Source organism: Styela clava, chromosome 3 (assembly GCF_964204865.1).
Source record: "Styela clava chromosome 3, kaStyClav1.hap1.2, whole genome shotgun sequence".
Lineage (NCBI taxonomy): Eukaryota > Metazoa > Chordata > Ascidiacea > Stolidobranchia > Styelidae > Styela > Styela clava.
The window spans coordinates 14,066,697-14,208,087 of record NC_135252.1 but is presented as its reverse complement, the minus strand read 5'-3'; the positions used below and the strand labels follow the sequence as shown (position 1 = coordinate 14,208,087).

The window sequence follows — 141,391 nt, the reverse complement described above, 5'->3', positions numbered from 1 at the left end:
ATCACAGGAGGAAGATAGCGCACTAATGGCGGTTATAACAAGCACTATTCTTCGCCAAGTACTGATACAATTGCCATCAATGATTGATGAATGTTTGACCACCAAAACAACACCATCCAGTCCATCGGATCTTTCAAGAGTTGCCGAGTCTAGTTTTCAACACATTCTGAGTTCACTAGACTCCTCATTGAAAGATATGAGAAGCGAACTCAGTGTGATTGCTAAAGCTCAAAGTGACCTCAGGGACAGCCAAAAATTCTTATCAGATAAATTTGACTCGATTAATAAATCTCTTAAATCCACACAAGATATGGTGAAAAAACAGCAGAAAAAGATTAAAGATCTAGAAGAACTCGTGGAAGACCTTGAGGATGAATGCGACCAGCTGGAAGACCGTGTTGAAGACCAAGAGAGAAGATCACGATTGGAATGTCTCGAGTTCCACGGTATAGCTTATAATAATAACGAAAACACCGACCTGCTTGTATGTAAACTGTCAAAGATCATTGGAGTGAACATTACCACCGCAGATATCTACAACTCACATAGACTAGCACATGATAACTCAGATAAACCTTCTGCCATAATTGCTCGCTTCACCTCTAGGAGAGTCCGAACCAACATAATTACAAATAGAAAAAAACTGAGAACAGCAAAAGACCCTAATAAATTCTTCAACTTCTCCAAAATTTTCATTGCGGAGAACTTAACGAAAACAGCTAGATCGCTTTATTTTCAATCAAGGGAACTGAAAAGACAATGTGGATACAAATACCTTTGGACTAACAATGGGAGAATTTTTGTCAAGAAAAACGATGACACGAAAACAAGACAAATCAGAAATGAGAATGACCTAGCATTCATCAAATAGGTCAGTTGCAATAATATTTTATTACTCGCATCTTCTTATATTGATTCTCTATAAATTCATGATGTTATTCTCTTAACGTAAATGTCCAACAATTTTAACATTGTCTGCAACAATATTGAAGTTTCGAAATTGAATTCTATTCGTATGTCTTCTGATCTTATTATTTTTCATACTAATATTCGCTCTCTCCATAAAAACCTTGACCAACTAACTTTCTTATTATCCTGTTTCTCATTACCGCCACACATAATAGCTATAAGTGAAACCAAACTAGTTGATAATTATTCTTCAAATATTAACATAGATGGGTATACTTTCATCCATGCACCATCTCTTACTAAAGCAGGAGGCGTAGGTGCGTATATTAGAAATGATGTTACCTATACTGTAACCATAGAAAATAGCATTCGGTACTCTAATTGTGAAAATTTATGGTTTGAAATTTCTTTAGAAAATTTTATAGATAACCTGGTAATCGGTATTATTTACAAACACCCACGCAATGACATCTACGACTTTACGAACATACTCGAACAATCCCTGTCTAAATTGGCTAATAAAAAATTCCTCATTGTTGGTGATTTTAATATTAATTTATTTTCAGCAACTAACAGCACCCAAGTTGCAAATTATATTAATATGCTTGTGTCACACAATGCTATTTCATTAATATCCGAAGCCACAAGAGTCACCCACACCTCAGCCACTCTTATTGACCACATGTACACCAATTTGACACATCTAGAAATTGACTCCTTTGTCGTGCATTCCGATATAACTGACCATTTCCCCATACTTTGTTGTTTAAGAGGCATTAGACCCACAAAAACGAATGAGTGTGTATTGTCAAGAGATATGTCACTGTTCTCAATTGATGCCTTTCGATCTGAGGTACATAACATTATGAATAATCGATTTTCCTCAATTAATATAACTGCTGAGAACTTTGACAACACATTTGACGAATTCATACAGTCATTCGTTAGTACCATCGACCGGCATGCCCCACTTCGACCTCTATCGCGTCGTCAAAAAAGGCTGAGGCTAAAGCCATGGCTAACCAAAGGGTTAATCACTTGTATGAAACACAGAAATAAGTTGTTTAAAACCCATTTTTTACGTGGAACCCCCTTGCAACGCTCATACTTCAAAAAGTATCGCAACACACTTACTTCCGTATTAGACAAAGCGAAGCAAATTCACTACCAAAATCTTATTTCCCAGACCAAGGGTAACCCCAGGTCTACGTGGCAAATCATTAATCAAATCACAACCACAAAAAATAATTCCAAGCATTCGATAGCTGAAGTATGTCTTGAAAATGGCAGTACAGTTAAAGACGGTTGCTTAATCGCAACCGAATTTAATAAGTATTTCTCAACTGCTGGATCTAGCTTGGCAGCCAAGTTTTCTAATGACATGTGTGAATTTAAGCCATTTCTTCGTAACCGTATTAGTAAATCAGCTTTTATGACTTTGGTCACAGAATCCGAAATGATAGTGGAAATTCTAAACTTGAAGGAGAGAAAGGCAGTTGGGCCGGACAACATTCCTCCCCGCTTCCTGAAATTCGTTGCTGACCCGCTTGCGCCGCTTCTAGTTAAATTGTTCAACTGCTCGCTCTCGCTTGGAATTTTCCCCTCATCCCTCAAAGTTGCTCGTGTAATTCCTCTCTTTAAATCTGGCAATAAAAAACTTGTGTCAAATTACAGGCCAATTTCAATTCTTTCGTCAATTAATAAAATATTTGAACGTTTAATTCATAATAGGCTCAGTAATTTCTTTACAAAATATGACGTGATAAATAAACATCAATTTGGTTTCCAGAGTAATCACTCTACGTCTCATGCAATTTTAGACACCATCTCTTACATTTATGACAAATTAGAAAAAAAAGAATTTGTTAGTGCTATATTTTTAGATCTCAAAAAGGCATTTGATACCGTTAATCACAATATTCTAACCCAAAAGTTATGGCATTATGGTATCAGAGGTATACCAAATAAACTTCTCTACAGTTACTTGAGTGGCAGAACTCAATTCGTTCAAGTAGGAACCCACTGCTCCCCAGTCTTACCAGTGACTCACGGGGTCCCACAGGGTTCGACGTTGGGTCCATTATTATTCCTCGTCTATATAAATGACCTCACCCACTGTTCTTCTTTCTTCGCAAAACTATTCGCTGACGACACTATACTTCTAGATAGTGACAAATCTCTACCAGCTATACAGTCACGAGTGAACTCTGAAATTGTAAAAGTGGTTAATTGGATGAAGGCTAACAAATTGACATTAAATATCGATAAATCTAAGTCTATGCTTATTTCACCAAATAAACATAAAGCCAATCATAATTTATTAATCTGTATTGACAACATTACATTAGAAAAAGTCAATTCTTATAAATATCTGGGCATATATTTAGACAGTCAAATGAAATGGGATATTCATATAACTAACTTGGCTGCTAAGTTATCTAAGTCGGTGGCAATACTGTACAAACTCAGGCATTTTATACCAATTTCAACTTTACGTATGGTTTACCACTCGTTATTCCAAGCCCATATTCAATACGGTATTTCTGCATGGGGCTCCGCTGATAAAACTCTTTTACGCAAAATTGAAATAATGCAGAATAGGGCCATTCGTGCTGTCTCTGGCAGTGGACCTTATGCCCAACTTGATCCAATCTGTTATAAACTTCGTATTATTAAAATGGTGGATATTTATAAATTAGAGATATTGAAATTGATGCACCAACATCACAACAAAAAACTCCCTGTTACATTCACTGATTATTTCTTGAAACAAAGCAGCGTGCATTCTTATAGAACACGATCCTCTGCCAGTAGTTCCTATTATGTAACTCATTTTTCAACCAAACGTACTCAAAATTCGATAAAATATACAGGCGTCAAATTATGGAATGCTGTATCCGATAACATTCGAATTATGAATTACAATTCATTCAAACAAGCTTTGAAAATTTTTTACCTGGATTCCTATGTATCCTTTTAGTCTGCTTCAATAAGTGGTATAGATCCCTTATAAGTATAGTAGTGTACCGTATACAACCCATGTCCCCCACCTTTTGTGTGGCTCGATTTTTCTATAACTGGTCATTCGATCCAGGATCTCTATTTTACCTAAACGATCGTGACTTTTTTCACCTCTTAATACCATTGGCATTGTCACCATTTTTCTTTATTGTCCTCACAGAGCACGACCATTATCACTGAGTTTGCATCATTGCCCAAAGTACATGTGGAATGAACTTTTCCCATCAAAACTGTTTTTCCTGTCTGAATTGTACTTATATATTTATTTATTTATATATTGCCGTATCAGTACCGGTACTTAATCCAACCCGGCTTCCCCTGTTATGGTTGCTGGGAATTCCCCTTCAGTTGCTAAGTTTCTGCAGCGTCCTGCCAGTCAACAATTTCATATTGTGATTGCGATCACCCGAGCATGACGCTGCGAGACTGACATACTGATTTATCGTAAACGCGTTTTTTCTGACTTTTACTCGACACGATGGATATTTGTTCCCATTTAAACATTTCTCTCTCGATTCCATTCGCATTTCTTTTTAAACCTTTCTCTTTTGACTTGCTCTCTCGATTCGATTTACGTTTTTTAAATTTCCCCTGAGCTAACTTAATTCTAGATTAATCATTTCTTCCCCGACTCTGTTGATTCCATTCATACTTTTTATTTAAACTTTTCTCATTTGGCTTACTCTCTCGATTCGATTTACGTTTTCCAAATTTTTGCCCTGATCATATATAACTCAACCTTAAACATTTGACGTTTTTTTGACGTCATTCAGCTTTAATGGTGTCGCTGACACGATGACTTGATAGTCTTTCGCGGCTCCTCGTTAATTGCAGTCGAAACATTATGTGTCTGTTGTTTTCTTTTGCCTTGATTTACTATGCTTGTGTTGTTCATAATGTTTCTTGCACGACGAAAATAAATTATCTGAATCTGAATTAAGAAAATTAGTGGTGTATGGAAATTTCAAAATTATTTCAAAATTGTGTGCCATTGTATGCTGGATCAGTTTACTTATTAGGATCACGGTTGGAGCAATGGCGCAAGATATCTCATGATAACTAAAGTAGTTACTATCGTAGTCACATTTTCATCTACAAAAGTATTTTCATCTAAAATCCATAATCTAATAATATACATAATCTTTCCCAAAATCCATCTCTGCAAACTGATCTCTTTATCATCAAATAAATGGTTTAGAGCAGGGTGGTCCAAGCTTGTCGGCTCCGCGGGCCACAAAATAATTTTTGCATCATTCGCGGGCCACAATAGTGCGAGGAATAGGTAAACAGTTCAATACAAAACAAACCATTTTATTGTGGAAACGCATTGATCAATTTATCGAACTGAAACAAGCAAAAACTAACTAAAACCTGCAAAAGTCTTACTGTATATATCTACTTTTAGTGTTACCTTTGTAACGGACAAACTGCTTCCGCAAATGTAAGTTCTTCCGAACATCGAGGGTAATTACTAATATAAGCAGCATTTTTGTAATTCTGTTTAGGCTGGTTGCAAAATAACACCCAACATGAATTATATTGTTAGACCATAACATTAATATTTAGTTATCAGGCAGAGCTAGGGTTACCATATTTTTGTGACCCTAAATCGGGACTCTAAAAATCGGAAATTTACCGATATTACGTTATAGGAGCCTATATTTAAAACTATCACGGCGGTCTTCATTGACCATATTGTCATTGCGAGTTCATGCGCTGCCTGTCCAAATATCGGTTTCAGTTCGAAAAATAGAAAGGAATTTACTTTAATGTTAAGCACCCTTTTGTCGCACGGGGCTCACACGTGACAAATTGTAGCAATTATCCGCTAACAAACAAAACCACACATCCCATTTCAATAAGTATGCTACAGCTACACAGTAACAACAGCATCGAGAACATTGCTAATATTCGTATATTATGCTGACTGTCTGAACGCCAAAGTGGGACTTTTGGCTGACCGGTCGGGACGCCGGGACACGACGTTAAAAAGTGGGACTGTCCCGCCTAAAACTGAACGTATGGTAAGCCTAGGCGTAATCAATCTAGGCTAATAGAATCCGCACTCAATTTCAAGTTCTCTACAATACCAAAATTGTTAGCATATATTCTCGACCAAAAAGATAGAAAGCCAGATAACTTCAAGACTGCCAAGAACACCATTCCTCTTTGCTAGTTGCCTCAGCTAGCCATAACATTAGTCAATTCAGTTACATTAGTGATGTAACAATATGTCAAAAGATTATTCTAGTTAATTTAATGACGAAACAACACTAAAAGCGATTTTTTGATTACTCTCCGAATGCTTGGGCCTGGGTTTGGACCACCCTGGTTTAGAGGTTTACTTTGAAGATACCTATTTATTGAATATTTGAAATAGTAGAACTATGCATGTTTATGGGAAATATATTATTTATTTGTTATCAGAGATGAGATGAACATGATGGCTAAATCCAAATGTGAAGCATTTAGTCATTATCTTATTCTTCCAAACGGAATTATGAAACTAAGGCCAGTTTGTAATATATATATTTAGAGTTTAAACTTTCAAATATGAAACTCTGAGCGTAATAGCAAAACGTAGCTGTATTAAAATGACGTAATTAGAAATATATCCGTGACGTTTTCCTTTTTTTCGTTAAATGTGATGATCGAGTCAAAGTCATCAACAGCGTGCCACCAACAAGTAATACCACACTCGATCGAAATGCTACTGAGTGTTACGTCATTGTAACTTTAAAGGATATTCAGCTAAATGTCGCATAGCCAAATTGAAATAACGTGAAAATGATGCGTAACGTTGTCAAATGTGAATACAAGCGTTTATTTTAATAAAAGCTGAGGTAAATAGTTCAAACTATATCAGTAACTAAATTGGTTTTGCATATTAGTCAAAAACTAATCTAAGAAGAAGGCAAAAATGGGAACAAAATTAAATAATTATACTGCAGAAGTTTATTTCTCATTATTCAATCTTCATTACAGATTTCAGCATTATGGGTTAGCTCTTGTCAAACCAGATTTTAAAGTAGTACTTCAACATTATTTGAATAGATGTTTTCGCGAGTTTTTTATCAGCTACCAAAAAGTACTCGTAGACTATATACTTTTCAAATCCCAACGTCATGAAAACGTAAAGCTGTTGGTCGTGAAAGAAATCCTCTGTCACAAATTATTGTAATTATGTCAACAACCTTTCTAGGAAACTGAACGCTGTGTATAATTTTTTCACCCAAAGCAGCTGCCATGTCAAGTATCATTGCTATAAGTTTTAGATGCCGGTATTAGATTAGATACCTGTTCATTTTTATTACAGACCCGTGCTAATATTCACTTTGGCCACTGTATCTATTTGTTGAATTTAAAATTTTATGAAAAAAAACTTTGAATATGGTATATCTTGCTCTTATAATAAATTGCAAAACTAATTTACTCGCAATAAAATGTGTGAGTATAACGCAAATATTTTTTTTTGGCATACAGAATTTTTTGAACAGATATGCAATACTTAGTAGAGATGTACCGATGTATCGGTATCGGGTATCGGGTATCGGCAATATCGGCCATTTTTTTGGTATCGGCCATGTATCGGTATCGGTTAGATTAAGGCCGATATTACCGATATATTTACCTTTTTGATATGGTCCAGAATGTTTTAAAAGATAAGTTGGAATACTACTTTTTAATTTATTTTTGTCTGGAGAGATCGTGAGCTATGAGTCATACATGTCCCCACCCCCGCGAGAGAATAGGATTCACCTGTTTTTAGCTATTTATCAGCTAAACTAGCTCAACTAATTTGGCTATTTTCGCTGTCAAATTTTTATATTGACATTTTTAATATTACATAGTTTTTATGAAGAAATATATCAACACAGCACATAACAAAAAGCAACTAGGCGCCCAGTTTTAAATCATACAGTGGAATTGGGGTCCTTCCTTATTAACGGCACATGGACTTTTGGCACGGGTATAAATTCTGACTGTTTGTCGTCAAGTACGAGTGTCATTTAGTCCGTCGACATCGATAAACTAAATTCCGACACAATTATCCCACTACACAGGTATTAATTTTAATTCTGCTTAACTACACGATTTCTTTATAGATATATTGACTTGACCGCCTAGCCCTAGACTGTCTCAAAATATAAGATAGCAATTGTAAAATATTATAAAATAGTGAAGTAAAAAAACATCCTCAACGGTTATCGGTGGGCCTTCTTTTTGTCGGTGCTGATTGATATTCTTTCATGTTGGCTTTGACTTATTGCGTCGACGATTACGATTAGCCACTAAATTAAATATTTGTAAAATGCTTTTAATTTGGATGTAGGACGGCGGCGCTAGAATGTGTGGGTGATATTCGATATTCTTTTAAACACGAATAACGATATTCGAAGCTCGCAATATTAACATTAAATTCAAATTGGACATCTCGGCTTATGAGTTTTCTAATTAAACACCGAGATTACTAGCGTTACTGTACAATGTATCTTAATCAGTTACAGCATATGGATACCAAACATTAATTTCATATTATGTGATATATATATATCTTTTTTTTCGATCTGAAATAATGTGTACTATGAACAACGCTTAAAGACCATTGTTTTAACCCGTCTGCCCTACACAGCATACCTAATTAAGTAATAATTACATAGTATTGGTATCGGAATATCGGTAATATCGGCCTTTTTGTAGTATCGGCGTATCGGTATCGATATCGGCGTTTTTAGCTGGTATCGGATTGGTATCGGTATCGGCGACAAAAGTGGTATCGGTCCATCTCTAATACTAATACCAAGTTGACCAGTTACCAAATCTCGCTCCCAATATCGAGCCGACCAGATCCCATTTCCAAAAATTGTAAATCCCCTTTTTTTAGTGACCGATTGTTTTCAAGTAAATGCATGAAAACGTCGTATGCAAAAATAAATGTTTAAGACGAAAATGTTCATCACCAAATCCCGCTTCAAGCATTTAAACATTTTGAATACAATTTATATGTTAAAAAATGTATTTATGAAAGTAACCCATACCCATCGACTCTAACAACAAATCGTATTTCGACGAGAATATGATATGCTTAACATTTAAACATAAAAACTGAAATAAATTTTTGGAAGGTCAGGTTAATACATAATTTGTTGCATATACCTTAGCGTACTTCTGTGAGTCAACATAAGTTATGCTTGGAAAACTATTGACCAGTTGATGTAAAACGTAGGTCATGATATTACCAACCGTTTCGTTTAAAAATGAAATGACGCAAAGATGAAGCCATAGCTAAAATTCGACCTTAAATACCGTTTCGAATTAAAAAGATATGTGACCAATGCGTGTCCATATAACCTGACTGTTACATGTACATGTATAATAAAGATACAATTATACAAATTAAATAAACACGTGCTATTTTTACGTCTATAAAAAAGTTATTGTATTTTAATAATTAGGTTTATAACGCTATTCATAATTTTAGGGTCACCAAACATTTTTTATTAATTAATATATATTTAAATTAATTTTGGAAACTATGTTTCAGATATATTCTTGACATATAAATTTCTAAGACTGGTGGAGGTGCAGGTTCTTATAACGCAAACTCAGGTGTCGTAAAATTTGAAATTTTATGTTTCGTGCCTTTTTAGACTAAACAAATCATTATTAAAATAATGTTTCAAAAAATTGAACTTAAATTGGAGTTCACTCTTGACTACGGGAAACTTATTCCTCCAAGTAGTCATAATCAAATATTTCCAATACCAATACCATTCGTCACTGGGAATCACTTACCATTTCCGACGATTACAATTGATTCAAACATTTTTCTCGAAAAAACAATTGCTTTTGCAGAAGTATAACGACCGTATAAGTAAGTTCACGTTAAGTTCGTGTATCTAAAAAAGAGACAACTTGCAATTGAGCACCGTACCTTGTAAGCGTGCTATAATCTGATTTTATCAGTTGTAGGACAATTTTATATCACGCAATTGGCTTTTGCGGAGAGCAAAAGTGATATAAAATATAGAGCTATTTTTATAAAACTTTAAAAATAGAAACAAAATATGAAAACAACAATCTAGAAGATGAATTGTTGCATACGTATGTTAAAGCATTGAGCGAATGATATTTCCAAAGTCAACACATTTAAAACCTTTCACACATTTAGCAAATGACGTAGAAGTAAGTAGTCTTTACAATATTTAAAATTACGCATTTACTATGCCAGGAAATCAGTAAATGAACAGATAAACTGTATTTTAGTATGAACTATGTACTTAATTCGATGAAAATTACATTTGATTACAACATTCGAGTACAAATTATTTTGCAATTGAATGCAAACAAAATGAAATTTTTTTTCTTTATAATTCGGACATAACTTAAAATTTAGTCCTAGTTGAGACCTTCAATATTTGTACAAAAAATTTCTATCACGTTTTATTAAATATTCTCAAACTATAACACAAATAAGACAAAATGTGGCGGCAACTTATGTTGGTGGAAATTTTCAATAAACCACCATCTTCAACAAAATATGTTTTTTGTTCTATAATTGTATAGATATTTATTATTATGCTTCTTCTACAATACGTTTTAACCAATCTTCTATATTTAACTTCAGTTTTTACAGCAACTTTAGTCAAGCGAAATTTGTTGACGCTTCGAGGGCGCTATTTTGAGGGCGCTTCGACTGCTGTGTTATGTTGTTTTAAGTTGGGTAATAACCGATATTCAACAAATACCAAACGCTGTAAAATAGAACTCGATAAAAAGTATCATGTAGCGTTTAAGGTATGTACATTAAAGTCAGACTATGGACATTCAACTTATAATTAACATATAAATATCGATATATTTCTTCTTTTCCCGTAGAATCGAATAAAAGGATCAGAACTGGCTTCGTAAAGAATAACAAGGATTATATGAAGATCCCACCATCCATGTAGTTTTTTTATGGAAGGAGGGGGGGGGGTTATACATGATCTGGCCCGAGGGAGAATCCTTATGTTATAAACCTTAATCCTATGATCGAAACTGGCGGGAGGATCTTCATACGAGTGCGAAGAGAGTGTACATTCAGTTGGATATATGGGGGATGATCTTCACGTGATCCAAATGTTATTTATCTATGTCTATGTCTAATATGTTCCTAACATTTATTATGATGGAACAAAGTTTTAGCATTGAGTCATGAAAACTAAAAACCTTTAATTGAATAAAAATTAGTTACAGATTTACTGACACGGCACGTATTACAACATTGCTATATTCGATAACATATATTTATGTCCTATAATAACTATGATGTGAATAGGAAATATATTGGCAAAACGGAAATTCAATTTATTTCAATTAAACTTCAATCTACAATTTGAGATTCAAACTTTAATTTCATATACACAACAAATGATGTCATGTTATGAATCGGTCATTTTTCTCTCAAAAATTACTTGCGTGTATAAATGGTGTGAAGTCAGCTGGGCAATCATTTCTCATTATCCAATCATGGATTTCTATAAACGTACAAATTATATCAATCGCACAAGCGTAACATTAGGTCACTCCGTATATATTTGAGAAAATGCCGTAATATAGAAATTATTAAATTTTTACTTTTAGGATCGATTTAGAACATTGCGATCACTTTTTTTATTTCAATTCTCTGGTACATGGGCATAAAATATTTTTATTTTTAATAAAATTCATCACAAAGATCAGTCTTGAATCAAATTTTATAATAAATTGAATAAGTAATTACTAATATTTGAATAAATGCAAATTTTAACAATTCGTGTATCTGAATAGCTATTTTTGACCATAAAAATTTATACTTGAATTCTGACAAAACTCTATCAAACGCCGTTGCAAACTGTTGAAAATATTTTTCATTTGTGGGAAACAAGGCAATTGAGGTAAAAACTTTAAACGAAGTGATGTATTTTCAAAACCTAGCAATAAATTTCCGAAACTTAGTGAAATACAACAGCACACTGGGCAATATCCAACTCTTTCAAAGTCAGCCACTGTTTTTTTTTATCATCAGTCCATTTTATCATCAATTTCTGTATAAAGGTTCTTGAAAGTATTCAGATCAAGGAAACCGTATTGGAATCGAAATGAATTTTTAGATCACCATGGCATTAATTCAGTCATTTGATCAGACATTCACTCATTTCTATTGATGCAGTATTTTTTTTTTCTTAATATATATAGGTAATTCAATGGTTTTGGCATGAGCAAATTCTCTATTAAATCTTTTTAAAATGATAATTTTTGATCTTATTTTTTATTCTAATATTCAATGAAATGAATCAAAATAGCAATTTTGTCAAGTTTTCTAATATATATTTGAGGTTGGAATGATTTTCGTATGAACCTTGTATATAAATAATCTTTCAATATTAACGTCGAATAAAAATAACCAAATCATGTTTCGTTTATTAACTAATTTTTAAGGTTTTCAATTGCTATATTTGCTTTTGGATGACTAAATATTATATTCGTGTGAGAAGTTATCATTATAATAAAATAGCCATACCATTTCGTTTCATTCTAATATGCTTTTTTTGAAATGTTTTTTCGGTTTTCAATCTTCATCTGTATTTTGATGTGACTGATCGTTTTTGTAATGCGATATCGATGTAGTGGTTTAAATTTTTTAATATGTCATGAGCATGTTTATTCGACATAGATAATTCCAAGCACGTACATATCCGGAGATCTACTTTGTATTGAAACTCACTTAATGATACTACAAAGCGTGACTGCTACTTGTATATATGCAATTGATAAATTGTAGAAATAATTTACACTGAAATACAAACGTACAAACTGTATCTATTCTGAACAGATACTATAGGATAATTTAGATGGCAATATGACACAATCCACAAACAAATTTTGATAGACACAAAAAATAAGTTAAACTACCTTTCAATTTACTAGAAAAGGATGAGTTTTCATCAAGTATGTTATACATATATGTGTTTAAAAATACGTTAAGTGTGAATCTAACTTAAAATATAATTTTATCAACTTGACCTTAAAAATTATTTTAGCTTTATTTTCTTTATTTAAAAAGAATCAAAGATAGTTTATTTACAAATGTCTCCAATATTACACTGAAATTCAAATATGAATTTTTTAATCTTCTTATATATATTTTTTTTTCATCTTCCGTAAAATACATAGTTATCTTGAAAAAGCAAATACCTTAAAATTTATATAGTACTTGTAACGAGGCATCCCAGTAAAATAGCTAATAAAAATTAAATATATATCAGATATTCGTTTTTAATTTATGTTCTAACATTTTTTTATGAGAAATGTAGATTTTCTATCTACTGTTTGATATATTACGTATATTCATACAATTTCACACTTACGTAATTCAGTGGTGGTTTCAAATTATAATAATTAAACAGACGCAGCTGCCAAGACTGAAAATTACATTGCGACAACTTCCAAAAAGTTAGGCTTGATCAAAGATATTTTAAATGATGTAATTTCCTGATATCAATAATAAAATAACCATGATGATATATGATGTAAGCATTTGTGTACAATTATGCGATTTATCAAATCGTGTTAATAATTACGTAGTGATAGGCTAACAAAATACACATAACTGAGTATGACAATTTTGCAGTTTCGAGTTACAGAAGTCGCCTGCATGACTTCGTGATCAACGACTAGATCTCAGCCTTAAAAGGACTGATAACGATTAAAATAAATCCCACATTATCAGCAGAATCTTTCTGATAAGAATTTGTCGAATATTAACTCACACAAGCCACAGAGAAGTTTAATGTATTGGTTCACTAATGTTTGATCAGCATTTTCAGTTTTAATACGGATCATGTATTAGGTATCACAGAATTTCATATACAAATCAAGTCTATTCTTTTTTCAGCTTCTGTCAACCAAATGTCAGCCAGGTATTAATAACAAAGATTATCCAAATGGAATAGTTGGGGTTGGAGTGAAGAAATGGATTAATAAATGAAGACGATATTTTTTGAGGTTCTTTTCCTTGCTGCATAAACGAGAGTTTAAATAAAACGTTTTTTTTTTTTCTAAACATGTATATTACAAATAACAGTCAGTGGGAGTACAAAAATTGACATACTTGAAGCAACTCGAAATGTGCAAAGAAAAATTTCCATCATAAATTGCCTCATTATTTTTCCAGACTCTGTATAAATCGACGTGTTATTACACTACAAGAGATATCATTTCAATCATCAACCATTAGATCTCCGCTCTAGGAGATACTTATTCTCAGTCGTTCTGTCTGTCTGTGTATATGTCTGTCTGTTTAGCTGTAGCGTCTAAACGGCTGGGACAATTTGATTGAAATCTCACGTGGGTTAGACTGTCCCCTGGTAATGTGCGTTTCGCCCAAAATCCAAATTGATATTTTTTTTCCATAGCAGCAGCAAAATAACATGTTTGTTCGAAACATGTCCAATATTCCATAATATTTATTGAAATTCCGAGAATACTAACCTCTGCGGAAGAAAATACTCTGTCGAACAAGCCGTCTCTCAATAGTCCATAAACTGAGGAAGCTCTAGGAATTTCAGTGATCATGTTTCAATTATTAACTACAGGATAACTTCCGCGCAAAGATAACTACGATGCAACGGAGTCCAAAATAAACTGGCACTTTTGGTACAATTTTCTTGGCACAATATTGCTGGGGGATTCCTCTGTATTGGCGGAGATCAATACTGGGCGACTACCGACTTGTTTCATGTTTATAGGTAATTTCACTTTTATCACATCTATCTTACTATTAATTTTTGAGTTGATAAGATAGATGTGATTGATTTGTCAGCAGCGTTAAAGTTATTGAATAAGATAAACCAATGCTATCAGCTTCTTAAATTTAACGTGAATGCACTAGTTTCAAAACTAATTTTACTGACAAAACCGAATACAAAATCAGTTATCTCATTAACATATGACATACTTGATATGTCTTTAAACGTTTGAGAAAGATTCTAATATTTTTTTGATAGCTTGGCGATAGTCCTAGATTTTTTTTTAAAAAGTGATATCTAGAATTAGGCTTATATCTGACACACAATGAACAAAATTGTGATTAAATTGCGTAATTAGTAAATTTGTACCTGAAGAAGAGCAAATTTTGATCCACAATTTTTTCAGCGTTAGGTTAGCTTGTTTTGCAACAATGTTATCTCGTAAACTACATTCGGAGTTTTTCAAATCTTGAAACTTTTTAGTTGGCAATAATGACGTCACATCATGAAATTAACGACACCCAATAGAAGGGCAGTCAGAGCAGGTTTTTCAAAAAAGATTACGTATTCAAGCTTAACTTTATTGCACACGCATCGTTTTATTGAAGTCGAAGAAAGAAAGACCGGTGAAATCCACAAACCATGACTAACACAAAAAGCGAGGCAGACACTCCAAGTAATAGTATATTAAACTTAGACCTAAAAACTGATTTAATTAAAGCATGTAACTTCAATTTCGACTCAATGTGCGAAAATTATCTCGAATACCCATGGTATTTCAAACGCTGAGGACAACTATCGCTGCAAAATAGTATAACAAGAATCCTAATGTTATGTAACAAAAAAGCCAGCATACAATATAAAAAAAATCATATATTTAACAAAATAATCAACAAACCTAACAAAATCAAACTAGTAAGAAAGATTCAAAAACGATAAAAAAATTGTTTAAATAAAAAAATAAAAACATAAACAGTGAGTTATTCTGAAAAACATTTATAAAATAAATTTCCATTTGAATAAAATAAGGAATGTAGAATAGCAGTGATAGATAACTGTTTTAATTTTGCTGTGATTCGGTAGTTTTGGAATGTCGTTAATAATTTAACAAACGTAAAAAGTATAACGAAATTGTTCCATGTGATATTTTCTCAAAACCTAAAACATTTCGATGTATTTACAACAATTTAACAATTCACATTTCGGCAGAGTGGATTAATATTATTCAATACAAAACTACTTATTGAAAATTGTCTATCGCAGACGAACTTATTGCAACTCGGAAATTGAAAACTTTGATATAATAATATTCACCCTCTATTTCTAATGATGTTAGGACAATCATATTTATTTATCAAACAAGGTTTATCGAAATTGTGTTTCAGCTGTGGTTGTTCTGCCTCTGGTGAAAATGTTGTCTGAGTACTACTTCCGAATCGCATTTTTTGTTTTCCCGGCATTGCGCAATTTAATTTTTGCGTAAAGTCAGTAATTCTATCGGCGTCCAAAGGATCCATCATCAATACGTTAACGTTGAATAGAGATTTTTCTTCATCAATCGATGTGTTTTCATCGTAGTAGGGAATGTCGGCCACTGACTGAAAACCAATCTTTTGGTGAAATCGAACTGCTTGTCTACTGTGACTAATCATAAAAAGCATTGGTGACTTTTTAAAATCTGTCAATCTCTTTGAAGATTTTTTTAATTGGATTTCAGTATTTTCGCTTTCTACTGTGGTGTTGTTGACGGAAACACTCTGAATTGGTGGTGAACGATGTGATAGTATCGACAGACTATGAAAAAATGCCGTCAGAGTTTTGAAATTAATTTGATTTTTGTAATACCCAAGTAATTTTTGGGCAGTTTTTCGAATATTTATTTTGGATTGATTTTCCATTTTCTTCGCTTCGGTCATCTTGATTTTTCGAAAATTATTTATTATTTTCAAACATTCATTGTAACTCATACTCCCACATCCTCTTCCTGCATACTTGGGATCAACAGCACAGAATATTCCATTCCATAACGGTACTTTAGTTGAACAAACATGTTTTGATATATTTTCATAATCCCATTCTTCATATCTGAACAAAAACATGATATTTTTATTTGCTTCTAAATTGGACAATGACAATCGTAAACGTATGTAAAATTTTAAAACTTACGTCTCCATTCTTTCAAATGCTTCCAGGTCGATTTCTTTCAATTTATATTTTTCATATGCTTCGTAAAAATCGTCAGCTTTTTCACATTCCCATCCTCCATGATCTTGAGATGGAGGAACAACCATAGCTCCTCCTATAACTGTGTTCTGTATTTGATGATAAGAAAAACATTTAATAGGTATAATATTATTGTGAATTACATATACTTGTAATCATTCGTAAACTTACATTGTCAGATAATCTTCCAACTAAAAGTATTGAGTTTCCATTACGTATAGTGACGTCATATATTGCTTCTAAATATCTTCTTAAAAATTCTGGTCTTCTTTGTTCATTAGGTATTAAGTATTTATACAGAGAATAATGATGAAAAGCTCGAACAAGGCATTCCCTGACTTCTGTCCAATCTTGTTCTCCGCGTGATAGTTCAACTCTAACTTTACTGAAATAAATGAAAGAGAAGTAAAATAACATGAACAATATACATTTATTTGACATCAGCATTCCTATGGTAGACAAATATGGTTCTTACCTGCACATGTTAACTTTCGTTTGAGACTGTTTATATCTTTCAGCTTTTTAGCAACTTGTACGGAGATTTGCAAAACACGTTGATATTTACAAAATTCGATTGTATTGATAGTTTCGAGAGCGCTCGATACTGAATAAAAGTGCTTAAGTCCGCAGCTTTTATATCACGATATCATGACGCATTTTTTCTTCTCCAAAACGAAATGTCTCGACAGACGTAAGTCGCGTTTTTAAGTACGAGAGCGTGAAATTTTCTTCAATTACTGTTACCGTTGAATTCTATTTAAATATTAGTAAACTTTAAAATCTAAAAATATATTTCTAACGTTTTTGTATATTAAAGTACGTTATGTTAGGTAATTCTAACTATCAACCATTATGAAAAAATACTTGTTTTTAAATAAATTGTATTCTACCTCCTTAAACAGAAAATTGTACCCACAAAATGTGTCATAATCTAATTCTACCACATGGAGTTATAAAAACGTCTGAACAAAATAAAGAAATAAACAAATAGTGTTGCTGGGATATCATTTGTTGTCTTAATGCATTCTCCTATACCCACGAAGAGCAGGAATCAAGAAGCTGGATCAGTTCTACTTTTTTAAACGAATGCATTTCTCGTGGCGCTCTTTAATAAAATAACTTTACTATATGTTACTATCAATTACGTTTTAATTTTATTTTAATATGAAGATTTCATCATGTCGTTCGCATTATCACATTCTTATATGTAAATATCTATGTTGGATGGGTCATGAGAAAGTTGTCGCTGTTGGTTGTAATTATGCACCATTTAGCTAAACTACCACTCAAAAGTAGTTTAAACGCTACGATTTCAAGTGTTACTGTTCGAAATTACGCAAATTATTGTTTGACGACATCATTCCAACATTAGGTATGGATTAGGTAGTATTTTCAACAACGTTCGTATTGTTGAACTAAAGGATATCTGTTGGACTTTTTAATTTTTAACAAAAGCTTGTAATGATAGTGAATTGATTAATGCTCATCATCAATTCAATGGATGGTTTAAAACATAATTCAATTTGGTTAGTTAAAGTCAAGTTTAGATACATATTTAATACACGTCTTTATTAAAAATGAATGGACTTTTTTTAATTTAACATCCCAAAACATGCTGTGAACGTATATTTTTATTCTACTAAACTCGATTTAACGGCATTGTTTCATAATATATTTTAAACAAAAATGATGTCATATGTTAAAGAAATTACTTTAATTTCTAGTCATTAAATTACTTCGCGATAATGACTAAATTGTGTGAAGTAATTGAGAAACGGAGAGCAAAATTTCTCATTATTCAATCACATGTTTCCGGAAAAGTAAGAATTTATGCTTCACAGAGTAACGTAATGCATCCTGGTTTTCATTTATATATCTAGAATTACAAAGAAGTAATATACAAATTTAATTCTCTGACTGAAGAGTATTTTTTATAAAACTTGCTCAAAGCAAAGTTCCAGGCAATCATCAAAAAAAAGTTGCAATCGACCAACAACAACATAAGATCATCCTTTCAAAACAGTCGGCAGTAGATATCAGTTAAAACAGGACACTCGGAAAAATTCCATAAAATATGGTCAGGGAAGTAGCTGAGAGTAATTGAGATTTATAAGACAAATGTTCTCGGCAAAAAAATTGGCACAAAAGTTTGTTTGACAAACGGAAACTTCAACAGTCTATGAATGATAACTTCGGATTGATCTAGTAGAATTACAGAAAACAATTGGGCGGAGATGGAAGAAAGATGCACAAACGAGCAGAAGCCGTTATAATATCGTTGAAATGAACTAAGTGGAGTCATAATTTCTGTATGTGAAAAATCAATAGCACTGGAACTTTTGTGTAACATTTTTGGCGCTCCAGAAATATGTGTACCAATATGGAGGTACCTAAGTTTGTTCGCCTACTTTACATCAAGTTGTGTAAAGGGACTGAAACCTATGGACAGTGGGCATATTCAGTTGGCTAACACAGACAGTCCCCGAACTCCTAATATAACCAAAATAAGAAAAATCGAAATAAAATTATGGCCCAACCCTAACCTGGTACACATACTAGGGAACACCAAATTTCTTGCTTAAAGATATAGAAGTGAAGTAAAAATCGTGTGTAAATGCTCACTGTATATAAATTAAGTTTTGTAAGCTAAATCACAAAGAGTTGAACGAGTTGAACTTTGACATTTACTATATGAAGAAATGACATTTCAGTTTTTGACATGCTAAAAGTAACAAAATAGTGTCCAAGTATCACAAGCTACAGACTTGGCTTGGAAATGTATTTTCTGGTATTTATCAAAGTCAAGTTGTCAACAGATTGGCGGTTAAGCAATATCTAAGAATACGATACTGCTTTTAAATTTGCAGTCCAAATGCCCCGAGATAAGCTGTAATGTTTACGTTGATGATTGGTTGGAGTAATTTGCTAATATTAAGGTTTTTTAAGGGTTAAATGTTTCATTGCAATTTTTAGAAGCCGGATCATGAAACGAAATACGGCGCAAACTTGTTGATGTTTTCTGAAAAACCAATCTATATTCAGTAACATTGCGTACTGATGTTATTCAAAGTGAAAGCAGATCACATGATATAGTATGTTAAATTCTCCTTGTGGGTTAAAAGTCATTATTATCGTGTCATTATGGTTGGAAATCTTGGTAAATAACCCAAATAAAATTATCACTGATTGCAATGCCGGTAAATAATGATAAACAACTACACTTCGATTATGGCGGGATGAGAAAGCTCACGGTATAACAAACGTTTGTACAGTGTATGATTGGCCTAGTCGTATATAGGGGGGAACTATTCTTAACATAATATCTGTAAATCTTTTTGTCAATTTTTGAACATAACAAATTAAGATATTGAATTTCGTGCGTCCGCAATATCTTTATGGGCATACAGTAGTATAATAATTTGTTTATATGCAATATGATACACCAAGCCTTCCATATAAAACTTCGATAGATATTCGTGTCTTCAAAATTTATGACTACAAGTTTTGATTCTGCTGCGTTCGAACAGTGAATTTTAAATTCTTTTCGCCTGGCAGACTCCACGCATTGAATATTTCAAATAAAATTGACTACGAAAATATTCGGATTTTTTAAAATGTATTTTAATTATTTTCTGTCGATTAAATGTAATAAAGCTAAACACGACATCTTGTTTTCAACTATATAATAAAAGCCACTGGGCATATCTTAGTACAAAAGTTGAACCCAAAAATATTATGGAAAAAACTTCGGTTTCTGATAAGTAAAGCTTATATTTTTATTTAGCTAAATATGTCTTCCTCGAATATACTTGATCAGTAATGAAACTGTCGTTCAACGTAATCTATTTGTACAAGGACTCATGAAACTCTATTGTGCCGAAGATGTAATTTTCAAAACTGCGTTTAAGCAATGTAGTTTCCGGCATTTTGTTTCAATCATTTTATCAACGCTTGAATGTCCAACAATTGTTCATAAAAGAAACAGCAACATATTGCAACATTTCATCGACTCACGATATTTGCAAAATATTTATAAAACTACATATACTATTATACTTATTGGTCATATTGCATGGGCTTATGCTCATATTATATAAAATTGCAATATGTCGAATGGTTAACAGAGTTTCTTCAATTTACTTATTCTAAATTGGTAAACTATTATGCATTACTATATACACTGTAAACACAAGATTTAATGTTATGTGAGAAGAAAAATAATTAATAAATAAATATCCATTACGTAACTTCACTGCAACACACCTTTTTAAAACGCTTAATATTCGTACAATTTTAGGATATTGTTTATTGCGGAATATATTTTATAATCTGCCATTTGAAGTCAATCGATAAGAATGCTGATAAAATCATTTTCAACTTAACTTGTGGTCAAAAACAATCATCCCCTTGTCACGCTATTCCTACGTTAGATGTTTTGATAACCCGAGAACTGATTTTATTCAATTTAAGTTCATTTTTAATGATAAATTTGTAAATTTGTACCTGAAGAAGAGCAAATTTTCATCCACAATTTTTTCAGCGTTAAGTTAGCTTGTTTTGCAACAATGTTATCGCGTGAACTACATTCGGAGTTTTTCAAATCTTGAAACTTTTTGATTATGGCAATAATAATGTCACAGCATGAAATTGGCGACCCCTAATAGAAAGAAGTGCGGTCAGAGCAGATTTTCCAAAAAAGATTACGTATTCAAGCTTAACTTTATTGCACACGCATCGTTTTATTGGAGTCGAAGAAAGAAAGACCAGTGAAATGCACAAACCATGACTAACACAAAAAGCGAGGCAGACACTCCAAGTAATAGTATATTAAACTTAGACCTAAAAACTGATTTAATTAAAGCATGTAACTTCAATTTCGACCCAAATGTGCGAAAATTATCTCGAATACCCATGGTATTTCAAACGCTGAGGACAACTATCGCTGCAAAATAGTATAACAAGAATCCTAATGTTATGTAACAAAAAAGCCAGCATACAATATAAAAAAAATCATATATTTAACAAAATAATCAACAAACCTAACAAAATCAAACTAGTAAGAAAGATTCAAAAACGATAAAAAAATTGTTTAAATAAAAAAATAAAAACATAAACAGTGAGTTATTCTGAAAAACATTTATAAAATAAATTTCCATTTGAATAAAATAAGGAATGTAGAATAGCAGTGATAGATAACTGTTTTAATTTTGCTGTGATTTGGTAGTTTTGGAATGTCGTTAATAATCTGGTGAAAATATGTATCTGAGTACTAATTCCGAATCGCATTTTTTGTTTTCCCGGCATTGCGCAATTTAATTTTTGCGTAAAGTCAGTAATTCTATCGGCGTCCAAAGGATCCATCATCAATACGTTAACGTTGAATAGAGATTTTTCTTCATCAATCGATGTGTTTTCATCGTAGTAGGGAATGTCGGCCACTGACTGAAAACCATTCTTTTGGTGAAATCGAACTGCTTGTCTACTGTGACAAATCATAAAAAGCATTGGTGACTTTTTAAAATCTGTCAATCTCTTTGAAGATTTTTTTAATTGGATTTCAGTATTTTCGCTTTCTACTGTGGTGTTGTTGACGGAAACACTCTGAATTGGTGGTGAACGATGTGATAGTATCGACAGACTATGAAAAAATGCCGTCAGAGTTTTGAAATTAATTTGATTTTTGTAATACCCAAGTAATTTTTGGGCAGTTTTTCGAATATTTATTTTGGATTGATTTTCCATTTTCTTCGCTTCGGTCATCTTGATTTTTCGAAAATTATTTATTATTTTCAAACATTCATTGTAACTCATACTCCCACATCCTCTTCCTGCATACTTGGGATCAACAGCACAGAATATTCCATTCCATAACGGTACTTTAGTTGAACAAACATGTTTTGATATATTTTCATATTCCCATTCTTCATATCTGAACAAAAACATGATATTTTTATTTGCTTCTAAATTGGACAATGACAATCGTAAACGTATGTAAAATTTTAAAACTTACTTCTTCATTCTTTCAAATGCTTCCAGGTCGATTTCTTTCAATTTATATTTTTCATATGCTTCGTAAAAATCGTCAGCTTTTTCACATTCCCATCCTCCATGATCTTGAGATGGAGGAACAACCATAGCTCCTCCTATAACTGTGTTCTGTATTTGATGATAAGAAAAACATTTAATAGGTATAATATTATTGTGAATTACATATACTTGTAATCATTCGTAAACTTACATTGTCAGATAATCTTCCAACTAAAAGTATTGAGTTTCCATTACGTATAGTGACGTCATATATTGCTTCTAAATATCTTCTTAAAAATTCTGGTCTTCTTTGTTCATTAGGTATTAAGTATTTATACAGAGAATAATGATGAAAAGCTCGAACAAGGCATTCCCTGACTTCTGTCCAATCTTGTTCTCCGCGTGATAGTTCAACTCTAACTTTACTGAAATAAATGAAAGAGAAGTAAAATAACATGAACAATATACATTTATTTGACATCAGCATTCCTATGGTAGACAAATATGGTTCTTACCTGCACATGTTAACTTTCGTTTGAGACTGTTTATATCTTTCAGCTTTTTAGCAACTTGTACGGAGATTTGCAAAACACGTTGATATTTACAAAATTCGATTGTATTGATAGTTTCGAGAGCGCTCGATACTGAATAAAAGTGCTTAAGTCCGCAGCTTTTATATCACGATATCATGACGCATTTTTTCTTCTCCAAAACGAAATGTCTCGACAGACGTAAGTCGCGTTTTTAAGTACGAGAGCGTGAAATATTCTTCAATTACTGTTACCGTTGAATTCTATTTAAATATTAGTAAACTTTAAAATCTAAAAATATATTTCTAACGTTTTTGTATATTAAAGTACGTTATGTTAGGTAATTCTAACTATCAACCATTATGAAATACTTGTTTTTAAATAAATTGTATTCTACCTCCTTAAACAGAAAATTGTACCCACAAAATGTGTCATAATCTAATTCTACCACATGGAGTTATAAAAACGTCTGAACAAAATAAAGAAATAAACAAATAGTGTTGCTGGGATATCATTTGTTGTCTTAATGCATTCTCCTATACCCACGAAGAGCAGGAATCAAGAAGCTGGATCAGTTCTACTTTTTTAAACGAATGCATTTCTCGTGGCGCTCTTTAATAAAATAACTTTACTATATGTTACTATCAATTACGTTTTAATTTTATTTTAATATGAAGATTTCATCATGTCGTTCGCATTATCACATTCTTATATGTAAATATCTATGTTGGATGGGTCATGAGAAAGTTGTCGCTGTTGGTTGTAATTATGCACCATTTAGCTAAACTACCACTCAAAAGTAGTTTAAACGCTACGATTTCAAGTGTTACTGTTCGAAATTACGCAAATTATTGTTTGACGACATCATTCCAACATTAGGTATGGATTAGGTAGTACTTTCAACAACGTTCGTATTGTTGAACTAAAGGATATCTGTTGGACTTTTTAATTTTTAACAAAAGCTTGTAATGATAGTGAATTGATTAATGCTCATCATCAATTCAATGGATGGTTTAAAACATAATTCAATTTGGTTAGTTAAAGTCAAGTTTAGATACATATTTAATACACGTCTTTATTAAAAATGAATGGACTTTTTTTAATTTAACATCCCAAAACATGCTGTGAACGTATATTTTTATTCTACTAAACTCGATTTAACGGCATTGTTTCATAATATATTTTAAACAAAAATGATGTCATATGTTAAAGAAATTACTTTAATTTCTAGTCATTAAATTACTTCGCGATAATGACTAAATTGTGTGAAGTAATTGAGAAACGGAGAGCAAAATTTCTCATTATTCAATCACATGTTTCCGGAAAAGTAAGAATTTATGCTTCACAGAGTAACGTAATGCATCCTGGTTTTCATTTATATATCTAGAATTACGAAGAAGTAATATACAAATTTAATTCTCTGACTGAAGAGTATTTTTTATAAAACTTGCTCAAGGCAAAGTTCCAGGCAATCATCAAAAAAAAGTTGCAATCGACCAACAACAACATAAGATCATCCTTTCAAAACAGTCGGCAGTAGATATCAGTTAAAACAGGACACTCGGAAAAATTCCATAAAATATGGTCAGGGAAGTAACTGAGAGTAATTGAGATTTATAAGACAAATGTTCTCGGCAAAAAAATTGGCACAAAAGTTTGTTTGACAAACGGAAACTTCAACAGTCTATGAATGATAACTTCGGATTGATCTAGTAGAATTACAGAAAACAATTGGGCGGAGATGGAAGAAAGATGCACAAACGAGCAGAAGCCGTTATAATATCGTTGAAATGAACTAAGTGGAGTCATATTTTCCGTATGTGAAAAATCAATAGCACTGGAACTTTTGTGTAACATTTTTGGCACTCCAGAAATATGTGTACCAATATGGAGGTACCTAAGTTTGTTCGCCTACTTTACATCAAGTTGTGTAAAGGGACTGAAACCTATGGACAGTGGGCATATTCAGTTGGCTAACACAGACAGCCCCCGAACTCCTAATATAACCAAAATAAGGGAAATCGAAATAAAATTATGGCCCAACCCTAACCTGGTACACATACTAGGGAACACCAAATTTCTTGCTTAAAGATATAGAAGTGGAGTAAAATGCCTGTGTAAATGCTCACTGTATATAAATGAGGTTTTGTAAGCTAAATCACAAAGAGTTGAACGAGTTGAACTTTGACATTTACTATATGAAGAAATGACATTTCAGTTTTTGACATGCTAAAAGTAACAAAATAGTGTCCAAGTATCACAAGCTACAGACTTGGCTTAGAAATGTATTTTCTGGTATTTATCAAAGTCAAGTTGTCAACAGATTGGCGGTTAAGCAATATCTAAGAATACGATACTGCTTTTAAATTTGCAGTCCAAATGCCCCGAATGATAAGCTGTAATGTTTACGTTGATGATTGGTTGGAGTAATTTGCTAATATTAAGGTTTTTTGAGGGTTAAAACTTTCGTTGCAATTTTTATAAGCCGGATCATGAAACGAAATATGGCGCAAACTTGTTGATGTTTTTTGAAAAACCAATCTATATTCAGTAACATTGCGTACTGATATTATTCAAAGTGAAAGCAGATCACATGTTAGACTGTCAGAGTATTTTAAATTCTCCCTGTGGGTGAAAAGTCATTATTATCGTGTCATTATGGTTGGAAATCTTGGTTAATAACCCAAATAAAATTATCACTGACTGCAATGCCGGTAAATAATGACAAACAACTACACTTCGATTATGGCTGGATGAGAAAGCTCACGGTATTACAAACGTTTGTACAGTGTATGATTGGCCTAGTCGTATATATATAGGGGGAAACTATTCTTAACATAATATCTGTAAATCTTTTCCTCAATTTTTGAACACAACAAATTAAGATATTGAATTTCGTGCGCCCGCAATATCTTTATGGGCATACAGTAGTATAATAATTTGTTTATATGCAATATGATACACCAAGCCTTCCATATAAAACTTCGATAGATATTCGTGTCTTCAAAATTTATGACTACGAGTTTTGATTCTGCCGCGTTCGAACAGTGAATTTTAAATTCTTTTTTGTCTGGCAGACTCCACGCATTGAATATTTCAAATAAAATTGACAACGAAAATATTCGGATTTTTTAAAATGTATTTTAATTATTTTCTGTCGATTAAATGTAATAAAGCTAAACATGACATCTTGTTTTCAACTATATAATAAGAGCCACTGGGCATATCTTAGTACAAAAGTTGAACCCAAAAATATTATGGAAAAAACTTCGGTTTCTGATAAGTAAAGCTTATATTTTTATTTAACTAAATATGACTTCCTCGAATATACTTGATCAGTAATGAAACTGTTGTTCAACGTAATCTATTTGTACAAGGACTCATGAAACTCTATTGTACAGAAGATGTAATTTTCAAAACTGCGTTTAAGCAATGTAGTTTCCGGCATTTTGTTTCAATCATTTTATCAACGCTTGAATGTCCAACAATTGTTCATAAAAGAAACAGCAACATATTGCAACATTTCATCGACTCATGATATTTGCAAAATATTTATAAAACTACATATACTATTATACTTATTGGTCATATTGCGTAGGCTTATGCTCATATTATATAAAATTGCAATATGTCAAATGGTTAACAGAGTTTCTTCAATTTACTTATTCTAAATTGGTAAACTATTATGCATTACTATATACACTGTAAACACAAGATTTAATGTTATGTGAGAAGAAAAATATTTAATAAATAAATATTCATTAGGTAACTTCACTGCAACACACCTTTTTAAAACGCTTAATATTCGTACAATTTTAGGATATTGTTTATTGCGGAATATATTTTATAATATGCAATTTGAAGTCAATCGATAAGAATGCTGATAAAATCATTTTCAACTTAACTTGTGGTCAAAAACAATCATCCCCTTGTCACGCTATTCCTACGTTAGATGTTTTGATAACCCGAGAACTGATTTTATTCAATTTATATTCATTTTTAATGATACTTGAACCTATGTAAGAATAAACCTATATCAGGGAGTCAGGGAGTTCTTTATTTATGATTTTTAGATGCTGACACGCATGCTTTATATTTTTAAATTTAGTTAGAGTCGAGACAAATATAAAAATATCTGAATAAATCAGAATTTGTACATCGCAAAAGTGTATTTTAATTACGTACAAATAATTCATAAAAAATATTTTTGTATGACTTCTAAAAATTCACTTCATAAGCAATAATTGACGTTTGAATTCCTTTTACGTTTAAATTTATAACTTCAGTGTATAACATTTGTAGGACATAACCATGAAACGTAACTGTAACAAAAATGACGTAGAAATGTTGAAACCGTGATAGTTTTATTATCAAATTATTATTTATTTACGAAAAATACGATGTTTGTGCTAACAATAATACCAATTTTATTTTAAGAAGTTAACTATTTTTAGTTTTTGCGTCATCAATACTTCATACCATTTATTCGAAAAAATACGCATATGCAAAGTAAAATAACGAGGAAATACCATACCACGTTGCTAGAGTTTATCCGTGCTAGTATTTTCTTCAAAGACCATTGGTGAAGGGGTCAAAACATTTGCCTATTTATTAGTTACGAACAAAACAAAATAAAAGTAGAAGATAGAAATATTATGACACGGCATGTATTTTGAGAAGTATTTTATATTTGTTTGATATGATTTTAGAACTTTGTTCAATTTTAGAGAATGGAGTTTAGAGCTTAGTACCATTCATTATATTATGTCTTTTTATGTTAATTATTTCAAAAATTCAAAATGAAATAGTATTGGTAAAAGACATCATCATCATAATCCGAGGAAAAGTCGAGTGCAGCCCAGCTGTAATTTAAGTAAAGACAATTGAATGGCTCAGCTTCGGTGACTATAGATACAAAGCAATGTTGTTAGGGCAGCGTTTATTTTTTAGCTTCTGATTGTCATAAAGTATCGATAATTATTTCGTCTATTCTGGATATCATGAATGAAAATTCAAAATCAAATTTGTATTTGCAAAACGTTTTACTTTAGTCCTGCTATAACCAAAACCCAGACCAATAACCAATGACCCCAAAATTCAAGGCTGAAAAATAACTATAAGTTTACATTAACACAGTTTTGAATTGTAAATTATGGTTTTGTACAAATAGCAATACGGATATAACATTTCACCCTTTTTTGGAAAAAGGAAAAAATTGAACCGTTACCGTTATACGTTCAATCTGTTCACCAATTACATCACTGTTACAGATATCTAAAATTGTTATTAGTGTTATGATCAATTTTTAACTTTATTATTACTTTATTAACTTCAATGAAGTTTAAACTTACTATGCACGTACATGTATTGATAGGCGATGGATGTAAGGGCGCTTGGAAAGTACCATTTCAAATAAATAATCCAATTAAATTCTAATTAATAAAGCAATATTGAAACTGTTAATAATCGTGGTTATATCAGACACGAAACAAGTCGTTTTCAATACCTAATTAACTTTACAAGTAAAGTACTATGCAAAAGAAGTCCGCATAGTATGGAAGAAGTGATCGTTTTTCCCTGCGGTACTGAGTTTAGCGTTACGGATTAGCTTCCATGAGATTACGTTTTTGTTGCAAGTTCTGTCACCTGCAATCACTTGATTTCTGCAATCGGTGCCTTTTGATAAATGACACGTTTTATGGCAGACATTCAAATCCGGATGTCGCAAACGTGAAACTGCGTACTAATTTATAAAACATGCCGGAAGTATATGATCGAAATTGAAACTAAACAAATGCAAAATACATGTCATAATGACAAATCTATGACAGAACAATATATTTCTCTCATTTCACTCTCGTTCAAGATTCTAAACTAGTTTGAAAGCAAGCATGTCAAAATGAGTTTTACCATTTCAATAAAACTGATATCGAATTCAGAAGCTTGAATAAAATACATTTCGTTTCTGCAACTGAAATATAAAGGCGTAAGCATGATATTGCGACATGACAACATTTGAGTGAAATTTTATTTATCACAACAAGCCATGCACAAATTATCTGAGAAATTTTTTGAGACTATACCGCATTTCTTTCACTGTAAGTAGTACAATCTAAAAATTCCTGTTGCTGATATTTTTTAACATATAATTTGTAATTCCATAATTACACAAATACAAACAAGATACAGGAGAACGAAATTCCCACAATAATAGAAATTAATAAATTGTATTCAACTTCAGCGTTTCTATTTTTATTACATTTTTCATATATATATATATATATATGTGTGGTAAAAGTATTGTCACTTTAAAACAAACGTTTAGTTCACAGAAGAGTGGTGGTTTGTGCTCTCGTGCAGCTAAAATCTCATAATTCCTATTAGGTCGTGTTATCTTGTAGTTTTTAAATGCAATGATGACAATTTATTTTTATATCTGCCATTTTTTAAGCAGATACCTTCAAGTACATTAGGTAATCGTCAAATACCAATGTGACGGCGTCTGAAAGTGGATGGTTCTGAAAAAATTCTTTGTTATAAATAATTCTAATTACATCAACCACCCATATATAAAAGTTGCCGCTATGTAATTTTTCCATTCCATGCAGCTGCGTCATTTTAATGACACTTATGGTAAGTAGTTTATACCGGTATTAGTTGAAGTGGGTGTGCATCATTGTTACTTTACATTGGTAAAATTAGTAGTAATTGCTACAGTTTGTTAAGTTTGAGATTCATCTGATAAATACTGGAAACTTAAAATCAAATATGCAATTTACACGCGGGTTTTGTTGTTGTTTTGTTGGTAAACCATATTTCTTTTGGTAGTTGATCAATTGAACTATTATGATTATATAATGATTGCAAATGCGTCTGTACGTGGTCATTCATTTCATTGCAAATTTGTTTTAAGAATAGGAAAAATTATAATTTTCCTATCTCTATCTTCAAAATAAACGAGTACATACTACATGAAGAAATTATCATTTTAGTATTGTTAGTATATAATAAAACAGTATGATGTTGGATTAATTCTTAACTTATGTTTATTGCAATTTGATAAATTCCATACACAAGGTTCAATCATACGTAATGTCATTTTTAAAAATAATTTAAACTAGACAAAATATTATCCATCGAGTTCATAGTATAGTGCAATATTTATATAATCACTACTTTTGATTTTATCGAAAATATAATTGAAGATAAGGATGCAGTGGCTGTAGATAAGGATGCGGCAAGAACAGATAAAAGATTTAATTTGAAACTAGAAATAAAAGACTTTCAGTTTCACTCATGGACTATATAAATCAATTTGAAAAAAAAACGATTAGAAAACATAAGAAGCTTTGCCTAAAATAATAATTGAGGAAATGCATTGTATACCTATACTATACATGATGTCACCAACATATGCACTTTCTACAAAAAAACAACGTTTCATCTTCTACTACCAACTTTGCACAAATTGATTTTAACCGGAAACATTTGAAGTCTATATCATGGTTTTGCCAATTTCACGCAAACCTAAAATATCTCTTCCCTATCTTAGCGGTATATTCAGAAACGAATATTATGTACTTGTGTCTGGATGGCAGAAGTAAACTATGATGATTCCAACTACGGACATTGACAACGTAAACTTATCCCTCGTTGGAGAACTTAAAACATTTTCGACGAGGTTTCTTATAGATTCGACATAAATTTGTATTTCAAGCAAGTTTTGAAGTAATAAAGCTGTTTGGCGATAAAACGAAAGACCAATGCTCGAATGTATGGACACGTAGACCAAAACGAAATATTTCACAAATTCCCAAAAATCATATCTTGGATAAAGCTGAACCTGTGGACCATCGTAACTTACAAGTACCGGTTCCCGGACTGTCATAGCTTTACCTGGTCCCGTGACAATGATATTTCACGCGTCTTGTGCCAACGTTGATTGAATGCTAAATGATTCGACTCACAACTGTATTATCTTTAGTAATATCATTTTAATAATGTTTGCTGAAATTGCTGAGAAGTATTGGAATCCTGAGCAGCATGTCAGCATTCATGCCTCGACATGGAAATGGACATTTTATTTTGAACGCCAACCAAACGTCGAAATCAAGGTTGTTCAAAATAATATGCGGGTGGTAGACGCAGCAAACGCCGTCACATTTTTCGACTTCCTGTTTGAAAACATGAACATGTAGTTGATGCTGCACAAACGTAGTTTTTGATTCGATCATCATTTCATCCGAAAATGGAGATGACCTAAAGATAAACTCGCCGTGATCAATATCAAATTCAATCCTTCCCACATGCGACATCCGTTAACTCTATTTAAGTTTCAAACCTGCTTTTGAATCGGTTGGTCATAACGATATAATTGACTTTAAAACATTAAAAGCAATTTTCCCACAAAACGTCCTACAATCGGAAACGATTTGATACTTTTCTGATATTTTGTTCTGATTTTCTGGTATATTTTGTTTGTCTGATATAAAAGACTGCTGCCTACTACCGCCAACAAGCTTTAAACTCGCACCTTGTGAAACTGTAAACATATCATTTTCGATTGTCCATTGAAGGGTCAGGTTATCAAATTAATTTTAAATCTACGTATGCGTTACTGAGATGACGACAGTTTGGCATATCAGTTACCATTCTGTCAACAATTTTGTTGTAAACATATGCAAATGTGGTTCGATATAGTTTGCTGAGTTTCAGATTTTAACCACAATGAATTACCTATATAGGAATTTCATAATATTCTGAAATGATCGTAATACTCTATACCAGGGCTACTCAACTGGCGGACCGCGTCCGAATCCGGACCTTTCGAGTATTTGATTCGGACCGCACCTAATTCTTTAGCTTGGATCATTAGCCCAACTTTTAAAGTTCCCTTTTATAAATGACTTTTATAGTTTTGCATATATATGTAAAGTAATGTAACACCATAAAAAACAATCTTGATTAGCCTAATAATTATTAGCCGGTCGAGGAAGTGTGCGAATAAGGATGCCAAAAAATGTGACTTCTGGAAAGACCGGACCCAAATAATTTTGAAGTTTTGTATGTGGATCTTCAATAGTTGAGTAGCCCTGCTCTATACCAGTGGTTCTCAAACGGTGGAGCGCGCGCACCACAAGGGGGCGAAGACGATATTTTGAAGAGGGGGGGGCTAATTGAAAATAAAAATATTATTAGATTTGATTTTGCCCGCCTTATTTTAAATATTTACATTTTTTATCGTTTAGATATTGCAGAGAGCTGTTGTGCCTTTTTTTATTACTTATCTGTTATATAACTTTCGCCTTACTATCTGTTATTTGTAGCTTATTGTTAGTTAGTCAGTTTTTTTTAGGGTGGGGTGTGATACTTGACAAATTCTCAAAAGGGGGCGCGGCCTAAAAAGTTTGAGAACCACTTCCCTATACCTATTTTTTACGAACGTTTTTATTTTTCGAGTAATTAATCACTACTTATTTTGATGTATCGTATAATTACAAAATTGCGACAAAAAGACTGAATTTAGAATTTGAAATAATTGAATTTTTTATATGGAAAATATGGCATATGCGCGTATATCCCGTCAACTGACTATTTTCTACTTATACTATATTCTGCCCAATCGATTCACGAGATCAGTGTTCAATCCGGACTTTGTTCTTCATTTTTCGGTATTATCAAAGAAAAATTTACACAAAAACCTAGCAGAAGCAAACAAACTCATTAACGAATCAGATGTATATTATAGCTTGCTCGATTGAAAATACTCAAATACTAATAATATTTATTTTTACTTGCTTGATGTGAGGCCACGAGTCTTCAACTAATATTGTGGATTGTTAACCATCGATGCGATAGAAGCCATATTCAGTGGTGGGATTTAACATTTTGAAATAGTGTTCTCGTCTGTATCCAAATCACTATATATGAGAAAGTTTACATAAATTTAACACATAACTTTCGAAACGCCAACTATAACGCTAGTCGTCAGCTGCGGTGCAAGTTACCCATTTAACGCAATCGTTTATTATCGTTTTTATATCTTAAATTGAAATCTAAAACTTTTCCATCGTTATTCATTTTGTGATTTTCATACAACCCTTTAATTACTTTCATTCGGCTTATTTCAATATTTTGTTCGTAAATCTTTATTGGTTGATGGACATATGTAATTTTTCTAATTATGTTATTTAGCAATAGTGAATCTTACACTCACAAGCATATTTGTGACACATTACACATTTTCATTGTTTTGAACCATTCACTAAGTCTTTAATCATTCACTAATTTCATTCCCGAAAATAACTAACGATTTTTTTTTTGTTTTGGATATTTTATTCTTTCTGATTCAATTTTCACTTTCCTATGTTATATACCAGAGAACAGTGCATGACTAGGAGTGGACCATGGACTGAATAAAGATCAAACCCCTTTATTTTAACCAGTTGGTGACAAAGAAGTTAAGCCAGCGCATTCCTAATTGGTTATTGGGCAAATAATTCAGCAACAATAATATTCCTAATTAGAAACTGGTATATTGATAAATAATAAAAGTAATAAAAAAAAATTAAAAACTAAATTTTTTTTCACGCAGGTGTTGCAAAAATAAAAATGAATTCGTCCACTTTGCAAATATAAATTAGAAATGTTCACAAAATAAAACTACGAAATAATTTTATGTTAAATAAATATCGTTAAACTACAAAATAGATATCATAAAAAATTATATTAAAGTTGCAGACATTAAAAGGTGATGTAGGATATATGTGGAATGGATGTTTTGATACATTTATTTATAATGTGCATTTCTCCGCTAAATTATAAAATCCCCTGATGCGCTTCAAGTACGACTGTTCAGATCCATGGTTGGTCGATATGCGACCACAATGCGAAAGTGCGTGACTAATTTTAGCGATTCCTCCGGTTTCGAGGGGATCCATTAACAGTACATTAACATTGAATGGTGAATCGCCAATCCCAAGCACAGGCTCTTCGTAATACGGAATATCTACAATTGATTGAAATCCATTCTTTTGATGAAAATGAACTGCTTGTCGACTGTGACTGATCATGAATATCATGGATCTCATTGATTTTTTTGAAGTTTTTTTAAATTTTTCATCTCCATGTATTGGACCATTTTTATCTCTATTTGTTCCGATGTGAACTGGAAGATTTCGGGTAGTTGACGAACGAGAGGTTGTTAAATATTCTACAGGATTAATCAATTTTTCTGAATCAGTTAGGTTCTCATAAAACTTGCGAAGTTTTTGGACGATGCCATGTAAATGTTCTTCTGATTTGACTCGACTTTTCCTAAATTCTTTTTCTTTGCAGGATTTGTTTTTTCGAATATTATTTATTATGTTCAGACATTCACTATAACTTAGACTTCCACGTCCCTTCCCTGCATACTTGGGATCAACCGCACAAAATATTCCATTCCATAACGGTACTTTAGTTGAACAAACGTGCTTTGATATATTTTCATATTCCCATTCTTCATATCTGAATATATATGTTAATCATTATTCATTTTTGAAAATTCAGACAATGCTAACAGTAAGTTATAAGAAATGTTACTCACTTTTCCATTCTTTCAAATGCTTCATGGTCGATTTCTCTCAATTTATATTTTTCATAAGCTTCGTAAAAATTATCAGCTTTTTCACATTCCCATCCTCCATAATCTTTAGCTGGAGGAACAACCATAGCTCCTCCGATAATTGTGTTCTGTATATGATATAGGAAAGTATTTATTTAATAAAAATGTAATATGAATCATTCATAATAAAATTACTTTCTACACTTACATCCTCAGCTGTTCTTCCTACTAAAAGAATAGAGTTTCCATTACGTATAGTGACATCATATATTGCTTCTAAATATTTTCTTAAAAATTTTGGTCTCGTTTGTTCGTTTGGTATTAAGTATTTATACAGAGAATAATGATGAAAAGCTCGAACGAAGCTTTCCCTGACTTCTGTCCAATCTTGTTCTCCATGTGATAGTTCAATACGGGTTTTGCTAAAAATAATCATATTTTATAGGCTACTGATACATGCATTTTCAATAAATTATAAATTACTGTATTCTAAAAAAATATTAAAAATTCAATGAAAAAAATTGATTGAATTAAAATTAAATTAAAATTTTGAATGAAAGTTACTGACTTTGTCATTTTCTTCTCTTTAGTCATCTGACTGTATCCTAGATATTGGAAAAAATATGATTCCTAATAACGTCACAATCGTCTGGTTTTTGAATGACTTTACTCGCTGTCTGTTCCTGAATATAAGTTTTGCTCTGATTCCGCTACTTTTATATATCAATCACATGACTCATTTTACGCCTTCTTCTTTGCAATAATACTCTAGAGGCATTTATAGGAAACAAGAGTTTTTTAAGTTTTTTCGATATCTGTCACGTTTATTTGTTTTCAATACAATTCCGCGAATAGAAAACCACAACGTTCTGTATTATTCTTCATAATACCACAAGCAGATTTATTAAATTGCTATTTTCGTCGAAGGCATATAAATTATTACAAGGCTGTCAGTAGCAAATACGCAAAACAAAATTTGTGCCAAAAGCTTTTCAATATCTTCAGTTATGTAGAATATATCGTGCATGCTCTCATTAGTCCTTGTCATTTACTCGAGTGTAAGTTTTCTTAACTTCAGGATTTGTGAGCATTACCGTATCATTACCGTAACAAATTCTTAAAATACTTAATATGGTATTGAGAATATTAGACTTGACGATTTTATCACGCTACGGAGTAAAAAATCTATTTATACTGTGATAAAGGCGACAAAAGTGAGAGTATTCAATTTCTTGATAGGTTTCACTTAGTATTTAAAGAAAATCTGACGTTTGGGCCAGATAAGACGTAAAAAGTATATTCATTTTGGATATAATTTAAAAAAGTGTTTTTATTTCAAATAAAATTTTCAAATGCAAACTTTTAATAAATTTGACTTTATTTTGATTTTTTTCATTATTAAATTGATCAGGTGCAATGGCATTGTTTATATTAGGTAGACGGCATTTTGAAAAACTATACGTACAAAATGAAATATCGCGAACATTGAGTTTATCAATCGATGAACTATCTCGTAAACCAGAGGTGGACAAAGTTCTTCGCAAGGGCCGCATTCAGAAAATCTTCAGTCGCATTTAATGGTGGCCGACATTGTTGAATTGAGGATGAAATTTTTGTAATATTGTTTTAACAATTTATAGTTTAGTTAGATACTTCAATTGAATATAGTTTCAAAATGAAGTTTTGTATGTAGTATGTAGTAAGATATTTTCTTAACTTTCTCCAAGTGCCGCATAAAATACTTTGGCAGGCGCATGCTCCCGCAGGCCGTAGTTCGTCCATCCCCATCCTAAACCTTGGCATCCTAGAATTTAGAATTTTTCAAATATACCTTCATCAGCATTTACTGTTCCACAAAAACCAACCAAATTATTGACGCAATTTTTCTATGGTGCGCTCAAAGCAACGTCACGTAAGAACGCTGAATAAAGTTACGTACTACATGTGTTTTGCGCCATAGAAAAATTTTGACGCATGCGTGTGTGTAAGACTGTGTTATTGAGTAAAAGTTTATATTTATACACATTCCCAACTTTTGTCACCGTATAAGTAAATATACCATCCGAAGAAATTTTATTCCATTTCAATTCATTACTGCAATAAATAGATTACCATTATTTTTGACAATTTAACAAAATACTTCTTTACTTTATATTTCTTTCATTTCAAGTGTAAATGAATAAAAAATAAAAAATACTGTTGGGATATTTCATTCAATATCATATGTGATATTTTCAACCAATTTATAGTTGATGCCACAATTCACCAAATATATACCAAAGGTTGCAATGAGGTCAAGCTATTGTGTTCAACAAGCGATCATAAGAGTCCTGAATTTTCAAAAAATATTTTGAAAATATGTATATTATCATAAGAAGACAAGTGTGAGCCATATGTAAATCGCAACATATCTTACATAAATATTTTCTGACTCTAGATTGAATACTGATCGATCATTACGTCACGGTCATAAATAACGTCATAATATGAATCGGTGACACCATAATCGACATGTAAATAAGTGAAAAATTTGTGTTGTTTGCTTCATAATGGAAAACCAATACGAAAAGTAAACACGTGAACATGTGCGTTTCTCCTGTTTCCACTTGGATGGATAAAGTAACGGGGATTTCTAGCGAGGTTTTATTGTATCTGATATTACACAGACATGTAGGTTAACCAATATTGTCACATAAAAACTTTTAATAGGTTTAAGATTGATTTATTTATAGCTTAATGTATTTGAAATAGTATAAAACGGGGGAGTTTATGCACCTTTTTATAAATTGTCTTGAGCGCATGTAGACACTAGACATCCATTTATAACACAAAGTAACGTGTTTCGTCAATCGTGTGCTCAGGGTTGTCATAGTCCTATTTTTACCTTTTTTATGTGTAAATTGACCCAAATTACGTGTTTGAATCTTTTAACTCGGGTGAAATATACCCTGTAATGAAAGTGATGGATCACTGCTTACCACTTCACATGATTTACCTAATATGGTAATAAATATGGAAATCGCTTTCTTGGATGATTATATTCACGTTCTAAATGGGGTGTCATGTTCCGTCAATACGTCGTAATAAAAGTATGATTTTATCAAAATTGTCATGTTGGTGTCAATGACCTGCTTCTATATACGTAGTATGTTCCCACATGCTATCTTGCATGATTTATCCCCGTACCACGAAAGCATCAGAAAAAATAAAGAACAAAATAGTATTATCGTTTTTTACAAGCTTTCCCATATGTGGACAATGTCCAAATGGTTACTTCACCTTTAAAAAGAATATGACGTCACATTTCCTCTAATGCCTGTGTTTTCATACTACGACGCCATTCCGTTAAATTGGATGTGCAGTAAAGGCTATATATTACAAAATATCAGTACGCACAAGCCGAAACGAACAGTAAATTTTCATACCATATTTTTTAGACATAATATCCTGTTAAATGCAACATCCCACTTCCCCATCTGATATCACAAAAGCAGATTCTTTTTATAAATTTTTTTTTTTTTGCAAAGTCGACGAAAAGGTATTAGTTAAAATGTCATTGAGCAAAATTGATGAAACATATCTTATGAGAGTATAGCATTATAACACTGTGTACCATCGATTGAGCGAGATGGTACAACATGAGACATTATTTCCTTCATTTCACACATAATAAGTATAATTTCCTGCCTTTGTTGCAATAGGAAATTACACTAAAAGTCCGTGTGTTGGTTTTGCTCGATTGCCATTGCAGAAAGCTTGTCTCGAAACATTTAAGTCACATTTATCCTCGTCTCTTAATCCACAACAAAGCTGTTTGCGGTCAGTGCATGGGTAATTGAAACTCAATGCTCAGATTATGGAAATATAAGTAAGCGTGAAAAATATCATGAAATATCAAACACTCCTAATCGGATAAGTTGGTGACTGACATTTAGGTTTCTATACAATGTTAAAAATGCCACAAATTCACTGATATCATGCGGTAAAGTCACCTAAGCCTTCATTCGGCCAAGCACCTACCCATGTATAAAAAATGTCTATAGATTTAAAAAACAACGAAACGAAAAAAAATTTACTCCTATTTTATTACGGTAAATAATATGCATCCCTGAAAGATGCCAAGTTACGAATTGGTGCAACAAAAATTTGATGTGTTCTAAAAATGGACTATTAAGAGGTCAATCGGCATGAAGTCTGGGGTATGGGTCGTTGATTTTCCATAGTGTTCTTCAATAATAATTTCACATTGCAATATTTTCATTTCCATTTTTTAGAGCGTCAGATTTCCTGCATGTATTAAGGTCAATTTTACGTAGTCTTAGAATTTCAATGGACCGCAACAATGAGGGCTTGGGAATTGAACTAATAAAAAGTTCGAGCAAGTTTGTATCAAACATCAAAAGGGAAATTCGTTTAGTGGTGCAGTTTATTAGATTTAACTAGAACCGATACGCCAAGATAGGAAATTTTATTATATTGCGCCTAATTATTAATGTACGGGTTCGGGTTAATTTGATCAAACTTTGTGCACGTTTGTTAAGATATTTCAATAACGCATCCGATTTTGACTAGCAATTCTTACGGCCATGCTTATATATAAGACTATAAAGGTTCGATTTTAGGACAATTGATTTTTGCTACCAAAAAATCGAAGTCCCATCTCCCATAGTATGCGCAACATTGTCACTACTAGAGGAATGTGACTTTTGGTTGACGAACTTCTCTTTAGCATCACCTAACGACAAAAATGCTGTCTCGTACAAAACAAAGATTTTTAATTATCATTGAATTCGTGGAACAGTTCTGATAATTTACCTCTGCCAAATAAGTCGCACACAAGTACGTATTCCGCTAAGATTGTTTGAACAGCGCAATCGTCAAATAAAACTGGTTCTTCAAATTGCTGTGTTAAAACACAATTAAACCCATTTCTTTTATGAAACTCAACAGCACGCTGACTTTGACTCAGCATTATCATCAAGGGAACATTTTCTATCTTCCTACAGCATACTTTCGTCGAAGTTATAGATGAATGTTTTGCCTTTTCGTAAAACCTACTTTGTAATGGACGATGGTGATGGCTGAGCAATGATAAACTGTGAATAATTGAAGCCCAAAATTTATTGTTCTGGAACATGGAGTTTGTGGGCTTCATGTATTTTGCTTGTTCTTTACTGTCGCAAGTAGGCATCACTTTATCAACTACACGTAAAGTACAACTTTCAGTTTCCGTCGTGTTTCTTTTTCTCGCTATTACAGGCATTTGAATTCTATCCTGGCTTCTCATATAAGCTTGAACAACGATTTGCATACAGTCTGCATAGTTCATTGTTCCCACACCAGCATTCGCGTACAAAGGATCAATGGCGCAGAATACTCCATTCCAAATTGGAACATGTAAAGCAAATAATTTGCTTATGATGTGTTTCGTCTCCCAGGCTTCAAAACTAAATGAGAATTTGAAAATCTTATGTTTATGCTGCTATGTCATTTTCAAATCTTTTAAAATTTTTCATTTTTCATCGAAAAAATAGTTTACATCGTAGAGAATCATAATTTGTAGATGGATGGTTTTCGTAAATTAAAATACCCTTTGTCACTGAATGTTAATAATATGCGATAAAAACTTTTTACAAAGCAATGTCGTCTTAAGAATCACTTTTCATGTCCGCATCTTCTTATCAGAAAAAGTACACATGGAAGGAACAGGCAGAAGCAGGTGACAGAACCCTTTATGTACTATTTTTATCAGAAAGGGCACCACACACATCAAATTTAAATAAATAGGGTGTAACATTTTGCTTGAACCTTCCAATTTAACACGTATGTTTTTTTGCGTATGTTTTTTCAATCTTGATTACCAAGCTTCAATCAAATTAGCGTCATGGAGAATTTCTCCACAAACGGGCGCTATTACGCCGCTACTAGTCGGAATTTAATTTATGTTGAATTAGGTATATTCACCTTGAAGTAGATTCTAATATTGATGTTTTTAATTTTCCAAAATTACCTAATCAATCTTTCAAAAGCAAATTCATCAACTTCATGCAGTCGGAATTTTCTGTAGGCTTGTTCGTAAACGTCATCATCTTCATGTTCCCATCCGATACCATCTTTTGCTGGAGCAGTAAGCAGAACACCACCAATTATCTTCGTTCTAGATGACGTCTTATTTGAGAAGAATGGAAGTTTTAAAACAAGTTTCATAGTTAATATTTTCAACTCTAAACATCATCTACCATGCAATTAAGTGTGTGTGTGTGTGTGCCAGATCTGTTAATTAACACGGGAACAAATACATTTATACCAAACCTTATGTATCAAACTACGTTCAACGTAAGTGTAACATAAATGCATAAGACATTGATTCTAATTTCAAGATCTCTTCATATATAAATTATAAAAGTAGTAATTATACATGCATATCATAAATTCACCTCATCCTTCTGTTTTGCATTGGTTGAATTACTTTCATTATCTTGCATCAAGTGAACACAAACAAGCAGTGAGTTTCCGTTTCTAACAGTGACATCGTAGTGAGCCTCCAAATATCTCCTAAGAAACTCTTCTCGTTTGTTTAGTTCTGGCATCACATATTCAAACAAAGGGTATCCAAAAAACGCTCTGACAAAACACAATTTTAGTTGATTCCAATCATCCTCCCCACGACAAAGTTTGACATAAGTTTTTCTGAAAAGGTGAAAATGAAATTCGCAAAATGATCTTCAGACAATTATTCGAAGAAATTAATTGTTTGAAAATACATGTAACTTCTAATCAACAAGCTGCTGACAATAATTGGGTTCACGGATACTGCTACATGTCACAATCGTAATGCCTATAGTGATTTCAAAATTGTTGAATACGTGGGTAGGAATATGTATCGTGTTTGCTATCCGTTCTGATATAAACGACTACTGACAGTCTTACTCCTTTTATGCTAAACTCCAGCTCAAATAGCGCATACGTTTAGCCAATAACGAAATCAAAGCGTGTATATGCTTGGGTGATACTGAATAGATTCATCTGCTCGAAAAGTAACTAAAACCAACAAAAATTACCTCGACATCGCCACCGCAATTGCTTCGTAGCTTGGTTGCTTTTGGAATTAGTCTTCTTGCATTCAAGAATGAACTGTTACATCCAAGTTCATAAGAGTTGAAATATGATGAACATAAATAAAAATTCAAAATAATCTGTATTCTGTAGCATATAATAATATCTAAGTTCAATTATCATTAGGATAACCCTCTGTCAACAAACTTTGCACTTCTCGACTAGCACTCAATTTCTCAGGGTATTATGTACTGTTGGCAAATATAACAATTCGAGGAATTCGGATAAACGATAGCAAATCACTCACTATTGAGTCTGCGATAAATACAATTTATGTCTTCAACTGTATCTCCCAACGATGTCTCTCACTTGATTGATTACGAGCTTCCTCGCGAAATACCTGACCCGTGAGTCTTTACAAGCAGTAGCATAATGCATACTTGTACACTTGAAAACGCAGACCGGTTTTCTTAGAAATGGATATATTGTTTGGCTACGCAATTTATATTCTGAACGAGTGATGTAGCATTTTTCGAGTTACAATACAATGCGGTATTTCTATAATTATCCACTACATTTATGAGCTTAGTAAATGTCATGAGATACGCAAATAAGTAATAACAAGGTATTTGAAGTAGGTTTTGGTTTGAATATGAATTAAATTCGTATTATCATTATATGGAATGTTTGTCGGTATTAAATGAGCGCCAACAGCCGGTTAGACATATATCGGAAATTTAGAAAATCAAGTTACAAACTATAAGCAAAAATTAAAATAAACAAAATCCTGAACTACGTGTATGAGTAGCAACACCATAGCGTGTGTTTAGTTAGATCACACCGGTCTTAGTACCTTTTACCATCCAGTTATCTGACGTGCTGCAGCGACTATGTTTTTTGTACTAAGTATTTTCTGTACTATGTAAGATCAGAAGCGCAATTTGTTTACCAATAATCCTAGAATTGGACAAAAATAAAAACTATACGTGACAAACTGCATGTTCGTACACTTTATACTTCGCTTAAACCCTGACTGTCAACCTCAATATAAAATAGTTGACCAACAGCAAATATATTTGCTCAAGAACAATCTGTTCGTTTCTGTTTGAACATGCCGACGCTGATTTATATTTTGGAAAACCTCTCATTTGGAAGTCCGTTCTTAGCGTAGGGTATATTTGTTTCCAATGAGAATGGTATAGTACCTTTTTGTAAGCGACAAATGAAATTTGAAAATACTCACCTAGTGAGTTGACTCTACCGTGTCAAAAGACATGAGATATCCACCTAGACATAAAAAAGCTTTAATAATAGCAGTATTGGTTTTATTTATTTATATATAATATAAACTATGCTATGAAAATTATAAAAAACAGAACACATTTCAATTTTAAAAACTGAGATTATTCACTGTGTTATTTTGTCATACACCATTTTTATTTTATACACTTAATCCATAATCTTTCATTCATAGTCATAGTCAAGTTTATTTTTTCCGACCAATAAAATAACAAACAGATACAATGCAAAATAGTTGAGAACTTAATTTTACTGGGGAAGGGAAGACGCGAAGAACCAAAGATGGTTATCTAGCAGCGGCATCCAAGGTTCGGCTATCTAATTAAAATTTAGAAGATCGATATTTTGTTAGACACATAGTGGACCTGTGGATCGTTTTTGTTATTTTGTTGTTATGCTTTTCCTTTTCAATACTAGACCAATTGCTTTGAAATTTTCATTAGTCAAGGATTGATTATTTAGCTAGAAGGCTATAACTTTTATTTATTTCAAATATTTCTGTGAGCTCTATGGGATTCGTTTTTTTGTGTGCTTTGACGTCACCAAAATGTGCGCACCTTGTGGCGGACGCATATCGTGCTCAACAAACGCCGGCGGATCTCGTGAAAGTGTAGAGTTTTATGGGGAACGGTAAACTGTGGGACCTGATCTGGTAATACAGAAGTGACTCGGATCAATCATAAAGAATGGATCATTGTCACAGGACCGGGAAAAGTTATGGCAGTCCACGTACCGCTACCGGTACCCCGATACAGGTAGGCCTACTGATAAGTTACTGCATATGGTTTTGGGAAGTTTTTTATGGGGAATGGTAGACTGCGGTACCTGATCTGGTAAAACAAAAGTGACTCGGATCACTTGGTATTTCAATTTACGTTGAAACTGAATTTTGAACAATGGATCATCGTCCCAGGAACTGGAAAAGCTATGACAGTCCTCACACACGTTCCCGATACTGCGATACAGGTAGGCCTACTGGAAAATCACCGCATATGATTTTCGGGAAACTGATGATAAAATATTTCGTTTTCCCTTCCATATCCACATATTTGAGCATATCTCTCTTGTTATTATTCAATATTGTTCTTGGCGAGAAATTATGACGACACTAGGTTGTATCGAAGAGTCACGCATCCATCAGAGAGCAAGTTAGGGTATTCCCCGTTCATAAGACTGCATTCTAGTGGGTATTGTTCAAATCTTATTATTGTAAACCTACTTTTTATCCATATTGAAAAATATATACCGTGACGTGAACCATGTAAGCCAAAACTCCTTCACCAAATTTCATGCTTATATTACATAGCACCATATTGCAAGATTCGAATAAGTTGAGCATTGTTGCTCCAGGCTTTAAATAGGTTTTTTATATAGATTATACAAAATATTTATTTATAATTTCTAGGAGTACGGAAGTATGATTATCCTTATCGTGCCATGTATATTTCCATATATATATATATATATATATATATATATTTTATTGTTTATTTCTTGTTTTGTCGTAATCAAGGTCTACTTATGAAACCCATTCCCCTCTATGCAGCAGTACCTTCCACTTGCTAAACGTGTCGTAAATTACTGAAAAATAAGTAGAGAGTGACCAATGCTTCACGAAGAATAATGAAATTGATTAAGTGTCAAGCTTCATTCATCTCTTGTCTGGACTGTCACAATTACCCCGGTGGCGCACGTTCGTATCATTACCATGGATTCTTTCCTTTCTGATTTGTGTTTTGCTTTTGTTTTCAGGGTGAGGTTTAAATAATCTTTCTGTACCTCTCCATTTCTCTATTTCCCTTCCCTCTCTCTGTCAGAGAAAATGTAAATGAATTAATACTCTAATATAAGAATATTAGTTTTTAGCTACTACTTTCATGTACTATAAATTTGAAACCGATTGACGCATTAGCTACGGTTTTACCTTCGCCTCAACAGCAACAAATCATCAAAACGATTCACCTAACATTAACATTCTTTATGAAAGCAGTTTAATATAAAAGGAAAAGTGATCTCGAGCAAATGGTGGCCTACTGGTGTTATTGGGTAGTATACTATGCAAAGTCGTGGAGATTCGTCATTTTACGTCTTGGTGTCCATTAGGATCAATACAAAACCATAACATGGATACAAAACTTAAATTGAAGCAATATATAATTTGAAGTTGAACTAATCTACATGGTTACTGGCATTAAATGAGTTGTAGGCTCTTAATTTCAAAATTTGCAAAGAAAACCTCAATACGCAAATACTATCTCGGCCTCGGCCTAGTGCTGTCCAAGAACCCGTAACGATAGCGATAGCGCTCGATACAGATAAAAAAAAACGCCCTGCCAAGTAATAAACAAATATGGCCTTACCTGGAGCTTCCTTTAATCGTAGCCGGTCGTTAACCGTTCTTTTCAGGAGCCCATGCAATATACGATATCATCGTATTGGCATCGTTTGATCGTGTTGTGAATTGTGATCATATCCAATCAATTCTTCACACATTGTCTTCGACAACGCCCAAAACAATAGCCTTCAGCTCCTATTTGACATTGTCGCGTCATGGCCATTGTCTGAGTCGCATTTATTGAAAGAGGCTTTATATAGCGAAGCACTTACATTAGCTTGCATGAAACATATCGATAAAAAGAACAAAAATGGACAACTGCATTTTTGGATCTCGAAATAAGGGATTTTCAATTTTTTTAGTTGAGTGGCGCCCCAATGAAACGTCCCATAGGCCCGAGGAACCCATTTGCACGCATTTGAACCCATCTTCAGTTGTCGTTTATTGTCTGAATTGTGTAAACAATATTTATGTATTATATAATTATAAGAACCTAATTCTGTTGAAATAAAATGATTTTTAAAGTGTATAAAGTTTAATAACAATGATTATGTTCAAACAATATGAATATATTAATATATGCTCTAGGATTTGAATGAAAACCTGCGGAACCCCATGTACTGGCACGGTGGGGTGTCGCGGAACCAACCCCGGTTGAAATCCGATGTTCACTCCTCATAATTTTGCCATCAAATATTTTGGCAGAAATCGTTTTATAAGTTGCGAGTAATTCATTTTCAGACATGACAGAGTGATTAATCGTGAGATTAGCACGATCTTCTATTTTGCCACTAAACGTACCGCGATGAACTTCTAAATCCAATTTTTGCCTTTTGAGATTTCATGATAAATTTCAAACAAGTTGTTTACGTCGAATCATTGTTACGCGAGACATGAGGGTGGGGAATATAAACATCGATTAATACCTTAAAAAATTTCCGCTGATGGATTTGTTTGTTTTCAATATCGATGTCACACAATAAGTAACAGCTAAAAATAAAAACGGCGAAAAATGCAGATAAATTTTAAAATGGTAAGTTATGCAAACAATAAATTGCAAAAAATAGTAGCGAGCTATATTTAATATTGGTAATAGATAAACACCGATGACATTTTCACGTATGATAATATTGAATTGTCATCTAAAAATGTGTTTTTTTACATCTTACTTTATATACTATATGTCAAAACTGTAATTATTCCAGCATTATCGTATGATTCTTAACTGCAAATTCAATGGCATATCTACTGACTTGATAAACTATTTCAATATATAAACACAGTCAGTTATACTCATTAGTTCAAACTACTTTGTTTCACAAAATTTCGATTCACTCGGTACAATATATTTTGTGTAGCTGATAACACAGCAATATAAAATCCCTCAATTATATTTTAATTGTTTTAGCTCACTCTAATATAGAATCAATTTATTTTAAATATTCTAAATAAGGGTCCTAACATCTTCATCTCTTAATTATTGCATGAACGATGAAGTTAAATGTTTGTTTAAAAACTCGTGTCTGTCTGTACTTTGCGCTTTCGTGTAATATCAAGTTACCCTAAAATGTCTGTAAAACTGTGTATTTTCTACAGTAGGTGTTGTTTTAGTCTCTTCTCAAAGCCATCAACGCGAAAACAATTTAAATATAATTTTTCTAACGTGTAGCTTTGTTATTATTCGCGGCTTATAATAGAAAATACAACATCAGCATGTTTAGATTGATTTTATCTGTTATAAACTGCTGGCAAACCATCCGACAACGAACGTGAATTTTCTATATAAAAGGCAAGATCTTCCAAAATATTAAATCATATTTTCGGTGCGAACACTCACGACAAAGAAGCAGAAATTGTCATTAATATTTCAGTTGATACTTGTTTAAATCTGAAATAAAAACTTATGATGAATGCAAGATTAACTAAAGCAATTGTTTTGTTTTATTTGCTATCTACTATTGTATTAATCTCAGCTGACGATTCTCCGTCTTCTTTTGCTCGGAATTCAAGGTTAGTAAAATTAAACATAGGTTAAGATCATAGCATGTAAAAAATTAAATAAGTACATAAAATTCTACAATTTACTTTCAGGGTAGACTTAACACCTCCGCCGCCTTTATTTTGGTGGCCAACGAATGGACGAAGAAAAAGATCAATTATATTGGGTAAGGCCGCAATATTAAGCTTCTTGTTACCCGCTTTATTTAACTTATATCAGCAAAGCACATGAATCAAATCATTATTATTTGGCATTGAAAAATTATATATCAAAAAGTAAAAAAAAAATTCTTTATTTTACAGATGAAGATCCATTCTTTGATTTTGAATAGTGACTGAAATCGATGTTTAACTCAGAACAACTATTCAACGTCCTTGCTTCAAGAAAATATGACGATACGTTATTTAATTTTATGACGACGATTATTTAATCTGATATAATATTAAATTATTATTCCTCATTATTTATAACATCTTAACATCCCCAAATCTATTGTTCGAAGAAAATTGACATTTGTTAATTTATATGTAAATATGGATTAGCATAATGTCTTTTACCAATTGTGCATCATTCTAAATATCATTACGGTATATTGGAAACTTAACTGGAAAACGAGGACGTTTCCAACAGTTGCGAAAAGAACTCGTATTCAAAGGTGACCGTACATTTGAACCCCTGTGTATATCCGCGGGTTCAATCTATATGCGGGCGCTAGAACCCATGGGTTAGGCCTAGGGTTAGTATGGGTTCAAATATCTGTGAAACAAAAAAAAATTTCATAGGTGCAATAGTATGCAGGTACAATTGTCGTGGGTTCAAATGTACGTGGGTTCAAATGTAATGAAACCGTATCCAAGCAAACTGAAACAACGCGCTCATAATACGTAGCGAATCTAAGATGAATAAATGTCGTTTGTCATTTCATTTTTATGTAATATTTCTACACATGTGTCAAATAATTTTTCATTGCATTATATTTATTAATTAAATATGTCGATGCACAATTTGTTTCTTTGTGGGTATTATGTTTAAGCTCATTGCCTGATGCTCTCGCATCATGTGTGAATTAGTGCCGGTTGGGTGTACTGATGCTTTGCAGGCCATGTTAAATTTTGACCGATTTTGTTATTGTATATATATATATGAAATATACTTTGACAATAATTAACTCAATCTATAGTATACAACGCAACCACCCTAAAGTGGGAAAAATACTCTTTATCTGGTATATCAATAGAGTTTCCGTTTTTCGAACACACGATATAACAATGTTATAACTTAAATGCATACTGACTGTAAACTCATTGTTCGCTGATTTTTTTGGACATTCATTGGTCCACAGATTTTATAAAACCCAATAGTGTCGTTAGCGCAGAATTATAGACTTAAAACTTCATATCAAATGGCAAATCAAACAATAAAACTCTGTAAAGAGACAATATAAGTTTAGAGGTTTTCAATTATTTTGTATCAGTGGCGTGTCTAGAGGGGGGCGAAAGAGGCAGCCGCCCCGGGCAGCACGTTGTAGAGGGCAGCAGAACCAAGCTGTAGAGTTGGCGTTATTACACATGTGTTTCTATATGTGTTTTCTATTTAATTAACAGCTGACATTATGCGTTCAATCTTGTGTGACTAACTGTGGTGTCTGTGGTGAGTCCACAATGGATGTTTCCCCGACCATGACCCCAGAAAATTTCTTCCTATCATATTTTACAACATTTTTTGGTGCTCATTTTAAGAGTGGTTTCGCGAGTTAGCGCCTTGAACTGGTTTATATGTTTCAAACAATCATTTCAATTTAAAATATTCAACCCTGTTATTTAAAAGTACCGGTAGGAAAGTTTAGCCTCGTCTATCACAGCTATTTTTGACTGATTTTTGATTACCGCAATTAAACCATATATATAAGAAGACAGTATATTCGCACGCACGTACATTTGCACTCAGAACAATTGTATCTGCTTACTTTTCCATCACGGACAATTGCACCCACGTACAATTGAACTCACTGACATTTTCACCTATGTACTTTCGCACCCGTGGACATTTGCTCCTAGTACATTTGCACCCGCGGACATTTGCACCCGCGTACGTTTGCACCCACGTACCACTGCACTCGCGTACATTTGCGCCAACGTACAATTGAACCCGCGTAAATTTGCACTCATGAACATTTGCGCCCACGGATATTCGCAACTATGGACACTTGAACTCATGGAATTTCGCACCGGGAAACATTTACACCCATTGATACCAGTCTTTGAATTAAAAGAGATACCATTTCCATTTTTGCAAAAATAGGGACATCCTAATGTTATATTTAAAAGTATGCAGGGGAAAATGTCCCGGGTGCAAATATGGTGTCACCTAATCATGGAGTTATTTGATTCGTTCTGAAATTTCCAAAACACATCCAAAACTTAACAAATAGCATGCGAAAACGAGGTAATATTTCAAACCACGCCAGAAAATCTGTCTGTGCGACTGCTAAAACAAACGTCTACTGTTACGTCGCCCCTTCCCGAAGTGGGAACAGTGCTTTTTCAAGAAATGCTAAAGATTTTCTTGCTTTGTTGGTTGAGCTTGGCATGTTTTCTAACTTTGTGCATTGCGTATTGTTTAGTACTCACAATCGGCTACTCAGTTGCTAGTTGCGAACGATCTTTTTTAAAGTTGAAACAGATAAAAATGTATTTGAGATGATCGATATCAAATTAGCGACTGTCAAATTTATCTATGATTAGCATCGAAAAGAAATTCTTGACGAGCGAACTGAAAGAGGCTGTCGTTCCGACATTTGTTGCCAGCAAAGTAGCGATTGGACATAGAAATAAGTTGCTTTTTTTAATAAATGATTTTTATCTTACACATGTGAGATTAGTTTGACCATTTATTCAATAAAACAAACGTTTCTATATAACTTGACATTCAATTTCATGTATAACGATATCTATAATCTGTTTATCCCCCGACTTATTTTTGTCGTCGGTATGGGGGTCGGTAACAAAAATACTGACTAATTCTTTATTTGTTTAGCGTTGGCAAATTTGTTTTTTTTAATATCCATGTTAGATAATGAGTGTTTGAGTGCGAATTTAATGTCATATCAACTGATTTCATAATACACTGTTTCTATATATGAGTACAGTCAGTTTAAAGGGTGAATAAACAATGTTGTTTCAATTAACTTTTGGGAAAAAGTTTGTGTAGCCGATATTAATAGAACAATATAAAATTTTTCAGCTATCTTTAGACTGTTTCCGCTCATGTACTCAAATGTGGAATCTTTCTGTTTTGAATATTTGTTCTGACGTCTTATCTCTTAATTATCGTGTAATTGATAACGTTAAATGTTTATATTTAGTTTAGAAATTAAATAATTCTTTATTCTTGAAACATTTCTGTATTTAAACTTTGCAAATGTTCTTATTGTACGACGCTTTGTGTCATCAGAAGTTACCTCAAAATGTCTGTGGAGCTTGTGCATTTTCTGCAGTAGGTGTGGTTTAAATCCAACTTCTCCCAGCTTAATGACGCTGTAAAAAATTCAAACACAATTTAAATATAACTTACCAATTGCGGTTTATTATAGAAACACAACATCAGCAAATTTAGATTTATTCCGTTGGAGACTGGGGTGGAACCATACGACGGGGATGTAAATTTTCTATAAAAAGCAAATCGTACATAATATTGAATCATATTCTCGACACCAATCTTTTTAGTGTCGCGGGCTACTTTCACATTTAAAAAATTATTTCGGGCGCAAACGTTTTTACCGAACTTGATGAATAGCTAAGTTACGATTTACGTTAGAATTTAGATGAAACATAACAAAAAAAAAGTTTATTCACATAAAATGTGATCGATTTAATGGCCTCGCTAAATCCCCTTTGTTCCAATTTTTTTTAAATGATCATATTGTGCGCCAATGTCGCTTGATTTGCAACAACATTTTTGTGGGCCGTTTGGTAAAATTTGAATCACCAATAAAGTAACATTCAAAATTAATTTGAATAAATATTATCATTTCCTGAATTCTATTAGATCTCGATGGATACGCAGTAACAAAATTTCAGAGGTTTTATTTTGAACCAAAAATAACATAAGCACGATAGAAAAATACAAAAAAAAAAAGACAGGGAACCCGGAATCGGCCATAAAGCTATTGTTCATATATTTGATTTTACGATAGCGATAAGGACAATCAAAGCCAATACGAAGGATAATAATCGGAATGCAATTAATTTGGAAATTTAGGCTGCAAATTTCTTTCTATAATATTCCTCAGTGAATCGTCGCCACTGATGGCATAATATTTTTTGAGTTTGTCAGAACGAGCAATTCTCCACTATAGGCCACACGACTTTACAGCGGCGGAAATTTTCATTTCGAGTCTGACTACAATAAAATGGAATCCATATTTATATATCTCTTGCAATAACGCCCGCGATGAGACTATAAAACCTTTCGATAGATACCTACCGTAAAGCCACGCATATAAGCCGATCCACTAAAATCAGTCTTAATTAAACGGTTTTGATGAAAAAACGCATATAAGCCGACCCCAACAATCGTAACACGCCATACAGTCATGTCCAATTCGAATTTATTATTCAAATATCGCTACCTTTGAATATAGTTTTTAGTGTTTATTTTATAGTAATATCGAATATCGCACACATATCCTATAGCGCCGCCGTCCATTTTTATTGGAAGCATCTTGCAATTATTATATTTTATCGTAATCAAAGACAGTCTATTGTAGCGGGATAGTTAATTACTGCCAACATGAAACAATTTAAATCAGCGCTGACTTGAAGTACTTATAACTCGTCGAGGATGTTTTTGATTGAAAATATTTCACAATTATTATCCTATATTGTTATAGTCGAGATATCCTGGCGACCTCGGCAATAAATCTAAAAGCAAGTTGTGTCGTAATTAATTGTTCTCATCTTCAGTTGCGATAGTGCGACCGAGCATAACCGGGAATTTTGGCTTTTCTTGCAATTTACAGCGTATGAAATAGCTCTTAAATATTATCTACCGCGGGTTTTATTTTATGCCTGGCGTCGTCAATGATAATATCGTTCAGTTTAGGTTTGCGGTATTGATTGATTTATAAAATGTCATTTCGTTTGAGTGTGATCAAAGTTATGCGTTACCAAAAAAGGTTGGGAAACGGTGCTGTACAAGGTTGAATTCAAATAAGATGTTTTACATCCATTCATAAAGTGTCCAGTACTCTCCTTGATTAGTAATAGCCCATCATTAATTCTCAAGCGTAGGCCTGAGCGTAGGCCTGAGGTTTTCAGTTTCCCAAAATTGCAAGATAGATTACAATAAAAAAATAACATTTCGGGATGATTTAGTTGAAATAATAAATTATCGTACTAAGGCTCAGCTTCTAATAACTCTGATACCTATAGGGAGTATATTATAAACGTGACAGCGACGACAAATCTTTTATCTGATATGTCACAGATGAATGGCAGGTGTGACCAAGTTGTCACGTTTCACGGTAAATCGAATTACAAACACAAAAAACGCGTATAAACATAATATAAAGCGAGTGGTAAACAAAATATACAAAACGCGATTAAACCATGAAATATCAACAAGTTGTTGTTCCCGAAGCTTACTACAAGAGATGCTATGTTAATAATAGACGTCAAACCTTAACGAATTATTTAAAAAATTATTCAGATTTTTTTTTCGTGTCCTATATTTCGCGATTACTGCTAAAAATATAATTAAAAAGGAAACTACGATTGAAATTAAAATCGCATTTTTTTATTGCTTTTCTTTATTATTGTGTTAATCCTAAATATGCCTATGTTTACTTTCACGCCCACGAGAAAATATTAGACATCCATATTAATAAAACTATTTACACATTATGTCACTGTAGTCTAATTATTCGTGTGGCTGCTGACAGTCTTGTGACCAGATTCCAATCTATGTTTGTATACCGATGTCGCAATCACTGCCCTCAAGTTGAACCCTCATTGTTAATTCCGTGTCAGGCACGGAGATGCAAATTAAATGACTTTATTGGAGACAAGTTATCAGCTGAATTGTGAGTTCACCCGAAGGTCTGGTGGTACATATCTCATTTTAAATCAAAATACAATTCAAATATACACATATATCTATTACGTAATTTCAATAACGATATTTTCTTTACGAACTACTGGCAACCGATCCGCCCAAGATTTAATTTTTTCAATAAGGGCAAGATTGTTCCATTCAATATGTCACATCATCATTGCAAGCACTCATTATTAAAAGTCGAAAAACTTTTCGATTGAAATAAAACAAATTTTGTTCGAATCGTAGAAATTCTGAATTATTCGCTACGACTGCAAGTTCAGTAAAACCAATTGTCTTGTGACGTTTGTTTGCCAATTTCGTATGACTATCATCTGAAGATTTATTTTCAGATTAGAACTATGAAATATTTATCGTATGAACTACCAAAAGTTGATACTAATCTTTAAAAAATGTACAAAGCAAGAAACTGGCATCGCAGAAAACCTCATCGTAAACGAGAAGCATAAAACTAAAGTTAAAAGTTATTACATTTTTTTTTCGTCGTCAATGAGTATTTTTTTTCAAGTATTCTCGTCGAAGAGGGAGAATTGTCAATGACTTACTCAAAATATGGGAAAAGCTGGTTTGAGTTTTGGACAACGTGAAAGAGATGCCCTGTTTATCAAATTTATATCACGTCATTTATCGCTATAGTCGAGGTTGATCGAATTGCTTCCACAATTATCTTATCATAGTGTTAATCTGCTGTTAAATATATAGTTTGGCCGTTAGTACAGTTGATCACCATACACGTTTGGCACGATTTAAAAGAATGAATTTCGCTGGTAAATTTAACGAAAATGATTAAAGTTATTTAGTCAATATTTATATTTTGAAATTCGGCTGATGTCGCTAGTTGTTGAGTGTTACGCTTGGTATGGAAATCCGCACTTTACTCTATTTCAACACTTCGTGTGCGTCAAGTTCATATCAGATATTATAGACTAAAATGCCTTCAAGGCGAGTTCATGCTTATTTGCATCTTACTTTGACACGTATAAGCATTTTTCCCAGATTATTATATCCTGAAATAGATGAGGTATCCGATACAGAACTTGCAAAAAGGTCGGACGATGTCACCGATACTACAATAAATAAACATAAAATCAAATCACGAAAAGCTAACACAACCGTAAGAATATGCTGAAATTCAAATTATATCATACTTTCCAGCACTTTTCCATTGAAAATGTTAGTACATCGCATTCATTTTCATTTTTAGATTCATTTCATTCTAAAATCCCTCATGATTTATATGACAAGGGAATTGAGTTGTGTTTCAAAATGGTGCTATAGTAAGTAACCTATAATCTATTTGTGACTTCAGATCTATTTCTAGGGCGCAAACTAAAGTTATATATATATTTCTATTTATAAATGCGCCGTAGGACTCGGGCGTAAACACAATGTGTCTACATTATAGAAAGGTCACAAAGATGTAGCATTGTGGTGCGATAGCAAAATTATCAACTCGGAATGAAGACTCATCTTTTTTAAAATGACAAGATGGACAAAAAGATGATTTTGCATATATTAGTTGTATTCGTTATAGTGAGTACAGATACCTTGATTTTTTATCAATTTCCTGTGAGTAATTTCACCCCAAAGTTTGCCTTTTTTAATTCTTATACATACCTTCATATGGAAATCGATACAATTCAATTAACATTCAGCTGAAATTTGTTTACATTGCGTTGTAATCATAGTCATTTGACTTTCGTGCCCATGTTTACAGCCAATTTAATTCAGAATGATGTTAGGTTTTACGAAACCCTCATGTTCATTTACATTAATGTCCAAAGTATGAGCAAAATTGGTAAACAGAAAACCTGAATAGTTTATATATTAGATGGGTTGTACTATATATATATACCAAAATTCAGATTGACATATTATGCTATCGGGAATTTTTTCATACGATGACAACAAGAAGGAAAATATCAACAAAAACAACAGTCTAATAATAAAACGATCCATAGGTCCATTTCGTGTCCAATAATAAGTAAGTTGTTTACTTTAAATCATTGTTATGTAAACAACGAAGTAATGAGAGTCTGTATCAAAAATACTGACTAGTTTTTTATTAGTTTTGCGTTGACGGATTTGTTTGTTTTCACATCTATGTTAGACAATGAGTGCCTGATATAATTTCCCATTTATATTTTGATTGTTTTAGCTCATGCACTCAAATCTTCCTGTTTTCAATATTTGTTCTGACGTCTACATCTCTTAATTATTTTGTAAATATTGACGTTAAGTGTTTATGTTTAATTTAAAAAACAATAATTTTTTAGCTTTGAAACATTTCTGTATTTAAACCATACAAATGTTCTTATTGGACGCTTCGTGCCATCACAAGTTACCTTGAAGTGACTGTGAAAATTGTGCATTTTCTACAGCAGGTGTGGTTTGAATACAGTTTCTCCCAGCCTAATGACATTGAATGAATACACAATTGAAATATATCTTATCTATTGTGGATTATTATATAAATACAGCATCAGCAAATTTAGTTTTTTTTTTTCGTTGGAGACTGGTACCGAACCATCCGACGGAAAGAATTTTTTTATAAAACGAAAAATCGTACGTAATATTGAATCATATTCTCGTTGTCCACATTCACGGAGAAAGTATTTGACAAAAGTGTTTCAGTGGAATATTGATTTGAATCCGGAAAAATCTGATTTTTTCATGATGATTGCGAGATTAATTAAAGCAATATTTCTATTATTTTGTTTGCTATCTACCATCGTGTTAATCTCAGCCCAAATACCATACGATTCAAGGTTAGTAAACTTAAAACTAAGTTTAAGATAGTGGAATGTAAAAAAATTTACTAATTATCATGTAAAATACCGTATATGTATGTAATATGTATAATTCACATTCAGAGTGGACTCAACGTCTCCACCGAACTCATCGTGGGGACGAAGAAAAAGATCAATTATATTAGGTAATATTAGGTTTATTGCTGCCGGCTTTATTTAACTTGAATCAGTCAAGCATTTGAATCCAGTCATCATTATATGGCCTTATATATATATATTTATTGCAAAAACAACTTTCCTCAATTTTACAGATGAAGATCCGTTCTTTGATTTTGAATAGTGACTGAAATCGCTGTTCACTCCCGGAAAATATACAACGTTCTTGCTACATGAAAAATATGACGATACGTTATTTAATTTTATGACAACGATTATTTTATCTGATATAAACAAATTTACACTATTTATAACATCCAGAAACCCCACAAGAACTTTTTGACAGTTGTGACAACTTTTTTGACGAACTGAAAATGTTAGCTCATAATGCTTATATAGTGTATTTAAGATCTACAAATATTTGCCGTTTCGTTTTTGTATATTATTTCTACATTTGTGCGAAATAATTTTGCATTTATAAATTAAACCTATATCTCGACGCACAATTTGTTTTCTTTGTGGGTATGATATTTGTGCTCATGAGAGTGCTGTTCTCGCATGATGCGTAGATCAGTGTCGGTAATGTGTATTGATGCTTTGCAATCCATGTTAAATTTTGACTGATTTTAATATCGTTTGTCCGTTGCCAGTCTTTCAATAATAAATACACTCTGACAACAATGAATTAATTTGTCACATACAGCGCCACCATCCTAGAGTGGGCAAAATATTATTCATTTTCCTTGTACTAATGTAAATTTTCTGAGTCTGTGTTTATTCTGGACATTTGAACATCAATTTAGTTTTACATAGATTTAGTTCAAGTAAATTATGTTTAGATTGTTTTATGCTCATGTACTCAAATATAGAATCTTTCTGTTTTAAATATTTGCATTGGCGTATTTATCTCTTAATTATCGTGTAATTGATGACGTCAAATGTTTATTTTTAGTTCAAAAAGGAAAATAGTCAGTCAGTAGCTTATTTTTTACCAAAATGAAAATGCATTCACAGTGAACATAAACTTAAAAAAAGTTGAAAATGACATTTCATGGTGAAAGGTGACGCAAAAAACCAAAGTTGGTTATTGATCAGCGACACCTGTGATAAGAGTTTAACTTTGATACAAGTTTAATAGAAATAAGACGAACAAATAAATTAATATATCAAATATCAAGTCCAAAAAACACATTTGTTACAGAAAAGAAACTCTGGGCACCGTCAAGTACGAGAGGGGTAACCATGGGCAGCAAACAGCATAGCAACGACCAAAGTGAATATCACCTTGGCACAGTGACAGCAGGCTGGGTACAGTCATACTGAAAAAGCCATTCGGGAACGGCGTTTAGGTACCAGTTTTTGAGGGTGCACGTTCTGGTGGTGTACTTAACAAGACAGGTATTAGGTAGAACATTTGGAATTGTGAGTAACGTCTGAATTGTTAACAGTTTCTTAATATGAAACCAGTTTCTACTGCACTTCAATTCGGCACTGTGACATGGGACCCAATTCTTCAGTTTGAAACATGTCTATATTTAAACCATGCAAATGTTCTTATTAGGCGCTTCGTGCCATCAGAAGTTACCTTGAAATTTCTGTGAAGCTTGTGCATTTTCTACAGTAGGTGTGGTTTAAATCCTCCCAGCTTAATGACATTGAATCAAACACAATTTAATTATAACTTATCAATGCAGTGCATTATAAAAATACAACATCAGCAAATTTAGATTTTTTTTCCGTCGGAGACTGGTGGCGAACCATATGACGGGGATGCGGTTTTCTATAAACAGCAAATCGTACATAAAATTGAATCATATTCTCGGCGCCAACACTCACGACAGAAGTATTTAGAATAATCATTTGAATCTTAAAAAGTCTAATTTTTTCATGATGATTGCGGGATTAGTTAAAGCAATTTTTCTATTGTTTTGTTTGATATCTAGTATCGTCTTAATCTCAGCCTCAGAGCCTGAAATAGGCCGGAGTTCAAGGTTAGTAAAATTAAAAGTTAGTTCAAGATAGTGGAATGTAAAGAAAATTTTAAATTTTTATGTACAATTTTATAATTCACTTTCAGAATAGACTCAACGCCTCCATCGTGGTGGCCCACGGACGGACGAAGGAAAGGATCAATTATAATAGGTAAGACCGCGATCTTAAGTTATTTGCTGCCCGCTTTATTCAACTTATATCAGCGAAGCATTTGAATCAAATCATCATTACATTGCATTGGAAATATAGAAAGATTACAAAAAAAAATTTTAATTTAACAGATGAAGATCCGTTCTTTGATTTTGAATAGTGACTGAAAGCGGTGTTCACTCCCGGGAAAATATACAACGTTCTTGGTGCATAGAAAATAGGACGATACGTTATTTAATTGCATGACGACGGTTATTTTATCTAATATATAACAAATTGTTATTCTACACTTTTTCTAACATCCAAAAACACCACAAGAACTTTTTTGACAATTGTGACAATTTTTTTGATACGTGCTAGCATATATTGCGTATACTGTATTTAAGATGTACAAATATTTCCGTTTGTCATTTCGTTTCCATGCAATATTTTTATACATGTGTTTAATAATGTTATATTGGACATGTTTATAAACTGTATCTATGCTTCAATTCACAATTTTGTTTGTTCGAGGGTGTGGCATTTAAGGATCATAGCAGTGCTGTTCTCTCGTCATGTGTGGATCAGTGTCGGTAATGTGTGTTAATGCTTTGCAAACCATGTTAAAATCCGACGGATTCTATTATTGTTTAGTCGTTACGAGACCTTATATAAAAAGTATTCTTTGACAGTAATGAATTTAATTTGTTACAAACAGCACCACCAGTCTAGAGTGGACAAAATATCATTCATTTTTTCTATATATATTTATATACAAATATAAATTTTCAGGTTCTGTCTTTATTTTAGACATTCGAATATCAATTTATTTCCGTTTGAAGCGGTGAACAACCAAAATTCTTAAAAATTCGTATAATATTGCGCTGTTTTCATAGTAAAAATAAAGTCAACAGAGTGTCTAAATATTAAAACGGTTAGTGTTCTGTGTTTTCAATCATATATGTGAATGGTTGCATTCAAATCAACATCCAATCATATAGTGTCCACTACTCTCGCTGATTAGTAATTATTATTAGTCCATCATTAATCCCCGAGCGTGGGCCTGGACGGTTTTCAGTTTCCCAAAATTACAAGAGAGATTGCAATAAAAAAATAACGCCACTGAAAAGCTTTCTTATATAAATCAGGCATTCTAAAAAAGAAAATAAAAAACCTTCCCTGTTTTGAATTTTTAATATTCGAAGAGTATTAATGAAAGAAGTAAAGTTGTGAATCTTTGTCTAAACAACTGTTTGATTATCATATCGTTTTCGATGTAATTAAAATTAACTCGTTTCTACAATCCTTTTTTTGTTTAATGAAAACATTTCGGACTGATTTGGTTGAAGTAATAAATTCTCGTACTACGGCTCAGCTTCTAATAACTCTGATACCTCAAGAGAGTATATTATAAACGTGACAGCGAGGATCAACCCTTTATCTGATATGTCACAGATGAATCTATCAGATGAATGGCAGGTGTGACCAAATCGTCACGTTTCACGGACAATCTAAATACAAAAATACAGAGTGCGTATAAACAACATATAAAGCGAGTGGTAAACAAACTATACAAAACGCGATTAAACCATGAAATATCAACAAGTTGTTGTTCCTAAAGCTTACTGCATGAGACGCAATGTTAACAATAGACGTTCAGGACGTCAAGGTTTGACGTAAAATGATCAATTAAAAATTTAGGCAGATTTATTTTTGGTGTCTTAAATTCAGCAATTACTGATAAAAATATAATTATGAAAAAAAAACACGATAAAAATATGAATCTTTTTTCGATCACTTTCTTTATTATTGTGTTAAGCCTATTCCTATGTTTACTTTCATGCCCACGAGAAAATATTAGACATCTATATTAATACAAAATTTCAAACATGGTGTCAAAATAGATTGTTCCTACGAATATGTTACACTACCATTGCAAAAGTGTTTAAACAAGACATTTCAGTTGAAATAAAACAAACTTTGTTCAAATCGTAGAAATTCTGAATCATTCGCGACGACTGCACGATTAGTAAAACCAATTGTCTGTGTTGTTTTATTTCACGCCCGTACAACTATCATCTGAAGATTGATTATCAGATTAAAACAGCTGAAACATTTATCGCATGACTTCTGAAAGTTGATACTAACCTTAAAAAATTTACAAAGCGAAAAACTGGCATTGTAGAAAGCCTCTTCGTAAACGAGAAACATAAAACTAAAAGTTATTACATTTTTATTCGTTGTCATGAGGTATATTTTTTCAAGTATTCTTGTCGAAGAATGAGAATTGTCAATGTATAACTTAAATATGAGAAGAGCTGGTGTTGTGTTTTGGACAACGTAAAAAAGATATGACCTGTTTATAAAATTTATATCGCGACATTTATCCGAACGGCTTCCACAATTATCTTATCACCATGTTAATCTCCTAAAATGAAAGTGAATGCGATGTACTAACATTTTTATTTGAAAAGTGCTAAAAAGTAAGTTATGTATTTGAATTTCAGCATATTATTACGTTTGTTGTTAGCTTCTCGTGGTTTGATTTTATGTTTCCTTATAGTTTTGGTGACATCGTCCGATTTTTTTGCAAGTTATGTGTCGGCTACCGCATACATTTTAGGATATAATAATCTGGGAAAAAGACTTATACGAGTCAAAGTAAAATGCAAATAACCATGAACTCGTCTCGAAGGTAATTTAGTTCATAATATTTGATATGAACTTGACGCACACGAAGTTTTGGAATAGCGTGAAATGAGGATTTTAATACCAAGTACGGACCTCATTGAATGTTCGTTCGTTGTTCCAGTTCAATGAACAACACACGATTTCATCCATTTTCGAAATTTTAAAGAAATTAGCGACATCAGACGAATTTTAAAATATATTTGTTGACTAAATATAATCATTTCATTAAATTTATCAGAGAAATTTATTTATTTGCATCGTGCCAAACGTGTATGATGATCAACTGTGCTAACGGCCGAACTACAAAATTAACAGGATTTGTTTCATTCTAGAACATTAATGGCTTACATCACAAGGGAATTGAGTTTTGTTTTTAACTGGTTGTATAGTTAGTAACGTATATCTGTGGCTCCAGATCTTTTTCTGTGGCGCGAGCTAAAGTCCCATCTCTCTATTTATAAATGCGCCGTAGGACTAGAGAGAGAGAGAGAGAGATTTTATTTACATAAAACAATGTTAAAAAAGGGCAATAGTACCAATTTTTATAGAAATACAGTGCAGTTAATAATTAAACATTGAATCGTGTTGGTCAGTATGCAAGACCTTTACAGGTCACCGAGGCTCCTGACCATTTTATTTACTCTGTGATCAAACTGTCAGTATGGATTATTTCAATATGAAATTATAAAATAAAGACAAAAATGAGTCGGCTGATAAATATAAAGAGAAATTTTCCCCTATTCGACACTTTAAATCAGATTTATTGTATAGTTCAGAGGGCATGTGTTAAAATGTATACATATTATACCATACTTTGATCAAGTACAATACTGATCACTAGGGCGTAAACAAAATCATAGAAAGGTCACAGAGATGTAGCATCATAGTGCGATAACAAAATTATTAACTCGGAATTAAACTTTTGGATGTGCATTTGCAATAACAATTAAAATCCGTTTAGAAATATATAAAAAAGTCTCATCCTTTTCTGAATGACAAGATGAATAAAAAGCCCATTTTGTACATAATAATAGTAGGCCAACACAGTTATCTTGCTAGGCATTCGAGGAGATCAATTTTCAAATTTTCATTACTCTAAGATAGGCGAAGTCACTGGAAGGGTATTGTCATGATTATATTTTTTAATTTTATACTTGGCGCGATATTTCACCTCGAATTTTTCTGTTCTTTCTGTTTTGCGAAACGCTCATGTTCATATGACCAAAATTGCTAAACATAAAATCTAAATAGTTTATATAATAGATAAATTGTAAACTTTCACTATACCAAAATGCAAATTAACATTTAATGGTATCGGAAACTCCGGCGTTCAGTAAAAAATAAATAATGAGCTCGACTGTTATGTTTTGTCGCATGTATCTGCTCATAATCAAATTCATTTTTTTGAGAAAAATGAGTATAAACGTTACTTGCTTCATACTTATTTTTAACGGTTCTCTGTTAATGCCCATTTCTCCGCGCCCCATTCATTCAGCGAAGTCTTCATATCTGTAATTAATGGTTTCTAATCGTTAATCGTGTCAATAGGAAAAATTTCAAATCCGATGCGATTGTTAAAATCGTGTCGATTAGCCTAACTGTGTTTTAAACAAGTCCATTCAAGTCTTCAGAGAACTCCCATGATGATGCCAAAATAATAGCTTTCATCTCTTATTCAACATTGTTACATTGCATTTGCTGTGGCTCGTACCATTGAAGAAACCCAGTTGCTTCAAATTGTTTAATTGTGCTGTGGATCGTGTGCAATGTAATGGCGGCTAGAAAACGATACTGAGTATTTGAACAATGCAGTGTGAAGGAAGAAGATTCTACAACAGCACCTTGCAGAATAGAAAAATGAGGCAATCTGGCCCAAAGCCTCGAAGTAAAGCTCATCAATCACAGTGTACGTTTCAAATTAATACGAAATATGCGGATGTATGAAAGATTTCAAACAAAGTTGCGTAAATAGAAACATTACTGTCCAATTCTTTATTGTTTGATTTTGAGATTCCTCCAATAAATGGCCATAATTGTAACAGAAACCTGTTTTATAAATTACCTAAAGACTAAAACGCTTTTATCCAAAATAAAGTTATGTTAGTTAACCCTACGATTAGCACGATTGTTTTTTCCAATATTCGTAACACGATGAATATTTTAAAATCTAACAGTCGCCATTTCTACCAATCAGGCATGCTCATGCATCCAAAACGTCCATTTGATTGGATATTCTGCTTTTAAATATAACTATACCAACTCAGGGTCTTATCAAAAACGATGAGGCAATTACAGCATGACACACAACTAATAATTTCTTTATAAAACATTGAAACACGGTTAATTTCGATTTGCAGTCGAACATATATGCCTATCAATATCCTGTTTTTGCAACCTTTGCTTCTTACCATTTGCATGTAAATTTTTCTACATTGAATACAAACACTTATGGAATCCGATAGAACTGCTGAGCTGCAATACTGGTATAGACTTACCGTGGGACACGCCCCTTCCCAACAGAAAATTTGCTTCATAATGAAGAGTAAGACTACTTTACTAATGCGATAGTTAGCTGCCTGATTGCACTGTATTTATACGTAGGCTTACCATACGTCCCGCTTTAGGCGAGACAGTCCTGCTTTTTAGCGTCTTGTCCCGCCGTCCCGACATGTCAGCCAAAAGTCTCGCTTTGGGTAGGTAAATGCGTTTGTTTCGTTGTTTCTTGCTAACATTGTTAGAAAACGTATCGCATGTAAAACCAATACTATTTAGTCTAAATTCGAATTATTTGTACCGGTATCGTTAACGTCAATTCCTTTCCATTTTTCGAACTGAACCCGATATTTGGAAAGAGAATATGCGCATTAAATGTCGATGACAATATGGTCAATGAAGACAGCCGGGATAGCTTTAAATAAACAATAAATAAACATAAAATCAAACCACGAAAAGCTAACACCACCGTAAGAATATGCTGAACTTCAAATTATATCATACTTTCCAGCACTTTTCAATTGAAAATGTCAGTACATCGCATTCATTTTCATTTTTAGATTCATTTCATTCTAAACCCCCTAATGATTTATATGACAAGGAAATTGAGTTGTGTTTTGAACTGGTAGTTATACTGCTATAGTTAGTAACTTATAATCTATTTGTGACTTCAGATCTATTTCTAGGGCGCAAGCTAAAGTTATATATATATTTCTATTTATAAATGCGCCGTAGGACTCGGGCTTAACAATGTGTCTACATTATAGAAAGGTCACAGAGATGTAGCATTGTGGTGCGATAGCAAAATTATCAACTCGGAATCAAGACTCATCTTTTTTAAAATGACAAGATGGACAAAAAGATGATTTTGCATATATTAGTTGTATTAGTTATAGTGAGTACAGATACCTTGATTTTTTTATCAATTTCCTGTGAGTTATTTCACCCCAAAGTTTGCCTTTTTTAATTCTTAGACATACCTTCATATGAAAATAGAGACAATTCAATTAAAATTCAGCTGAAATTTGTTTACATTGCGTTGTATCATAGTCATTTGACTTTCGTGCCCATGTTTACAGCCAATTTAAATCAGAATGATGATAAGTTTTACGAAACCCTCATGTTCATTTACATTAATGTCCAAAGTACGACCAAAAATGGTAAACAGAAAACCTGAATAGTTTATATAATAGATGGGTTGTACTATATATATATATATATACCAAAATTTAGATTAGCATTATATGATATCGGGAATTTTTTCATACGATCACAACAAGAAGGAAAATATCAACAAGAACAACAGTCTAATAATAAAACGATTCATAGGTCCATTTCGTGTCCAATAATAAGTAAGTTGTTTACTTTAAATCATTGTTATGTAAACAACGAAGTAATGAGAGTCTGTAACAAAAATACTGACTAATTTTTTATTAGTTTTGCGTTGACGGATTTGTTTGTTTTCACATTTATGTTAGACAATGAGTGCCTGATATAATTTCCCATTTATATTTTGATTGTTTTAGCTCATGCACTCAAATCTTCCTGTTTTCAATATTTGTTCTGACGTCTACATCTCTTAATTATATTGTAATTAGTGACGTTAAATGTTTATGTTTAATTTAAAAAACAATAAATTTTTAGTTTTGAAACATTTTTATATTTAAACCATGCAAATGTTCTTATTGGACGCTTCGTGCCATCACACGTTACCTTGAAATGACTGTGAAAATTGTGCATTTTCTACAGTAGGTGTGGTTTGAATACAATTTCTCCCTGCCTAATGACATTGAATGAATACACAATTGAAATATATCTTATCTATTGTGGATTATTATATAAATACAGCATCAGCAAATTTAGTTTTTTTTTTTTTTGGAGACTGGTACCGAACCATCCGACGGAGAGAATTTTTTTATAAAACGAAAAATCGTACGTAATATTGAATCATATTCTCGTTGTCAACATTCACGGAAAAAGGATTTGACAAAAGTGTTTCAGTGGAATATTCATTTGAATCCGGAAAAATCTGATTTTTTCATGATGATTGCGAGATTAGTTAAAGTAATATTTCTATTATTTTGTTTGCTATCTACCATCGTATTGATCTCAGCCTATGGGCCCCGCGAGTCAAGGTTAGTAAACTTAAAACTTAGTTTAAGATAGCGGAATGTAAAGAAAATTTTCAAATTATCATGTAAAATAACGTATATGTATTTAATATGTATAATTCACATTCAGAGTGGACTCAACGTCTCCACCGAACTCATCGTGGGGACGAAGAAAAAGATCAATTATATTAGGTAATATTAGGTTTATTGCTGCCGGCTTTATTTAACTTGAATCAGTCAAGCATTTGAATCCAATAATCATTATGTGGCCTTATATTTATATATATATATTGCAAAAACAACTTTCTTTAATTTTACAGATGAAGATCCGTTCTTCGATTTTGAATAGTGACTGAAATCGCTGTTCACTCCCGGAAAATATACATCGTTCTTGCTACATGAAAAATATGACAATACGATATTTAATTTTATGACAACGATTATTTTATCTGATATAAACAAATTTACACTATTTATAACATCCAGAAACCCCACAAGAACTTTCTGACAGTTGTGACAACTTTTTTGACGAACTGAAAATGTTAGCTCATAATGCTTATATAGTGTATTTAAGATCTACAAATATTTGCCGTTTCGTTTTTGTATATTATTTCTACATTTGTGCGAAATAATTTTGCATTTATAAATTAAACCTATATCTCGACGCACAATTTGTTTTCTTTGTGGGTATGATATTTGTGCTCATGAGAGTGCTGTTGTCGCATGATGCGTAGATCAGTGTCGGTAATGTGTATTGATGCTTTGCAATCCATGTTAAATTTTGACTGATTTTGTTATCGTTTGTCCCTTGCGAGTCTTTATATAATAAATACACTCTGACAACAAGGAATTAATTTGTCACATACAGCGCCACCATCCTAGAGTGGGCAAAATATTATTCATTTTCCTTGTACTAATGTAAATTTTCTGAGTCTGTGTTTATCCTGGACATTTGAACATCAATTTAGTTTTACATAGATTTAGTTCAAGTAAATTATGTTTAGATTGTTTTATGCTCATGTACTCAAATATAGAATCTTTCTGTTTTAAATATTTGCATTGGCGACTTTATCTCTTAATTATCGTGTAATTGATGACGTCAAATGTTTATTTTTAGTTCAAAAAGGAAAATAGTCAGTCAGTAGCTTATTTTTCACCAAAATGAAAATGCACTCACAGTGAACATAAACCTAAAAAAAGTTGAAAATGACATTTCATGGTGGAAGGTGGCGCAAAAAACCAAAGTTGGTTATTGATCAGCAACACCTGTGATAAGAGTCTAACTTTGATACAAGTTTAATAGAAATAAGACGAACAATATATAAATGAATATATCAAATATCAAGTCCAAAAACCAAATTTGTTACAGAAAAGAGACTCTGGGCACCGTCAAATACGAGAGGGGTAACCATGGGCAGCAAACAGCATAGCAACGACCAAAGTGAATATCACCTTGGCACAGTGACAGCAGGCTGGGTACAATCATACTGGAGAAGCCATTCGGGAACGGCGTTTAGGTACCAGTTTTTGAGGGTGCACGTTTTGGTGGTGTACCTAACAAGACAGTTATTAGGTAATACATTTGGAATTATGAGTGACGTCTGAATTGTTAACGGTTTCTTAATATGAAACCAGTTTCTACTGCACTTCAATTCGGCACTGTGACATGGTACTTAATTCTTCAGTTTGAAACATTTCTATATTTAAACCATGCAAATGTTCTTATTAGACGCTTCGTGCCATCAGAAGTTACCTTGAAATTTCTGTGTAGGTTGTGCATTTTCTACAGTAGGTGTGGTTTAAATCCTCCCAGCTTAATGACATTGAATTAAACACAATTTAAATATAACTTATCAATGCGGTTTATTATAAAAATACAACATCAGCAAATTTAGTTTTTTTTGTCGTCGGAGACTGGTGGCGAACCATATGACGGGGATGCGGTTTTCTATAAACATCAAATCGTACATAAAATTGAATCATATTCTCGGCGCCAACACTCACGACGGAGGTATTCAGAATAATCATTTGAATCTTGGAAATTCTAATTTTTTCATAATGATTGCGGGATTAGTTAAAGCAATTTTTCTATTGTTTTGTTTGATATCTAGTATCGTCTTAATCTCAGCCTCAGAGCCTGAAATAGGCCGGAGTTCAAGGTTAGTAAAATTAAAAGTTAGTTCAAGATAGTGGAATGTAAAGAAAATTTTAAATTAATATGTACAATTTTATAATTCACTTTCAGAATAGACTCAACGCCTCCATCGTGGTGGCCCACGGACGGACGAAGGAAAGGATCAATTATAATAGGTAAGACCGCGATATTAAGTTATTTGCTGCCCGCTTTATTCAACTTATATCAGCGAAGCATTTGAATCTAATCATCATTACATTGCATTGGAAATATAGATAAATTACAAAAACAAATTTTTAATTTGACAGATGAAGATCCGTTCTTTGATTTTGAATAGTGACTGAAAGCGGTGTTCACTCTCGGGAAAATATACAACGTTCTTGGTGCATGGAAAATAGGACGATACGTTATTTAATTGCATGACGACGATTATTTTATCTGGTATATAACAAATTGTTATTCTACACTTTTTCTAACATCCAAAAACACCACAAGAACTTTTTTGACAATTGTGACAATTTTTTTGATACGTGCTAGCATATATTGCGTATACTGTATCTAAGAGGTACGAATATTTCCGTTTGTCATTTCGTTTCTATGCAATATTTCTATACTTGTGTGAAATAATTTTATATTGCAACATGTTTATAAACTGTATCTATGCCTCAATTCACAATTTTGTTTGTTCGATGGTGTGATATTTAAGGGTCATAGCAGTGCTGTTCTCTCATTATGCGTGGATCAGTGCCGGTAATGTGTGTTGATGCTTTGCAAACCATGTTAAAATCCTACGGATTCTATTCTTGTTTAGTCGTTACGAGACCTTATATAAAAAGTATTCTCTGACAGTAATGAATTTAATTTGTTACAAACAGCACCACCAGTCTAGAGTGGACAAAATATTATTCATTTTTTCTATATATATTTATTTACAAATATAAATTTTCAGGTTCTGTCTTTATTTTAGACATTCGAATATCAATTTATTTCCGTTTGAAGCGGTGAACAACCGAAATTCTTAAAAAATCGTATAATATTGCGCTGTTTTCAAAGTAAAAATAAAGTCAACAGAGTGTCTAAATATTAAAACGGTTAGTGTTCTGTGTTTTCAAGCATATATGTGAATGGTTGCATTCAAATCAACATCCAATCATATAGTGTCCACTACTCTCGTTGATTAGTAATAGCCCATCATTAATCCCCGAGCGTGGGCCTGGACGGTTTTCAGTTTCCCAAAATTACAAGAGAGATTGCAATAAAAAAATAACGCCACTGAAAAGCGATCTTATAGAAACCAGGCATTCTAAAAAAAGAAAATACAAAACCCTCCCTGTTTTGAATTTTTAATATTCGAAGAGTATTAATGAAAGAAGTAAAGTTGTGAATCTTTGTCTAAACAACTGTTTGATTATCATATCGTTTTCGATGTAATTAAAATTAACTCGTTTCTACAATCCTTTGTTTGTTTAATGAAAACATTTCGGACTGATTTGGTTGAAGTAATAAATTCTCGTACTACGGCTCAGCTTCTAATAACTCTGATACCTCAAGAGAGTATATTATAAACGTGACAGCGAGGATCAACCCTTTATCTGATATGTCACAGATGAATCTATCAGATGAATGGCAGGTGTGACCAAATCGTCACGTTTCACGGACAATCTAAATACAAAAATACAGAGTGCGTATAAACAATATATAAAGCGAGTGGTAAACAAACTATACAAAACGCGATTAAACCATGAAATATCAACAAGTTGTTGTTCCTAAAGCTTACTGCATGAGACGCAATGTTAACAATAGACGTTCAGGACGTCAAGGTTTGACGTAAAATGATCAATTAAAAATTTAGGCAGATTTATTTTTGGTGTCTTAAATTCAGCAATTACTGATAAAAATATAATTATGAAAAAAAAACACGATAAAAATATGAATCTTTTTTCGATCACTTTCTTTATTATTGTGTTAAGCCTATTCCTATGTTTACTTTCATGCCCACGAGAGAATATTAGACATCTATATTAATACAAAATTTCAAACATGGTGTCAAAATAGATTGTTCTTACGAATATGTTACACTACCATTGCAAAAGTGTTTAAACAAGACATTTCAGTTGAAATAAAACAAACTTTGTTCAAATCGTAGAAATTCTGAATCATTCGCGACGACTGCACGATTAGTAAAACCAATTGTCTGTGTTGTTTTATTTCATGCCCGTACAACTATCATCTGAAGATTGATTATCAGATTAAAACAGCTGAAACATTTATCGCATGACTTCTGAAAGTTGATACCAACCTTAAAAAATTTACAAAGCGAAAAACTGGCATTGTAGAAAGCCTCTTCGTAAACGAGAAACATAAAACTAAAAGTTATTACATTTTTATTCGTTGTCATGAGGTATATTTTTTCAAGTATTCTTGTCGAAGAATGAGAATTGTCAATGTATAACTTAAATATGAGAAGAGCTGGTGTTGTGTTTTGGACAACGTAAAAAAGATATGACCTGTTTATCAAATTTATATCGCGACATTTATCCGAACGGCTTCCACAATTATCTTATCACCATGTTAATCTCCTAAAATGAAAGTGAATGCGATGTACTAACATTTTTATTTGAAAAGTGCTAAAAAGTAAGTTATGTATTTGAATTTCAGCATATTATTACGTTTGTTGTTAGCTTCTCGTGGTTTGATTTTATGTTTCCTTATAGTTGTGGTGACATCGTCCGATTTTTTTGCAAGTTATGTGTCGGCTACCGCATACATTTTGGGATATAATAATCTGGGAAAAAGACTTATACGAGTCAAAGTAAAATGCAAATAACCATGAACTCGTCTCGAAGGCAATTTAGTTCATAATATTTGATATGAACTTGACGCACACGAAGTTTTGGAATAGCGTGAAATGAGGATTTTAATACCAAGTACGGACCTCATTGAATGTTCGTTCGTTGTTCCAGTTCAATGAACAACACACGATTTCATCCATTTTCGAAATTTTAAAAAAATTAGCGACATCAGACGAATTTTAAAATATATTTGTTGACTAAATATAATCATTTCATTAAATTTATCAGAGAAATTTATTTATTTGCATCGTGCCAAACGTGTATGATGATCAACTGTGCTAACGGCCGAACTACAAAATTAACAGGATTTGTTTCATTCTAGAACATTAATGGCTTACATCACAAGGGAATTGAGTTTTGTTTTTAACTGGTTGTATAGTTAGTAACGTATATCTGTGGCTCCAGATCTTTTTCTGTGGCGCGAGCTAAAGTCCCATCTCTCTATTTATAAATGCGCCGTAGGACTAGAGAGAGAGAGAGAGAGATTTTATTTACATAAAACAATGTTAAAAAAGGGCAATAGTACCAATTTTTATAGAAATACAGTGCAGTTAATAATTAAACATTGAATCGTGTTGGTCAGTATGCAAGACCTTTACAGGTCACCGAGGCTCCTGACCATTTTATTTACTCTGTGATCAAACTGTCAGTATGGATTATTTCAATATGAAATTATAAAATAAAGACAAAAATGAGTCGGCTGATAAATATAAAGAGAAATTTTCCCCTATTCGACACTTTAAATCAGATTTATTGTATAGTTCAGAGGGCATGTGTTAAAATGTATACATATTATACCATACTTTGATCAAGTACAATACTGATCACTAGGGCGTAAACAAAATCATAGAAAGGTCACAGAGATGTAGCATCATAGTGCGATAACAAAATTATTAACTCGGAATTAAACTTTTGGATGTGCATTTGCAATAACAATTAAAATCCGTTTAGAAATATATAAAAAAGTCTCATCCTTTTCTGAATGACAAGATGAATAAAAAGCCCATTTTGTACATAGTAATAGTAGGCCAACACAGTTATCTTGCTAGGCATTCGAGGAGATCAATTTTCAAATTTTCATTACTCTAAGATAGGCGAAGTCACTGGAAGGGTATTGTCATGATTATATTTTTTAATTTTATACTTGGCGCGATATTTCACCTCGAATTTTTCTGTTCTTTCTGTTTTGCGAAACGCTCATGTTCATATGACCAAAATTGCTAAACATAAAATCTAAATAGTTTATATAATAGATAAATTGTAAACTTTCACTATACCAAAATGCAAATTAACATTTAATGGTATCGGAAACTCCGGCGTTCAGTAAAAAATAAATAATGAGCTCGACTGTTATGTTTTGTCGCATGTATCTGCTCATAATTAAATTCATTTTTTTGAGAAAAATGAGTATAAACGTTACTTGCTTCATACTTATTTTTAACGGTTCTCTGTTAATGCCCATTTCTCCGCGCCCCATTCATTCAGCGAAGTCTTCATATCTGTAATTAATGGTTTCTAATCGTTAATCGTGTCAATAGGAAAAATTTCAAATCCGATGCGATTGTTAAAATCGTGTCGATTAGCCTAACTGTGTTTTAAACAAGTCCATTCAAGTCTTCAGAGAACTCCCATGATGATGCCAAAATAATAGCTTTCATCTCTTATTCAACATTGTTACATTGCATTTGCTGTGGCTCGTACCATTGAAGAAACCCAGTTGCTTCAAATTGTTTAATTGTGCTGTGGATCGTGTGCAATGTAATGGCGACTAGAAAACGATACTGAGTATTTGAACAATGCAGTGTGAAGGAAGAAGATTCTACAACAGCACCTTGCAGAATAGAAAAATGAGGCAATCTGGCCCAAAGCCTCGAAGTAAAGCTCATCAATCACAGTGTACGTTTCAAATTAATACGAAATATGCGGATGTATGAAAGATTTCAAACAAAGTTGCGTAAATAGAAACATTACTGTCCAATTCTTTATTGTTTGATTTTGAGATTCCTCCAATAAATGGCCATAATTGTAACAGAAACGTGTTTTATAAATTACCTAAAGACTAAAACGCTTTTATCCAAAATAAAGTTATGTTAGTTAACCCTACGATTAGCACGATTGTTTTTTCCAATATTCGTAACACGATGATTATTTTAAAATCTAACAGTCGCCATTTCTACCAATCAGGCATGCTCATGCATCCAAAACGTTCATTTGATTGGATATTCTGCTTTTAAATATAACTATACCAACTCAGGGTCTTATCAAAAACGATGAGGCAATTACAGCATGACACACAACTAATAATTTCTTTATAAAACATTGAAACACGGTTAATTTCGATTTGCAGTCGAACATATATGCCTATCAATATCCTGTTTTTGCAACCTTTGCTTCTTACCATTTGCATGTAAATTTTTCTACATTGAATACAAAGACTTATGGGATCCGATGGAATTGCTGAGCTGCAATACTGGTATAGACTTACCGTGGGACACGCCCCTTCCCAACAGAAAATTTGCTTCATAATGAAGAGTAAGACTACTTTACTAATGCGATAGTTAGCTGCCTGATTGCACTGTATTTATACGTAGGCTTACCATACGTCCCGCTTTAGGCGAGACAGTCCTGCTTTTTAGCGTCTTGTCCCGCCGTCCCGACATGTCAGCCAAAAGTCCCGCTTTGGGTAGGTAAATGCGTTTGTTTCGTTGTTTCTCGCTAACATTGTTAGAAAACGTATCGCATGTAAAACCAATACTATTTAGTCTAAATTCGAATTATTTGTACCGGTATCGTTAACGTCAATTCCTTTCCATTTTTTGAACTGAACCCGTTATTTGGAAAGAGAATATGCGCATTAAATGTCGATGACAATATGGTCAATGAAGACAGCCGGGATAGCTTTAAATAAACAATAAATAAACATAAAATCAAACCACGAAAAGCTAACACCACCGTAAGAATATGCTGAACTTCAAATTATATCATACTTTCCAGCACTTTTCAATTGAAAATGTTAGTACATCGCATTCATTTTCATTTTTAGATTCATTTCATTCTAAACCCCATAATGATTTATATGACATGGAAATTGAGTTGTGTTTTGAACTGGTAGTTATACTGCTATAGTTAGTAACTTATAATCTATTTGTGACTTCAGATCTATTTCTAGGGCGCAAGCTAAAGTTATATATATATTTCTATTTATAAATGCGCCGTAGGACTCGGGCTTAACAATGTGTCTACATTATAGAAAGGTCACAGAGATGTAGCATTGTGGTGCGATAGCAAAATTATCAACTCGGAATCAAGACTCATCTTTTTTAAAATGACAAGATGGACAAAAAGATGATTTTGCATATATTAGTTGTATTAGTTATAGTGAGTACAGATACCTTGATTTTTTTATCAATTTCCTGTGAGTTATTTCACCCCAAAGTTTGCCTTTTTTAATTCTTAGACATACCTTCATATGAAAATAGAGACAATTCAATTAAAATTCAGTTGAAATTTGTTTACATTGCGTTGTATCATAGTCATTTGACTTTCGTGCCCATGTTTACAGCCAATTTAAATCAGAATGATGATAAGTTTTACGAAACCCTCATGTTCATTTACATTAATGTCCAAAGTACGACCAAAAATGGTAAACAGAAAACCTGAATAGTTTATATAATAGATGGGTTGTACTATATATATATATATATACCAAAATTTAGATTAGCATTATATGATATCGGGAATTTTTTCATACGATCACAACAAGAAGGAAAATATCAACAAGAACAACAGTCTAATAATAAAACGATCCATAGGTCCATTTCGTGTCCAATAATAAGTAAGTTGTTTACTTTAAATCATTGTTATGTAAACAACGAAGTAATGAGAGTCTGTGACAAAAATACTGACTAATTTTTTATTAGTTTTGCGTTGACGGATTTGTTTGTTTTCACATTTATGTTAGACAATGAGTGCCTGATATAATTTCCCATTTATATTTTGATTGTTTTAGCTCATGCACTCAAATCTTCCTGTTTTCAATATTTGTTCTGACGTCTACATCTCTTAATTATATTGTAATTAGTGACGTTAAATGTTTATGTTTAATTTAAAAAACAATAAATTTTTAGTTTTGAAACATTTTTATATTTAAACCATGCAAATGTTCTTATTGGACGCTTCGTGCCATCACACGTTACCTTGAAATGACTGTGAAAATTGTGCATTTTCTACAGTAGGTGTGGTTTGAATACAATTTCTCCCTGCCTAATGACATTGAATGAATACACAATTGAAATATATCTTATCTATTGTGGATTATTATATAAATACAGCATCAGCAAATTTAGTTTTTTTTTTTTTGGAGACTGGTACCGAACCATCCGACGGAGAGAATTTTTTTATAAAACGAAAAATCGTACGTAATATTGAATCATATTCTCGTTGTCAACATTCACGGAAAAAGGATTTGACAAAAGTGTTTCAGGTTTCAGTGGAATATTCATTTGAATCCGGAAAAATCTGATTTTTTCATGATGATTGCGAGATTAGTTAAAGTAATATTTCTATTATTTTGCTTGCTATCTACCATCGTGTTGATCTCAGCCTATGGGCCCCGCGAGTCAAGGTTAGTAAACTTAAAACTTAGTTTAAGATAGCGCAATGTAAAGAAAATTTTCAAATTATAATGTAAAATAACGTATATGTATTTAATATGTATAATTCACATTTAGAGTGGACTCAACGTCTCCACCGAACTCATCGTGGGGACGAAGAAAAAGATCAATTATATTAGGTAATATTAGGTTTATTGCTGCCGGCTTTATTTAACTTGAATCAGTCAAGCATTTGAATCCAATAATCATTATATGGCCTTATATTTATATATATATATTGCAAAAACAACTTTCCTTAATTTTACAGATGAAGATCCGTTCTTCGATTTTGAATAGTGACTGAAATCGCTGTTCACTCCCGGAAAATATACAACGTTCTTGCTACATGAAAAATATGACAATACGATATTTAATTTTATGACAACGATTATTTTATCTGATATAAACAAATTTACACTATTTATAACATCCAGAAACCCCACAAGAACTTTCTGACAGTTGTGACAACTTTTTTGACGAACTGAAAATGTTAGCTCATAATGCTTATATAGTGTATTTAAGATCTACAAATATTTGCCGTTTCGTTTTTGTATATTATTTCTACATTTGTGCGAAATAATTTTGCATTTATAAATTAAACCTATATCTCGACGCACAATTTGTTTTCTTTGTGGGTATGATATTTGTGCTCATGAGAGTGCTGTTCTCGCATGATGCGTAGATCAGTGTCGGTAATGTGTATTGATGCTTTGCAATCCATGTTAAATTTTGACTGATTTTGTTATCGTTTGTCCGTTGCGAGTCTTTATATAATAAATACACTCTGACAACAATGAATTAATTTGTCACATACAGCGCCACCATCCTAGAGTGGGCAAAATATTATTCATTTTCCTTGTACTAATGTAAATTTTCTGAGTCTGTGTTTATCCTGGAAATTTGAACATCAATTTAGTTTTACATAGATTTAGTTCAAGTAAATTATGTTTAGATTGTTTTATGCTCATGTACTCAAATATAGAATCTTTCTGTTTTAAATATTTGCCTTGGCGTATTTATCTCTTAATCATCGTGTAATTGATGACGTTAAATGTTTATTTTTAGTTTAAAAAGGAAAATAGTCAGTCAGTAGTTTATTTTTCACCAAAATGAAAATGCACTCACAGTGAACATAAAAAAAGTTGAAAATGACATTTCATGGTGAAAGGTGACGCGAAAAACCAAAGTTGGTTATTGATCAGCGATACCTGTGATAGGAGTCTAACTTTGATACAAGTTTAATAGAAATAAGACGAACAATATATAAATTAATATATCAAATATCAAGTCCAAAAACCAAATTTGTTACAGAAAAGAGACTCTGGGCACCGTCAAGTACGAGAGGGGTAACCATGGGCAGCAAACAGCATAGCAACGACCAAAGGGAATATCACCTTGGCACAGTGACAGCAGGCTGGGTACAGTCATACTGGAAAAGCCATTCGGGAACGGCGTTTAGGTACCAGTTTTTGAGGGTACACGTTCTGGTGGTGTACCTAACAAGACAGTTATTAGGTAATACATTTGGAATTATGAGTAACGTCTGAATTGTTAACAGTTTCTTAATATGAAACCAGTTTCTACTGCACTTCAATTCGGCAATGTGACATGGGACTTAATTCTTCAGTTTGAAACATTTCTATATTTAAACCATGCAAATGGTCTTATTAGACGCTTCGTGCCATCAGAAGTTACCTTGAAAATTCTGTGAAGCTTGTGCATTTTCTACAGTAGGTGTGGTTTAAATCCTCCCAGCTTAATGACATTGAATCAAACACAATATAAATATAACTTATCAATGCGGTTCATTATAAAAATACAACATCAGCAAATTTAGATTTTTTTTCCGTCGGAGACTGGTGGCGAACCATATGACGGGGATGCGATTTTCTATAAACAGCAAATCGTACATAAAATTGAATCATATTCTCGGCGCCAACACTCACGACAGAAGTATTTAGAATAATCATTTGAATCTTAAAAATTCTAATTTTTTCATGATGATTGCGGGATTAGTTAAAGCAATTTTTCTATTGTTTTGTTTGATATCTAGTATCGTCCTAATCTCAGCCTCAGAGCCTGAAAAAGGCCGGAGTTCAAGGTTAGTAAAATTGAAAGTTAGTTCAAGATAGTGGAATGTAAAGAAAATTTTAAATTATTATGTACAATTTTATAATTCACTTTCAGAATAGACTCAGCGCCTCCATCGTGGTGGCCCACGGACGTACGAAGGAAAGGATCAATTATATTAGGTAAGACCGCAATATTAAGTTCTTTGCTGCCCGATTTATTCAACTTATATCAGCGAAGCATTTGAATCAAATCATCATTACATTGCATTGGAAATATATATAAATTACAAAAACAAATTTTTAATTTAACAGATGAAGATCCGTTCTTTGATTTTGAATAGTGACTGAAAGCGGTGTTCACTCTCGGGAAAATATACAACGTTCTTGGTGCATAGAAAATAGGACGATACGTTATTTAATTGCATGACGACGGTTATTTTATCTAATATATAACAAATTGTTATTCTACACTTTTTCTAACATCCAAAAACACCACAAGAACTTTTTTGACAATTGTGACAATTTTTTTAATACGTGCTAGCATATATTGCGTATACTGTATCTAAGATTTACAAATATTTCCGTTTGTCATTTCGTTTCCATGCAATATTTCTATACTTGTGTGAAATAATTTTATATTGCAACATGGTTATAAACTGTATCTATGCCTCAATTCACAATTTTGTTTGTTCGATGGTGTGGTATTTAAGGGTCATAGCAGTGCTGTTCTCTCATCATGTGTGGATCAGTGCCGGTAATGTGTGTTGATGCTTTGCAAACCATGTTAAAATCCGACGGATTCTATTCTTGTTTAGTCGTTACGAGACCTTATATAAAAAGTATTCTCTGACAGTAATGAATTTAATTTGTTACAAACAGCACCACCAGTCTAGAGTGGACAAAATATTATTCATTTTTTCTATATATATTTTTATACAAATATAAATTTTCAGGTTCTGTCTTTATTTTGGACATTCGAATAGAGTGTCCAAATATTAAAACGGTTAGCGTTCTGTGTTTTCAAGCATATATGTGAATGGTTGCATTCAAATCAACATCCAATCATATAGTGTCCACTACTCTCGTTGATTAGTAATAGCCCATCATTAATCCCCGAGCGTGGCCCTGGACGGTTTTCAGTTTCCCAAAATTACAAGAGGGTATACAATAAAAAAAATAACGCCACTGAAAAGCGATCTTATAAAAATCAGGCATTCTAAAAAAGAAAATACAAAACCCTCCCTGTTTTGAATTTTTAATATTCGAAGAGTATTAATGAAAGAAGTAAAGTTGTGAATCTTTGTCTAAACAACTGTTTGATTATCATATCGTTTTCAATGTAATTAAAATTAAATCGTTTCTATAATCCTTTGTTTATTTAATGAAAACATTTCGGACTGATTTGGTTGAAGTAATAAATTCTCGTACTACGGCTCAGCCTCTAATAACTCTGATACTTAAGAGAGTATATTATAAACGTTACAGCGAGGATAAACCCTTTATCTGATATGTCACAGATGAATCTATCAGATGAATGACAGGTGTGACCAAATCGTCACGTTTCACGGACAATCTAAATACAAAAATACAGAGTGCGTATAAACAATATATAAAGCGAGTGGTAAACAAAATATACAAAACGCGATTAAACCATGAAATATCAACAAGTTGTTGTTCCTAAAGCTTACTGCATGAGACGCAATGTTAACAATAGACGTTCAGGACGTCAAGGTTTGACGTAAAATGATCAATTAAAAATTTAGGCAGATTTATTTTTGGTGTCTTAAATTCAGCAATTACGGATAAAAATATAATTATGAAAAAAAAACACGATTAAAATATAAATCTTTTTTTGATCACTTTCTTTATTATTGTGTTAAGCCTATTCCTATGTTTACTTTCATGCCCACGAGAAAATATTAGACATCTATATTGATACAAAATTTCAAACATAGATTGTTCCTACGAATATGTTACACTACCATTGCAAAATTTTTTAAACAAGACATTTCAGTTGAAATAAAACAAACTTTGTTCAAATCGTAGAAATTCTGAATCATTCGCGACGACTGCACGATTAGTAAAACCAATTGTCTATGTTGATAAATTTCCACGCCCGTACAACTATCATCTGAAGATTGATTATCAGATTAAAACAGCTAAAACATTTATTGCATGATTCCTGAAAGTTGATACTAAGCTTAAAAAATTTCCAAAGCGAGAAACTGGCATTGTAGAAAGCCTCGTCGTAAACGAGAAGCATAAAACTAAAATTTATCACATTTGTATTTGTCGTCATGAAGTATATTTTTTTTTCAAGTATTCTCGTCGAAGAATGAGAATTGTCAATGTATAACTTAAATAATAAAATGTAATAACATTTTTATTTAAAAAGTGCTAAAAAGTAAGATATGTATTTGAATTTCAGCATATTATTACGTTTGTTGTTAGCTTCTCGTGGTTTGATTTTATGTTTCCTTATAGTTGTGGTGACATCGTCCGGATTTTTTTGCAAGTTATGTGTCGGCTACCTCATACATTTCAGGATATAACAATCTTGGAAAAAGACTTATACGTGTCAAAGTAAGATGCCATTAAGCATGGACTTGTCTCGAAGGCAATTTAGTTCAAATATTTGATATGAACTTGACGCACACGAAGTTTTGGAATAGCGTGAAATGAGGATTTTCATACCAAGTACGGACCTCATTTAATGTTCGTTGTTCTAGTTCAATGCACAGCACACGATTTCATCCATTTTCTAAATTTTAAACAAATCCCCTAACAATTAGCGACATCAGCCGAAGTTTAAAATATATATATTGACTAAATATAATCATTTCGTTAAATTTACCAGAGAAATATATTCATTTGAATCGTGCCAAACGTGTATCATCGTAGTAGTATATATTTACGGTATGATGATCAACTGTGCCAACGGCCGAACTATAAAATTAACAGGATTTATTTCATTCTAGAACCATTAATGGTTTACAATTTACATGACAAGGGAATTGAGTTTTGTGTTTAACTGGTGCAGTTAGTAACGTATAATCTATCTGAGGCTCCAGATCTTTTTCTATGGCGCAAGCTAAAGTCCGATCTCTCTATTTATAAATGCGCCGTAGGACTAGAGAGAGAGAGAGAGAGAGAGGGAGATTTTATTTAAATAAAACAATGTTAAAAAAGGGCAATAGTACAAATTTTTATAGAAATACAGTGCAGAAATACAGATCCTGACCATTTTATTTACGCTGTGATCAAACTGTCAGTATGGATTATTACGATATGAAATTATAAAATAAAGACAAAAATGAGTCGGCTGATAAATATAAAAAAAAATTCCCCCTATTCGACACTTTAAATCAGATTTATTGTATAGTTTAGACTTAGAGGGCATGTGTTAAAATGTATACATATTATACTATACTTTGATCAAGTACAATACTGATCACTAGGGCGTAAACAAAATCATAGAAAGGTCACAGAGATGTAGCATCATAGTGCGATAACAAAATTATTAACTCGGAATTAAACTTTTGGATGTGCATTTGCAATAACAATTAAAATCCGTTTAAATATATATAAAAAAAAGTCTCATCCTTTTCTGAATGACAAGATGAATAAAAAGCGCATTTTGTACATAGTAATAGTAGGCTAACACAGGCATTCGAGGAGATCAATTTCAAATATTCATTACTCCAAGATAGGCGAAGTCACTGGAAGGGTATTGTCATGATTATATTTTTTAATTTTATACTTGGCGCGATATTTCACCTCAAATTTTTCTGTTCTTTCTGTTTTGCGAAACGCTCATGTTCATATGACCAAAATTGCTAAACATAAAATCCAAATAGTTTATATAATAGATAAATTGTAAACTTTCGCTATACCAAAATTCAAATTAACATTTAATGGTATCGGAAACTCCGGCGTTCAGTAAAAAATAAATAATGAGCTCGAACTGTTATGTTTTGTCGCATGTATCTGCTCATAATCAAATAAACATTTTTTTTTAAAAAAGGAGTATAAAACGTTACTTGCTTCATACTTATTATTTTTAACGGTTCTCTGTTAATGCCCATTTCTCCGCGCCGCATTCATTCAGCGAAGTCTTCATATCTGTAATTAATGGTTTCTAATCGTTAATCGTGTCAATAGGAAAAATTTCAAATCCAATGCGATTGTTAAAATCGCGTCGATTAGCCTAACTGTGTTTTAAACAAGTCCATTCAAGTCTTCAGAGAACTCCCATGATGATGCCAAAATATTAGCTTTCATCTCTTATTCAACATTGTTACATTGCATTTGCTGTGGCTCGTACCATTGAAGAAACCCAGTTGCTTCAAATTGTTTAATTGTGCTGTGGATCGTGTGCAATGTAATGGCGGCTAGAAAACGATACTAAGTATTTGAACAATGCAGTGTGAAGGAAGAAGATTCTACAACAACACCTTGCAGAATAGAAAAATGAGGCAATCTGACCCAAAGCCTCGAAGTAAAGCTCATCAATCACAGTGTACGTTTCAGATTAATACGAAATATGCGGATGTATGAAAGATTTCAAACAAAGTTGCGTAAATAGAAACATTACTGTCCAATTCGTTATCGTTTGATTTTGAGATTCCTCCAATAAATGGCTATAATTGTAACAGAAACCTGTTTTATAAATTACCTAAAGACTAAAACGCTTATCCAAAATAAAGTTATGTTAGGTAATCCTACGATTAGCACGATTGTTTTTCCAATATTCGTAACACGATGATTTTTTTTAAAATCCAACAGTCGTCATTTCTACCAATCAGGCATGCTCATGCATCCAAAACGTCCATTTGATTGGATATTCTGCTTTTAAATATAACTATACCAACTCAGGGTCTTATCAAAAACGATGAGGCAATTACAGCATGACACACAAATAATGATTTTTTTTATAAAACATTGAAACACGGTTAATTTCGATTTGCAGTCGAACACATAGGCCTATCAATATCCTGTCCTTGCAACCTTTGCTTCTAACCATTTGCATGTAAATTTTTCTACATTGAATACAAAGACTTATGGAATCCGATGGAATTGCTGAGCTGCAATACTGGTATGGACTTACCGTAGGACACGCCCCTCCCAAACAGAAAATTTGCTTCATAATGAAGAGTAAGACTACTTTACTAATGCGATAGTTAGCTGCCTGATTGCACTATATTTATACGTAGGCTTACCATACGTCCCGATTTAGGCGAGACATTCCTGCTTTTTAGCGTCTTGTCCCGCCATGTCAGCCAAAAGTCCCGCTTTGGGTAGGTAAATGCGTTTGTTTCGTTGTTTCTCGCTAACATTGTTAGAAAACGCATCGCATGTAAAACCAATACTAATTAGTCTAAATTCGAATTATTTGTACCGGTATCGTTAACGACAATTCCTTGCCATTTTTCGAACTGAACCTGATATTTGGACAGAGAATATGCGCATTAAATCTCGATGACAATATGGTCAATGAAGACAGCCGGGATAGCTTTAAATGTAGGCCTATGTAGTAAAATCGGAAAATGTAAAGTTACAAAATCACAGCTAAGGGGTCGTTGTATTTATAAGCTCCCACTCTGAAGTCACAAAAATATGGTAACCCTATTTATACCAAATCTTTGAGCAATGTAAGAAAACTAGATTGTAAAAATCCTCGTTATCTATAATAAGAATTTCTGAAAGTCTTCTGTTTATCAGAAACGTAATGTCAAATTGGTCAGTCAATCAGGATTGGAAAATATCATTAGCGTTTATCGCCATACAAATCAGTATTTTTTTTTATTTATCCCGTTTTAAATACGATACATCTTACTCAGAATCAGAAATTTTCACGAACTTCACCATGACACAAAAAGGACGCAGTCCAGAAATTACGAAATTGGTCTTGCCTTTAAATGATGTTTGAACTTAGTAGTATATATTTACGGTTTAAAGCATGAGATAATAATAAGGATATGGTATGAAATGATACATGACGATTATAACAGCTCAGCCACCATACGACGTGCTCGTTAGAGCGATTGGAACAAATAGATTGTACAGGCACTTTATTTTTGATGACGCAGTTCTGACTGAGTTTCTTCCAAAGTCTCGAAATGATTGTCCAAAGATGTTTATTGTTGAGTCAAAAGTTGGTGAAATAGTTGTCAAACAGAAATCCGGTAATATACAGTGCTATTACACAGGAGGGACCAATTATACTATACGAAACAAGAAAAACAGAATTATTAGATGTAAATCAAAACTAAGCCTAATTAATAATACCAAATCCCCTTTGATTGGTTAGGATACAAATTTACACGTCCTACCTCCAAGTGGCTCACGCCGAAAGAGATCGCGCCAATGTCAAAATGGTTAAGGTTCAACACCCAAAGTTACCGTTGCCAGTTTAGTTACTAGGTAAAACAAAAGGAGCGGTCACTGTTTACAATCATGGCCGCTACAACAATAGTTATTTGTCTCCGATTACTGGACTGGGATGATGGAGAAAGATGCCACAGACTCTTGTAAACAATCCGTCGAGATTCTAGCATGCGAATATGCGCGGTGATATATCAGGTGCTTAGCACGATATGCCAATACTCGAGACTAGACTTTGCAATTTCACATTTGATAGAACCATATAAATTTCTACACCGGCTCTAACAAAAATCTATCAAACATCCATCTGACCAAACTACTGTGGTTTCGTGTCGAAATGATATTTTTCCCACTGGGGATTCCCCTGCGCAATTGTCTTTATAGCGAGATGTTTTTTTATGTAGTCTATGTCTGTTCCGCCAAATTGCAATCGACAAAAAAAGCTTTCTTTGATGTACACAATGTAATTTACCTAAAATTTAGTCAGATCATTGAAATTAATTAATTTTTTTATCATTGTTAAACAGTGTAGCCTCAAATTATCTCAGTTATTCTGTTGACCACCATGGAAAAGAATATTATTGATTATTTCAAGAAAGTCCTGCTTAACAAAAATGGACATCTTTGCATGAATTCTTTCAAGGGTCATTTAGCTGAATTAAGTCAAAAAGAACGTAAATATGTAAAGGTAAATATTTAAAATTACTGATTTATTGTAGCTTATACTGTTATATGTATTCAGATATTTTTGATGCAAATTGTGGAATTGAAGTGACTAGACTCATCAAAATAACTTGGACTCGTACTAATCGCTGATGCTATAGGGTGGCTTAATTATATAATTTTTTTTAAAAAAGTTTATCGTTACTGTTCACTCCCATTTAATAAACTGATCAATTTGGCAGTGGCAATCATCATAAATTTATAAATATGGTGTGGCAAGTAATTTTTATTTATTTATTTTTTATTAACTACCAGTATGTAATTTTTCATGTTCCCTTTACTTAATAACTTCTATATGGTTGTGTGTGTGGGTGCGTGTGAGCGTGTGTGAAATATTTCAATTATTTTAGGTGAGTGAACACGTACCACATCTTCTTGGCAAAACCTTCCATCTTATATACATTCTGTACGTTTTAAACCTTATCTAAGGTTTTGTTCGCTCTCCTGATTTCATAATCAGTTTTTATTTATTTATTTTTATCATTTATCTTATTGTTTTGCCGATTATGGAGTCGAAATAAACTTATACTTATACCTACCCACTTTGCGGCCACGACCTATTTGCGACCATCAACTTCATCGATTAAATTAATGATGAAAAAATTAACGAACCGCGACGATATTTCTCACGTGTTATCCACTTATCCCTCGTAGTCCTGCGAAATTACATTAAAATGCAGCCACAAACAAAAAACTTACAACCGAAAACCCGACCGAAAAAAAAAAACGGACAATTTTTCCATGTCGCCAACTACCCATTGTTCCTTTAAAAAAGCTTGAAAATCCATACAAATATGAGAGATAAAGAGATGAAACTTGTGTTTCTTTTAACCATCTTTAAAGTTTCGCGTTTCTACATTTAAAAGAGGAAGAATAGAGGGGTGCGCATTTCCAATACGTCGATAATAGCTTTGTCTACCAGTTTGCGCCGTGTTTTTGTCTGTTTGATTGCTATGATGCGGTGCTTTGTTTATAATTTGACGAGTTTTGTTCGAAATAATCGTGTTCTTAAAATATATGATGGTCAGAAATGCAATTAGAAGCCTATTTTTTTACGCATGGCTACGTATGCCCTAGTTTCGGCGCAGCAGAAACGATGTTCAAGGCTTGAAATCCGTGGTTGCACACTGGTCGTTCGGTCGCAAATACGTCTTCAGAGTGTCGTACTTTGCTGGTTTGTATAGCTTCAACCCCTGGTTGTAGAAAGTTAATTCGAGGTTTAACGTGTAGAATAAATGCCAATGCACCTACGGTAAAAAAATTAACGGGTTAGAAATATTGGTTTATGTTTTATAGCAGTTTGAATGAAATTGTCCGCAGACTGGCTACACCACCCTAGTGGGATGGGATTTACATATTTATCCCAAGGAGATATAAGCTGATGAGATGGCTTAATCATATGGGGAACCACATCCTCTTCTCCAGTTACCAGTCCATGTCGGACACCGCTGTGTGAAATTTGAGTCGATGATTGACTTGACTTGAATAAACTGTGGCTTGACCTCACCCTGTGGGGTTGAAGAACTTTTACTCAACACTGGTATATGCAGTGCGATATGTTGATTTAATTTATTTGTTTGAGTAAACAGTATTTTAATTAACTTAAATAACTTTTTCAGAAAGTTGGACTGGAAAAATTGATTTCAAAATATCCAGATTTGTTTCTTTTATGTGATGAGGAAATTTATAGCATCCAGGAAGATGAGAAAAAGGAAGATTCTGATGTTTTTAAAAAAATTAGTGACGAGCACAACATAAAAGGTGTCATGAATTCCAAAGGAAAAAAATCATCAGTTAATTTGGATAGTGCAAGTGTGTGAAATTACATTTTTTAATTTCTTTTGATTATTATTACAGTAACGCTCACTTCAAACATTCTGAAGCTTTCCTTCTCAGAATATTCTTAGATTCAGATATTGTTTTCAAGCGATTGTTCATACAATAATATTACCATTATTATTTTAAGTCTTTGAATAGATCAATCAGATTAATTTTTTATTTTAGGTTAAACCAAATTAAAATTAGTGTTTTATATTTTGTGATTCGATTTTGCTTAATTCTGTAATCAATATATTTTTACAAATTTCGTGGAATAAGATTTCTTCGATTCTTCTGCAAATGATAAGATGTAATTTAAATTTTATTTTGTCGGATAATTTGAGGACCAATTTTTTTCATTTCTCTACAAATATTTTAAAGATGGATTTCATACTCAGTTTCTAGTGAATCATTGCTAAAAAATTATCTAATTAATATTTTTCAATTTCAAAATAATTTTTTTAAATTAATCGATTTATCTTTGATGATAAAAATTTTGAAGATGATAAATGCTCAAGTGCGCAATTTGCTTGTATTATACTAAATTGGGAATTATTTTCTTACAAACTATCAATTATCGTATGAAAATATTGCAATTTTATTTTACAGAGGATGATCCATGTACAGTTTGTTCCGATCCTATTGAAATATTTGCAATTGGTGAATGTCGACATCCTATTTGTTACAGGTTAGCTCAGTTCTTATAATTTAATTTTTGTCAAAACATTTTGTCAGGGTTGTGTAGTCATGGAAATTCACAATCGATTCCCACTCCCTGCTCTGAGTCCAAAAAATTAAGATTGATGGAAATTTTAACTCAAGCTTCTGCACCGAACTCTAGTAAAAATAAAATTTTGAACACGCATCTTTGATAGACTTATAAGAATGGAGACTGCTTTTTTTTCGGTTCGTTCACAAAATTTTGAATTTGAGACTTTGATTATCACCATTCAAAGTCTGAAATCCTGACTTCCATCTTTTGGAAATTACTTTGACTTCGGAGAGTTTAAAATACGATTCGATTTCAATGGAAGCATGCCAAACTTCGAATTGTTGCCCTGCATTTTATTTATATTGCCACATTCACTTATTTAGAGAGCATTTTTTATTATTTCTCAAAATGCTGTTATTTTAAAGATTTTAATGATCAATTTGTCAAGTTTCTAAAGCTTTTCCTTTTTACAGATGCAGTACTAAATTACGGGTGTTATGTGAAGATAAGAACTGCCCAGTATGCAGACAAACATTGGACCTGGTAAGTCATAGAAACTGACTAAAGATAGAAGTCAGCGATATTTGAGTCACTCAATAGTTTTCGACACAGTTGACTCCAATTTTAATTTAGCTCTAATTTTATCATTTCTGATTACCATGGAATTTATAGAAACGAAAAATTTTGAAAAATTTTGATTTTAATTTTTCATTATAGAAATCATTTGATTTCAAATTCAATTTTGGGGGCTCCCGAAGTATGCGAACCAAGATGGCGGACATCGGAATGTAATATGTGTACTAGGTTAAGGTTAGGCCATAATTTTAGCTTTAAATACTACGGGAGGCTCTTGGCTAGTCTTCCAACTGATAATAGAACTAAAATGAGGAAAATTGGAAAAAAATTATCGCCTAACCCTAACTTGTTATCCATGTTACGTTCCGATGTCCGCCATCTTGATTCGCATACTTCGGGAGCACCCAATTTTGTTTCTTCAAATTTCTCTGTTAAAATGATCTGTTTAGATTTTACTCATTGTGTATGTTAGGGAAAATGATTAAGTTTTGGCCATTTCTGAATGAATCTGATACTATAATATATTGTTACAGAATTCTCGACTATTTAGATCAATGTTTTTCTGTCCTATCAAAGTTTCTCTCAAAAAAATTTTTTTAGGTTGTATTTTCTAAGAATTTGCTTCCATTAAATGAGCATAAGGTTGACGATTATATCAAGGATAAAAAATATGGGATTGCATTTGAAAACATCAAAGTCTGTGAACAAAAGAGGTTTGAATTATTTGAAAATCTTTTTTTTTTTGCAAAGACTCGCATTGAAAAATTGACTGTGACTCTCGCTATGGTATTGTTAAATTGAAGATGAAGCAAAGCAATAAAATTAAATTTTGTATGTAGTTCTAAGAAATCTTCACTAATTTCTCCCAAGAACAGGGTGCTACGCAAAATGCTTTGTTTGGCCGTAGTTTGTCCATCCCTGCTTTAGACTGTATAACAGAGGTTACATCTTACATGTGACAATAATTATAGGAATAAGCATACTTGAATGTTAATTTATTTGGTTTATAATTTCCGGTATTCTTGTTTGTCTTTTTTCAAACAGTCAGGTCTGTATATACCATAATATGCAGCAGTAGCACATTTTCTTTGAAACTATTCAGTGCCTACGAAACATTGCTAAATTAACCGAATTATATTTTCCTATGCTATTTATATTCTGTTATAATCTACAGTGCTCTTTTGCGACATGTCTGCAATAAATGTCCGAATGCCATTTTCGATAATTTTCCTGGATTAGAAGCTCATGCTCGTGATAAACATCAACTGTATTATTGTGAAATATGTGTAAGACAATGTAAGGTATGTTAAAGTGTTTTTTTTTAATTAGCAAATGAAACGGCGAGTGATATTGATTTTAAAAGTTTTTTCTTACTAAAATGCATTTTTATTCAAACATAATTTCTTTGATATGACTTTCACCCTGTACGAGGCTCTGCAAAAGCAGCCATTGAAAATGGAAGAAGCTGATTTTTTGAAATTACTAGAATTGTTTGCATAATTTATTTTAAGATATTGGATAAATTCGTTTTATAGCTCTCCCATTAAGTACCATAATGAATCTGGGTACCAAACAAGGAAATGAGCTATACAAAATGTTTTGACGTTGAGAAACTATAGGAAAAAAGCAGATTTTTACATTCGTTTTCAGATATTTACTGAAGAGCGAAAAACATATTCCAAGTCGGAATTAAAGAAACATATTGAAGATGGTGATGAAACTGGGTCAGCAAGGGGTGGCCATCCATTGTGTAGGTAAGCATGTATATCCTGTTTTTATTCCAGTAAAATGTAATTATTAGGCTGTAGTGTCGGCATGTTTATATTGGAGTCAGAGTTGTATTTTTGATCTCTCAGAGCCAAAAAAATTTTTCACCACAAATTTATGAGTCAAATATGCTAAATTCCCTCCAATGCAACACTATATAGATGTAAATGGTGTCACTTGTGAGTATGCTTCCTGAAGCTGTTATGTATCTGGACAGCTAAAAAACTATGGTAAAATCTATAAACTATATGTCTTTCGTTTTAGATTTTGTGATTATCGTTATTTGGATAATGATGAATTATTACGTCATCTTCGACTTCATCATTGTTCCTGTATTATATGTGATGAAGTTAATGAAGAACATAAGAATTATGAGTTTTATGCGTAAGTCAACACTGTATAGATTTTCTATTATAAAAATGCATGTCCTGAATATAATACTGGACTTTTTAAGGCAAGGTCTTAAAAGTGTGTTCTCAGTTGTCTACAAATAAATATAAGTTCATTTCGACTCCGTAATCAGCATAGGTGATAAAATATTTGATAGAAATAAAACAAATAAAAACAGATTATAGAACCAGGAAAGCAAACAAAAGTAAGGTTAAAAACAAACAAAGTTTAAATAAAAAGACTTTTAAGAAGTGGTGCATGTTCACTTAACTAAAAAATAATTTTAAATTATACATATTCAATTTTTTAGAGATTTGTGAAAATGATTTGTCTTGATGTTACAGCAAAAGCTTTCATAATTGATTTTCTATGATGCAAATATTTATTAAAAGGAGTTTATCCATGTTTAGTGTCATTCTATACGTAAATATGCCTAAAGTGAAAGTAACCTCGAATAGCAATATATATCATTCAACCATTCCTGTAATACATTTATGTCAGTATAGGCTGCCTGTCATTATATTAGATATTATTTACTTTTGAAGGTGTGTTGTTCCACACATACTTAATTGTGTTCTGCTTTTTGTATGCTCTATTTATTATCAGCTCAATTTTATGCTTCTGAACACACTCTCACATTTTATGATAGTTCAGGCATGACATTATGTCTAGCGTATTTCATTGTTTAAATTATTATAATACAGGTGAAAGAATAGTTCCACATCTGTAGATACAATATACTCGGTTAGGAAACCCCTTGTGTTGTGTACAGAAGTCAATGATACTCTAGTTTCACATGATTACGCAATGTTATGTCTTTTATTTAGGCTTCTATAAAATGCTAGGCTTATACACGCATAACTTTGATCACACTCAAACGAAATGACATTATACTATGTAACTTGCCGGTAATTTAAACAGATTCAACTCGAATCATGATAAGATCGAAGCAGCACTCTGTATGCTACGACAGTGATAACAGTCTGTGATTGGTTGTCACACACATGTCACATATGCAAATTTGTATAAATTTACCGTTTTAGAGCCTTTTTCAAGAGGTTGGCTTATATGCGAGATCTGCTTCTAGCGAGGATGGCATCAACTTTCCTGCTAATGCTCAATATTTTTATTTAGAGACAAGAACTCACTTTTTGAACATCAGCGTGAAAATCATTTTCCATGTGAACATCCTGAATGCATGGAATCAGATCGCATTCCTGTCTATAGAGATGAAATAGATTTACAGGTAATTTCCTATTTTGCTAAATTAGTTTATTACAGTAGTTTAAAAGCGTTTCTATGTTATTATGTTTTCTTTATATTGTCAGGGTCATAATTTGCAGAAGCATAGTGGACAGAAAAGTAAATTGGAAAAGAAAGCAGAGCAAAGAATTAGTGTTCCATTTATGTATGAAAGAAAAAAGGGTGAAGTTCATTTTACTTTTCTTATTACAGGCATATCCAGCTAAGCACATATTCATCGTTGTTGTACCTGTTGAGGTGTTCGTTGTTGTGAATAAATTGTACAAGTAATGGACCAAATAATATAAAACTTTAAGTACTAGAAGATTACAACGAAAATTACTAGGTGCCTTATACTTCCATTTAGTCTCACTCTCAAATTTTCTTCTGGTCTGATAGGGCCTAAAATATCACACCAAAAATTACCGGTTTGTCTTATATTGCACATCTATTTGGCATTCTGCCAGATTATTCTTTCACTCTTCTCAGCAAACTTAGTGGTCAGCTGAGGCCTGGCTGGTAGGCATGTGAATAAATTCAGTGGTTGAATGAGAAATCACCGATTTTAAGCCTTTGACCTTTAAATTCATATATTTGAACATTGTTTTGGTGGTAACTATCCATAACACCATTTTCAATGCACTCTATAAATGTATTAGCAGTTAGTTGTTACATGAGTGAATTCAACAATCATTTTCTAAAAATGACTCAAAGATATCTCGAGAGCAATATAAAACTTTTTACTGATTAATCAGTCAAAATCCATTTCCATACGTCACCTTACCATTCTTCCACCAATGATAAATTCTATTTTAATCATATCTTAATTTGTAAAGCTATAATGATCATGCTTCCAGCACTTAGCTTAATATGTATGTTTAATGAATTAATATGAATAATTTGTAAATTTTATAGATAAACAAAAAAAGATATTAAAAGTTGAACCTGATCCTGCTGGTGGAATACATATTACAGGTAACTTTCTAGAATGTTAAATCACAAAATGTTAAATCATTTTTGAAAGTCCTGAGAATTCATTTTGAAAAAGCAATTACAATCAAGTTTTTCATCTTTGGTGAGCATTATTTGAGTCTTAATCTTTTGATAATGAGCGCAGCTAAATTTCAAGACTTCATTTGTTTGTTATTTCAATGAATTCTCATGGATAAGAAATGTTATGGATGAATATTGATTTGTACATGAGTTAGGTCAGTGCTTCACAAACTTTTCTTTTTGTTATAATCTATTTGGGAAATTATTGTACTGTGCTTTGGAAAATTGCGTCATGATGTACAGTTGGAGAAAGTTAAATAATCTCAGCAGGCAAATAATACTCTCCAAGTTTGATCCGCGGCTTATTATGTGATAAACATGTCATGTGTCCATTACCTCATTTTGGGTATTAAAATTAGATTCGTTTCGCTGAAATCTGTTTTTTTTAACTTCAGTACACCCATACCAGTATGTCTACTTTGTTGCTCATATAGCTTGAAAGTATTAGGTGAGACCTCAGAAGCACAGCATTGTAAAATTAAAAGCTTTTCTACTCAACTTTTCTACTCAATTCACATTTCAGGATTTATAGCTCGACGTATAGAGAAGGAATACTCATTTATAGAAAGAGATGACAAACCTTCGAGATTTGAAGAAAATGTTTTCTTCGATTTGGAAGCTTGTGGTCTCGAACCTAATGATGATATAAGAAAGCATTTTAAAAATTTCGATAGGTAATCATGCATAGTCAATATTTCATCTAGACTTGCAACTGAGGCATCTGAAAACTGACTTATTCCTCTAGTCTTGACAATCATTGTTTTTTTTATGGTAAAATATTATATAAACGGCAGAGCGTTTTTTACCCAAGGATTTGAATTTATGCTCCTTCCATCTGTTGCAAAGATTACAGCCACCCGAACATGGTATCTATGCTTTTCCCTAGGTCGAATAAGATGTTTAGTTGTCATTGTTTCTCCTTGTATTTGGTTAATACATATTTACCTACATAATTGTGTCGTGAATTACAGAAAGATCAACCAAAATTAGCAGTAGCGATTCAGATTGAAGTACCTGTATTCTTTACCTTTATTCAAATTAATTGTTTACAGGGTTAGTGCTTATGCAATGCCAGTTACTAATCCAAATATTAAGTCCAAATGGAGAGCTCTTGAGGTAGAAAAAATTGATGATGATGATGTAGAATATGAAGATAATTTAGCAGATGCTTCTGTGTAAGTATGATTTTTGATTTTTTCAGTATGGGGATGGGAAAACCCAGAAGTAATATTTTTGAATGCATCTAATATATTCTAAATTTTATCATTTTCTGTCTCTGTATCTTCAATGAGTTTGAATATGAAAATACAGAAAAGTGAAATGACATTTCGTTTTTTTAAATATTGCTTGGTCTAAACGAGGCTCTTTACGAGCAGCCAATGATATGTATTAGAATTTTAGAGTTCGAATTTTTACTTTTCGTCATCGCCTACCTAATTATTACACCCTGGGTGAGGTGGTGGGTATAGGTTTTTAAATCTTCGATGCCAAGTCTAACACTTTAATTACTGAGCGATCTCAATTGATTTTTTGGTACTCCTGAAGTTTGCGCACCAAAATGTCGCATAACCTGAACCCTAACCTGGTACACAACCTGAGTTCAGGTTGTTCGTCATCTTGGTGCGCATACTTCAGGAGGTCTGATTTTCTTTTTCAAATTAACTGAAGCCATTTTTAGTTAATCGCTAAAAATGATAATTTTCAAAATAAATTATTCCTAAAATTACATAAAAATTTAAAATAGAATTAATTTCAGATTTATTTTACATCAGTTGTAAAACTTGTTAGGCATGTCATAAAATAAGCAATCATAGTGAATAAATAAATAATATAATTTCCGACTTCAAAGTTGTCTGAAATTTGGAATAAACTTGAATCCTATTATTTAAAAACTCTTTTTTGACAGTGTGAAACAAATACCAGAAGAATCTTTTAATGAATTTCCATCATTGGCATCTAAATTTCCTGCTCAATCTTCAACATCTACTTTATCAGGGTAAATACTTATATTCCAATCTTCTGTATTAGATTAGAAACAAGAGAGCTACACCCAAATATATGGACACGTCTGTTCGCAGTAGGGTACGGTTTACCGTACCGCCAGATCACAGTCTACAAATATACTCACACCAAGTGAAGCAGTACAGTAGGACACAAAATGGCGTCCGATGTCCGCAGAACGTTTAATGACGTCATAGCAAACAAAAACAAATCTCATAGAGCTAACAGAAATATTTAAAATGAATAAAAGTAATAGCCTTCTGGGGAAAAATTTTATCTTCAACCACTGAAAATTTCAAAGCAATTGGTCCAGTATTCGAAGAGAAAAGCGATTTTTTTAAAAATGATGGAGACAAATAATAATGAAAATAACAATAACAACAAAATTTTGAAACGATTGTTATGTCCACTACGTGTCCAATAGGACAGCAATGCTCAAATATATGGAAACGGTCGTCATATGACTAACCGTACTACATTAGTGTGACCTACCTACACAGATATCTGTTATCTGATCATTAAAATGCTTATGATTCAATTCTGGCTGTCACCACCAAAGCTATTCACAACAAGGAAGTCGAAGAATGGCAGTTAGAAAGCCATGCAGTGGTGTAATATGTTTAAACATTAGGATAAAATATCGAACCAGTGTTTCTTTTTATAAAAGCAGAAGCATAAATAGCCTTCTGGCAACTACTGCCAACTTCAAGTACTGAAGGAAAAGAACTTTTCAGAACGACAACAAGAACAATAGCTACACCCAGTGTCCAATAATTTCAGACATCTGATTTTCAGAATTAGCTTTAGAATATGAATGAAATGCAGTATCTGTCAAAACTCATATCTTGTTTTTGGATGCGTTCTCTAAATTGAATAAATGAAAATAATAACTATAAAACTGAAGTTGTAAAATGTTTATGTTGGTAATTGCTATTATTATAAATCTCACCAATTTTATATAACTCTCTTATTTACCAAAACTTTTCTCCACTGTAATCCAATCAGAAAAATATTTTGTCTGAGTTGGAATGTCCTCAATTCTAAAACAATTTCAAAATTTTTTATATTAGTTTTTCTTCCTATGCCCACAATGTTATACAATTAGATCTAGAGCATTATCTTCATCAATCTAGCAAATATAGTTTATTGCACTCGTAACAAATCTTATTCTTGTTTCAGCTGGGCTAGTGTGACTCAAAGGAATCCTCCTATCAAACAACCAGCTAAGACTGTAACGAATGCGATGGTGTTTCCGAGTCCACCTCCATCACCTAAATCTAGTTATGGTATGCATTGGTATATGCAGGGTTGTCTAAAACAAATCAAATTGATTTGAACATCAATTTATAATTAAATAATTTCAATATTTTACATTTGCGCTATGAAGAAAAAATTGTTATATCGTAGTTCTTATTTGGAAAATTTTATTTTCGTCTTTATTTACGTTCTGATAATCTTTAAAATATTGACAAATGATTAAATAAGTATTTATCTTAACATTCCTGTATTTCCAAATTTTTCTTAGATTTATTTATTTTAAACTAAGTATGCAGTTCCATAGTCATAAATATACTATACTTCATTCTAAAATATTGTTAATCATTCATGCTCTAATAGTCATTGTTGATCAATTTCCTTTTCATTATGTAAATACACGATTCTCTGCTTTTGCGAGCTAACAATTTATTGCAATGACAATAAACTATGATTCAAATTTTTTGTTGTTATACTCGATATTGCTACCGCGTTTGCCTGAAAATAAGACTGGGTCTTATTCCAATATTCTTCCGAAAAATAACACTAGGGCTTATTTTCGGGGGATTTCTTATATTTTATTCATCAAAAACAAAATTACGAAGAAGAGAATTACGAGATTTTCAAATATACAAAATATGAAATTCGATATCCATTTACTTAAATGACACGTTTTCCTATCTCACACGTTTTAGATTAATCATTTAAAACATATGGGAGAGATTTCTTGCTATCGACCAGGTCAAAAAAAAATTCCGCGTTATTGACTAGGTCTTATTTAAAGGGTAGGTCTTATTTTCGGGGAAACTCGGTATGTATGTTTTTTACGGCTTCTAATAATATGAAAATCTTTTTTTATTCGGGTTTAAAAAAAATTCTTTCTTATTTTCCATAGATATTGGATACGTTCACAAAAATTTGAGGCCAGATTTTGGATTTATTCAGAAAGATAGATACAATGATTTATTTACCGAAAATGTGTATTTCAATATTGAAGCATATCAGATTGGAATGAATGAACCTCTTACTAATGACTTAACAAAAGTATTGAGCATAGGTGAAAAGGTATGCAGGAAAATTGTGATAAGCGTTAGGAACACGTTTGTCATTGCACTTTTGTTTACCTTGCAAGGGGATAACAGGTCCAAATCCTGTGGTCAGTGGCCTGCCTAGAGGGGAGCTGAAAGGTCAGCCGCCCTGGGCAGCACGTTATAGGTGTGAGTTTGTTGCTTAGTTCGATGGTTTGAATAAAAATATTACAAACATTTCACCCCTTACTCGACCTTCAATTTATTTATTTTCACGTATAACAATTAACAACATCTATAATTTGTTTACTCCCCAAATATTTTTGAAGGTATAAGGGGCAGCATTATCAGAAACTCGCCCCGGGCATCATATTCTCGCCCCGGGCAGCGGAAAAGTTTGGCACACCACTGCATGATGTGCGATTGCTGGACTCCACCACATTGTGTTTCTTCATGTAACAGCTAGTCGATTGCAGCTTCCTCAACCATTAGGTCCATATATCTGAATAAAATAATTGTAAATCTATTGTAAATCTCCATTGACTCGTAACCGGACGAGAGGTCGTAGTTCGTCATGTTATTAGATTGTATTATCACTTTTTCTCTTCCAATACTGAACATGAAAATCCTAATAAGTATTCAGATACGTTTCATAGGCTTTTTTTTGATTATCAAATGATCTATGAAGTTGGAAAGTCCAGCATTTTTCAAATGGTTTCATGTTTCTCTCACATTCTTTTTAAGAATAATTTCTTGAAACTATTTTTCATAATATATTTGTTGTGTTATATGGGCTCAAGTTCAACATTGTTTTTATCCAAATTTTTTTAATTCTTCATTTAGGTTTGTTATACCCTTAAAAGTGGACCCAGTTTTGCTGGTGTAAAAGCTAAATACAGAGCACTCCATGTTTGGAAGTGAGTATGACTAGTACTAGTTTATCGCATCTCCCTTCACTTTGAAATGTATATTTTCAGCAGGCCTATGCGAAAAAATAAACTGATTACTGATTATGATAAATTTTATGGTTTCAAAGGGTACACCTCAGCACTTGGTATATCGGGTGATGATACTTTGTGCAATATTATATGTCGTAAAGATATTTTCTCAGCATAAATAGCTTGCTCATAAGAATAGGTAATTTTTTCATTCTAGGTTTTCAGTTAACAATATTGGAGGAGCAATGAGTCCCGTGTCCTCTGACCAATTCAAAGTAATTCCAAATAAAAATGTACTAAATCGAAAGCAAAAAGTGAAAAATATCGAAGGTGAGGATAGGATTTACATATTTATCCCGGGGAGGAAAATGAAAGTCTATACGACGGCTTTATCATATGGCGAACTACGGCCCTCGTCAGATTACCAGTCCATGTCCCGTATGGGATTTTTTGTTTTCGGAAGCATGGACTTAATTAATATTAAACTATGTGTGAGGTTGAGTGACTCTCACATGAACTTTCATCTTAACTTTCAAACCTTGATTGGTACTATTCGCTGTTTGTGTTGTATTTTTATTTTGGTATTGCTCAAATTTGCTTATATCTTTTTATGAGGTGTTTTTTCTATGAAAAAGGCTTGGTACAATCAGTCACTGACTTTGTTAGAAGCTATTACGGTATGTTGGAAATGACCATAATCCTTTCGGTTTGGTATTGCATATCCCCATCCTTCGAGTGAGATGATGAATATTCGAATATCTGCAACATCAACATATTAAGATTCTATAGGAAATATATTATAACTTGGAAAATATCTGAGTGGATAAATCAGATGGAACAATAATATTATTTTCATTGAAGAATTACTGACAGACACCTTTAGTAAATGGTTGTTATTATAAAGCTAAGGGTTGTCTTGTAAAAGTGTACATGTGTGTGAGTAGTATTTGATGTTTTCTCAAATTTTTACATAATATTTTGTCAGAACCAATGTATCAAGGGATAACATCTGGACAATTTGGAGCTTTGGCAGAAATTAGCAAAAATTCTGATGAATCACTAAATTCAAGAGGTGATTTAATTAAAATAATATTTGAATTAAAACTAGCTTATCATGGATTGTAATTGGTAAAAAATAATGACGGACATTGTTTTGGTATTTTATTTGTTGCATTGTCGTTATATCATGCAATATTTGAAGCCTTCACCCCATTTGTAAGATTCTTGTTCATGCGTATCAGCAATTTATGATTTTTCCAAGGTTAGATAGCCAAATTCTATTTTAATTTCTTTGATTTTCCAAGCTTAGATTTCTTTGTCAGCACAAACTTTTTTCAACAGACAATCCAAACCAAACATATTGAAAATCATATCATGATATAGTCAGAGAAAACCTGACAAGACTTGAAATTAGATTTATTACTCTCACAAGAAATTTATTTTCATTTTAAAAATTTATTAAATTACTGATTTTCGGAAGAATTTATAATATTGCATATAATTTATGTGATTCAATTCAAACTGATGTCATATGTTTAAACCAAGCCCAGACTTGTATAACTTTGGCAACCATAACTAACAATAAGAATAATGCCTGTCTTAACTTTTCTGTACTACAGCCATATCTCCGTGAATGTATCATAACATGATACAATATAAATTTTCTTATTGAATAGGATCCATTTTGGAACATATTTTATATTAAAAAGTAGTATTTCAGAATGTGATCTTTTTGTTTTTACAGAAATGAGCCTTTCTCAAGATTCTACCACATCAAAAGAAAATCTAAAAGTTCACAAGCTAACTGACATCATCAGTAACATCAAAACAATACAGCCTATTACAAAAGAACAATTGCGAGTTCCAATGCCATCTGCCAGAAAACAATTCGATTCAAGTTCAGTTGATGTCAACCATAATAAAAGAATCAATGGTATGATTGAGTATACGGTTATAGATTCAATAAAAATCATTGCGAAATCAGCACGATTGAAGAATCTATAGTGTATTTATTGGTCATGATACCTTTCGCAAAACTTAATAAGTTGGTACTAGAGCTATATATTCGGGAGTCTTAACAGGAGTGTCTAGCATATTTTCACTGAAGTCAGAGTCGGATTCGAATTTGCAAAGTTTCAAACCCGAATTCAGAATCGAAATTCTGAATATCTCTGAATTGCAGACTTTCAATGTTGATGAGATAAGGTAAAACTTGATACTAAAACTTAAAAAAAAATAATTTACCGGTCTATGAAGAAGGCTTGCATATGCCGAAGCTTTCATTATCAACATTTTTTCTTTCGGGTTGGAAATGGAGTCGGAGTATTTTACAACCCAGCCTTGGTTGTATAATATGGGGGAAACAAAAGATTTCAGTCAATTTTTATGCTGTAAATGTTTCTCAATTCGAGTATCGTAATCATTATGCTCAATAAATATTGTCACAGTTTGGTAGTTCACAAATAGGTATTCACATTAATCTCTAAGAGAAGTAAAGTGATAATATCATTTTTAAGTTTAATACAAATCCATTTATTTCCGGCAAATAAAAAACGGTATTTTATTACCTAACATTGCAATGAAATGTTTTATTAAAGAACACTGTTTTAGAGTTTTATGATTTTATATAGGTGCAACAGTTCCAAGTGATGGTGATCATTCCACACCTTTGAAACCTGGAGTGAACATAAAAGATCATGTATTTAAACATTTTCCAAATATTAATCACAGTAGTCCTGTTACCATCAATCAGTTGCATCAAAGTAGACTTGGACAAGGTTTGTTTAGAATTTTTAAATATCTTTTATGGATTTTATAGCATTTACTTTTGTAAAAAATTTACTTCCATGTCAAAAACCAGCTGCTAACACATTTAGTGCATATTTTAGCATTGACTCCAGTATCTAATGGAACATCGGATGATGAGATGATTCTGCAGAAATCTGTAAGTTTGGTTTTCATAAACATTATTACAGTGAAGAAATACAGTTACCTGGAACAATGTTTCGCAACCTATAGGTCACGACCCGAAACTGTGTCACCTGATAAATATCTTGGGTCGCTTGTTTTTTCAACAAGGCTGGGAAACACTGACCATTTGAAAAATGACTCTAGAGTCTTGTTAACCTAATGCTTTTTTTTTAATTTCTGACGGAAATTTTGACTCACCACAATCATAAAACCAAAATTCAGCCCAGACCTCGACATTACACCAAAGTTTAATCATCCTGGGGATAATCTTGTGCGGAAGATTTGCTGGACCCTTGCTACAGGGCGGGATGGTTCGTGGAATTTCTGATTGCCTGTGAATACCCCATCTGAGTTCGTGCATCCAAATTATTTATATATTTAGCTTTTCCCATGTATTATGTGGTATTGTGACCGAACAATAGACCAAATGTAACCTTTGAGGATGGGTTGACATGGTTGTGACTCACGCTGATAATTAATCTTTTTATAAATTATTGAATAGCGTACAACAAGTGAGGTGTACAGTAGTGCAGATGATGACGACTCTGAAGATGAGTTAAATGATGACGACAGCACTGATGAATCTGATGATGACATTGATGAACTTCATCCATATCATAATATATTCATGCAAACATTAGGTTCGTATAAGTTTCGAGATTTTAAAAGTTTATTTTATACATATATTAGCAAAAACTTCACAGTCTACATAAAGGATAATAACTTTTGATGGGATTAGGTTAGTAGGAATCATAAGTAATGGTGAGTACAAGTCTCTAAAATCTTCAAAACACTGATTATTAGTGTTATTTTTCATGGTATGGTTGGGTTGATAACTTGGTTTAGTCAATCATACATCTCATACTTTGCATGCTTGTTATGTTTATACACACCGAGAGTCTAGTTACATATTTTCCTTCATACTAAGTATGTTGGAAATATACTCATATAGGACTCTGCTAATTGAATGTCTTCCTCCTATAGAGATAGAATATATTTATTATAAATAATTTGGTCGACCAGTGACAAATATTCATATATTAGTGTATTTTCAATCTGATTCTATGTTTTTTTCCAGCTGTCTGTCTTAAAAACAAAGGAATATACAAGATTTTAAAACAGCAGATGTTGATGGAAATGTTAAAGAAAGGACAATATATCACTCCCCTTGATTTGCAGTTTCTTGAATTTAGAAAAGAAGATAATTCTGTTTATATATTGTAAGTATGTGCAGTTTCAAATAGATACAGCTTTACCACTTTCTCAAATCATGCTTAATGTATGGTGTCTAAACAATTCTGAGTTAGGGTTGATATATATTGGGGAACAAATGATCAAAAGTAAGCTAATGAAGTGGGATTTATGCCATGTTCTGGGTTTGCATAGATTATAATACTCTGAATAGAACGATAAAGTAAACCTATCAAGTGAGATTCATACAAGTGCAACATAACATTTTTGAGACACCCTTTTAATAAACACTTGAAATTGTGAACTTTTAATAATTGTGTTGTTTCAGATTCATTGTAGTTAATATCGGTTTACTTGTGTGAAATTTTGGTGCTTGTAATAAAAACGGTTACCAGTATATAGGAGGGAATTTTACATGGGACTACTAAATAAGAGAAAAAAAGGATTAGTGTACCTATTTCATTTTGTGTTTGTACACTAGTTTCCTAATTCTAGGAAAACTTTTATAGGTAAGTTTACAAGAAAAGTGTCCCCAAGAGAAACTTCTATTTTTCCATACAGTTTGAAATATCTTCTCTTGGGCCATATTTTACAAGGTTCATTTTAAGTGAATCATAACTCTTATTTGTTGTCATGTTTAGGTTCTGTAACCCTGGTGGAGAAAGCAAAGCTGAATACATTAAATTGAATGGATTTTATCCATTGGAGAGTTCGTGGGCCAGTGAACTGAAGGCATTTGGATTGGTAAGCAAAGTATCGAAAGATTTATATCACATCAAGAATTCAAGCCATTACATCACGTAAGTTAAATTTAAACATTTATATCCAATATTCTCTACTCTGAAATGACGATTCAGCAATTGGCTTACTTATCATGCTAAGCATGTGACTACCAGTTGGCCATGGTTTTCTTCATCATCGAGTCTGTGCATCTCAAATGAATAACTGGTTACTATTCTTATACCCGACATGGACTGGTAACCAGTTGCGATTTTGGATTTTTACCAAAGGAACATTCCCTGCTTCAATATGAATATTAAGTATTTGAAAGGAAATTTTTTGTCAATATTATAAAAATATATTTTCAAAACCTTGAAATTTGTAGAAAAAAATCACTGTGGTTAGTTTTATCCCTTGTTTCTTCTTTACAGGGTATCAAGAAATAAGCATGAGAAAACGTCAAAAGTTACTATGCACTACAGATCCTCTCAACCAAATAACAAGGCAATGTGAAATGACTGTAGCGTTGTTATCATATGAAACATGAATGAATCCCATATTTTCTGACATGAAGCATTGGCTATCTGCATCCCCCAATGGACTATGCTTGTCACTATTAGCAAGCGTGAATCTAGTTACCACTGAACATTTTATTTATTACTTTGCTGATCTTTTTAATTTTTTGCGCATGATAAAACACTTTTTCTGTCTTTCAAATTTCTCAGTATAGAAATCACCTAGGCCACTCAATGAATACACTTGGTTTACAGACTTATCCGACTACAAGACAGTTTGAGGTATAAATTTTCAGTTGCCTTGGGAGTTGTATAGAAATAATAATATATAAATACACAAAGATTTATTTACAACGGTAGCGACACATACAGTTAACTTGCAACACCATTACAACCCCATAACTATGCCCAAATAAGCCTGAATAAATCCACATGTATTCATATATTGATATTTTCAAACAACTTCCAAGGCGAATTGTAATGCATAGTCGTAACTCAAACCAACTTGTGGTCTGAAAGTCTGCAAAATTTATGTAAATGGGTTTACGAGTCTTTTCTGTATGACCTTTATGTACAAACTTCGTGAGTCATTCATTTCACTACCACTCATTGACTTTAATTAATATTTCAGCATGACTAGTTACGTTGCCATGTGGATATAAAACCGTTATGAGCATTCTTTCGCCAAAAGCAATCGTAGTATGGCTTAAATACAAGCAATTGGTGTGCACGTGTCACTTGGAAAAATGTTGCACCGCTGACCAATTTACCTTTTTCAAATCTGCTTCTAAAAAGTTTCGTTGTAAATCACTTCAACCACTCTGTATTTTCCAATTCAACTTCTTTCTAGTTTCATTTGCAACTATGAATACAATAAATCATGCACAAAAAGCCATTCATTTGAGTTGCAGGTAAAACCTTGACCGGAGTTTAAAACCATTTCCTATCATGCCAGAGACCTCGAACCACTGACCCTTTGTCACCCACGTTTTTTTGATAACCCTTGAAGTCACGATCCGCAAAAATCGTACTGACATTTTGGTGCTTTAATCAAAGAATGAATTGAATGCTACAATGGAGTCAGATGTTAGTGACGGTAATGCGTTTGAAAAATGTGCAGATAAAAAAATATAAGATTCTCAGACTGGAATTTCATTCTAAACTCTATCAAATCTGTGAATAGTTTTGCCATAGCATGTTTTTGGTAATTTAGGAGCATATGCTAATCAGCATCAGAAATTGCCCCATCTTGATGATATAAGCACTGTGTGCGTCAACAAAGGATTCTAAAACTCCCAGAGAATATGCAGCAACAAGTTTCTCATTGATGCAGACATTCATTAAACATCTAGGACAGTGGTTCCCAAACTTTTTAGAGTTGCGACCCACTATTCATTACCACAGCTTATGGCGACCCATTTAACTTTAATAAATTAATAAAACATTGGAGGAAACAAATTAGCAATGGCTAATCATCGCAACACTACCGTGTTTCCTCGAAAATAAGACCTGGCTTGAAAAAAATACCTAATTCGAATTTTCAAAATGATGTTAATTAAACCCTACCAATAAAATAAATTTAAAATGTGTGGGAGAGGAAAGGTTCAATTACCTGAGGTAATGTGAAGATCACACCACTATTCAAGATTGTGTGATATCACAATTATGATATTTGTCACTTGATTTTTGTATGGGATAAAAACAATGGATCTCGGTTTTCATATAATGTTCATTAGAAAATCTCGTGATTTTCTACAATGTAATTTTATTTTTGATAAAAATAATTCTTTTGATAAAAAAAATTCACATGGCCATTCTTTGTGTAGCAAATTTTGTTCCTCTGAGAAGATCGGAAAAAGGAAACTTTCAGAGATTAGAATTTAATTTTTTTTTTGAAGATTTACGTATTCGAGTCGGCACCGATCCTAATACCCAGTACAGTTAATCAAAGCTTTCCACATCTTTTCACGACCCACTAAGATTCCTTTTGCAACCCACCCGTGGGTCTCGACCCATAGTTTGGGAACCGCTGATCTAGGAGCCAGTCTTCTTTTTCAAAACAAAATTGTTCAAAAAAGATTAGCCATCCCTGTTCCACGCACATGTAGCCTCAAGTGTTGGTAAATAATTTAGTACTATAGGATAGTCCATACCAAAAGATGATGATAAACGGCGAATAACCTCTGTGGTCTGTAATTGGCATCACCATGGCGAAATAATCTTAATATGCCTTCTGTATACTATTACAGAGAACGACTACCCAACGCAATAGCAAACTCCAGTCAAGTAGCAAGAAATAGGATTTACATATTTATCACGGGAGAGAGGAAACTAATAGGAAAGCTTAATCATCATGACAAACTATAGCCTCTTGTCATAACGATTAGCATGTTGCGCCACACAGCAGAGTCTAGTAGAATTGCAGTGGTTAAAGTGCGGTACTCTTCCCTGGTTCCATTAACAGGGCTCTCAAGACGACAGTTTTCACATATTTCTGTATCTCGACTCAAACAAGGCCCAACAAATCATAATTAAAGACGCATAGGCATCATGCTCATCTTATCATGCTCACAACAAAATTTGACTGACATTTATTCAAGAAAATTTATTTCCGCTTTTCCCTATATCAAAATAGCACACCATATTCCGCAAGCGTACAATAGGATCTATAATAATAAGGACAGGCATGTTGCAATTAACAATGAATCTCATAACGAAACCATGAGTAGCCACAGGTTGTTAAATGTGTCACCTAACTTCTTTTAGAAACAACATCATGGTTATGGCCTGAGATAAGAGAGACTGCATTTACATCAACGTGGACGTGACTACACAATTAATTATTTATTTAAAATTAATTTCTTGGTCATATCAATGGCGAAAAATACAATATTTTATGGACTATGAGCCGCATTGTCAAGAAATCGCTTAGACTGGAATTTTATTCATACACGACACACAATTATTTATTTAAAATTAATATCAATGACGAAAAATACAGCATTTGATGGGACCAGGAGGCAGATTGTCAAGAAATCACTCAAGATTGGGTTTTCAATCAATAATCAATTTTTGGGAATAAAAGTTGATTTTAAAGTACGCGTTATGGAACTAAGATATGGTAAATTAACAGACATATATATACCCTAATGAATTCTATTTACCTATGGATTTGAAGAAATTTCAAAATCTAATTAGATATAGGTTACTATTGTCACTAAATTTTAGTCTCATTTTGAAAGAATACCCACTAGGAGACCACAGTGATTTTTGTTTAACAAACAGAGTAAATGCCAAATTGTTCAGTATTTTGAACAGATAAGATAATTTAAATTGAATGCTTGGTTTTGAACTATCATGTTGGAAAATCAAAGTATCTGTAATAATTCTGTGTTTGAATGGGATAAGATAAAAAAAAATAAAGGACGATAATTACTATACGAGCGACTACAACATTCTTAAGCAGCATTCAAAAACGTTTCAAAATATTCTATCAGTCTTTGAAACTATTTGTTTTGTATTTCTTAGAAACCTAGCTGTTTTATCAAAACTTCTTGGTGAAATGGGTAAAAAAAGGCTGGATATATTGCAAAGATGTATATTAAAAAATCAATGTTATCGTGGTTAGGGCTGGTCATTTTAAGCGAATCTGTTCAGACACAAACTTCAAATCGTCACCATTTTGTTTCTTTTTTTGGTGAATGCCTCAATTTTTTTTTTATGTCATTTTTTTAAATTCTGACATCAGACTCTTTTCCTCCAAGTGAGTTATTAATGAAATACGAGTTTGGTGCAGAGTGAATTGTGCGTAGCAATACCCAAGGATCTATTAAAGATTGAACAAATAACGGAAACGGAGTTTATACGTGGGAGGAATAAAAAGATCCAAAATAAGCAGAGAGAGATTTATCAAAAATGAGTTGGGAACCAGTACTTTTCATTTCAAGTCTTTGAAGCCTATACTATTTTAGTAAAGTAAAATATTTTCAAATATGAGGAGAAATCTACAAACCCATTCGAAGATAAAAAAAAAAACTTGGTTCGACAGAATTCCAGATCAGAAAAGTGTTTCCAACTAACTACATTTCTTACATACAGCACCGTTTAAACTTAAAGCAATCCTGAACATCTACAATATTTTTACCCCATATATAATAAAAAAATCACATGACAAATTTACTAAAATTTTGATATAAATCCCTTTGGAGTAAATAGTCAGAAATTGCCTACTCCAAAGTTGTGTCTAAATACGGTTGATTGCACATGTCAGTGAAATCTTTCTTTATCAGCATCAAATATGATTAGCAGCTTTATTTTGGAAGGAATATCATCTAAGATGCTGCTTTATTTTTCTTCGTAGATTTCTTAATCGATTTTGCACGATTCCTCTTTCCTTTGACGATTTTTTTGTTATCCCTAGACTTCATGTAGCCACGTTTCTTAGATTTCGTCTGAAAACAAAAGATCCCTTCTAAATTTTTCATCCAATAATATTAAGCAAGGAAGACAGTGGATGGTTCAAAAGTACAGTCTGCCCGAAAAGCATAAGTATTTTAAAGTAAACTGTTCGTAGACTAGAAGTATTGCTGTTTGAGTCAAATTGTATTCAAAATGAATAAATATTAAAATACCTTCTTTGAAATGTACTTGGCTTTATAATGTTTATGAGTCAGTGGACGAGACATCTTTTCACGATTTGCTGGTTTCTTGACCCTACAAAAACAGACAATGATGTTAATACATTTTTCAACAATCTACCCTTTAAAACGTACATCACTGCATAAACTGACAGTGTCAGCAGGCAATACCACAGAGGCACAAAAGAGCAATTGCTCACATATATACATGCCCAAATTACTAACTGCAGTATCAGTAGCCTATGCAAATCAAGTCTCACTGTAATAGTAACTGACATAGATACTGGTTAAGACTGCAACTGAGCAGTAAGCACTGCCTTTGTCAGAAAGATGTTCTAATTGGTATGACATATTGCCGCATGGTGGAAAAATGTAAAAAGCCACACGACTCAGAAAAAAAATTGAAACAAAATGAAAGTAAAATCTTTTTATCAGCTTCAAATTTAAAAATCTTGGCCCATAGCATCAAGAAAAGCAATTTTCTTCCGACAAAACAAACTGGCAAAATGATACATATTTCCACTTCATGTCAAATAAGAAAATGATGATGAATCAGTTATATCCAACACTCCTCTGGCAATTCTATTACTCCATTTCATTGTCACAAATTCAAAAATATCAACAGAAAAAAATTCTTATTTTAGGTTTCATCTTTATGACACACTTTATGTCTTCACTCTGAATAAGGCTCTATCTAAGCAACCACAGATATGATATTCCGTTTCCCCAATATAACTCGAATATTAATTATAAAACAAACATTCAAATTTAGTTCATGAAGTCTATACTCAAAAACCCAAATATCAAAAAATGGTAAAAATCTTGCAGTCTTTTCTTGTTTGTACATATTCGTTAATCATAAGTAATAAAGATGTTTCACGGAGATTGAGAATACACAAGAACATTTATTTGGAAAAATTACCTATAAATTCTAACAAGCCAATGTTCTGATGTATATGCTTCTTCCAAGTGTTTAAGTTTGATATTCTTGTTTCCAATTTCAACATTCCTTGTTCTATCATATCCTGCGGGATTGCGAAAATCCAGCTGAACATCACCAAACCTAGAAAACGAGAAGATAATTGCTTCATTTATTAATCAAGAAAAACAAAATGTATTTTTGCAATAAGTAAAAATAGGTGTAAAAAATAGCATTTATATTTATATTTTGACTTCAAAATACATTTTTTAAACAAACGGATTGATTAAGTGATTTGACTCGATTCAACTAAGGTGATCCAGCAAAAGTCATGTTACAGTCGGTTCATTTCAACTAAGGAAGAAAATATTACCTTGTATTTAGTGTATTTCAACTAATATTGTTTATTTACTTAGTACTATTTTATTACACATTTATGAACAGATTATAGTCTATTCAAACCTTGCAAACAGGCCCCAGGGTGCGAGTTGCTTACATGTTACCATTAGCTAAAGATTCATTAAGGATTGAACAAATATCGAAATGAAAACAAAGTTCATATACACAGAGAAAGAGAAATAACGAGTTACAAATCGAAAAATGCATCAAAAAAGGTCGCATAATTACTAAGAATAGGACTCAATATGGGTCTGTACTTTTAGTGGCTACAAGTCTCAAAGAGCGGAAGATTTCACTCTACTTGGATTGATATTCCAAATTGTTGGGATCGATTTAAAACCAGTGCAAAACCAATCGAAATAATCAAATTGATATCCTGGTTCCAACATGATAAAACTTTCTAATTTAAAAAAAATTCCACAATACCTGTAATAACTCATTTTATACATCAGACAATTAAGAAGGGTCTTCGAACCACCTTTATCAACTCGGAATTCACCCTGAGGGGTGAAATAGTTCGACTCTTTGATATCTTTTGGATGTTCACCTTCAGCAATACGAACCTTCAAGGTAAAATTACAATTTATGTAAACATGTTTCTCAACTACAGGTAATGCAATTTAAAACCAACTCATAAATTCGTAAATTTTGGAGCATGGTCTAGCGGTTATTAAAGCATTATATGAACAATAATGGCATCGCAGATTGAATTTTAGTGTTCAAATCCCATGCCCACCACCTCACTCAGGGTGTAATAAATATGGTGGGCAATAACGTATAATGTCGTGTAAAAAATGAATAAACTTCATTTCAGAAATATCTTCCTATGTTGTTAAAACGAATTTTGGTGCTCCAGAAGTGTGTGTACCAATATGGAGGTAACTAATTTTGTTCGCCTACTTTACATCAAGTTGTGTAAAGGGACTGAAACCTATAGACAGGGAGTATATTCACCTTAACACAGACAGTCCCGAACTCGTAATAGAACTAAAATAAGGAAAATCGGAATAAAATTATGACCTAACCCTGGTACACACTACAGGAGAACCAGAATTTTTATTCAAATAATTTGGTTTGCAGGTAGAACTCACCATCCATAAGAACTTATTGATATCATCGCCAGAATATCCAATAACTCCACCAAAAATAACAAGAACATAATCGACATCCAACGCTCTCATAATTTCTATAGCTTTGTCTTCTGTTGACGACATAGCCTTGCCAACCTGAAAATTTTGACAACACACTTGAAATATGTACAAATTTGAGCATATTGTGCTACCATTTGATAGCATGTTTGATTTTAAGGATAGCTACACAAAAAGTGTATTGCCATTCAATTGCAATGTTCACATAAAGACTTTTACACTAATCCATACCAATGCTATGTGACTGTTGTTCCAAGTATTGTTATCTACAAGAGTTGTTCTATTCGCCATTCCTGCAATCTGGTATCCATAATCCCACCATGACATAACTCTAGCCTTTTCATGTGTATTTTGACGCAGCCAATAATAAGCTTCACGAAAATCATCCAAAATGTTTCTCGACCTATGAAAAAAGATCATAAATAAGTTTTATCCCGAATTTTACTATAATCCAGACCGGAACAGGTAGCAAATTTTGCACACAAAACAACGCAATTACAAGAAAAGGATCTCGAATTGTAAAAACAACAATTTTTAGAATGGTTGTACTTCTTTTCACAATTCTAGACTTTATTACATAATATAGTCAAAAAGTCCTGAAAAATAAAAAAAAATTCATAATCAGTGTCAAATCAGATTATATATATTTGAAAACAATGAAATAAAAAAGCTTAGGAAGCATACTTTAATGCCAAATAAACTCACCCATCATTATTATAGGAAGCCAACACAACACTGGGTGATGAATAAGCATTTCCCGTAACCCATGTACAATGAACAACAAACATCATGAGCATCATTAACATCAGCATGATCACAAACATCTGAATGGGAAGCATGAAAAAATGTCAATTCTCTTTTCTGCATTTCTTTTCTTATTGATATGGGATAGAATAGGATTTTTATATTTCTCCTGGGGAAAAACAAAGGCCATAAGATGGCTTTATCCTATGGCAAACCAAGTCCTCTTGTCTGGTTACCAGTACATGTTGCGTATAGGAATATTTACCAGTTATTTTTCTCATATGTGAGTAACTTTATTGTGGAGGAAGACGTAACGCCACTTATTCAAACCTGCAAACCGACGAAGGGTGATCAATATTCCAATTTCACAAAAGCAATACACATCTTACAACATACTTGTTCAATAATGAAATTAACTCCTAATTCATAAATACAACTTGAGTAACCACATTCGAATTTAAATGAGGATAAAAAGATTTTATGAAGGGATAAGTAGTTTGGCTCCCAATTGAGAATATCTAAACAATCTAACTAGACTGAAAAGTCAACAAGAGTATTACAGACAGCTCATGGGGAAATCTTTACACTAACTAGAATTAAATGAGGGCAAGAGAATTACAACATGAAATCTGATACCAACCATAGACAACAGACTTAAGTGAAGCTACTTATGATAGTAAAATCCAATATACTTAAAAACTCCTGAGGCGATAGACTATTAGGTAATTTCTTAAACTTCAGTATCACAGACGCTTCAATATTTAAGCAAAGTACAGTAACTAGAGCCATATTTTTTTCTCAATTTCATATTATGTTATACAGATACTTAACAGTTTAAATAGAACATTTATTTCTCTGATATCATATTTATGAGGTATAAGTTAGTACTAAAAACTGTATATAATATTTACACCAAGAACATCCTGAAAAGAATGAAGATTAAATGTAAATCGACATTTGAGATATGAATTTTCCTAGTTGGCAGCTTAATAGGACTGATGTTTACAAGACCCTTGACCCTAGAAATAATTTTGCAGAATTTTTGTCCCTCATTTTGAGAGAGTTTTCGAGGGTTGGCATTCACAAACTGGTTGACCTGTTCAAAACCATCAATTTTATAAAAATATTCAACCACATGCCGCTTACTGGTACTGCTAGCTACTTTCATCCTAGCCTAATGCAGCATTTCCAGGGGTATTATTTGAACTTTGCGAGTTGCGACAAAACTAAAGCTTCTCGGAAGGCATAAGAACAATTACGGTAGATTATTTGGTTTACAACTAATTTTGGAAACACAACTGAAAACTGACAAATAACAAAACTATGAAAACGACGTATTGTTTGATATATGTCTGAGTGAAAAAATTGTCTGGGCAGCTGAACAAATTGCAATTGATATGTCAATGTGAACTTATGGCTGATTAGTAATTGCTATGGAAATAACAAAGAAATCCATCTTTGAGGGAAACCTCCTTTACTGTTTGTTACCAAACTTGCCAGTCAATCATAGTAAAATGAATGTTACTTGTGTATATTTATCCTTTCACATTTTATTACTAACCTTCAAATTTGAGCCCAATGTATTGTCTTCATCTTTCTTTGACTTGGATGAAGAAGTTCCAGTAGTTCCTGCAGAAGTTGAAGATTTTTTCTTAGGTTTTCCTGCTTTATCATACAATTTCCCTTCCTGAGTTTCCTCATCAATTTCACCATCACCCGCTTCTTTACCATTCGAAATCTTGTGATAAAAATAACAGTCAACTGCAAATTATTTTAATAAATAATAGGCCTACTTGATCTTTAAAGATTTCTCATCTGAAATTAATGAATTAATACAACAATCTCAAAACATGTAACATAATTGATTTTCATAACTCAAGTTTAGAATCGGAAATGTATTGAAGATAACAGAATAATGTTACATCTACTTTACAATATTGGTCATGTGTACATATGGATTGTATTGCTACATTCTTGTTGGGAAAAATAGCTCATTCGTGCAACTAATGAAACGATCAATTTCGGATTTTCAGTACTTGAAAAAAAAGAAATTGCAAGAGTGATATTACTATTATTTTTTCTTTCAATCCCAATTCGTATTCATATATAAGGCCAAAGGCATTGCTCACTTGTATCGATAAATGATTGTCATACCACAATCAATAAAATATAAAATTATTTTATAGTGAGATTCAAATTAAAAATGAACTTACAGATCTTCTTTTCTCTGATTTTTCATTAGTCTCGACGTCATCCTAAGATCAAAACAATAAATTTGTACAAATACTTATTATCATAATGCATGCAATCAAAAAAAAATGAAAAATTATTAAAATGCAAATTTTGTGTTTTGTTGAAAACAATTATGAATATTACAATATTTATATTGAAAGGTATTTTTAAATTGACCTAAAATTACACTAACAATAGTGCATGATACAGCGTATGCATGTCAAATTTGGCACATCATAAGTTCGAACACGCATCACTTCACCTCCTTTGAAGCCTAATATTTCCATTACGTTCATCAAAAGCGTCCACAAAGCAGTAGTTTTACAGGACATTTTATTGTTTTAGTCAATAGTTATTTGTTGAAAAAGGTGTGTTTATTGAAGTCTGTTGTAATGTATCTTACCGAAGTTTGTTTACAATCTCAATTCCCAACAAATTATTCAACTGTGTTGCAGCACGCGACAAGAATATTTTAAAAACTTTGTCATGTACCAGCATTTGAGTTGTGCACCCCGGATTTAATACACTATTAATTCGAATCATTACTCCATATCCTGATTTTCAAAGTGTTTAAAATAACCTTGAAAATGTACCTAAGATCTACCAAAAATAAATACCTACTTTCAAAAATATTGAGAATGTATTGGAAAATGCAACACCCGCCAACATACAAACACATGGAGTTAACGTCAGCATAAGTCGAACCATCACACCAGCAAAATAGGCCGCAAAAATGGCGTAGAGTATAACTGCGAAAAAGAAAAAAACATTGTATGATTATTCTGAAGCAGACCTAACAGGTGCTGCTGCTGAGCTGAGTTAAATATTTGGTTGTAGACCGTGCATACATTAAAAAGCAGAGCTAAGTTGGATATTTATTAAAATAGTTCAAACACTGGTGTATAAAAATGAATATTGTAATAATGTAAATAAATTCAAAATAAAACAGATAATCATAAAGTAAAGAGGTGGATGGAAATTGATGACTGTGAAGTGTAATAATGGATCATGTCAAAACATGCCTTCATTTGGCTGAAGATTGATTCAATTCATGATGGGTAAAAATGTCTGCTTCTCAGAAGTATTAATATTTGATTTAATTGAATTTATGAAAATAAAAATTACTTGAAATAAAAAAAAAATTCCGGGCAGCCAATTTCTATAGCAAAGCTTCTGATTTGAAATTACTTGAATACCTGAACCAATAGATTGATTGAACCAATATGATAATATCTAAGCACAGCACAAAGGCTACATCATAGATGGGAATGTCTTATCTGCTTGAGCATCTACTTCATTGTGTATTTCCCAAATGATTTGCAAATAAACCACAGTTTATTACATTACTAATGTGCGTTGATATACCGTATTTAACAAATAAAAAAAAATTGCCCTAAATAAGCTACATGAACTAAATTTAAAGACAGATAGTTTGGAACTGAACATTTATATATAGTCACATTTTTTAAACATGCATTAGTTAAGCCAAAAATAGCAAAATAACTGTTTTTTCTTGTAATTACACTAGTTCAAAACTTTATAGAAAAGTAGCAGTAGAACGGTTTTCTACTCAAATATCAGAAACGAAGATAAATTGCATGACCAATCGAGTTGGTGCCGTTTGATAAAAAAAAATGTAAAAAGTGCACTCACTGAAAACTCGTTCATCATTGATTTTCTTGATGCAAAACCACAATCCAGCAGGGAAAGCACAGACGAGAATGTGTAAATCAAAGAAAAACGACGACCAAGTTGTAGGTTGATGTTCAGACACTGATGCGATAATTGGAATGTGTATTTTAGCGTAACCTGTGTCCCATAATGAATAGAATCTACCGCTCCACGGCGCAATGATACCTGTAATATAGACAAGAGAATAATGCTTAAATATATGGAAATGAAGGCAAAACGAAGTCGCATCAAATCATAGTATCAGTGGTATGACGGATGAGGAGATCGCTGAAAATCAGTCCTGAAACTATAGCATTTTTTAATTTTTGATGATGTCATCAGTCATCATACACGAAAACGAATTCCATGGAGACAACAGAAATTTTTGAAATAAGTAAAAGCAAAAGCCTTCTGACTGACTGAATGGAAAACGCTGAAATGAATATTATTTTTTTCAATATATTGAACAAAAGCAAGTCATGATTGTTTTATGCCATCGATGAAATCACCGTTTACTCCATTCAATTTCATCAGCTAATGATAGAAATGCACAATGACATTGATGATCCACTAAACACTATGTACCGGTAATATCTAACCTGCGTATGTCAGAACGACTACTGTTAAAAACACCACTCCAGCCGATGCCGTCACAGCAAAGAAAAATAATGAACGAAATTGTTGTTTTGTCATTTTCGAACGAATGTAGTCGAGGAAACAATAAGCTTGCAACAAGACAAATACACCTAAATAAACAGAGTTACAATTTTTATTTTCGAAATCAAAGCTACTCAACACTAAGCATCGATATTTTGTGAGTCCTTTGTAAAAACGGAAATGTAGATAGCAATTAGGAAGCACTACAACTCTTCCTGCAGCATTTTAAAATGTCATTGATTTTAATTGGTTACAAAGGTATGAAATATTAATGCATGTTCCCCCCATAAGAAAAGCTTTAGATTTGATAACATTTCGAACAAATCAAAAAATAGAAAATATCTTACAAACACTGGCATCTTAGTACACACAATCATCAATCCAAAATACTGTGTTCAAAATCATAACAATTTTAAACTCTTCAAGTAAGTAGCGTACATTTAGCTATAGTAAATCAGATCTTTCGAACAGCAAACATAACTTAGTATACTTTGATACTGCTAAATTGACTTTAAATGGTAATAATGATTATTGAAATTACGTTAGTAAGTTATCATTATGAATCCATTTGCATTTTAAAGCTTTACTACAAAATTTCAGCTCATAGTAAAATAACTTGGAAAACTTACATGGAAAATAACTTGGAAAATGTACAAACCTGCAGATGCCATGTGTTCACTGGTACGAATTGGTTGAAAACCAACGAATGGAACTTGCATAGACAGCAGTAGACCAAGAATAAAAAATGTTGTGTAAGCTGAAACAGTGTATAAAATATCAGATTGGAATAAAAGAAAATATAAGTCGCAGATAATGTCGCATTTAATGTCAAGTTCTAAATGCCGGGAGATAAGTGGTGGCATAATCTAAATTGAGTTTATTCAAACCGGGGATTGGATCACTCAATGGGGGTTGGGATAAAATCGTTGGGCAAATATGACATCAATATTTTATGAACTGCAACTTGTACATGCGTTTTTACAACTATCAAAACGAAACAAAGAACATACCGACATAAATTCTTGTTGAAAACCTTTGCATAAGTAGAAGCACGAATACGTGAAGTGGAATTAAATTGATGATGAAAACATATCCTCCCCATGCCGATACCTGGAAACAAACCAATACTTAGGTTCTTCACGTGTTTACATTTTCCACTTAATAAGGCATAAACAACTAGTCATTCACAGACAGAAAACTACCATTTTATAAGAAAAAAAGTCCCTCAATACATTTGAAAAACTGAGATTAAAATATAGAAAAAATCAACCATCAAACAGTAAATTCAATCTTATTATTAACATTAAACTAATTGATACAACAGCATCAAATTACAAATAATCATAAGCAAACTACCCAGAACAATTTATATCAATGGCATGCCAACATGCCAATTTTTTCCCTTGGCATTAAAATAATGTTCACTCTTCCCAAAAACAACACCTAAAAAATGAATTTTTGGGTTTCTGAATCAATACTATTAGCAAACAGTCAGATATCTGAATAAGATCGCAGCAAACATACATGAAACAGTGTATAAGATTCATGTTAAGTTTGGTCTAAATATGAAAACTTCAAAAGGTACACCAGTAACACTGTAATCAAAGTGGCTTAATCTGACAAATTTACACAGATTAGCCAAAAATTCTAAGTCCTATTAAAACATCCCACCCACATCCTCTAACTATCTAATTGGTGCCAATGATAGTTTTGTCAGTGATTTACACAGCTTCAATACCATAAACCTACTAATTCAATATAGTGCTGAAAGAAATTGGAAGTCTTACCATATAAAAGTATGACAGGGCGGCAAACACTGACCAAAGAACCGATCCCGTTTTGACAGATTTAATCCAGAGGAAATAAGTAAACTGCAATGCAAAGATTGCAATTCCTTCATTATCATAACTTCCTGCAACTGATCTTGAAATATACCCAGGAACTGTGTAATTAAAATATTATAGCATTGAAAAAAGCCATAAAAATTACTCAAGTCTCATCAAAATAAATGTGTCAAAAAAGGGCTGACAATGGCATACAGCAGTACATTAGAATTTTTATCTCTAATATGAATGGTTTAATACAGCGGCTCCCAACCCGGGAGGTCACAATGCTACACACAAAAATGGTTTTACTTTTTACTTTACAAGAAAACTCCCTGTTCTTCCTAGTGTTATCGCAAAATAAGGTTATTCCACATGATGTTTTCCATTTGTTGAGCATGAATTGTTTGAACATAATGGGATTTGGAATCTACCAATCCAAATGACACTGAGTATGAATACAACTGGAATGATAAACAATGGGGCCACGAGTGCTAAAAGCCTCCAAGTTGGGAACCACTAGAAATATTCCATTTTCATAACTTTCTATCATATAAACAAGAGGATGAAACACACTTAACAACTAGCCTACTCAATAGCAAATGATCTCAGAATTTTTTGGTTTTTTATTTTTTCAAGTGATTAATTGCTGCATGCATACTAATACAATTTCTTTTTGTAACAATGCATTCAAGACAGTCCTAACTGATAGATTTTACTTTTATCCCCAAATAAAGATTATTAAGCTTTACTAAGAAAGAGTGATGAAATATTGGATAAAATAAATGAAATGAAACAAGCAATGCATTACCTTTTGAATACTATACTAGGTCAATAAAGACAGGGTCATGAAATTTGGACAAAGATATATTGTTGTTCAATATGTAAATGAATTATAACTTAATTATTTACAAAATGAAGTATTTCAAAAAGTTTTATTTGAATACAATCATTTTCTTGCTAAATAGCTAACACCTCGAATAAGCAGACCCCAGAAAATCAGGCCAAAAAATTAATCCAAAAAATTAGCTTATTACTCAGAAAATACAGAATAGGTAGAAATAATGTCCCATATAATAGAACAATCATAGATTGTTAATAACATATGAAATGTACATCATGATAGTACAATCCATACCTATCGCTATAAAGCATGCTGCAAACAGTCCGGCCCCAGCACTCCATAACTCCTTTGTTAGAAGAAATGTTGAAATAGCTGTCAAACCACTGAACAAGGGAGCAAGAAATACACAAACATCCCTAATATGAACAGTGAGGTGAAGTGCGTTTAAAATCCAATGGATTCCGCCTGCTGTAATCATGAGACCAGGATAAACCTAGAACCAAGAACAAAATATTAAAGTACCCGACTAATATGGGGAATGGAAATTTCCGTAAAAAAAAAATTGAAATGAATTTTGTTCAAACTAGTTCAAAATTTAGAGTGCGCAGATTTTCAGAGTTCAATCTTGAATTATGTGATTTATTAACATATTTTGGGTTATTTGTTAAATATAGATCATTGCTCATCGTTACAATATATTTTCAGATATGGAAATATATTCAGGTAACTTGATCTGCCAAGCAGATTAAATCATGAAATCAGGAGATTTCAATGAAATTTCCACACAGAATAAGCTTACGGCCATTACCTATAAACCAAATTTATGAGGTTAATATCTGTATTTTTACTGCATGAAAAATACCTAATACAGATGGCAACTGAAACATGAACAGTTCGTTATCATCATATTATAGCTGGTTGATTTTTACATTTAATATTCCACCATAAAGACAGGAAGGATGTAAGAGTATAATGTGCAATTTTGTGCAGCATAAATACAACTGGCTTCTTCCGCGTAGTGATTGTTAACATTAGGGTATTCAATAATATAGTATGAAGCCTGACAATTTTGTGAGCCCACACGTTTTTTTTTAAATATTCTAGTCTCGTAAATGTAATAGATAGAGTTGGCCAAAAAAAAATAGTTCAAACAAATCCGATTAAAATCGAATTAGGAATATATATATCAGTAATAAGAATGATTACTTGTGTAGTGAGAAAAATCTATATCAAGACATATCTGCATTCCCTAATCAAACTGGCAGATCATTAAAAATGTTTTTTCAAATTTCTAAGGCCTAACTTCAGGAAAGAATTAATGATTTATTAATGGATAAAGATAGTTTTACAATATCACATTGATAAGTATACAACAATAACATATAAACAATGTTCCATTTTATACAAAAAATAATCACTCAATAATTCATTGCGTCTCATTCTAAAAACAGACAGCTGGGGACTAGATTGATGTTTCAATGTTTAAACAGTTTTGTAAATAAAATTCCTTGCCTTTTCTATTCAATTGTTGAATCAAATGATTAGAAAATGCTTTCTGTAAAATTTTACAAATTGATTTTGTTTGTCAAAATTTTTTATTAATGGAATATAATTCAATTTTCTCATATCTCAAAATCATCTCTTTACAGTAGCTTTATACTGAAAAGTAGCAAAAGGTAAGACAAATATTCAAATTAACTCAATTTTGAAAAAAGGATTGAGGTTCTTTGTAAGAAATTGCAGTATAAATAAAATCCACAAAATATGAAAATGTCCAATTAAATGACTTGTAACCAAATATTATCAAAGAGGGTGAAAAGACTCACCGTTCCACCAACAATTCTTCCAAGTGGATACCATGCACTTTCATCAAACCAGTTCAGAAAATCATAAAAACCATTTTCACTCAGATGATGTGTGGCTCTGTAGTTAAACCTGTTGAATTTTGAGGTAGCATGATAATAATATTAATCTTCAATAAATAGGCCTATTAATACGATGCTGAAAAAAAGTCGATGGAACATCACGGCTCTCGTTAACCAGTACACGTCGGATATGGAAATAGCTAACCAGTTTCAGATGCACAGACTTCATTTAAAAAGATTCATATTCCAGGATTCAATATTTCAATTTCAAATGTTTTTCAGTATATTCATTTCAATGCAGAGAGGCTGATTTTGACTATCGATGCATTTTAATTATAGATTTTGATTAATCCAATTATAAATTTCAAATAAATATGTTTTGATAAGAAAAGACTGTTCATGGTGACAGAATCCTAATTTCATCTTGAAATTTGGCACAAGTATAATTTATATCGAATACAGAAAATAATCCGTATATTTTTAATAAAATTGAAAGATACATACAATCCAGTACGGCACACTATCCCGAATCCGGATTTGCGTCTACATTCCGGAAGAGCCAAAATATGAATAGGCGTCTGTGAAACGGGGGGCGTCGAGTCGTCTGCGAGCTCGATGCGTGAGAACGTCAGATGTCTGGATATGACGTCAAAGAAAGTCACGCACAGATCGGCAGTTCGGCACGGCTCTCGAATTTTGCTAATTTGATTTTCGTTTTTTACCGATGTATACTGACCTATATGGTTAGATATACGATGTATTTCTGAATCATTATATTCAGTCTACTGTTGGTAGTGCCTAATTAAAATAATTTCGCGTAAATGCAATTGTCTGTGAATAAAATAATTACTTTTAAATAATATCAAGAGATTACAAAATTATGCGTTTCGATTAATACGTCTACGAGTCCAACTAATTTTATTATAAGTGTTTGTGACTACATGACATCGTTTGAATTGTCGTATAACGAAGTCAAAACGATGCACGATATCGAAGTTTTTTTTTTCAATAGTTAAATTAATATCGATAGTGAAACTTTGTATGCCCGTTAATACCTGTAATTACAACAATTTAACATAGCATCTTCGGTTATTTAGAACTGAAACTTCCAGAAATGTAAAATAAAAGCCTCGATGATTAATTGGATTAAACTATTTTGCCAATTTGATTCTTGTTTTTCACAGACTACGCAAGTTGATCATTTGCGGCATACGAATGCATCAATGCGGCATTATATTAATTTGATTCTTGTTTTTCACCTATCTATTCTTGCATAAATCACGCAAATTAACATTTGCGGTATATGATTGCCTCGACGTGGCATTGAATTAAAATATTCTCGTATTCCGTATACTTCGAAGTTAAACATTCGCGACATATGAATGTATCGATGCCGCATTATATTAGTTTGAATCTTGTTTTTCATCGATCTATACTAGTATAAATTACGCAAATTGAACATTTGCGGCATATGAATACATCGATGCGGCATGTGTTACATTATTTTGCTAATTTGATTCTTGTTTCTTGCCGATCTATTATTGTGTAAATTACGCAAGTTGATCATTTGCGGCATATGAATTAAATTATTTTCGTATAGATTAACATTTGTGGCATATGAATGCCTCGATGTGGCATTGAATTAAATTATTCTCGTATACCGTAACTTTCGGAAGTTAAACATTTGCGGCATATGAATGTATCGATGGGACATTATATTATTTTGAATCTTGTTTTTTACCGATCTATACTAGTATAAATTATGCAAACTGAACATTTGCGGCATATGAATACATCGATGTGGCATTAAATTAAGTTATTTTGCTAATTTGATTCTCGTTTTTCGCCGATCTATTCTTGTATAAATTACGCAAGTTGCACATTTTGCGGCATATGAATGTCTCGTTGCGGCATTAGATTAAATTATTGCTTTATGAACTTATTCATCTAATGCTATATCGAGGCATTAATTTTACTGTTTATCGATTGTGTGTTATCAAAATGTAATTTTTATTATCTCTGATCCATTTATTATCGTTAACACGCCATCCTATCTACATTGAAAATGAGAGAAACACGGCACGCCAAGGTTTACGTCGAGGAACGGCCGATGCGTGCCTGCGTGCGTCGATTGAAATTCAGTGACGTCACACGCCGTCAATCGTTTTTTGCTCATTTCTCTCGAACGCACCGGTAAAAATTTTTTTACATCGGTAGATCTGATTATTTTTTCACGAGGAATTCAATGATGATGGTTTTAGATTGCGCTTTTTGTTAGTTTACTGCGCTGCTTCAATTTATCGATATCGGGAGACAAAATCCGCCAGACGTACATCGAAGGAGGGATATTCGATCACCATTAAAATAGGTTTCTCTAAAACGAGAGATTGTCTCTCGATCTGTAAAGTGTGCCATACTGCAATCAGTGAGGTTTTCCAGATTCAGATGGAATGTTTATGGCAAAATCAGTCAGAATATTCTACAATTTTTTTATATTTGATATCAAGGTGTATTTCGACATTTAAAAAAAAATACATAGAAAAAAAACCAACAAAATTATGATGACAAATATGATAAATTTCCAGTAATATTTCTAAACATAACTTACCATGGATCAAATTCATGAATAATGCTTTCAAATCTAATGACAGCAAACAGACGAGAAGCAAATCCAACAAGACAGCAAAGAGCAAGAACAACCACTGTAATTAAAGACGTTATTGCTCCAGGATTTGCAAAGGCAAATGGTTGTTGTTGACTGGATTTGGTTGCCATTCTACTTGATTATTATGCAACTAGATTCCTTTAACTATAACTACTGCGGCTAGACGTTGAAAACGGGACTAGCCCCAAATATTACTCACAATACAACCGTCTAAAACAGGTGCATTGAGAGATAAAAATTTACTATTTGTCTGCAAATCAGATAAATAAAGAATATAAGACTTTAAAAGATATTCTGTGGATTCAGGGATTAGTTTCAGCAATTGTTGTTCTAATCTAGCTAAGTTTCTAGGCATGGTTCGATTTTTTCAAACTTGTTTGAGCCCCCCTCAGAGAGTGGAAGTGGTGACTCCTCTACGGCCCATGGGCCGGAGCCACGGCCCATCAAATTGGGCCACGGCCCATCAGTCTATGGGCCGCGGCCCATCAAGTTTTCTAAAGGGACTATTCACTTGGCTAACACAGACAGTGACCAACTCCTAACCCTAACCTAACCTGGTACCCTACACATACTACAGGAGTAGTAGGCCTATGTAGCTTGGTATTTAATTTTATATAAATGCTTATCATAAGAAAAATATTTGGAGGGATCCCGCGATTTTTTTTGGTTTGAATATCGACAATTTTGTAAAAATTGAAAATTTTGGTAAGATAATTTAATTTTTGCTGATGGGGCCGCGGCCCATAGGTTGATAGGCCATGGCCTATGTGGCCCAATTAGATGGGCCGTGGCCCCGGCTCATGGGCTGTAAAGGAGTCACCACCCCTTTAGCCCTCAGATACCTGTAGAACTATCGAACTATAAGACAAGAAAGTATGACTGCCCAAAAAATTCAGGTGCAATGGCTAGATGGCATGTTTCTAATACCAGAGCCAAATCTCTGGAATACATGGAAATGCCTTATACACAATTCATGATAAAACACTGTAAATTTTATTTCATTGCCAAACTGTGCTGGTGCTGAAATATCTGGTGAACTACATCACTGCACTAGCAATCATGCGTCCACATTTGAGTTTTTAGCGCTACTCTTTTTCAGAATTGCTTAGTGGACATTTTTATACTATTCTATCCACTGTGGACTGACTTCACAGATTATTTTTAAAGAGTAAACTTGGAGGTTTATGGGTGGAATTCACTTCTTTCTAAAATGCCTTGAATATTAAAAGTTTTGTGTCACAATATTTTACAATTTTGACTTAATTGAAGATGCTTTTTAAAGATTTATTGTGAATATTTTGTTATTAAAATGTGTTATAGAAAATCCAAATATTCATATAGTCTATCTGTATATAGCTAGTTCATTACTCAATAGCCACCCATCAACCTGTCAAACTAACCATCATGTTTTTCAAAAATCAGCTGAACCAAAAAGCAGAAAAGATATGAAGACTTTCAGTCCAGATGTTCAGATGTTTTTCCCCGCGAACATTCAGCCCCACAGATTTTTACGACCAGAAGACGGTTTGAGTTATAATTTTGTTTTACATTCGCAGAGTCTTTTGAAAATAATATGGAGCAGTCTAGATCTGACATGAACAAACTACGGCCCGCTGGCCAAATCAGGCCTGCAGGATGATTCAATCTGCCCACTTGATATGTTGATGCTGCCACAACCAAACTTAATATTTGATGATTTAGCTAAAAAATATTGAAATAGCTCAAAGAATTCAGGAATGTGTTGAGATTGCGATTAAATTTAGTTTTGGCAGGATGCTTATTTTTTTTCACTTTTGATTTCGTAAGACTGTAAATACAGAAATATTGTTCAAAGAATGTACTTTTTACATCACAATCACATGGGCCGCCATTTGGGTGGGCAAAACTCTTGGCCCCTGGTCCAAAAATCGTGCCCACCCCTGGTGTAGATGCTCCGTTTAGGGTTGTAACAGAGTCGCAAATTATAGGTACCCGTCTGTAAATATCCACGAATAAATCCAACTTGATATGCTTCATTTCTGGACTAAAACTTCCGCTCAGAGTACAGAAGTATAGTATTCCGTGCGAAGCAAATATTGAAAACCATACTGCTGTACTGGTACCCTGTGAAAAATCCTACGGACAGACGGAAGGCGCGTACCAAACCTGAAATTGTGAAACGACGCGTTCTCAAGATTCAAAACCACGGACATCACTAATCACTCGACAGAATGGCAGACGGGCGCTAGCGATGCGCATCATGCACGTGCTTTACCTGCAACAGACACGTCTGCACGGCGGTTTTTTAATGCGGCATTTACGACCAACAATGAGTCTGTAATCGTTTTATATAAAATTTTCATCTCAAGCATGCGCACTCACTCAGATGAAAATGACGCTCACCTGTGACCCATCTCATGGTTGATCACTGGAATACCACCATAATATTTATCGATTGAAAAGGACCTATGATTCGATTCGGCCTGTACAGTACGGCAATGAGCTACCAGTGGTCGTTGAGTGACGGACCAGTATAGCCTGACCTAAACTTTGGCAGACCACTTTTACACAAATGAACTAAGCTTATGTGATAAATTACACGAATCAGAAAATTTACGTTGACACTATATTAAAAAACAAAGGTGATGCTATTTAATGCGAGATCTGCGTTCGTTTGCTGTCTATTAGCTGTTTCTAATTCCGAGATATGGTCGACAGTGACATACGTAATGAGTTTCTTACATTCAGCCTACTTCGATGTTTGGTTTTTGTAGTTGTCATTATTGAAAACCCGGTCTCACATAAATACGATGTCGGGAAAGGTAACTAACTATTTCTGTGAAACAGGGGTGTGCAACCTTTTCCGCAGGCGGTCCAAATATCAATAACTGGTTAAAACCGCGGGCCGCACTTTCATTTAACATAAACTTTCTATTAGTTGCAGGCACAAAATAGTGTCTTTTTGTTATTGATCTCATGTCGTCATCATTCGGGGTCCTTGCAGAAAACGCATAAATTTCCTAAAACTGTAATTCAAATATATTGTCAAACCCAATTTAAACGAATTCAGTGAGAAATTTGCTGCTGGATTCTTTTCCCAACTACTTTTATCCAAATTTGCTTAAATGGAAGTGCTAGCAATTTGATATGACCGTAAATATATACTACTACGATATGACGCCCATTTTAAAAATAAAATATGTAACCAAAAAGAGAAAAATTTGAAGCCATGACTTTTTTCAAACGTGGAAAGTTATCTTCGTTGAGATGTTTCCGGTATAATACGGCAAGATTCCTTTTTAAACACTTTGCTGTCAAATCTCATTCTAGATTAGATTTAAACAAAATCAACTGATAAGCTGGAACCAAAACTCATTTAGCTTTTGTATCTCTCAATATTAAATTTTTTCAAACTGCTTTCCAGTTGCCCAATCTTCAATTGCCCCTTCCTTACAAATTCATTAGCGTCTGCTCCGCATTTTCCTTTCATTTGTTCGCTGTTAGGGCGTTGTAACGCTATAGGTATAGATAATAAATTGGACTTGAATAAAAGCTTTGCAACGCAAAGGGAACCAGATCAAACTAAATTAAAAACTAGTTTAGCTGGCTGGCCATTCAAAATTGGCACTTTTCCGCGGGCCACACAATTTTCCCTCGTGGGCCGCATTTGGCCCGCACTTTGCACACCCCTGCTGTAAAGTGTAAAGCTTCTGTAGCTCTATGTCTGGGTATGCATTTGGGAGTTTTGATCATACGACTGCAAGGTATATATCACAAAGACGCTTTTCAACTCATTATCATTTGAAATTTTAGTCAACTGCCTTCTATAAGATGACCTCATCGTAGATTCGTTAGGTTCATTTACGAAGGGATTCCGTATTCGTACCTTTACGATTCTTGCGTAGTTTGCGCGAGGAAAGTAGCGTTGAAACACCTTTATAATAAAAGCTAAGTTAGCTGCGAGCCAGCAGTCACGTTGTTAACGAGAATCATTTTGTCTGAAAGATCTTATTCGGACCAATGAGCATGTATATATGCTCATTGTTCGGACTGATAAAAAATTTTCTTACTCAGATGCAGAGGATGCAATTGACGCAGCAATATTGCGACATACTGACAAGTGACAAGGCAATTGTTTGGAAAGTCAATCCTGTTGCGTCGCGTTTGTCTGGTTTGCTGTTTTTTAGTCGTAGAGTTTGTGGTTGTTAGATTGTAAAGGTATTATTGGAACCCTGTACGTTTTTAGGTTCCCTTTCTGCGGACCGGAGTTCTCTTTCCGCGGACCGGCGATGGGCCGCGGCTCAGTGGTTGCCGACCACTGTCATATACGGTAAATGCTGTGTTGACACCGCCGGGAGCTGTGCGGTACATGTAACCTAACATATTTGACGACCAGAATTGACACCCTCCTCTACCAAGAAGTCTGAATGAGGCAAATCGAAAATAAATTAAGAATTTTGATTGAAGTAGAATTTTGATTGAAGTAGAAAGTTACGGGTCCCAATTCTAAGGATCACAAATCACAATACGGAATATATATATATATGGAAAAATACGCTGTGATTGGGAAATAATATGCTCACGCCTGTGGAACTTGCATCATTTAGAGTTAGTGAGGCGGATGGATCCTGCTCTTCGGGAGCGCATCGGTTCGGAGGGTGTGGATGGAGTCGCACGACTTATTTTCCCTGGTCGACGGTTGAGAGTCCGGTGTCGTTTTTAGTGGGTGCTCATTCTCAACGATCGTTGGGGAATTGGTGGCAACTATTAACTACTGAACCTTGAGTACCCGTGAACGAACGACATGTCTTTCTAGTCGCCACAATTGTAAAAAAAAGTGTTTTTATTGCTGGATAATAATATTCACCACTGAACAACACTTTTGCCACCGTGTTAATGTCCTTTAGTATTGACTAGTGGTAGACGACAAAAGCCTTACAGATTGCCTGAGGTTTTGCATACACTCGCTTTTTATTTCTAACTTTGGATTTGACAATATCATTTAGTAACATTTTCTCAGCCAGATTCCGGCGCTTTTCTGGAAATTTTCGCAGGCTTGAATTTGCAATTTCCTATTTTCACAAGCGACCTGGATAAAGAAATGAATCCAAGTATTATTTTTAGCGGTCCTTGATGTTTATTATATATAAGACTAGTTGGTGATTCCCTCAATTTCGCACCCCTGTTTAGAATCCCAGAGCAGCGCGCGATAGCATATCGCACGCATTTTACTTTTCAAATCCGAAAGCCACACTGCGAAATACAAGGCAAAAGAAAAACAGAAGCTTGATTGGCCATCCACTTTTTTCGCGGAAAAATATACAATACATACATTAGAATAATATTATAATCACAACAACATCGAAATAGTAAAGTACAATAATAATATAAGAAAATCTTTAATGACATGAATTTGGTATGCCTGAAATATTATACACTTGCAAATGAAAAGAAGTCAACATTCAAGATAATTTTCCATGTGCTAAAGATAAGATACTAAGTTAAGAGAAGTGAACCCCAGTGACAAATCATAATTCACATTTTGATTGTGCTTCATATAAGTATCACAGTCAACTCAAAAAAAAAGTTTTCTGCAGCAGTGTGAGAAACTAACCAAATTGGATCAATTAACTGAAACATGACGAGACTTTCGAAAACTTGAAAATATTATTTTTTTTACGTTTTGTACATCTTTCACTCTGTATAGACTGTCCTTTTTAGGCAAGAAGTCGATTTTGTTAAGACTAGAATCTTTCACAATGAATATTTCTAAACAATAATACCAATAATGCTGGTTATCATAACAACAAAATAAAGATACATTCATGAGTCTTACTTATAAATTTATAGTTAAAGACATTGCCATATTATTCTAACAATTTTATGTATAATTCATTATGCTACTTGTCAAATTTCTCAATCCATCTGGAGCAGTGGTTCTCAAACGAAGGGGCGCGCCCCAGAGGGGACGTGAGGATAGTTGAATATAAAAATATTTGTTGGAATTGATATTTCCCGCCTCATTTGTTTTTAAAACTTTCCATCTATTTCATTATTCACATTATATCCACATATTTTCAACGTGTTTTTTGAGTAAAACATACTTATGTCTCACTCTTTGTCATTTGTAGCTTATTTTCGAGGTGGGGCGCGAGACTTGACAAATTCTAAAAAGGGCTTAAAAAGTTTGAGAACCACTGATGTAGATCCATGCTTCAAAATCCCAGAGCAACTTATCCTAGCTATTTACCCTCAGAAAAATATATATATATCAAGTCGAGATCCACCATGCACGAAATCCATGAAAAAGATGACTATAAAGACAAATAACAAAAGAAAAACATTATATAAAAAGAAATTTGCACATACATCAGGACCGAAATACTTAGTATATATGCGTTATTATATAAATTTATAACGTAGCACTAACATGGGGAAATAATTTTACTGGCAACTGAAGTCAACTTCAACTTTGCAGTGATGTTATGAGATTGAATAATTCATTTTTCCATTCAAAAAAGTTTCAGTCAAATTCTGAAATTGTAGATTAGACGGTTTCATTCTGGGCTAATAACTGGCTGAATTGCACTGCAAGAATGTTAAAACAATGTATATATTCTTCAAAGCAAGTTGTTTACCAAAGACTGACAGCAGCATTTTGATCTTGTTCCCATGTCACATCATTGGTTGCATTGATGGAACTGCTGTCGTTGAATATTGTTGTCCATGATTTGGTTGAGAAGAATAGCTTGTAGTCATGTTATATTGTTGTTGATGATGTTGCGGCAATGTTGTCTGTTAAAAAGAGAGAAATGCTGAAAGATAATGACCATGAAGGTTGAATGACCAACCGCTGTCGCCTGTGCAACCTACACAGAGATCTATTATCTGATCATTCGAAGCTTTGAATCAAAATTACAAACCAAGTCTCACTGCCGTTGCATGTCACATCTGTTAAGGTTAAGACCTTAAGATAGGAATTAGATATTTATCCTGGAAGAGAGGAAAGCCGATAAGACAGCTTAATCAAATGGCAAACCACGGCCGCTTATCGGTTACAAGTTCATATCGGTTATGGGATTAGATTAGCATGGCCTTGATGGTGGATGAAGTCGTAAGCGACCAACGGTTACGTGAAACACTCTACGGCGGCGAGGAGTCCAGCGATTCTCATGCACATAATTATCCCCACATGGGATTCGAACCCTCGCAAGGAAATCAGCATGCCAGCGGCGAGCGTATTTCTAACACTTAGCACGATGCACCCCGCCGCCGAGCACAGAGTTGTAGAAAAAATGGCGAAAATTGAACTGAAGATCAGAATACCTAGAATAGATAAGTTACCTGGTTAGAATATGACATTTGATTTGTATGCATTGTACTACTCACTGCTGTATCTCTGTATACTTGTTGTGGAAAGTTTCTAAATAATATAACAAATACAATTTTTGCATAGTTCTTTCACAAAACAAAACCAGACATTATCCCACAGCTAATGATGTCAGATCAGATTAGAAGCCAAAATTAACAAATTATTGAATTAATCACAAATAATTAATAACCGAACGTTTATCTTTATCTCTATTTTATAGTGCCAGATAAAATATTGAATTGAATGATAAAAATCATAGAATGTGTATTAGTGAACTCATAAAAAGCAAAACAATAAATGCATGAAACAATTTATTGCTGCTACCTGTCTGTTAGAATAAATTATTGCCTAAATAGGCCAAAAATCACAACCAGTTAATGAAACCGAGATAAGAACTTACAATTGTAAAAAACTGACAGTTCAGTTTTAATAAACGGTTATGCAAACATACAGTAATTTTGCTTCACTTATTAACAACGATACCAACAGTTTGTACATCAACAAGAGAGCAATGCTCTAATCTAATATATGGACACAACAGTCACTCATCAATACACATTAACATGAAAGCAGAATTTGGCCGAAGTGATCACCACAAGCAATATTGAGGCATATTTAGCTAAGCGTTTCATAGATTTAGTGAAAAAACTTTTCCAAAAGGGGTAATGGTGACAGTATACTTACCCTTGTGGTGATGGTTGATTGTTAGGTGCATGAATAGAATGGCTTATCCCTTAAAATTAATTGCAATTTATTAGTTGATTTGTGAATGTACTAGAAAAATAACGTCAATCAAATTTAAATATGAACATAGATAGAAGAAAAAGCATTGAATAATTCCTATAGACTGATAATCTCATCAGGTGTAAATAATAATTTAGTATGATTATCGTGAAGAATTGTCAAAAGCTAAATCTAATTTGAATTATTACCCAATGGTTAAATTGATTTTGTACCATAAGTTTAAACATTACAATCACACAATATAGATAATATTAAAGGTTCATACCCTGTGGTGTCATACCATTATGAGCGGCATATGAAGTTGTCGTAGGTGCAGCTTGAGCAGGCTAGAGTGGAAGAAATTTACAATTACCAATACAATTTAAGCAGGAAGTATTCAATAAAAGAGTTTTTAGCCCATAAACAGAAATACTATTATGCCAGATTACAAAATCAAAATTCAACTCATATTTTTAAGCAGAAATAGGTAAGTAATACCTATAAAAGCAAGAACTGCATGACAACCTGGAAAAATTTTGAAAAACAAAACCCTGAATTCATATGCATTTAAGTCGAACACACTTACCGGTGCTTGTTGATACATCTGATAATTAGCGGCTCCTGCTAATTGAGGATTTGAACTACTTGGTGCCGTTTCAGCCTGTGAATAAGTTATTACACATACTATAAGAATACCCTATAACTTATGGTTGTATACGTAATTTCATCACAGAATTCTCATGTTTCCTTTTTCACCAATTCAAGGTAAATTAATTCAGATTGCCTTTAGTTTAGTCTAGGAATTTATGGATAAGTTCGCCGAGTCTTATTGAAAGAACTTAAAAGTATACAAGTATTATTTGATAAATGACTGATGAAGGTAACCTCTGATTTCAGACTTTTCAAACTGGGGGTCCCCACCGCCCTGCGGCTCAAAGGGGTCAAATCGTAGATGCTGTAAAATATTTTCCTCACTAAATTAAGTTATAGCAAAATATTGATCAAATTTGAAAGATTCGGAACCTGTTCTGAGACCCCCCCATAATCGAAATGCAGTAAAGTAAATTCTTTTGAGAATGAATGTAAAAGCATATCGGTCTCATTAGAGGTATTGTCAATTCCATTATTCTTTTGAATATTTTCTGAATCATCCAATTTTACTTTATTATTATTTTAGTTCCTGAAGGTCGCAAAAAAATTTGGTCGTGCCAAGTGGGTTGTGATGAAAAGAGTATGAATAACGTATCAACACATAAACAGGCATAATTCTTTATCAAAATCATAAATATATTGCGTTCCTTCAATTATTTCCAGTAGATTGTGTTCCGAAAATAAACCACATCAACCGAGCAACACTGCCAAATTTTTTCACTTTTGTTGGAAATCAATTATGCAGAACTTCAAAACATCTCAATCCAGGAACTATTTACATTAATCGGATAATTTTGATACGAAATCAAGGTTGTTATTCTTAAAAGCTACTGCAAATACAGAAGAACTCAATAATATACCGCTGCAACATAACACTTTTTAACTTCAAAGTTATTGAGAGAGATTGCCGACTCCATCAATCTCAGCACAGAAAAAGTCAAAAGGCAGTAAGTATATATGTACGAAAATACATCAAAGTTAACTGAAAATTATAGGCCAGGATATGCTCATATCAAAATAGCCAATAAAAAACCGAAAAAAGCACAAAGCCCAGCCACACAAATACAATTCAAATTCTCATACCTGTCGCATATGATGTTGTGGTTGGCCATACATGGCTGGATTAACCTGAGGAGGAAAAGATGGAACCTGTTGCGCTGACACCATCTGTTGACCATATGGATTCATGGTAGACATAGCTGCTGCTGGATTTTTCATATATGCCGCATGAATTGGATTGTATGCCGGCATTTCATTCATCAGTCTATAAATGAAAGAAATACAGTACATTTGTACCTGAAAACTAGATAGATCCCAAATATAATAACAAATAAAAAACTATTATATTATGTTGTTTTCTGACAAAAACTCATTGAATGAGCATTCTTAACAAGCACAAGATTTTCTTTTATGAAAATTTGATTTTGTAATTAATGTCAGAGTTGATATGTTCTTCAACCTGCAATCATTTCTTGAATGTCTCGGAGTAGGGGCGAGCTTGCAGTAGATTTTTTTGGAGCGACATGTATGAAACACATCCTGAAAACATGTAAGTTGTCCAAAAACTCTCTGTTCTCTCTGCATCATAGTTTTTGGTAATTCATACAAACATATTTAATATTAATCTCAAACTTACTTGTCATACATATTCAATGCTTCGAGTATTTTTTCATTGAGTTGAGTGTATTCTAAATGCTTTCTATCTATTTCTTCAAGTTTCTGATCAATTAATGGTCCCATTTGCGTACATGAATCTACAAAGAGCAAGAGGATAAATAAACAGATAAGTTAACTCCGCCATCGTACAAAAAAGACATCATACAAGACATAGGAATCGGACTAAAACTAATAAAAGTTGCCAAAACACGACATGAAGTACCATCCACCCTTGAGAGATATGAAGAACATGATTGAAATATATTTTAATCAGGCTTATTGAAGTCTGGGTGCAATGTGGTAGAAATATACTGAAATATGCACAGGTATACATTACTACTAAATCAGGTTGGGAAGCATGTTATGATAAATTTGAAATAAAAAATGCTCAACATAAAATAAATAACACAAATACATAGTCCATCAAACTATAACAGCTTCCAGTTGCAAAGCTCAAATTAGGCAAATGAGATTAGTTTTATAAAAATACCTTCATTCTGTAATAATTCATTAGTATCTTGAATTCCGCTCTCTGGATCTGTATTTTGTAGATCTACGAGCGTTTTGTCCATCAAGCTCTGTAATTGATTAGTAAATGATAAGAGCTATAGAAAACCTGGCTGCAGTTTTGTAAGTTAAGTCATAAAAAAAACAAGAAATGAAGTACCTCATCAATTTCCAACACAGGTTCTGATAAATCAACTTCTTTCACTTCAACTTCTTCATTGAATGAAACTGTTCTTTCTACATCATGAAAAATAATTAGTATATTTTAATAGATTGTACAGATATATATATATATATATATATAAGCAAAAATATATTATCCAATCACAATCAACTCAATATTTTTTCTGAATTCCTGTTGGTTGAAGTTGAATATTAATCTATCACAAATCAAAGTGCATTGGCATCATAGAATATAGATCTCCGGATTTAAACGTCATGCTCCTCACCTCACCAAGGGTGTAACTAGTTAGATAGCAATGCCAAACGAAACGAACCTGGTCGCTCCAAAAAATAGAAGCTCCTTACATACCAGTGGCTGGGGATTCAAACCCTTGTTTAGAGCAAAATTGTTATACAAAATGATATTTCTTGCATTATTTGAACAAGTAGGGCTGCTGATAGATAGGACTGTGGAATCGAAGCATATTTTATCTGAAGTCAGGGATCTGAGTCTGTAGCTAAAGTCCAAATTCTGAATTTCCCAATGTCAAAATTATTTGATATTCTGAAAGTTCAAAGTTTGGGACGGAATCGAAATCTCCGTCAACAGGAGTCAACGTCAAAATTTGTCTCAGCCTTAAGTTTTGAGTCGATTGCAAAACTTTGCCAGAATCAAAAGCCCTGCTCATAGCATGCTTCACTGAATAGACATCCATCTTTGGATCATTTATTCCATTACCTTCCTCTTCTTCATCTGCTTTCCCAACTCCAAATTCAGGTTCTGGTTCAACAGTTAAATCAGATGTAACAAAGTTAGCAGGAAAAAGTCCTTGACCATTTGCACCTTCTCCCTTCCACCAGTTAGCATCACTGAAAACAGGGTATCATTTATAAGAACTGAAAACACAACATTGGCCAAAGATGCAAATAGAAACCTTGCTTCGGGACACTAAACTGTTTTTTTTTTGTTGTTGAGTAAATCAGATCCTGTTGAGATTTTCATTGTTTGCAATTGCAGAATAAAAATCAATAATTTACAAGAAAAACCTGGAGTGTACTAAAAATCTGTAGAAATGTAAGTAAAATGTTGTTTTACTATTTTTTACTAGTTATAACAAAAATGACATTGATATAGTCTGAGTCTGGAGTTAAGAGTTTTACATGTTTGTATTGAGTTTAGAATTGGATCCAGAGTCATCATTTTAGACTCGAAATTTTCAATTCTTAGGATTCAGAAATTTAGACTTTTACTATTACCAGTGAAGGCAGTGATAGTCGAAATCAAAATGACAGAAACTCAAAGAGCATCTAGTTGACTTAGTATTCTCAACAGGCAAGTTTTTAAGGAAAGCTCTAGTTATCGAAATTCAGTTCTCTAGGAATTCGAAGATACAATCAAATATCCCTCAACCTGTAGCCATTTTTCAAATGGTCTGAAGCTTGAGCCAGTCATAAATTTCACTTCCAGCCTGGCAGCTCTGTTTGAAACTGTATGAGTCGGACGGTTCGTTTAGTGCGCAGCATTTTATAATACATAAATTTATACAAAAGTAGGAATGAATTCCATTACTTACCTATCATCCAATATACTGATTAAATCACCAGCTTTAAAGGTTAATTCATTGTCTTCTGCTGCTTCAAAATCATATATTGCTTTCACTGTCTTCTTACTGACTCCACTCATGTGACCTGAACAACAATATATTATTAGAGTTAAACATGAATGACACTAGGACAATGATTATACTAGAACATTGAAGGTTTTTCAGTTCCCCTGGAATTTTGTATGACAATCTAAAATACTGATGGTCACTTATTACAATTTCTAAAATGCGAACTTTTAGTGAAAGGATGTGCAAATATGTGTTTAAATGAATATATTGCCATCATTTGTGCAACAATGTGAAATTATTACTTTGGCAGTATTTTTTCGACTCGGACTAAAACTACAAAAATGAATTACAATAGTTTTGAAAAAGAATTAGTTAGATTTGAATAAGAATAAGATACAAAGGTAATTGAGTTCAGAATAAATTTGAAACACTTGAAGAGTATCAATCAAACGCCTTTGCGCGCCAGATAACAACTAAGAAAAAATGCATGTTCAACCAGAGAGAACTTTGTAAAAAAAAATTCCGTTTTAGTAGTCAATGGTCAGATCACACTCGAATAGCCTGGAATTCAAATTCTTCTTAATTGCCCATCCCCAATCTTATGTATAAACTAATAAGAACGTGTTTAAGAGAAAAAAATATTAATTTCTGCTTGGAAAACTTACTGGGTTTAGCAATGAATTCCATAAAAGTATTATAGAAAGTATGTGAATGCAAATAATGCAGTCAATGCAGTAATGAAAGTCAAATACATATGTCACTAGGGCTGGGAATTTCAGTGAAAACACTTTAACCGTTAATAGGGTAAAATTAACTGGTTAACCGCAGCATGACGTTTGACGTAATAATTTATAATTTCAGCGTGTTACGTGACAATGGTTAGAAAGCAATTTCGCGTGATCTTATCCCGATATCGCTCAAAATTATTCACGATTCGTCATACGACATGATTGCTCTGCTGCAAGAGATATGCAGCGTTGTTCGGACTGGTGAAAGTATTTTAGAAAACCCGATTCTGTTATCAAACGCCATTTGTGTACAATGTTTTAGTGTTCGATGTACAAATTCTACTTCGAGATATCATAGAGAAAAACGGCATCATCTGCGCACTTGTTGGATGACATTGAATATACGATTGCGCAATAAAACTGTGGAAAATAATATATTTTGACCGAAAACTGATTCTAAATTTATCATTGTCAAATTTTCATAATCAGCGATCTTGGTACTTCAATTATTTTTCACATTTATTGAGACCGTACCCACACAGTTAGTGATATTCTTTTAAATTAAATGCCACAGGAGATGAATTTGCGATGACGTAATCATTTTTGAATAAATTGTACAGTATAAAAATGATTTGTACCCGAGATGTCAGTTAACGGTTAAAATAAATCGTAACCGTTAACCATCTGAAATTGGTTAACCGGTTAATCGGTTAACCATTCCCAGCCCTATATATCACCCATTCCAACTTTCGAATATACCATTAGACATACCGCTGGCTTTATTTGTCAATGGATTTTCAGAGGTAAGTCATTTGCAGGCACTGAGTTCCCTAATTTTTAATATTCCCGTTGATAGTAATCTGAATCATTCAATCCTACATTCCCGAGCAAAATCTCACCAACACCACTAACTTGCCCGCTTACATTTACTGATAGATATAATTATAATTTAATAAACTAACCCGACGTATAAGATGTAGATTGTTGAGTTGATGTGGATGAAGATCCTCCGAGCATAGTCGGATATAAACTTGATGATGCGGCGGTACTGGAACTAGTCATTGTTAAACTGCTTGACAAGTTTTTTTTCTGATTGTCTTCTTTCAACGACATTTCAATCGCTGAAAGTTAATATTTCATTTCAGTTTAGAATGTTTGTTACTCCTAACATCTAAAGATCAAGCCGTCAATTTCAATCAAAGATAGACGCAAGCTAACAAGAATAAAAGGCAAATGAAATGGATAACTTCGCACATAATAAAAACATAATAAATAAATTACACGATGATCCCCAAAAAACCAAAGTCATTTGGAACATATTTTAGAGAGAACATAACTTTTGTACAAAGCATCCTTAGGATACTAAAACTTTTGGGTACAATTATACACATACAGAAATTCAAGAGTTCCAGAGCTAATATAATTTTCTTCATTTTTGTGAAAGTAATCAAGAAATTCATGGGTTGTTTTCAGGACACTCTGTATAAATCATAAACATCCTTGATTTGAAAAATTATGAGAACCTCAGGCCTTTTATATACAATGTAAATAAAATACAACAAATCAGCATTTGCTAGCGAACAATAAAACTCTGTAAATCTATATTTTTGGTGCATCTTGGCATTTCAGCAGTCGATCGCGTTATACCAAGCAATCGTTCCCACCTTTCGCAATGTCATCTGCTTCTTGCTGACTTGATACAACATTGGGATCTTTGCTGACTGGAGCAGCTTTTTTCTTTGGATTTAATTCTTCTGGTGTAGGAAATTCTGTACCCTCACTTCTCATGAAATGGTAGAAAGATGTCAAGCGGCTGAATAAAATAAAAAATATTAGAAAGCTATATCAGCAATCACTTATGTCTGATATGGACCGGCAAGGGGCCCCACTCAAGTCACTCGTAGGAGTGCTTTGAGCACCTGCTGTACTTTTACAGCCTAGTTAACAATGAATGATAAAAAATCTCCTCTCTATTGCCTATTTAAATTTTAAAAAGAATCTGTGAAATCTCAATATCAGCACTAGGAAGAATTTAACAGTTATTATATCAGTACGTTATCGTCAGTATGTTCTTGTTACTAACTAAAATTTCAAGGTATACACATAATTAAAACTCAAGTTTTCACACTAAATTTCAAGGTATACACATAATTAAAACTCAAGTTTTCACACTAAATACAAATACTACTGACTTCCTGAATAAACATACTAACCTCAGCTGAGGATCATCCTTGAAATCTTCAGCCCATTGTCTTATTAACATCTTTAAATGAGCACCAACTTTAGGATGTGGAGGATTAGCCATGATGTCACGCATTTTACTAATAAATTCCTTAAAAATGAAACAAACATGTATTGGCATTTGGCATCACATGTTGATTATATCAAGTTTAACCACAGTTAGATCCTGCCAACAATCTTATAGTAATTTAGTATTATTCTAATGCAGATTCAAAGACACTATATCATTTTATTCAAACTATAAAAAAGCTATAGAGTGCAGGTTGTTCGTAACACTAGCTAAGGATTGAACAAATAACAGAGTTTTTATGCGAAGTGAGGAAGGAATAAACAGATCCAAAATAAGTTAAGGGAGGATATATTCAAAAAAGGAAAGAACGACTGCTCTAGTTAGGTTCGATTCATATGTACATCTCAACCATGCCTTGATTACGGTGGAGTTGCAGTTGAAACAGCACCCCAGAAAAATATCAAAATATAAACAAGTTCAGTATCAATATAATATGTTTGATATAGCTATTAGGTATGTTGGAATATTTGATAATCTGGTAAAATTTTTATTTCAAAGGATACTGTACATAAGCAGCCCCCAAAGGGCTGCGGAGATTTGCTGAGTGCGCCCCGAAACGTAATAGAATTGTGTTAAACATAACTAATATTATGATTGAATATTTTACATATTGAATTTATCCTAAATGTTTTGAGCTTTTAAATTTTAATGCTGCGTATATGAATCAATAAATGCATTTGATCTTCCTGTATTGTTTACTTTCTGTTAAGCAGTGTCTGCATATAAAGTTATGTAGGTTACTGTTACATAACAATAGAGGTAGACACTACTTGCTGAAATTTCGCATGCTGCAGTTGATTTATCTGCTGAAACGAGTTTAGCATGAGTGATTTTTCTAGATTTCAATGGAAAATCAGTCAGAGATAAAAAAGAAGTTTGATCTTTTGCCTTTTGGACTTATATAATATATGCTCAAAAAACCTGTGATGCTATTTCTTTTTTGAATTCAATTCCACAATTATTCACTGCTGAATCCATAATGGTAAGTGCTTGTAGTGCAACATGGGGAACTTTGTGTGTGATTTTCTTCAATATTGCTTTGCAGAACTCTTTGGACCTGAAAAGTTGGAAACACATTTGGTAAAAAAGGCAAGTCATCCCTTTAATATTGTCCAATACACATGTTGATACATGAAATGTTTCATAATTATGATTACTTATTATTAAATGAATAAAACCAAAAATTACATTTTTTTATATGAAATACATTGGTCTGTTTACCAAACAAAATGTACATACTAACAAATACACAAAAGGTATATAAAATTAGTCATACAAACATGTTATAAACAGCAATAAACAGGTTGTTAATAGCTAGACATGAATAGCAAAAAACAGTAATACAATATCTCATTGGACAACAGTTGATAAAATACCAGTCAAAAAAAAATACAAGCATTAATTTAAAGAAAAGTGACCAACTATTCACATATTTATTTGTATTAATGCTTGTTTCACTGTCTAATTATATGTTTGTTGCCATTGGTCAGGAAAGATTCTTGAAGAAAAACAAGGGAAGCTGGGACTAAATTATAGAGACAGGCTGTTCAAATGAGTAATGATAAAATAAGACCGAAAGCTGAACAAATTTTTGAAATACTCGTTGAAATATCACTTGAAGACTAAGGAATGTTGTTGCATATTTTGAACCTATTTAAATTGCAACAGTTTAGGGTCAAGCTACCTTGTGGAGACTGACACAAAGAAAATAATTATGGCAACACAAAGAATAATACGAAATCAGTATACATTATTCAGTCTAAACAAGAGGCAAACCGATTGATATATACAGGAGGTCAGAAAAATGGATCAGAATAGGAAGTGATGTATTCTAATTATATAAATCCGAGGAAATAGTCAGCCATATTGTAGATGAATGATGACATATAATAAAAAGCTTTATTGAGAATTGAGATATATTTACCCATCCGTGGTAGTTTTAACTTTATCACATATTGTCATTATTAAACCCCAATCTTCTTCTGTATTACATTCATCAGTTGCCTTGTCTGGAAAAAATAACAACAATCGTTAGGTAGGCTATGTACAATGAATTCAAAGGGTTCCAATTTACTTCACCTTTCTGTTTCAAAAAAAAAGGTATATAAAAAATCAACTCGAATATGTAAGAAGTAGGTAGGTGGATATCTACAAGTGGTATCGGTCTATTACAGTTACTTTTTTAGTGTCAGTGAGACCTTGCTTTGAACAAATGCTTGACAAAAAGAACATTAGCATTAATTAAAATTGAATGTAAAATGGATGAAAACAGGCATATGGGTAAGCTTCATGTGAAAAAAAAGTTTCTTACCGAGCTGCTGGTCAAATATAGTTGTAGAAGCACTAAAGATCCCCATTTTTTCAAACCAGGTGTTATACAACTATACTCAACAAAGTGATATATCCTTTCAAACTAATGTCTTTGATTTTCTTATAGAAACAATATATACTACAGTATACTCTATTAATATAATAGTAACTGAAAAAGAAATTTACAAATAATATGCTAGAGCTGCATGATTGGAACTATACAGCTTTCAGAGTTCAATTAAAACACTATCAATAAATAAAACATAGAATTTTAACAATTTTTGCAAATAATTCATTTATTATATAGATGCAGCAGATCTGCAAATCTTTGTCATGCTGTCACTGTATGTAATAATCAAATATTTATAGCCTGGAGGATGGACGGGAATATAATAGCTGCACCAATTGTTATCCATTGTCCATTGTCATCAATATTATAGTATCATAAAACCACACAATAGTAAACTAAAATAAAATACCTACATGTTTAGCTTCAAATTGAAGGTACAAGCACGAAAATATGGAATTTTATTCTGGAAGTCATTCATTGAAAGAAAAATATGTTAAAATG

General features: G+C 32.8%; 7 protein-coding genes and 5 long non-coding RNA genes across 14 annotated transcripts; 5 read left to right on the top strand and 7 right to left on the bottom strand.

Moving 5' to 3' along the window:
* Nucleotides 1-1,522: 1,522 nt before the first annotated feature.
* LOC144421100 (uncharacterized) lies at nt 1,523-4,016 on the bottom strand. Its single transcript, XR_013474961.1, has 3 exons — nt 3,866-4,016; nt 2,949-3,116; nt 1,523-2,552 (listed from the first exon to the last, which is right to left on the bottom strand). It is a non-coding gene; the product is annotated as an uncharacterized LOC144421100 (long non-coding RNA).
* Nucleotides 4,017-15,666: 11,650 nt separating this feature from the next.
* LOC120342800 (uncharacterized) lies at nt 15,667-17,519 on the bottom strand. The gene is made up of 4 exons (XM_039411780.2): nt 17,401-17,519; nt 17,097-17,310; nt 16,869-17,014; nt 15,667-16,787 (listed from the first exon to the last, which is right to left on the bottom strand). The coding sequence occupies exons 1-4, from the start codon at nt 17,406-17,408 to the stop codon at nt 16,013-16,015; spliced, it is 1,143 nt and encodes a 380-aa protein (XP_039267714.2). The 5' UTR covers nt 17,409-17,519; the 3' UTR covers nt 15,667-16,012.
* A 4,527-nt stretch (nt 17,520-22,046) lies between these two features.
* Nucleotides 22,047-23,586, bottom strand: LOC144420845 (uncharacterized). Its single transcript, XM_078110551.1, has 4 exons — nt 23,468-23,586; nt 23,164-23,377; nt 22,936-23,081; nt 22,047-22,854 (listed from the first exon to the last, which is right to left on the bottom strand). Exons 1-4 carry the CDS (start codon nt 23,473-23,475, stop codon nt 22,047-22,049), a joined length of 1,176 nt encoding a protein of 391 aa, XP_077966677.1. The 5' UTR covers nt 23,476-23,586.
* Nucleotides 23,587-33,898: 10,312 nt separating this feature from the next.
* LOC120342802 (uncharacterized) lies at nt 33,899-35,829 on the bottom strand. The gene is made up of 4 exons (XM_039411783.2): nt 35,656-35,829; nt 35,296-35,509; nt 35,070-35,215; nt 33,899-34,990 (listed from the first exon to the last, which is right to left on the bottom strand). Exons 1-4 carry the CDS (start codon nt 35,679-35,681, stop codon nt 34,276-34,278), a joined length of 1,101 nt encoding a protein of 366 aa, XP_039267717.2. The 5' UTR covers nt 35,682-35,829; the 3' UTR covers nt 33,899-34,275.
* Nucleotides 35,830-38,628: 2,799 nt separating this feature from the next.
* LOC120342804 (uncharacterized) lies at nt 38,629-43,408 on the bottom strand. Its single transcript, XM_039411787.2, has 5 exons — nt 43,387-43,408; nt 42,149-42,221; nt 41,525-41,777; nt 41,098-41,255; nt 38,629-40,534 (listed from the first exon to the last, which is right to left on the bottom strand). Exons 2-5 carry the CDS (start codon nt 42,154-42,156, stop codon nt 39,862-39,864), a joined length of 1,092 nt encoding a protein of 363 aa, XP_039267721.1. The 5' UTR covers nt 42,157-42,221; nt 43,387-43,408; the 3' UTR covers nt 38,629-39,861.
* A 12,901-nt stretch (nt 43,409-56,309) lies between these two features.
* LOC120342832 (uncharacterized) lies at nt 56,310-57,416 on the top strand. The gene is made up of 3 exons (XR_013474742.1): nt 56,310-56,658; nt 56,764-56,825; nt 56,952-57,416. It is a non-coding gene; the product is annotated as an uncharacterized LOC120342832 (long non-coding RNA).
* Nucleotides 57,417-58,550: 1,134 nt separating this feature from the next.
* Nucleotides 58,551-59,314, top strand: LOC144420867 (uncharacterized). Its single transcript, XR_013474771.1, has 3 exons — nt 58,551-58,787; nt 58,874-58,938; nt 59,070-59,314. It is a non-coding gene; the product is annotated as an uncharacterized LOC144420867 (long non-coding RNA).
* Nucleotides 59,315-65,827: 6,513 nt separating this feature from the next.
* Nucleotides 65,828-66,890, top strand: LOC120342824 (uncharacterized). Its single transcript, XR_013474728.1, has 3 exons — nt 65,828-66,236; nt 66,343-66,404; nt 66,533-66,890. It is a non-coding gene; the product is annotated as an uncharacterized LOC120342824 (long non-coding RNA).
* An 8,790-nt stretch (nt 66,891-75,680) lies between these two features.
* Nucleotides 75,681-77,081, top strand: LOC120342833 (uncharacterized). The gene is made up of 3 exons (XR_005569544.2): nt 75,681-75,822; nt 75,929-75,990; nt 76,119-77,081. It is a non-coding gene; the product is annotated as an uncharacterized LOC120342833 (long non-coding RNA).
* Nucleotides 77,082-84,390: 7,309 nt separating this feature from the next.
* Nucleotides 84,391-104,354, top strand: LOC120342774 (uncharacterized). The gene is made up of 27 exons (XM_039411747.2): nt 84,391-84,504; nt 84,834-84,994; nt 86,649-86,841; nt 87,457-87,535; nt 88,033-88,102; nt 88,736-88,848; nt 89,310-89,436; nt 89,786-89,889; nt 90,167-90,286; nt 91,427-91,538; nt 91,621-91,717; nt 92,450-92,509; nt 93,111-93,261; nt 93,640-93,762; nt 94,494-94,583; nt 95,768-95,874; nt 96,738-96,907; nt 97,714-97,787; nt 98,026-98,138; nt 98,794-98,880; nt 99,553-99,741; nt 100,439-100,585; nt 100,697-100,752; nt 101,281-101,419; nt 101,857-101,998; nt 102,611-102,769; nt 103,121-104,354. The coding sequence occupies exons 2-27, from the start codon at nt 84,872-84,874 to the stop codon at nt 103,200-103,202; spliced, it is 3,027 nt and encodes a 1,008-aa protein (XP_039267681.2). The 5' UTR covers nt 84,391-84,504; nt 84,834-84,871; the 3' UTR covers nt 103,203-104,354.
* Nucleotides 104,355-105,789: 1,435 nt separating this feature from the next.
* LOC120342775 (dolichyl-diphosphooligosaccharide--protein glycosyltransferase subunit STT3B-like) lies at nt 105,790-123,056 on the bottom strand. The gene is made up of 18 exons (XM_039411748.2): nt 122,752-123,056; nt 120,105-120,213; nt 118,573-118,771; nt 117,399-117,553; nt 116,622-116,721; nt 116,270-116,368; nt 115,554-115,700; nt 114,937-115,140; nt 113,905-114,032; nt 113,265-113,306; nt 112,613-112,789; nt 111,013-111,131; nt 110,539-110,710; nt 110,251-110,385; nt 109,586-109,722; nt 108,764-108,904; nt 107,836-107,917; nt 105,790-107,655 (listed from the first exon to the last, which is right to left on the bottom strand). The coding sequence occupies exons 1-18, from the start codon at nt 122,916-122,918 to the stop codon at nt 107,536-107,538; spliced, it is 2,433 nt and encodes an 810-aa protein (XP_039267682.2). The 5' UTR covers nt 122,919-123,056; the 3' UTR covers nt 105,790-107,535.
* Nucleotides 123,057-128,072: 5,016 nt separating this feature from the next.
* Nucleotides 128,073-141,013, bottom strand: LOC120342779 (signal transducing adapter molecule 2-like). Of its 3 annotated transcripts, none has more exons than XM_039411754.2 (17): nt 140,822-141,013; nt 140,435-140,519; nt 139,432-139,567; nt 138,413-138,531; nt 137,864-138,012; nt 137,162-137,320; nt 135,433-135,547; nt 134,598-134,728; nt 133,857-133,933; nt 133,680-133,767; nt 133,170-133,287; nt 132,617-132,797; nt 131,469-131,543; nt 131,184-131,229; nt 130,844-130,892; nt 130,132-130,210; nt 128,073-129,582 (listed from the first exon to the last, which is right to left on the bottom strand). In XM_039411754.2, the coding sequence occupies exons 1-17, from the start codon at nt 140,865-140,867 to the stop codon at nt 129,463-129,465; spliced, it is 1,773 nt and encodes a 590-aa protein (XP_039267688.2). In that variant the 5' UTR covers nt 140,868-141,013; the 3' UTR covers nt 128,073-129,462. The 3 variants fall into 3 exon arrangements, with proteins under 3 accessions (XP_039267688.2, XP_077966950.1, XP_039267687.2); XM_078110824.1 differs by having other exon boundaries at nt 131,169-131,229; nt 132,683-132,797; XM_039411753.2 differs by having other exon boundaries at nt 131,169-131,229; nt 140,822-141,012.
* Between the last annotated feature and the right edge of the window lie 378 nt (nt 141,014-141,391).

What these genes read in the sequence shown, in the direction of transcription:
- LOC120342800 (XM_039411780.2), bottom strand. An exon ending in TTGGAAGATTATCTGACAAT is followed by an intron (nt 17,015 to 17,096) that starts GTAAGTTTACGA and finishes CATCAAATACAG; the next exon opens with AACACAGTTATAGGAGGAGC. An exon ending in GCATTTGAAAGAATGGAGAC is followed by an intron (nt 16,788 to 16,868) that starts GTAAGTTTTAAA and finishes GTTTTTGTTCAG; the next exon opens with ATATGAAGAATGGGATTATG.
- LOC144420845 (XM_078110551.1), bottom strand. An exon ending in TTGGAAGATTATCTGACAAT is followed by an intron (nt 23,082 to 23,163) that starts GTAAGTTTACGA and finishes CATCAAATACAG; the next exon opens with AACACAGTTATAGGAGGAGC. An exon ending in GCATTTGAAAGAATGAAGAA is followed by an intron (nt 22,855 to 22,935) that starts GTAAGTTTTAAA and finishes GTTTTTGTTCAG; the next exon opens with ATATGAAGAATGGGAATATG.
- LOC120342802 (XM_039411783.2), bottom strand. Translation starts at nt 35,681, where the DNA reads ATGACTAAAGAGAAGAAAATGACAAA. An exon ending in TAGGAAGAACAGCTGAGGAT is followed by an intron (nt 35,216 to 35,295) that starts GTAAGTGTAGAA and finishes TATCATATACAG; the next exon opens with AACACAATTATCGGAGGAGC. An exon ending in GCATTTGAAAGAATGGAAAA is followed by an intron (nt 34,991 to 35,069) that starts GTGAGTAACATT and finishes ATATATATTCAG; the next exon opens with ATATGAAGAATGGGAATATG.
- LOC120342804 (XM_039411787.2), bottom strand. An exon ending in ATGCAAAACAGAAGGATGAG is followed by an intron (nt 41,256 to 41,524) that starts GTGAATTTATGA and finishes TTCTCAAATAAG; the next exon opens with ACGTCATCTAGAACGAAGAT. An exon ending in GCTTTTGAAAGATTGATTAG is followed by an intron (nt 40,535 to 41,097) that starts GTAATTTTGGAA and finishes ATTCTCATTTAG; the next exon opens with TTTTGAAGCCTGGGAGACGA.
- LOC120342774 (XM_039411747.2), top strand. Translation starts at nt 84,872, where the DNA reads ATGGAAAAGAATATTATTGATTATTTCAAGAAAGTCCTGCTTAACAAA. An exon ending in TATTGAGCATAGGTGAAAAG is followed by an intron (nt 96,908 to 97,713) that starts GTATGCAGGAAA and finishes TTCTTCATTTAG; the next exon opens with GTTTGTTATACCCTTAAAAG. An exon ending in AGAGCACTCCATGTTTGGAA is followed by an intron (nt 97,788 to 98,025) that starts GTGAGTATGACT and finishes TTTTCATTCTAG; the next exon opens with GTTTTCAGTTAACAATATTG.
- LOC120342775 (XM_039411748.2), bottom strand. Translation starts at nt 122,918, where the DNA reads ATGGCAACCAAATCCAGTCAACAACAACCATTTGCCTTTGCAAATCCT. An exon ending in CCCTGTCATACTTTTATATG is followed by an intron (nt 116,722 to 117,398) that starts GTAAGACTTCCA and finishes GTTTGTTTCCAG; the next exon opens with GTATCGGCATGGGGAGGATA. An exon ending in CCAAGTACATTTCAAAGAAG is followed by an intron (nt 107,656 to 107,835) that starts GTATTTTAATAT and finishes TTTTGTTTTCAG; the next exon opens with ACGAAATCTAAGAAACGTGG.
- LOC120342779 (XM_039411753.2), bottom strand. Translation starts at nt 140,867, where the DNA reads ATGGGGATCTTTAGTGCTTCTACAACTATATTTGACCAGCAGCTCG. An exon ending in TATATTTGACCAGCAGCTCG is followed by an intron (nt 140,520 to 140,821) that starts GTAAGAAACTTT and finishes TATTTTTTCCAG; the next exon opens with ACAAGGCAACTGATGAATGT. An exon ending in GCATTGAATATGTATGACAA is followed by an intron (nt 132,798 to 133,169) that starts GTAAGTTTGAGA and finishes TTTCATTTATAG; the next exon opens with ACTGATGAATGAAATGCCGG.